Below are 141,306 nucleotides of genomic sequence, written 5' to 3'. Positions count from 1 at the left end.
AGTGACGCGGGTGTGGCCCAGAGAGGTGAGACCTTAGCCCAGCCTCACACGACTGGCCCTAAACCTGTCTGAGCACAGTGGGCCCCAGAGAGGAAACGGCAGGTATTGAATAAAGTTGACATAACTAGCTCTAGGAACAAAAGCTCCTTTTTGCAGCACATCCCAAGTTCCCAGCAGTAAGATGTGCTGAGCGGAACTTTGTGTTGTACCTTTTTGTGGCACTGATGCATTCCCCAGGCACGGCGGAGCCTCCTTGCAGCCACGGGATAACTACAGAGCCTCACGCCACCTGTTTGCTCGGAGAAGACAAGATAAGTGACGGCCCACCACAGGTTGTGCCCAAGGACCCACCAAGCAGCCTGGTCCCCATATCCCGCCAGCACACAAGGCTGAAAGAGTGACCAATATTAACCCCTAGCTCAGTATATTACTGAAAAGCCTGGACTTAGCCACTATTCTTCATCAGGGGATGTACGCACTGGCATGACTCTCGCTGCGCTTGCATGCCCTGCGCTCCTTCCCAAACACGCCACGGTGCTCGCGCACCTCATGCGTCATTCATTTTGCCTGCAGAAAAGCCCTGGCCCTGTTGCTCCGGGAGGCAGGTCTGAGGCAGTCCCTTCCTCCCAGCTCCTGGGTGATGTGTCCCCCACACAGACTCTTCTTCCTTGACGTCCTCCTTGTCTCAGCAGTCAGCTTTCTGTGCGGCGGGTAACAGAGCACCCCCCACGAGGGGTCCTTAGCACCGTAGGTCGGACCCGTGTCAGGAGTCCGCCCAGGAGAAGGCGCACCGTCGGGGCTTCCCGCAGGTTCTGGCTGCAGGCCTGAGAAGGGACCTGCCCAGATCCGAGGAGCATGCCCACCCTGAGCTCCGAGGTCTGCCGGCCAGGGCGCAGCAGGCCCAGGAGGACAGGCTCAGAGCACCTTCTGCTGGTGTGTGGCCACCTGTCCACTCAGCCACCAAGCAGCCTGACAGGGCACATGACCCCTTGTGAAGAGACGCTGCTCTGAGCGCCAGAGAGTGGTGTCCCTGGGCCGTGGGATAGGTCTGCTTTGGGAGGTCCAACTTGACTGCCCAGGACCGACTGGTGCCAGGACAGAGCCTGGCCCAGGAGCCGGACGGGGGCAGAGAGATGAGGCTGCCAGGCCCTGCCTGCGACCACCCGGCCAGGGCGTCCAGGCCCGCAGCGCCCGAGGCTCCCAGAGGGCGTCCACTGCCCTCCCTCAGCTGCCTTTCTGGCCCGTCGGTGATGCGTGGAGATGTGGGGCGAACCTCGCTGGCCGCTGTGCCGGACATCTCTCTGCGACACGGCTAGCCTGCTCCAGCCCGAGCAGAAAGGAGGTTTTGAAAACTTGAGATCCTTGTTTCTCCTCAGTCCCCCCAGGACAGCTGGCCCCAGCTGGGACGTTGCTACTTCAGGGAACAGGGGACGAAGACTGCAAAAACCCATAGTTCAGATTTTCCACCTGAAATTGAGGTATCAAATGATCCAGTGCTGTGATGTCTGTGTCAGGCCGCAGGGCTCTGGATCCTAGATTCCTCTTCACCGACAAGTTGCCCTGCGGGGGGGGGGGGGGTGCTGCCTTCCAGTTGAGGCCTTGAGGCCTCTGAAGAGTGGAGGGTGCAGAGCCAGGGTGGGGGCTCCAGCACTCGTGGGCAGCGGTGGGGCGAGGGCGGGCAAGGTGCCGCTGTCCAGGGCAGTCCAGCCAACCCTACCTTCTCCCTCCCCAACTCCTGCCCAGGGCAGCTCAGGGCTGTTCCGTCCCCCAGCCTGGGAGTCCCAAAACAGCCCCCAGACCCCCAGGCACCCACCGTGGCTCACCTGGGAGAAAGCTCTGACTTCAGCCACTGCTGGGGGGGGGGGCAGGACGCCAGTGGCAGGCGGGCAAGGACAGGCCCCAGGACCCCCAGGAGCCGCTGGTGGGAGTGTGGGTGGTGCCTGGCCTGTAGGCTCCTACGGAGAAAACCCAAAGCCTACACGAGGAGGCAGCGGCCTTTCTGCCTTTAGCGTCCTGTCCTGACAGCGAGTGACTCACCAGCCAAGGCGGGAAGGCAGCGCTGAGAGGCCGCGGTGGGTGGACAGAGGCAGCGGGCGCCTCTCAGAGCCTCGGAGCCACCGGCGGGCATCGAGGCCGGCTGTAGGCCAGGCAGAGGGAAAGTCCCCCAGCTCACACCACCCAGGCCACCTTGCCCCAGGCCCCTTGGGACGACCCAGGGGCCAGGACGGCTTTGGCAGCTCCTGCTCTTCCCCTGCCAGAGCCAGGCAGCAGACCGCCTTGTCGGGAGTCAAGATCCCCTGAGAGAGGCCGTCGCCTCCTTCTCGCTGTGCGCTGCGCCGGGACTGTGCCACCTCAAGCCAGCCAGCGCCAGTGGGAAGAAGAGTGGACGGCGACAGGCGCGCTCAGGTCCGCGTGGAGGCCTGGCTCTGTGAGGGCACCCTCGGACCTCCCTAAGTCAGACGTCCGGCCCCCAGGACCCCGCGCTCCACCGGCAGAAGTGAGGCAGCCTGAGTGCCCGCAGGCAGAGGAGTGGGCACACACACATGTGGTCCCTCCGCGCAAGGGACACCATCCAGCCTTAGAACGGAAGGAAGCCCGAACACTGGCTGTGACGTGGACGAACCTCAAACACATGATGCTCAGCGAAAGAGCCAGACACCAAAGGCCACATCTTGTGTGAGTCCATTTCGCTGAAATGTCCACAGACAGAGGCCAGGCCGGTGGGGCGGCTGGGGAGGGGCGGCAGTGGGACGGGGTCTCCTTCTGAGGTGACGAAAACGTTTTGGAACTAGAGGGAGGCAGCTGTACAACACCAGGAATGCACTTACTGCCCCTGAACAGCACACTTCAAAATGGTCCGTTTCATGCCATGTGAATCTCACTTCAGTTTAGTATGGAAATGAAATGAAATGAAAATACAATCCTCTTAGGGCCTCCGCTAGGAAAGAAATATGAATGGGTTTATTAACCACGTTCTGAGCTGCCTGGCTGAAATGAACACCAGTGTGTTCTTCAACAATTAACAGAACAACAGAGTGGCCTCAATGTCCCCACAGGGAGGGCCTGCGCAGGCGGCACCTTCCCCGAAAGCGAGTCTGGGAACAGGTGCCGCGACAGGAAGGCCAGGCCGCCATGGCGGGTGGTGCGGCCATGGGAGGCCGCGCCACTCTTGGGCCTTGGCTCCTTCCCCAGCAGGGGCCTCCCCGGCCACCCCCACGACCTACGGCCACACCAGTGTCTCCTGCGAAGTCCCTCGGCTACAGCCGTCCAGGGCAGCGGGGGCCGAATGTCCCCATGCCCTCAGTGAGCCCTCAGGCCCAGCCGTCCTCCCCCCTTGGTCCCAGCCGGGGCCTGTCCCCTCTGCTTCTGGTGCCCACAAGCCTGGCCCCGAGTGTCCCCAGCTCCACCCCAGCTGGGCAGGGTGGTCCAGCACCTGAAGGGGCACGCGGAGGCCGAGGACACAGCAGGCAACTGCTGCCCCTGTGAAAGCCCCCCGGCACGCGGCGGCCCGGGCCCCCACAGCCGTTTCACTGTGAGTGAGCTGTAGTTTAGCCGCCAGCTGTTTGGGCCACACTCCCTGCTCACAGCCGTCCACGGGCTGACCAGGGCCATCTCCGTCCTCCTGGCGGGAGGGGGACTTAGCAGCAGAGCCCTGGGGCCTACCACTTTAGACTCCCCTTCCTGCCCGCCGTTGCTCCCTGTGGACCTGGGAAGGACTGGCCAGGCTGGGCTCTGGGAGTGACCTCTTCCCTGAGTCTGTCCTCCGTGCCTTGTCCCTAGCACGCAGCTCCCTCCTCAGCCAAGCGCTGCCCGCTCTCCTGCAGGAAGCCTCCCCTGACGGCCTCCTGCCTCAGGGCTGGGAGAAGGGCGAACCTGGGCCGTGGGCAGGATGACAAAATGGCCACGTGGGGACTGGAGGATGATGGTCAGATGTGGGTGGAGGGGGCCGAGCCCAGGCTGGGCTGCATGGGCAACGTCTGAGGTGGGGAACAGCAGCACATGTGGGAGTTCCTGTGAGCCACAGCTCATGTCCTTGCCATGTCCCCTGGTGTTTATCACATTTGTCACAGCACTGCAACCCTGCCAGGCAGCACTGGACTGGACCCTGGGCAATGGATGCAAAGAAGGGACCTCGGGGGTCCACCCACACCTGCTTGGGGGTCTGAGACAGCTTCACTGAGGGGCAGACAGTCCCTCCTGGGCTCTAGGATGTGCTGAGCCCATGCAGGTCCTACCAGGTGCTGTTGGGTGCAGAGGGTGCCCCTGAGCAGCAGCACAGAGCGAGGGTGGAGGTGGCACCTCTCGGCCAGGGCTGAGTCAGGACTGTCCATCCTGGGCCAGAGCCTTGCATGGGGCCCAGCACGCGTGGGTGCCCAGTGGATATTTAGTGAGCAAAGGAGTATTTGTTAGTTCCCACAGATGGCATTTGATAGGAATCAGGCAGGGACTGAATCCAAAGCTGTTTTCTGTGCTGGAGCCACAGATGTGGGTCTCAGGCCTGCCACCACTGAAGGCCCCACCCTGAAGCTATGTGCAGGGGAATAGCAGGTCCCTGAGGCAGCAGGAGGGAGTACACCACATCCCAAAGAGCTGCCAGAATCACCCAACAGGTGCCAGCAGAAATGGGAGGACCACCTGGGGAGGAGCATCTGAGGGGGAGCCTGGTAGGGCCGGCAGATGCTTCCTCAAGGCCTAAGCTCGTGGGGCTGGATGAACAGGCTTTCACTAATTTGGGGACACTTAGGGACCCTTTCTCAAGATGCTGAATTTAATACCAGCCAGGGATCCCAGGGAAGGCAACGCCTGGCAGTCTGGGGAGAAGGCAGGAAGGTGGAAATATTGTGTGGGCCCAGACCCCCCATGCAGGGGACACTGGTGGCTGAGGTTGTGGGGAGCGGGCTGGGAGGGGCCCTGAAGCCGTGGGGCATCCTCTCCAGGCCTAGGACCAACAGGGGGACAGTGGGGCTCCCAGGGAAAAGAGGCAGGAACTTCAGTCACCATGACAACAGCAAGGCCAGGGAGCAGTCGGGGGCAGTGGACGTGGGCCGTGGATGGGCGGCCCAGGTCTGCCTCACGTCTGGGCCAGGGGCTCGGGCCACCCACGGGACACACCCTGGGCCAGTTCCCAAGCCTCAGCCGACGTCCAGCCTGGAGCCCCGGCCCGAGGAAGGCCCTGTGGTGCCGAGCGTGGTCCACTCTGATGCTCCTAGCCCCCTAGAGTCCTAGAGGGGCTTAGCTCGGTGACTGTGCACAGGGACAGCTGGGCACGGGTGTGGGCTGTCAATGACCCCAGAGACACCAAGAGCCACCCCGCCCCACCTGCCAGAGTCGAGAGTCTGGGGATCTGGCTCATTCCACACCCATGAGGGAGTTGAGGGCACGCATGGGCTTGGTCATTAGTGGGAACCACGTGGCAGGAGGCCAGTGTAACCGCCGGCCCATCCCCTGCCCCATGTTAGTAACTCAAACGAACATCCTTTCCTGGTGGATTGCGGGACAGCCCCACGGTCAAGACCTAACAGAGGCTGCACCGGCCTGGCCCCACGAACCTGGCGGCGCTGAGGTCTCCACAAAGGGGAAGCCCCGTGCAGGCTCTGACACTCCTGCCCCGAGGCCCTGGCCCAGAGGAGAATGGGGGTTTGGGCACAGGCAGGTGGCCTCCAGACCCACAGGGGATCGGGTGGGTGGCGGAGAGGGCTGAGCCACAGCCCTGAGCTCGCCTGCAGTGGGGAGCGTAGCCCACATGCCCACTCACCTGAGGCCCCAGGGACCCTTGCGGGGGCTGCTCCTGAGGGCTGCAGGGTGCCAGGCGGGCTGCGGTGGCTGTGAGAAGGCTCCCGCTGGGGCCACACGGCCCTCAGGGCACAGGGACTGCACTGCATGATGCGATGCCTGCCCACATCCCTCCCTCTCCTTCTAGAGTCAGACCCACATGCCCAGTCCCCTCCATACCATTCCTCACAGACGTGTCCCCAGTAAATCTCTGGCACATCAAATCCTGCCGGGTGTTTGTTTCCTGGAGGACCTGGGTGGACACGCCAGGGAGAGGCCTGAGAGGGAAGGCTTGGGCCGGAGTGAGATGCCCACCCACCAGCAGCCAGGGCCCTGACAGGGGGAGGGCAGTGGGCCAGTGGCCGACAGAGCTCTGGACCTCCCAGGCATTTGGCATGAAGCCCAGCTCCACACACACACCCCACGCCCCTCCACAAACCCACCACCTCGGCACACCCACGGAGGCCCATGAGCCATGGCTGGGCCCTGGGGCAGGAAGTGCTGGCCCCAGGAGCACTCAGCAAACTGCATTTGGACTTAATCCACAGCACGGGGGAAAAGGAGGGAGAGAGGAGGTCTTTGCCCCAACTGGTGGCCATGAAGCCAGGTCCCTGAGGCTGAGTCACCACCAGTCAGAGCTAGCTTCCCTTGTGGGCAGCCACACTGTAGCCCCAGCCAGCCACTGACTTGCTTTCTACACTTGTAGAAAGATCTGTCCTTTCTTAGGGCTTCCCTCTAATGCAACCAAACGGTGCGTGTCCTCTGTGTTCAGCAGCTGTCTTTGAGCTCTATGGGCATGTGCATCAGCTGTTCACCCCATTTCATCGTGAGTCCTGCCCCACAGGGTGGGTGTGTTGCAGTTTGTTCACATGTTCCCATAGAGGGCCATCTGTGCTGTTTCTGGTTCGGTGTGGAGGCTAATGCAACCCCAGCTGGATGCTAATCCACCGGGCTAGCTTCGGATGAAGCCCAGCTAAGGGACCGCCTCCCGGCTCTCCACTACCTACGTTCCTTGTGTAGGAGCGCAGATGTGCCCTGAATCCTGCCCTTGGTCCAAACAACCTCTGTGTTATCAGACAAATTACTGACTGTAATGCACATAGCATTCTTTTCTTTTCCCCACAGAGCACGGGCACCCTTTCCTTGTGGCACTTAAACCCTGAGCCTGGGGGTAAGAGCGCGAGATCTGTTCATCTGGCAGCCACCCAGGGCCACGCTTCTGTAGGTAAATTCCTCAATAAACTGTCCTCTACTGACAAACTGGATGTGTCTGCCTCATTCATTGGTTTCTCAACTCCTGCATTTGGGGGTCGCTTTGCATTTACAGCCCTTTCACAAAACAGTTGGGTTATTTTGAATGAAGCTCTATGAACACTCATGTACAATTCAAGGAAATATGTTTTTATTTCTCTTGAGCAAATATCTAGGAGTGAAATTAAGTCATATCATAAGTATATGTTTAACTTTAATTTTAAAATTGCCAAACTGTTTTCCAAATGGATTGCAGAGCTTTGTGTTCTCGCCAGAAGCCTGAGGGTTCCAATTGCTCCACGTCCTCGCCAACACTTGGTATGGTTGGTCTCTTCAAGTGTAGCCATTTTAGTGCATATTAGGTGGTGTCTCATTGTGGCTTAAATTTGCATTTCCCCTAGGTCTTAAAGTTATTGATCATCTTTTTATGTGTTTATTGGCATCTCCATATCTTCTTTTGTGAAATATACATGAAATATTTTGCCCATTTAAAAAAAGTGGGTTGTTCGCGCTCTAACTCAGCTGTAACACTTCTCGACATATTTCGGACGCACATGCTCTGCCAGGCGCACGCATTGCACATACAGCCAGCCCTCTGGTCCTCAGGTGCAACAGCTGCAGATTCGACCAAACTTGGGTCAGAAATGCAGTATTCCTGCAAAGCGGCCCCTGCAGATGCGGAGGACCCGCGTCCGCGATGCTGGGCTCTGCAGCTGCCAGGGCTCCAGCGTGTGTGGGTGTGGGCATGCACGGGCGCCCGGCAGCCTCCGGGGCCGCCAAGGAGCGAATGAATTTTCTCTTAGTCTCTCACTTGCCATTTCTCTTTCCTAATTGTGTCCTTTCAAGAACAGGTCTTAATTGTTATTAAGTACATCTTATTACTTTTTTCTTGAATGCCGGAATACTGTCTTAGAAATCTTCGCTACAACAAACTCGCAAAGATTTTCTCCTATGTTTTCTTTTAGAAATTTTATAGTTTGGCTTTTACATTTTGGTTTATGATCCAGTTACTATGTATACTAAGAGGTAAGGGCTTTGTCTTTCTTGCTGTGGGTGCCCAATTCAACTATTTGTTGAAACAGCTTTTCTTTCCTCATGGACTTCTTCAAGGCCTCTGCCAAAAATCAGTTGATTATGTATACAGAGGTCTATTCTGGACTCTCCATTTTGATTTTGTTCCATGGATCTATGCGCTTGTCCAATACTACCACATCTTCACTCCTATAGCTCTGTGTAAGTCTCAGAATTTCAACTTTGTCCTTCTTCAAAATGTTTCACTTTTTTAGGTTTGTTAAATTTCCATACATTTTAGGATCAGCTGGCCAGTTTCTATAGACAAGTCTGCTGGAATTTGATTGGAATTGCACTGAGTGTATAGGCTGGTTTGGGGAGAACTTATATCTTCATATTATTGAGTTTTTCTACTCCACAAATGTGCTATGCCCCTCCATTTACTTAGTTTTATTTAAATTTCAGCAAAATTTGCAGGTTTTTTTATTTTTAATTTTAATTTTTGCAGCAATATTTTTATGAATATATAGGTTTTGCAGATATTTGTGAAAGTTATCTGGAAGTTTTTCATGGTTTTGATGCTACCATAAATGGTATTTTTTATTTCAATTTCCAACTGTTCACTACTATTATATAGAGATAAAATTGATTTTTGATATTGATCCTGTATCCTGTCACCTTGCTATACTGGCTTATTAGTTCTAGGTGCTTTATTTTGTAGGTTCCTCAGGGCTTTCGACATACCTAGTCATCGCATTGCATGTGTGTAAAGACAGTTTTACTTCTCCTTTCGGGTTTTTGTGCCTTTCTCCCCATTCTTGGCCTGCATTGACCCTCAGTACAGTGTTGAAAAGATGATGAGATGGACACCCTGCCTTTCTCTTAGGGGAAGCCTCCAGCTTTCACCATTAGGTGTGGTGGTTGCTGTGGGTATTTCAAAGGTGCCCTTTGTTGGGTTGAGGAAGTTTCCTTCTATCTTTAGTTTGCTATGAGCTTTTGTCTTTATTTTGTGTTACTATAACAGAATACCAGAAGCTGGGTAATGTATAAAGAAAATAGGTTTATTCTAGGGGCTGGAAAGTTCAAGATTGGGCGGCTGTCTCTGGCGAGAAAGCAGAAGGGGAGCAGGTGTGCGCAGAGACCACAGGGCGAGAAGGAAGCCAGGCTGCCTGACAAGGCCCTCTCCCAGGACATACTCCGTCCTCCTCCCTCCCTGGGGGGTCTTTGATCTATTCAGGATGGACCTGCCCCTAGACACCACCACACTGGGGATCAAACTCAGCATGAGTTTTGGTGGAGTCAAACCACATCCAAACCAGCAGTTTTTATCATGAGTAGCTCAATTTTGTAAAATATTTTGCATCTATTGAGATGATCTTACAGGCTTTCTTCTTTATTCTATTAATGCAGTGAGTGACATTGACTCATTTTTTTCTGTGTTTATACATTTTATCTTGTCATTAATCTTATAGTTTCCAGGCAAAACATTATTTTCCATGAACTCATTTTTGAACATTAAGTGAGCATTATATTCCTAGGATACACTCCCTCCCTCCTATATATTGTTGGATCAAATTTTATCATATTTTATTAAGAAGTTTTGTGTCTATGTTAATTCATGAGGAATATTGGTCTGTAGATTTCCTTCTAATGTGTTTGGTTTTTTGTTTGTTTGTTTGTTTGTTTTTTTGAGACAGAGTCTCGCTTGTTGACCAGGCTAGAGTGAGTGCCGTGGCGTCAGCCTAGCTCACAGCAACCTCAAATTCCTGGGCTCAAGCAATCCTTCTGCCTCAGCCTCTCGAGTAGCTGGGACTACAGGCATGTGCCACCATGCCCGGCTAATTTTCTCTATATATTAGTTGGCCAATTAATTTCTTTCTATTTATAGTAGAGACAGGGTCTTGCTCTTGCTCAGGCTGGTTTCGAACTCCTGACCTCGAGCAATCCGCCCGCCTCAGCCTCCCAGAGTGCTAGGATTACAGGCGCGAGCCACCGCGCCCAGCATAATGTGTTTGGTTTTGATATCACTGGAAGGCTGGCTTCATAGCATAAGTTGGGAAATGTGTACTCCTCCTCCTTTTCTGAGAAAGTTCGTGTAGGACTGGTATTACTTTTTCCTTAAATGTTTCATACATCTCGCAAGTAAAACTGTCTGCAGTTTTTTGTCTTTGTTTTTGCTGTTTTTGTTTTTTTTTTTTTTAGAAGCTTTTCAGTTACTAATTCAATTTCTTTATTTGACATAGGCCTATTCTGAGTTTCCAAATTTTTTATAAGTCGGTTTTGGTAATTTGTGTCTTTCAAGGAATTGTCCAGTTCATCTAAGTTGTTCAAATGTTAGGCGTAAAGCTGTTCGCAATACCCCTCACTATTTTCTCAATGCCTGCAGGTTCTGCTTCCTTGTTCATTCTCAACATCGGTGACTTGTGTCTTCTTTCTTTTTCTCTTGAGTGGTGTACTTAGAAACCTATATATTTTATTGATCTTTTCAAAAAACAAACTCTGGGTTCATTGATTTTTTTCCCTTATTATTTTGTTCTTTTATTGTTTTTATTTTTCCTTTTTTATTTTTTTCTTGGCCACATACATCTGTGAAAGTCCCTTATTATTTTTTTACTCCATTGATGTATACTCTTACTTATCTTTATTTCCTTCTTCCAACCTACTTTGGGCTTAATTTACTCTTGACTTCTGAACTTTTTTCTTTTCTAATATAAGTGATTAAGCTATGCTTTTTGCTCTAAGCATTGCTATGTCACAAATTTTGACACATTGATGTTTATTATCATTCAGCTCAAATATTCCTTTTTTTTAAGAAACAGAGTCTCACTGTATCCCTGGGCTAGAGTGCAGTGGTGTCAGCCTAGCTCAACCTCAAACTCCTGGACTCAAGCAATCCTCCTGCCTTGGCCTCCCAAGTAGCTAGGACTATAAGTGCGTACCACCATACCCAGCTAATTTTTCTATTTTTAGCTGCCCAGCTAATCTTCTTCCCTTCCCTTCCCTTCCCTTCCCTTCCCTTCCCTTCCCTTCCCTTCCCTTCCCTTCCCTTCCCTTCCCTTCCCTTCCCTTCCCTTCCCTTCCCTTCCCTTCCCTTCCCTTCCCTTCCCTTCCCTTCCCTTCCCTTCCCTTCCCTTCCCTTCCCTTCCCTTCCCTTCCCTTCCCTTCCCTTCCCTTCCCTTCCCTTCCCTTCCCTTCCCTTCCCTTCCCTTCCCTTCCCTTCCCTTCCCTTCCCTTCCCTTCCCTTCCCTTCCCTTCCCTTCCCTTCCCTTCCCTTCCCTTCCCTTCCCTTCCCTTCCCTTCCCTTCCCTTCCCTTCCCTTCCCTTCCCTTCCCTTCCCTTCCCTTCCCTTCCCTTCCCTTCCCTTCCCTTCCCTTCCCTTCCCTTCCCTTCCCTTCCCTTCCCTTCCCTTCCCTTCCCTTCCCTTCCCTTCCCTTCCCTTCCCTTCCCTTCCCTTCCCTTCCCTTCCCTTCCCTTCCCTTCCCTTCCCTTCCCTTCCCTTCCCTTCCCTTCCCTTCCCTTCCCTTCCCTTCCCTTCCCTTCCCTTCCCTTCCCTTCCCTTCCCTTCCCTTCCCTTTTGAGACAGAGTCTTACTCTGTTGCCTGGGCTAGAGTGCCATGGCATCAGCCTAGCTCACAGCAACTTCAAACTCCTGGGCTCAAGCAATCCTTCTGCCTCAGCCTCCTGAGTAGCTGGGAATACAGGCATGCATCACCTTGCCTGGCTAATTTTTTCTATATATATATTAGTTGGCTAATTAATTTCTTTCTATTTTTAGTAGAGACAGGATCTCACTCTTGCTCAGGCTTGTCTCAAACTCCTGACCTCAAGTGATCCTCCTGCCTGGGCCTTCCAGAGTGCTAGGATTACAGGCGTGAGCCACCACGCCTGGCCCAGTTTAAAATATTTCTAATTTCTTTGTGATTTCTTCTTTGACCCATGGGTTATTTTAGAAGTATATTATTTAATTTTCAAATGTCTGGGGGTGGTGGTTCAGATATATTGTTTTTTCTACAACTGAATTCTAATTTAATTTGTTTCTGGTCAGAGAACATGCTCTGCATTATTTCAATATTTTTATATTTATTGTGATTTATTTTATGACTCATAATATGATCTATTGTTGGGAATGTTCCACTTTTTCCATTCTTAAAAAAGAATGATTGGCCAGGCATTGTGGTTCAAGCCTATAATCCCAGCACTTTGGGAGGCTGAGGCAGGAAGATTGCTTGAGGCCAGGAGTTTGAGACCAGGCTGGACAACATAGTGAGACTTCCATCTCTATAAAAAAATAAAAATGAAAATGAGATTAACAAGAGTGATTTCTTTAGTACTTCGATGGAATATTCTATAAATATATATTAGGTCAAGTTTGTTATTCAAGTCTTTTATATATTTACCGATTTTCTGTCTACTTGTCAATTACTGAATGAGGAGTGTTGAGGTGGCCAGTTATAATTGTGGATTTATCTATTTTTCCTTTAAGTTTTGTCAGTTTTTGCTTTATCTATTTCAAAGCTCTGTTATTGTGTTCATACATATTTGGGAATATTGTTTTTTCTGGATACATAGAACCCTGTATCGTTGTGGAATGCTCCTCTTTTTCTCTGTCAATCTTCCTTTTTCTGAAATCTGTTTGGTCTGATATTGACATGGCTATGTCGGCTTAACTAATGTCAGTGTCTGTGTGGTGTATCATTTCCAGCTAGTCACACCCACTGATATATGTCCTTATATTTAGGTGGCTTATGTGCATGGTACATAGCTGAATATTGCTCTTACCCATTCTGAAAACCTCTGCCTTTTAGCCGGAGTTTTTGCATTTTAATGGAATTTATGTTTACCATCTTACTCATGTTGCTATTTGCTTTGTATTTTTCCATTTATTCTTTGTTCTTTATTTTTTTCTTGATTACTTTTGGAAGTCCTGTTTTTTAGGATTCCATATTTTTGTCCTCTGTTGTGTTATTAGTCCTGCCAAATCCTTTTTTGTTTCATTTTTGTTCTTCTACAGTTTGTGATATGCAGCTTTAATCATCTCCGCCAACCTTTAAATGATGTACCGCCTCTGTGTAAATATGAAGCTTACATAAGATTTCACTTTCATGTATGTCATAAACCCCACCATGCAGTTATTGTTTTAGCTTTAACAATTATTTAAAAAATAAATTCTAAAACTAGCAAAGGGTCTTTCATATTTACCCACGCATTCATATTTCTGGCTCTGATTCCCTCTTGTAGACAGAGTTCCCAGCTGGTATCCTTTTCATTCCCCAGGGGCTGTTCAGCTCCCAGTTCCTGGTCCTCCTGCCTGGCTTTGTAGATTTCATGTATTCGTACTCTTCTTGGTACTTAGCAACCAGGGGAGCCCATAGAAGATTTCTGGGGATCCTCCTCAGAGTTCTCTACTCAGTGGGACCACCCTCTAGTGCACCAGCAGCAAGCCAAGTGTTTGTGGGGGGCTCCCTTCTCCAGGGACCCTTGCTTTCTACAATCTGTGGCCCGATGCCTAAAAGCAGCTGCTTTGCACATTCTGTCCACTTGTCCAGCCTGGTCTCTGTCACTCCACCAAGGCTGGAAAAGTCTCGGCTGTGGCTTTTTTACAACATGCCTTGGTGAGTGCGTCGACGACCCCCCTGGGGCTGTGATGTGGAGTCCAGCAGGGGCTGCTTCTCACTCCTCAGGGCTGACTCCAGGCATTGTAGTACAGAGCAGGTGGGGGGGGGCATCCCCAGAGGCATTTTTTTTTCCAATTTTTATTTTTTATTTCGGCATATTATGTGGGTACAGATTTTAAGGTTTCAATAAATGCCCATTTCACCCCTCCCCCACAAGTCTGAGTCTCCAGCATGACCATCCCCCAGATGGTGCACATCTCACTCATTATATATGTATATACCCGCCCACCTCCCCCCTGCCCCCTGTCCAATACCTTATTACTGTAGTACCAATGTGACCACTTAGGTGCTGCTCAGTTAATACCAATTTGCTAGTGAGTATATGTGGTGCTTGTTTTTCCATTCTTGGGAAACTTCACTTAATAGTATGGGTTCCAGCTCTAACCAGGAAAATATAAGATGTGCTATGTCACCATTGTTTCTTAGAGCTGAATAGTACTCCATGGTATACATATACCACATTTTATTAATCCATTCTTGGACTGATGGGCACTTGGGCTGTTTCCACAGCCTTGCAATTATGAATTGTCCTGCTATAAACATTCGAGTGCAGGTGTCTTTTTTGTAGAGTGTCATTGGATCTTTTGGGTAGATGCCCAGCAATGGGATTGCTGGATCAAATGGTAGATTCACTTGTATCGCTTTAAGGTATCTCCATATTGCTTTCCACAGAGGTTGAACTAGTTTGCAGTCCCACCAGCAGTTGTAGGAGTGTTCCTCTCTCTCTGCATCCACGCCAGCATTTATTGTTTGGGGACTTTTTGATAAAGGCCATTCTCACTGGAGTTAAGTGATATCTCATTGTGGTTTTGATTTGCATTTCCCTGATGATTAGAGATGTTGAGCATTTTTTCATATGTTTGTTGGCCATTCTTCTGTCTTCTTTAGAAAAGTTTCTGTTCAAGTCCTTTGCCCACTTTTTAATAGGGTTATTTGATTTTTTCTTGCTGATTTTCGTGAGTTCTAAGTATATTCTAGTTATCAGTCCCTTATCGGATGCATAGGATGAAAATATTTTCTCCCATTCTGTAGGTTGTCTGTTTACTTTCACAACTATTTCTTTGGCTGTGCAGAAGCATTTCAGTTTGATCATGTCCCATTTATTTACTTTTGTTGCTGCTGTGATTGCCTTTGGGGACTTCTTCATAAACTCTTTGTCTAAGCCAATATCTAGGAGAGTGTTTCCAACTTTTTCCTCTAGAATTCTAATAGTTTCATACCTTAGGTTTAAGTCTGTTATCCAGCGTGAGTTGATTTTTGTGAGAGGTGAAAGGTGTGGGTCCTGTTTTAGCCTTCTACAGGTGGCTATCCAGTTTTCCCAGCACCATTTATTGAAAAGGGATTCTTTTCCCCAGCGTATATTTCTGTCTGCTTTGTCAAAGATTAGATGGCTATATGAGGATGGTTTTATATCAGGATTCTCACATCTGTTCCACTGGTCAATATTCCTATTTTTGTGCCAATACCAGATTGATTTAATTACTACAGCTTTGTAGTATAGTTTGATATCTGGCATATTAATGCCTCCCATTTTGTTTTTGTTGCCTAGAATTGCTTTTGATATTCGGGGTCTTCTTTGGTTTCATACGAAGCATAAAATTATTTTTTCTATATCTGTGAAGAATGCTGATGGGATTTTAATAGGTATTGCATTGAATCTGTAGATCAGTTTGGGTAGTGTAGACATTTTGATGATGTTGAGTCTGCCGATCCATGAGCATGGAATGGATTTCCATCTGTTTACATCCTCTGCTATTTCCTTCCTCAGTGTTTCATAGTTCTCCCTGTAGAGATCTTTTACTTCCTTGGTTAAGTATATTCCTAGGTACTTTAATTTCTTTGTTGCTATTGTGAAGGGAATTGAGTCTTTGATTTGGTTCTCAATTAGATTGTTGTTGGCATATATGAATGCCTCTGATTTCTGTGTATTGATTTTGTATCCTGAGACTTTACTAAATTCATTGATCAGTTCCAGGAGTTTCTTGGTTGAATCTTTGGGGTTTTCTAGATACAATATCATATCATCAGCAAACAGTGAAAGTTTGATCTCTTCTGCCCCTATTTGGATACCTTTAATTCCATTTTCCTGTCTGATTGCTGTAGCCAAGACTTCTAGCAATATGTTGAACAGAAATGGAGATAGTGGGCAGCCTTGTCTGGTTCCAGTTCTAAGTGGGAATGATTTCAATTTTTCCCCATTCAGTATGATGTTGGCTATGGGTCTGTCATATATGGCTTGTATCATTTTTAGTTATGTCCCTTCTATGCCTATTTTCTTAAGTATTTGTATCATGAAAGGGTGTTGAATTTTGTCAAAAGCTTTTTCTGCATCTATTGAAAGAATCATGTGGTCTTTGTTTTTGCTTCTGTTTATGTGGTGAATTGCATTTATAGATTTACATATGTTGAACCATCCCTGCATCCCTGGGATGAAGCCCACTTGGTCGTGATGGATTATTTTTTTGATAAGCGTCTGGATTCGGTTAGCTAAGATTTTGTTGAAAATTTTTGCATCTATATTCATTAGGGATATTGGTCTGTAGTTTTCTCTTTTTGTTGTATCCTTTCCTGGTTTTGGTATCAGAGTAATATTCGCTTCATAAAAGGTGTCAGGGAGGTTTCTGTTCTTCTCAATGTTGTGGAATAGTTTCTGCAAGATAGGTACTAGTTTTTCTTTGTAAGTGTGGTAATATTCGGGTGTGAAACCATCTGGACCGGGACTTTTCTTTTTAGGGAGATTTTTAATTGCTGTTTCTATTTCAGCTGTTGAGATTGGTCTGTTCAGGGAATCTATTTATTCCTGGTTGAGCCTAGGGAGGCTGTGTGTTTCTAGAAATTTGCCCATTTCCTCCACATTTTCCAGTTTGTGTGCATAAAGATTTTTGTAGTATTCATAAATTATATCTTGTATCTCTTTGGGATCAGTTGTGATATCTCCTTTTTTGTTCCTGATGGAGTTTATTAGAGATTTCTCTTTTCTGCTTTTTGTTAGCTTAGCCAATGGTGTGTCAATTTTGTTTATTTTTTCAAAGAACCAACTTTTTGTTTTATTAATCTCCTGAATAGCTTCCTGGTTTTCAATTTCATTTAGTTCTGATTTGATCTTGTTGATTTCACTTCTTCTGCTGGGTTTGGGGTTGGTCTGTTCTTCTTTTTCCAGCTCTTTGAGTCATTTCGTTAGATTGTCTATTTGTGATCTTTTTGTCTTTTGGTTATAGGCATTTATGGAGATAAACTTTCCTCTCAGAACTGCTTTAGCTGTGTCCCAGAGGATTTGATAACTTGTCTCTCCATTGTCGTTTTCTTCATAGAATTTTTTATTTTCCATCGTGATTTCTTCATTTATGAAGTAATCATTTAGTAGGAGGTTGTTTAATTTCCATGTTTTTGTGTAGAAATGTGAGTTTCTGTTAGGGTTGATTTCTAGTTTTATTCCACTGTGATCTGAGAAGGTACATGGTATGATTATTTTTTTAAATTTCTTGAGATCTACTTTGTGTCCTAGGATATGGTCAATCTTAGAGAATGTCCCGTGAGCTGATGAGAAGAATGTATATTCAGTGGATTTGGGGTAGAATGTCCTATAGATGTCAGTCAGACCCAGTTGTTCCAGGGTTTTGTTTAAGTCCATTATTTCTTTATTAATTTTCTGTTTGGAGGATTTGTCTTGTGCCGTCAGTGGGGTGTTGAAATCTCCAGTGATTATGGAGTTGCTATTAATCCATTTGCTTAGATCCAGTAAGGTTTGCTTTATGAAACTGGGTGCACCTAAGTTGGGTGCATATATATTTAAAATTGTTATCTCTTCTTGTTGAACTGTGCCCTTCACCATTATATAATGACCGTCTTTGTCTTTCACTACTTTTGTTGGTTTAAAAACTAAATCGTCTGAAATTAGAACTGCCACACCAGCCTTCTTTTGGCTTCTATTTGCTTGGAATATTGATCTCCACCCTTTTATTTTTAGTCTATATGCATCCTTGCAGGTTAGATGTGTTTCCTGAAGACAGCATATACTTGGCCTATACTTTCTTATCCATTCAGCCAGCCTATGTCTCTTGAGTGGAGAGTTTAAGCCAGTCACATTTATTGAGAGAACTGATAGGTAAGGTAGATTACTGTTCATTCTGTTGGGTTGGATGTTGTTGCTTTGATTTCTCTCTTGAGCCATTGTATTATCTGGCCTTTAATCTTTGGGTTTTGGTTGTTTTTATATTCGTGAGTTTTTATTATGGTGTTCCGTGTGTAACACTGTTTTGAGTACTTCTTGTAGGGCTGGTCTTGTCTTGGTGAATTCTCTGAGACTTTGCTTGTCTGAGAATGTCTTTATTTCTCCTTCATATATGAAGCTTAGTTTTGCAGGGAATAAGATTCTAGGCTGGGCATTGTTTTGTTTAAGAAGAGTGAGAATGGGGCCCCAGTCTCTTCTTGCTTGTAAAGTCTCATTAGAGAAATCTGGTGTTATTCGATTGGCTTTCCCTTGAATGTCACTTGCTTTTTCGTCTTACAGCTCTTAGAAGGGCCTCTTTAGTTGATATTTTGGTCAGTCTGATGACTGCATGTTGTGACGTCTTCCTGTTTGCATTGAATCTCCCAGGGGTCCTCTGAGCTTCTTGAACTTGTATATCGAGATTTTGAGCAAGGCCTGGGAAATTTTCCTCTATTATATCTTCAAATAGCTTGTCCAACCCTTGAGTGTTGTCTTCTTCCCCCTCTGGTGGGGGGAAGAAGACCCTCACATTAGGTTTCTTCACATAATCCCACATCTCTTGTAGGTTTTGCTCTTTTCTCTTGTTTCTCTGCTCTATCTCTGTTACGTTTTTATTTAGTTGGAGGATGTTATCTTCAATCTCTGAGATTCTTTCTTCTGTTTGATCTACCCTGCTCTTGAGACTTTCCACTGTATTTTGTAGTTCCCTGAATTGATTCTTCATTTCCAGGAGTTTGGTTAAACTTTTCTTCATTGTGTCTATTTCTTTAGTGAACTTTTGTTCTAGGTCCTAGAGGCTTTTTGTGGTTTCTTTGTGTTGGTTATTGAGTTGTTGTTGCAGGTCGGTGAGTGTTCTTATGATCCACATACAAAATTCCTCTTCTGTCATTTTGGTTGCCTGATTTGGGTTGGTGTCCGTTTCTAGGGGGCTGGTGCTCCTCTTTGGGGGTGTGTTTTCCGTTTGGTTCTTCATATTTCCTGAGTTCCTTCACTGATTTCTTCCCATGTCAATCAGTTGTTGTTTCTTGCCTTTAGGTTTTTGTTTGGGTATTCACACGCCTTGTTTAGTTTCTGAGCCGTTAGGTGGTATCTGTGGGTGAGATTGGACCACTCCCTGTATAATGAGTCAGTGGGTGCTGTGAAAAGGCTGTGCAGGATGCCGTCCCTGTCAGTAGGTGGCGCTTGCTTTGAGGAACAAGCTACGCTGTTGTTTTTGTGTCCTGTTATCAGCTCTTGTTCTGGGCGGAGCTGGGTTGGGTAAGCCTGCCCTCAGGCACCACCAATGCCCTTAGCAGGGGTCAAAGTTCTGTTCTCTGCTTCTGAGTTCCCCTTAGTCAGCTGTAGGGTCCCAAAAGGGAAGGTCCTGTTCTCTGGAGGTGCCTCTGGCTGGTGGCTGTATTGTCTCTTTGGGCAGCTGTGGGTAGGGTCGGCGGAGGGGAGAAGGAGGCAATATGGCGTCTGCCGCACGGCTCGGGTCTGTGCACACGGAGGTGCCCGGAGGGAGTTGGGAGCCTAGTGCTGCGTCCGCTACAGGCTCACCGCTGGCTGGCGGCGGCCGTCTCTGGGCTGGTGTCCGCAGGTCTCTCCACCCGCTGGGGAGCCCACCAGCAGTCCCAAATGCAGGGGAGGGGAAACGGCAAATCCACCTACCCTTCCCGCTGGTCTCCGGGCTACTCCGGCGGTCTCAGCTTCCAGTTCTCCTCTGCAACCTCCTCCTGTGGAGTCTCCTGGGGTCTCAGGTACCCCTCCTTCCGGCCCTTGTCTGCTGTATTCTCGTCTTCTTGCTTCTTTTATCTAATTTCTGTTAGAATCTGTCTTTTCTGGTCTCCGGGCTGCTCTGGTGGTCTCAGCCTCCAGTTCTCCTCCGTAGCCTCCTCCTGTGGAGTCTCCCAGGGTCAAGGTACCCCTCCTTCCGGCCCTCGTCCGCTGTATGCTCGTCTTCTTGCTTCTTTTTTCTAATTTCTGCTAGAATCTGTCTTTTCTGCAGAGACACTCTGTCTGGCGGTGTTATTCGTCCGCCATCTTGCTCCACCCCCCTGAATAAGAATTCTTTTCCCCAGTGTATGTTTTTGTCTGCTTTGTTGAAGATTAGTGGCTATATGAGGATGGTTTTATATCTGGGTTCTCTGTTCTCTTCCTCTGGTCAATGTCCCTGTTCTTGTGTCAGTACCATGGTATTTTAATTATTAAAGACTTGTAGTATACTTTGAAGTCTGGTAAATTGATATCTCCTATTTTGTTTTTATTGCCTAGGATTGATTTTGTTATACGGAGTCTTCTCTGGTTCCATATGAAATGTGAAATTATTTTTTCTATATCTGTGAAAAATGATGATGGTATTTTAATAGGGATTCCATTGACTCTGTAGGTCACTTTGGGTAGTATAGACATTTTAACAATGTTGATTCTGCAGACCCATGAGCATGGTATATTCTTCCTCCTGTTTACATCCTCTGCTATTTCCTTCTTCAGTGTTTCATAGTTCTCCCTGTAAAGGTCTTTTACCTTCTTAGTTAAATGTATTCCTAGGTACTTTATTTTCTTTGTTGCTATTTTGAAGGGAATTGAGTCTTTGATTTGGTTCTCACTTGTACTGTTGTTGGCATATATGAATGCCTTTGATTTCTGTGTATTGATTTTGTAGTGTCTGCTGCCTTCAGGAAACACATATAACCTGCAAGGATGCAGTTAGACTAAAGGTAAAGAGGTGGAGAACAATATTTCAAGCAAATGGAAGCCAAAAGAAAGCTGGCATGCCGGTGCTGATTACAGATTACTTAGTTTTTAAATTAACAAAAGTAATAAAAGACAAAGGTCACTATATAATGGTGAAGGGTATAGTTCAACAAGAAGACATAACAATTCTAAATACATATGCACCCAATCTAGGTGCACCCAGATTCATAAAGCAAACTCTACTTGATCTAAACAAATGGATAACTAACAACACCATAATAGTCGTAGACTTTACCACCCCACTGACAGCACAGGACAGATCCTCCAAACAGAAAATCAACAAAGAAATAATGGACTTAAACAGAACTCTAGAACAAATGGGCCTGACTGACATTTACACGACATTCTACCCCAAAACCACTGAATATACGTTCTTCTCATCAGCTCATGGGTCATTCTCTAAGATTGACTATATCCTAGGACACAAAGCACGTCTCAAACAATTTTAAAAAATAGAAATTATACCATGTATCTTTTCAGATCATAATGGAATAAATGTAGAAATCAATCCTAACAGGAGCTCTCATTTCTACATAAAGTCATGGAAACTAAACAACCTTCTGCTGAATGATCACTTCATAAATGAGGAAATCAAGATGGAAATCAAAAGATTCTTTGAACTCAATGACAAAGTAGATACAAGTTACCAAAACCTGTGGGACACAGCTAAGGCAGTCCTGAGAGGAAAGTTTATTTCCATAAATGCCTATATTGGAAAGTCGAAAAGATTACAAATAGACACCTAATGAATTGTCTCAAAGAGCTGGAAAAAGAAGAACAGACCAACCCCAAACCCAGCAGAAGAAGTGAAATCATTAAGATCAAATCAAAACTAAATGAAATTGACAACAGGAAAACTATATGGAAGATTAATAAAACAAAAAGTTAGTTCTTTGAAAAAATAAATAAAATTGACACACTTTTGCCTAGACTAATGAAAAGCAGAAAAGAAAAATCTCTAATAAGCTCCATCAGGAAAAATAAAGGAGAAATTATAACTGATGCCACGGAGATACTAGATATAATTTATGAATACGACAAAAACCTCCACGCACACAAACTGGAAAATGTGGAGGAAATGGACAATTTCTTAGAAACACACAGCCTCTCTAGGCTCAACCAGGAAGAAAGAGAATTCCTGAACAGACCAATATCAAGTACTGAAATAGAAACAGCAATAAAAGACCTTCCCCAAAAGAAAAGTCCTGGACCAGATGGTTTCACACCTGAATTTTACCACACCTACAAAGAAGAACTGGTGCCTCTCCTGCAGAAATTATTCCACAACATCGAGAAGGATGGAATCATCCCCAACACATTTTATGAAGCGAACATAACCCTGATACCAAAACCAGGAAAGGATGTAACAAAAAAAGAAAACTACAGACAAATATCTCTTATGAATATAGATGTAAAAATCCTCAACAAAATCCTAGCCAATTGAATCCAGGTGCTTGCTCAGAAAATAATCCATCACAACCAAGTGGGCTTCATTCCAGGGATGCAGGGATGGTTCAACATATGTAAATCTGTAAATGTAATTCACCATATAAACAGAAGCAAAAACAAAGACCATATGATCCTCTCAACAGACGCAGAAAAAGCATTTGACAAAATTCAACACCCTTTTATGATAAGAACACTCAACAAAATAGGCATAAACGGGGCTTTACCTAAAAATGATACAAGCCATATATGACAAAAACACAGCCAACATTATACTGAATGGGGAAAAATTGAAAGTATTCCTACTTAGAACTGGAACAAGACAAGGTTGCCCACTATCTCCACTTCTATTCAACATAGTGCTGGAAGTCCTTGCTACAGAAATCAGATAAGAGAGCGCAATTAAGGGCATCCAAATGGGAGCAGAAGAGATCAAACTCTCACTCTTTGCTGATGACATGATATTATACCTAGAAAACCCCAAGGATTCAACCAAGAGACTCTCTGGAGTTTACATTTGTGTTTCCTCATGACCAATGGTTCTGTGCATCTTCTCATGGCCTCCTGGCCATTTGTGCATAGAGGAGTTGCAGGAACAGCACAGCACCCACCCCGCAATGCTGTTGGGATGTGGTTCTCCCCAAGAGAGCAAAACCATGCACAATCTTTCCTGGGTTTTCATGAGTTGGACCGCACATCCATGTGGTAAAGCCTGGACAGAGTTGGTGCCCATGGGTAGGGCTTGGCCAACAGCCCTGTGCCTTCCACACCTGTCTGGGTACTGACGTGTGTGCCTTCTCTGTCCACATGTGTACCTGCGTGTCCATATCCTGAGCCAAGTGCCAGAGTGGAATTCTGTGGCAGCATGGTGCATGGCAGCTTTTGGGTTCACTCAGTTTGGAGTTTCTTGCGACCAGGGACAGGGACTGCCTTCCTCAGCTCCCACGCTCCGTCCCCCATGATCTCACTAAGGCTGGACAGAGGACATCTGCCTTGTGCATGCCACAGCCAGTGGCTCATGCCCCTGACTGAGCATGGGGGGGAGGGGGCGTGGTAGGTTTGCTTGCATGGGTGTCAGGGGCACAGGAGGTCAGCAGGGAGAAGGGACTGGGCTCTTGGAATGAAGGTTGAGGAGTCCAAGGGATTTGGGGTTCCATAATCAGGTCTGGGGTAAAGGGAGATGCCAGAAGGGAGCAGTCAGAGGTGCTCAAGCCAAGGTCTGAGCAGTGTCCTGCCTCCAACCTGTCCCTGCCCATCCCTGGCTCCAGGGCCACCCAGAAGCCCACAGACCCTGAGGTCTCCACCCTGGCCCTGGGTCAGCTCTGCAGGGGTCCCCAACCTAGGCAGGGGCCTGAGTCTGTGGTGCTGCCTGGGTTCAGCTGGGCCCTGAGCCGGAATGAGAGCGACTTTGATGTGAAAATCTCTGTGCCTATTTAAGTCGCTCATTATTTTTTAAAAGAGCTAAAAACAGCAGCAGATGCATAACAAACATGAAATCGTTATTCTTTTTAAACAGGAAGATCCTGTGACAGGGCTGCATGATTCAGGGCCTTTTTTAGCCCACTGTGGAAAGGGGGGTGTTAAACTGTCACTTTCTCCTTCTGATGGACCCTCATCTTCCACCAGCCTTGGGCCCAGACAACACCTGGCCCTGCAGGGATGGACAGTGTGGGGGCCTGTGCCACAGACCCAGGCTGGCACCAGGCTCTGAGCAGCTCTGTGGGCAGCCTGAGGGGGGACCAAGGGGCAAAGCTACAGCAGGGATCCTGTGTGGAGCGCAGCAGAAAATGCCTGTGGTCCAGAGAGGCAGCTGCCCACCTCTAATGAGTCCTGGTTCTAGCCTCCTATCCTCAGTGGGGACCTGGGCACCCCACTCAGATTGGGGTGTGCATGGCATCCACCTGGGAGCCCCACTTCATGTGTCCTCTGGGCCCTTTCGGGCGACAGGGTTGAGTGGGGCTCACACTATACCCCCCAACATTCTCTGCCTCCAAGGACACTCCTAAGTCCCAGCCTGCTGACTCCTGGGCCAACCTGAATCCACATCAGGTGAGCCCAGGTGAGTGAGAGAGCCCTGGGCTGTGTCCTCCCTGTTCAGGTGGCTTGGAGGCCCCACCCCCTGAGTCCCTGTGCAGCAACCTCGGAGGTTAGGAGGCCCAGCAGACATTTGACCACCAGGCACCCCCATGACTCCTGCCCCTTAGGCCACCCCTGGACCCGGGCCTCCTCCTCATCTTGGACAGGCCACATGAGCGGCCAGGACACCACCTGCAGGACCACGACCCACATCTGGACACCTGTCCTGCCCTGTCCACCAGCAGCTGAACACATACCCTGCCCGCCAAGCTCTCCGGCCCCTCCATCAACCCCCTACAGGGCCCTGTTTCGTGTTTCCGGTAATGACCTGCCCCGTCCAGCTCCCTGGGAGCAACTGCAGGGGCCATGCACCCCAAGGCCGCAGGGACCCCAGCAGCAGCAGGTGGGTCTGCAGCTTCCACTCATGGCTCCCAAGACACTTTCTGGGCAAAACCTTTATTCTATCCAGGACGTTTGGGCTGGGATCCTTGACACAGTGACACATTCTCTGCGCTTTGTTTCACACCTGCCCACAGAGCCACCACAGGATGCTTAGAAAGTCATTTCTGACCAAATCGCTGAGTTCTGTCATCACTGTCTCTTGTCTTCCACTTAGAATTGTCCACAAATGACGGAAGCTTGTCCTTGTCAAAGTAATGAAGCCCCAGCCATGACGCCTCTGCCCATGAGTGACTGAGCAGCTGGGTACCTCCCCAGCAGGCCTTTAAAGAAATCTAGTTTTTGTTTTGAATTCCCTGAATAATAAAATCCAAGGCCCCGCCTGCACCTTGCCTGGATCCAGGGCAGCCCAGTGGGGTAGAGCGAGACACATGCAGGTTCCAGATCCAGCATCTACCCCCAAGTCTCCCAGCCCCATGTTGGCAGCATCAGGCATCTGCTCCAGGGCTGTCTGTCTCAGCCACACACAGTGACCATAGGGCATGTCCCTTGCTCCAGACCCAAATCCTCATCTTTTGCTCGTGCAGCAGGTGGGGCATCCTGCTGGGATCCCAAGACCAGGCCACTGGCCTGAGGTCACCATGGAGGCCCAGGTGGCTCAGACAGCTCCAAGGAGATCAGCGGCTTTCTTATCGGCAGTAGGGGGCCCAGCCCCTCCCCAGGAAGGTGGGGTGAGCCCCGACCCCGAGTCTCCCTTTCCCTCTGTCCCTGGAGCCTTCCTTCAGCAAAGCACCTGGATGCTATGGCCTGGGGGTGGCCACAGTCCAGCTGGTTGGGACACAACAGTCCAATGAAGGGAAAACCCTGGGGAAGAAATGGGCCACAAGGTGCCTGAAGAGGGGCCCTGTGCACATTGGAGGCTGCAGTGGTCATCAGAAAACAGTTTAATTATGTACAGACGATCACCAGACTGATTACACAGTGCGACATGAACACACACCTTCAGATTCAGAGACATGGCAGTGGCGTAGTCCATCAAGAGCAGTGCTCTCAAGAGGGGACAGCCACTGAACACCAAAACAAATCATAAACAGTGACAACTGTGGGAGAAGCAGAATCACTTTTCCTTTGGGACAAAAAAAAAAAAAAAAAAAACAAAGAAAAGAAGACAACAAAAATCAGAGGCTTTGGAATGCTTTCTCTTCTTGCACCACGGCAGGACAGCAGGAGGGCGGCAGGAACGGCGGCAATCTGGGGGCTCAGAGCCTCTCATGTGCCACATCTGCCTCGGGCCATGGGGCCCCCAGGGTCAGGATCCAACATCTCAGCAACCGGCTCCACAGGTGCACACAGCCAGAGCCCTGTGGGCCTCAGAAGAGGGGCCGGGAACCCTGGTTCTCAAACTCGGACCAGGCGTCACTGAGCTCCATGAAGATCATCTTGGCGTACTGCTCATATGGCTGCCCTGCGGCCTGCGGCGACAAGTGGCACGAGAGCTTCCCCTCAAGTACCTCCCTCGGCAGGCCGGTGGGCAGGTAGGGAAGCCCCCAGGAACTTATGCAGGAATGGAGCTGGCAGGGCCAAGCTGTGTCACCACCATGGGCCGGGGCCAGTGACTGCCCCTGAGGAAGGCCCCCTGCAGGCCCCAGGCCGAGCCCACTCACCTTGTCAGGGTGCACGACCAGAACTGCACGGCGGTAATGCTTCTTCACCTGCCCTGGGGTCACGAGGTCAGCCATGCCCACAGGCGTCCAGCGGCTCTCCCCGTCCCACAGCACCGTGTGCAGTGTAGACAGCAGGGCGCGGATGTTCCTTTCCTTGCCTTCGATCCAGTCCAGGATCTACAGGGGACACCATGCACACTGAGCCCTGGGTGCCCATGGGAGGCACTGGGGGCCGCAGGCACGTCCTGAGGCTCCCAGTACCTTCCTCCTTGCTGTACGGGAAAATTGAGGCTCAAGTAGAGGAGGCACCCAGGGCGGTGCAATGAGCAGGGGAGAGTGCAGGCTGCAGTTTAAGCCTGGCAGCCAAAGCCCAGACCCCGACTCCTGGCCACCCCGCCAGGCTCCGCAAGGGAAGCTGCTGCCTATAACTGGTGTCCAGTCCACAGAGCAAGTTTCCAAGGAGGGTCTCTAGGGTCTCATGGCCCCGGCACCCCCATGCCCATTATCACTGAGTGCAGGGCTGAGTGGAGGATGCCTGACCCACCAGCAGGGCCCGCAGAGGCCTCACCTTACATATACGGCCCCACCACACTCCCTACCACCCCAATTCCTGCAGAGAGCCCACCCCAGGACCAGGCCAGGTAGCCTCATGGTGCAGCACCCAGGGGCCAGAAGGTGCCTCCGCCAGAACTGAGTGACCCTTGTCTCGGCCAGACATTCAAAACGGACATAAACCCTGTCCCTCTGGTGCAACCCCACCTGCCCCAGGGCCCAGGGGCATGACGGACAGCTCCTGGGAAGCCTATGGCATGAAGCCAAGGCCAAGGCCACATCTTGTGGCTGCAGACTAACCATCAACCCAGCTACAGAGCAGGACTTGGCTTGAGGCCAAAGCAGTGACACCCTGTCCACTGGGCCTTGTTCCCCCACGGCAAGTGTCCTGGGTCAAGGTGCTCGGCACCTGCAGAGCAGTCCTGAGGGATACACCCACGTGATTGTCTTGTTACAGACACCCCGGGAGGAGAGACAGAGACAGGCTGCCCCAAGTACAACCATGCTAGAGGGAGTGGGGAGGAGGGCAGCCAGTGCTGAAGCCCACTCAAGTGTCCTGGCCAAGCCTCTGGGAAACGGAGGCAGCAGGCCACAGAGGGCTAGCCTGCCCCCTTGCCACCTCTGTCCTCGAGGGCCTGCAGGGTCCAACTGCAGTGACAGGTCCCCTGCCGGAGATGTAGGCCCTAGGAAGAGCTCAGCAGATGCCCCAGAGCCTGAGCAGAGGCCTTTGGCCCCAACACCGACACCACTGCACCTTCAGCTTGAGCGGGTCCGTGTCTCTGGCAAGGTCCTGTTTCCTCATCTCTGCGATGGTCTTTGGCCCCCTCTTGTCAGGCCTGGTGGAGAAGCCTTGATTGGACAACAGATCCTCAAAATCATTCTCTGAGACTTTTGGCTTTTGAGCTGGAAAAGAACACACTTTTTAGAGACTCTTTCCCCTAACTCCTCCTGCACCCCTGGGGGATGGGGCCACTGTCCTGAGGCTGCAACAGAAAACAAGAAAAGAAAAAACAGGGTCCCAAAGGCCATTTGCTAAAAATGGGAGAAGCTGACGCAGGACCAGAGGAACCTGGTGGCATGACCCAGAGGAGACACCAGCAGACGTATCTGAAAAACGGACCTGCTGGTTTAACCACACCTTTCCAGGGGCTGGGCTCTGAGCTGAACAAGACAAAACAGGATTTCACCTTTAACCACCTCAGGCTAAATTGTGCAAAACCCACCCCAATGCAAAGGAAGACAGAAGGAAAACTCACCAAAGCTGGGTGCACGGACCCCCCTCTCCTCTCGCCCCCCGATCACACTGAAGCTTGCGGCATAGTTAGGCCTTGGCTGTGCAGAGGCTTTGGGGGGCAGCTTGGCCTGGGGGGACCAGGAAGTGCCCTGGGTCGTCAACGGCCGACTTGTCTGCCAGGAGCTGCTGCCCTTGGGGGTGGAGGCCGTTGTGGGAACAAAGCCCCCATTCCCAGGACGGAATCCAGCGGGCGAGCCTGGGGAAACAGACCACAGGACACTCACAGTCAGCACTCAAGACACCACACATGTTGGGAAAAGCATGTTTACAAAATGAACATTTATACCTGGGGCGTCCAGAATCTGCTGCTCTACCAACCCCATGTGAGGGTCTCCAGGGGCGGGGCAGCACAGGCTAAGCACAGACACTGGGACGGGGAGGCTGCTGAGGCAGCACCTCCTCTCCCGCGGGCCCAGCCTGGCCAAGGCTGACCAGGGGCTTGTCCAGAGAGGACCACTGCCTTCTTTATCATGTGGGCACCCCCTCCCAAAGCCCCTCAAATGAGGGCTGATTCTTTAATATTTTACTTTGAAATAATCAGAACCACAGGAAGCTGTAAACCAGTACCAAGAGAACCCAAGCAACCTTGCTTATCACCCCCAAGGGTGGCGCCTCTCATGACCTCAGTGAACTGCTCAGGCCAGCAGCTCTGCCACAGCCTGCAGAGCCCATCTGGGCGTGGCCAGCGGGATACTCCTGTGCCTGTCTGTGTGCGTGTGTGTGCAGGTCTACCCAATCTTACCACCTGTACAGACTCCTGTAAACACCAGATCAAGACCACCAATCTGGCCGGGCATGGTGCCTCATGCCTGTAATCCTAGCACTCTGGGAGGCCAAAGTGGGTGGATTGTTTGAACTCAGGAGTTTGAGACTGGCCTGAGCAAGAGTGAGACCCTGTCTCTACTAAAAATAGAAAGAAATTAACTGGTCAACTAAAAATATATAGAAAAAATTAGCTGGGCATGGTGGTGCATGCCTGTAGTCGCTGCTACTCAGGAGGCTGAGGCAGAAGGATCGCTTGAGCCCAGGAGTTTGAGGTAGCTGTGAGCTAGGCTGACGCCATGGCACTCTAGCCCAGGCAACAGAGTGAGACTCTGTCTCAAAACAAACAAACAAACAAACAAACAAACAAACAAACAAACCAAAAAACAGACCACAGATCTGTTCTTAAAGTTCTATCATCTTAAGAATGTTCTAGAAATGGAATCAACAGTAGGTGACCTTTTCAACTGGCTCTTTTCATTCAGGACAGTGTCCATCTGAGCCGCTGCATGCAGCTACTGTACACTCCTTTTTATTGCTGTGGGGACTGCCTGTTTGTTCAACCACCCACCCACTGAAGGATCCCTGAGCTGCCCCAGCGTTTGGCTGTAACAAATCTCTGAATGCTTGCCCTGGGTTTGTATGCAAACAAAAGTTTATAATCTCTAGGATAAATGCCCCGGGTCACATGGTAGTTGCACAAAGACCATATATTGATTCTCCAGAGTGGCCATATCTGTTTTCATCCCCTGCAGTTTCTCCACCTCTGTACCAGCACTGGGTGTGGCCTCTACTTCAGCCAGCCCAATGGGTCATGTCTCATCAGGTCTTCACCTGCATCTTACTAAAGGCCAGTGATGCTGAACATGTTCATGTGTTCATCAGCTGTCCAAATATCATCTTAAAAGTATTTTCTCCCAATCTGTAGCTCAGTCTTTCAGAGTTTTGAAGAAGTCCAATTTACTCATTTCTCCTTTTACAAATGGTTGTTTAGGAGACCTAAGAACTCTGCTGAGCTCCAAATCCCAAAGGTTTTCCCCAAAAGTCATTAGAGTTCTAAGTGTCAAGCTTCAATCTATCAGCTTTAAGTTTTAGGTCCAAGTCCCTTTGTCTATGGATGTCAATTGCTCCAGCACCATCTGTTGAATGGTTTTTGCACCTCTGTCAAAAATCAAGTGTGTCTGCCCCTCTATCAATACCACAGTCTCCATTTCTGTGGTATTGGGAGAACAACTTCTCCCATTTTATTCTTCCATTACAAAATTATTTTAGCCATTTCTAGCTCATTTGCTTTTCCAAACAAATTTTACAAGAAGCTTGTCTGTATCTATAAAATCCTTGCTGGGATTTTGGTAGGAATAGTGTGAAACATATAAATCAACACCTTTACTTGGCTGGAACTTCCAATCCATGAACATGGTATGTCTGTCCACTTTTTCAGATCTTCTGATTTCTATTTGGTTTTATAGCTCTATCATATAAGTCCTATGCCATTTTGTCACATTTATGCTGTTTATAAGTGTTTGTATTTTAAAAAGTGATTATAAATGGTACTGTTTTAAATTTTGGTTTCCTTGTGTAAGTAAACAGAAATACAAATATATTTTGGTGTGTTGATCTTGTACGCTGCACAATCACATCATCTGCAAATAGGAACAATTTTATTTTTTCCTTTCCAATACATGTAATTTCTACCTCGCTCCTGATTTTAGGGGGAACATTAAGAATGATGTTAGCTATAGGTCTCTGTACATACTTGTTATCAAGTTGATGGCATTCTCTTATTATTGGTTTGCTGATAGTGTTATTACAGAAAGGTACTGAATTTTATATGTAAATTTTTTTTTTGTTTTCTATTTCACTTATTTTGGTCCTTTATTATTTCCTTCCTTCTGCTTGCTTTTGAGCTTACTTTGCATTTCTTGCGTTTCTTAATTTTCAAATTTTCAAATTTTTTGAGCTGAGAGCTCATGTTATTAGTGAAGCATTTTACCTTTTCTAAAGCAAGCATTCAATGCTACAAATTACCCTCTCAGCATTGCTTTAACTGTGTCTCTCAGGTTTTGCTGTTTTATTTTCATTCGGCTCAATATATTGTTTTATTTCCCTTAAGACTTGCTCTTTGAAAACCTAGGTATCATTTATAAGTGTTTCCAAGCGTGAAGGTTTTTCAGTTATCTTGCTGTTATTCATTTGTAGAGTCTGGTTTCATTATAGTCAGAGAACACACTGCATGATTTCAATTCTTTTTTTTTTTTCCCCCCTCAGATAGAGTCTTGCTCTGTTACCCTGGCTAAAGTACAGTGGGGTGATCATAACTCACTGCAACCTCAAACTCCTGGGCTCAAGCAATCCTCCTGCCTTACCTTCATACGTAGCTGAGAATATAGGCATGCACCACTGCGCCCAACTAATTTTTCAATTCCTTAGAGAGACAGGGTCTCACTCTGGCTCAGGCTGGTCTCAAACGATCCTCCCACCTTGGCCTCCCAGAGTGTTAGGATTATAGGCATGAGCCACCATGTGCAGCCCCCTGATTTCAATTCTTTTACATTTGTTGAGGTTTGTTTCTGGGCCTGGGATAAGCCCATCCTGGGGAGGCTCCACAGGTGCATGGAAAGGGCGTGCTGTTGCGGGGACCCTGCTGGCCGGTCGGTGGTCATGAGCTCTTCCATGTCCCTGCCGACTTTCTGTCCGGCTGCTCTATCATGTGTGGAGAGGAACACTGGTGTTTCCAACTATGATTTGGGTTTGCCCGTTTCTCCTTTCAGTTATATCGACTTCTCTTTGTTCAGGATTGCTCTGTTTTCAAAGAGGTTGTGATAGAGCATCTCAGGCTGCCACCAGGTGAGCTGGATCCTGAGGAGTTCTTTCTTCCTGTCCAAGTGCTTCGCAGCCCAAGAGGATTCAGTTCCTGAGCAGAGGCAGGCCATTCTCCCTAAGGAAGGCTCTTCCTGCACCCCCCTCCCTTCTCTCAGACAGCAAAAGACAGAGACCACACATAGAAAGAAAAGACAAAAACAAGAAATGGACAAAAACTTTCATGGATCTCCTTAGAAAGACAAAAATACCCAAGAAACCATTAACAAAATAAAAAGGGTATTCAAAGAATGAAAAAATTCTTGGGACTTAACATAACAGGATAAACTCTCATTACAATCTCCCAAAAGCAGAGCCAAAACGGGCCAAAATGGGACAGTGGGAGATGACAAAAAGGAGAGGAGACGGAGATGGGAGGATTAGATGCTTTCCCAGGAGATCTAAGACTTGCTCACAGGAATTCAAGACAATTAGGGAAAAGAAAGCAAAGAAATTAATGAGGCAGGCCAAGGAATTTTCCCAGAGCTGAGGAATGTCAGGTGTCCAGTGTCCAGTGTGGGGGCTGCAGGGGAGCTGACACCATAGTCCACCAGGCTCCAGCGGAAGGCGATTCCACGACCTGGGGGCTGGGGCTGCTCAGATGTTCACCATCTGGGCAGACACAGAAGCGGGACTGGGGGTGTGGGGCTCAGTTCTGGAGTCTCACCTACCCAGCGTGCTCTCAGTGCAGCATACGGGCAGCCAAGCAGAACCCAGCCCGAGACAGCCATGCCACACTTCCACGCTTTGACCTGCTGCCCAGATGGTTCCCATCGCTCCTCAGGCAGGATGACACAGACCCTGCAATGCCAGGCAGGGCCATGCCACAGTGCCAGTTTCAGCAAACACCTCAGACAGGAACAGACATGTGGTTGCCTTGGGTCACCATGCTTGGGGTTCGGGGGTTTCAGTGAACAGAGGAAAGACCTTACCTTGGGCAGCTCAGAGTCAGATGAAAATAAACCTCCTACAAGTAAACACAACACCATCCACACACCAGACATACCCTTCATGTTACCTTGAAGGCCAGAGCTGAGATCACCAAGGTCAGCAAACGGGTCCAGGCTCTGAGACTTGATCCAGCTGGCCTGAGGGCCGGAAGGGGCTGCCTGACCTCCAGAAGAGAAAGGGGGGCCTGGAGAAGAGGCACAGGGTGTTAGAACGAGTGCCACTTGAAGTAAAACGCGTCCTCCCGGGAGCCTCTGGTCTTCCTTCTTTACGATCCTACCACCTCACTCTTTGCTTAGTCGGCACCTATGCAGCTTTGAAAAGGCATGAAAAAGAGTGCACACTAGATGCCAGCCCAGACAGAGCCACACACCAGCAGAACCTCTGCCTCCAAGCCCCACACGGCGCACTATGGAAAATAATTTAACAATTCGTATCAAGAGCCAAAAAAGGTTCATATAGTTCTGACTTTGTAATATCACTTCCTGGAATCTATCTAAAATGTAAAGGCCCTTCACAATATTCATTATAATAGTATAAATCTGAGAATATTCTGGGAATAAAATCACAATCACAGAATAGTTAAAAATAAGAAAAGAACATGAAATGATTCTCAAAAGAAATATAAATAATCGAAAACACACAAAATAAGTCAACCCCATTCATAACAAAGAAATGCACGTTAAAAGCACTGATGGCCTATCAAATTGGCAAAATATTTTTCAAGATATCATCCAACTTTAGTGAGAAACCAAAGATTGGAACTGTTCCTGGGCAAAGAAATTAACAAAACTTAACCAGAGGCAGACATGTGTCAACGACCCTGTGCAGGCACACCTTGTTTTATTGCACTTTGCAGACGCTTCATTTTTTAAAAATTGAAGGTTTGTGTCAACTCTACATTCAGCAAGTCTATTATTATTACTACAGGCATACACCAACTACCATGCCCGGCTAATATTTTATATATATGTTTTTTAGTTATCCAGCTAATTTCTATTTTTTTAGTGGAGATGGGGTCTTGCTCTTGCTCAGGCTGGTATCGAACTCCTGAGCTCAAACGATCTGCCCACCTCGGCCTCCCAGAGTGTTATGATTACAGGTGTGAGCCACCACATCTGGCCAGTTCACTGGATGTTTTAAGCACATGGTTGAGATTTATTGCTCAGAAAAAAGATTCTTTTCAAAACATTACTGCTTGCTGACAACGCACCTGGTCACTCCAGAGCTCTGACGGAGATGTATAAGGAGATTCATGTTGTTTCCATGCCCACTAACATAATACCCATTTTGTAACCGACAGATCAAGGAGTGATTTTGACTTTCAAGTCTTATTTAAGAAATAAATTTCATAAAGTTGCATCTGCAATAGATGGTGATTCCTGTGATGGATCTAGGCAAAGAAAACTGAAAGCCTTCTGGGAAGGATTGACTATTCTAGATGCCATTAAGAACATTTGTGATTCATGGGAGGAGGTCAAAATATCAACATTGACAGGAGTTTGGATGAAGTGGATTTCAATCCTCATGGATGACTTTGGGAGGTGCAAGGCTTCAGTGGAGGAAGTAACTGTAGATGTGGTGGAAACAGCAAGAGAACTAGAATTAAGTGAAGCCTGAAGATGTGATTGAATTGCTGTAATCTCATGATAAAACTTGAATGGATGAGGAGTTGATTCTTATGGATGAGCAAAGAAAAGTGGTTTCTTTTTTTTTTTTTTTTTTTTTTTTTGAGACAGAGTCTCACTTTGTTGCTCAGGCTAGAGTGAGTGCCGTGGTGTCAGCCTAGCTCACAGCAACCTCAAACTCCTGGGCTCAAGCGATCCTCCTGCCTCTGCCTCCCAAGTAGCTGGGACTACAGGCATGCACCACCATGCCCGGCTAATTTTTTGTGTATATATATATATATATATATATTTAGTTGGTCAATTAATTTCTTTCTATTTTTTAGTAGAGGTCTCGCTCAGGGTGGTTTCGAACTCCTGACCTCGAGCAATCCGCCCGCCTCAGCCTCCCAGAGTGCTAGGATTACAGGCGTGAGCCACCAAGAAAGTGGTTTCTTAAGATGGAATCTACTCCTGGTGAAGATGCTGTGAACATTGTTGAAATGACCACAAAGGACTTAGAATATTACATAAACTTATTCTATAAAACAGTGCAGGCTTTTAGAGGACCAACTCTAATTATGAAAGAAGTTCCACTGTGGGTAAAATGCTATCAAGCAGCATTGAATGCTACAAAGAAATCTTTCATGAAACGAAGAGTCAATCCACATGGCAAACTTCACTGTTGTCTTATTTTAAGAAATTGCCACAACTACCCCCACCTGTAGCACCCACTGCCTCAGTCAGTCAGCAGCCATCAACATCAAGGCAAGATGCTCCACCAGCAAAAAAGATCATGATTCCCTGAAGGCTCAGATGATCATTAGCATTTTTAGCAATAAAGTATTTTAAATTAAGGTATATCTACATTGTTTTTATAGATACAGTGCTATTACACAAACAATAGGCTACAGTATAGTGTAAACATAACTTTATATGCACTGGAAAACCAAAAAATTTGTGTGATTCACTTTACTGAGATACTCACTTTTGATTGTGGTGGTCTGGAACTGAACCTACAGTATCTCAGAGGTGCCTGTAAATATGATTGCACTGGACAAGCAATTCATACTACCAGAAATGTCCCAGTAGGATAGAGTCATGGGTGTATGAAAAGGACAGATATTCATAGACATGAACTGCTTCATGCAACCCACACCCAACAGGGCCCTGTGACATCGGCCGTGGCCCTGACGCTCAGCAGGGGTGTGCCTCTCTCCGTCACAGGCTCCCTCAGAAGTGCAACAGGCATGGGGCACAGAAATGCTACAGTGCCTTATGGATCAAAGAATCAGGCTGTAAATAGTACACAAAGTGAGAGGTCACATTACAGAACACATATACCCTGCAGAAGAGAAGACCCTTGTGGAACATGGGGCACTGCTGATACACACATCTCTGCACTCCCACCTAGAATGAGTGAAGAATAATCACAGAAACCAGCCTTGTGCCGAGCAGGCTCCAGCCCTCCCCTATGCTTCTGGGCGGAGGGGATCCATACAGTTACCTTCCACATAAAAAGGGAAAAGGCATCAAGGTCACAGCAGGTATGGAAATCCAGCCCTCAGTGGGGGTCTGAAGTCCTACCTTCAGTGGTTGGTGCAGAGGCTGGCCCGGGCGCAGCAGCCTCAGCCCAGGTACCCCATCCTCCCAGCAGATCCGGGTGGCTGGATGAGGCTGTCATCTTACCAGGCTCCACTGGCAGATCACCTGGAAAGAAGGTGCCAGAAGAGAGTACCATTGGTGTGTGTGTCAGTCCCTTCTGGTGGGGGGTACCTTCTTCCCTCCCATGTGAGCAGTACACAAACCATGCTGGGCACATGGCCTTGAGGGATGAGGCACAGCTGCCCCTGCTGTGCTCAGGGCCCTAGTGGCTGACACCCCATGCACTCCAGGCAGGGCCGGTGGCCACAGAGCTGGGGCTGGGCTCAGCTGTCACTGACTGGCCTCCCTCCTTCCGATGAACCCTGAGGATGCACCATGTGATCACTGACTAGGTGGATGTAAGGGGAAACTCATAGCCACAATGAGAAGCATCAGCATTGCCCTATCTGACAAGGCCTCAAAGCCCCACCCCCTTCGGCAGGACTCCCTGGTGCCCCCCAGAACCTGCCTCCCCTAAAACTCTCCAGAGCTCACGGTGGCGCAAACACTGATGAGCTGACTAGCCTTGTACAGGGACAGAACAGCTGTGACCATGCTTGGTACCAGCCCCCGGGCCCCAGCAAGTCTGATCTGCCCTGGCACTGGCCACACTGCCTGCCTCTGTAGTCGCCCACTCCAGCCCTGCCTGATGTGCTCCATGCTGCCCACTCACAAGCCACCCCACAGCGGTCACAGTCATCACCCCAGAGTACACCAGGGATGATACCGCTGCCTGCTTGGGGGAAAGAGCCTGAACTCCCTCCCCAGGACCATGCCAGAGGGGCAGCCTGGTCCCCTCCCAACTCCTGTTGGCCTCTGTCTGTAGAAGCCACTCCTGCCTTTCCCATGGCATGGCCTTTTCCCCACGGACACACACGCATTCCATGTCCTCCTGCCATGCTCTCACCAGCACTGGCTTCCTGGACCACTCTGTCTCCCAGCCCTCCAACAGCTGGGCCTTACACAAGCTCTGGGCACAGGTGGCTGTCCCTGTGCATGGCCACAGTCCTGGAGCACAGAGAAGGCCTTGCCGTGGGAGGGGGCACCTTGGGGACCCAGAACATGTTGCAGGTTCACAGTCTGGGTGAGACATAAGAGCAGGTGGCAGTGTCTGTCCTTACCTCATGGGCAGTTGGTCCAGCCCCACCCACTGCCCGGGATGCAGGTCTGACCTCAAGCCACATCCCGAGGGAGGAGGCTGCATGAAGCAAACTCCCATGTCCCACCAGGCTGTGCAAGCCACGTACCCAGGTGCAGGAAGTCGGCACTGCAGGATGGGGGTGGAGCGCTGTGGGTGGATGGGAAGGCAGGCGGGGTGGCTGCAGAGTCCGAATTGAGGAACTCGCCATTGAGAAACTCGCCAAAGAGATCAGGTTTGGAGCAGGGCTGGGTGTCGGAATCAGAAGGCAGCAGCAAGGGGTCAAATGGGTCAGCTGCAGGGATAGGCAGGGACAGGTGAGACCTTCACCAAAGCATCAGCCCGTCCTCCTAGGGTCAGAGCAGCCCAAGAGGCCATAGCGCTGCACTGGGACATAGCATGATGGTCAGCCGGGGGCCTCCTCTCTTCCACCACCTGGCACCCCAGGGCCCTGGATAAAGTTCCCAGGACATGGCCCTCCCCATGAGGGGCAGAGCAGGCAGTTCCCACCCACGAGTTCAGGCAGCGGGGAGGCCCTTTCCTTCCTCTGGGCGCCTCTAAGGTGACAGTGATGGCTCCCACTTCTCCTCACTCATTTACTGTGATGCTGAGCCACATCAGAACAGAAATGTGTACCAGGGGCAGGGGCCGGGCTGGCCAGGAGCAGGTCATCCGGGGAGCCTTCTGGAATAGCCTCAGAAGGCCCGAGGAGGCGGCTGAGGAGGTCAGTGTTGCTAGAGGGGGCCCTACAGGCCTGCACAGGGGGAGCTGGCCCCTGGCCCGCCTCGGAGTGCAGCCCGAGGAGGTCAACGCTGTCTTCTTGCAGCTCGGGTTCTGGCAGCTCGGGCTCTGGTGGTGTGGCCGCTGTCCTCACATCGAAGATCAAGTCCTGCTGGCCCGGCCCATCGCCCTCGACCCTGGGCGCCCTGCTCTCACTCGAGCACGGTGACTCCTCCTCTTCTGACACTGCACCCTCATCTCTGTCCTCCATCAGGACAGGCTGACTCTCCTTGGGAGAGGTGTTTCCTACACCAGACTCAGATTCCTTCTCCTCTGAAAAGAAAACAAAAGGGCAGGCTGGTGGACCTGCACGTGGATGGGGCTGATGTGATAGGTGCATGGTCAGCAGGGCCCCCACACCCTGGTCAGGCCCACACCTGAAGACCACCTCAGCGCCTCCCCTGCCCAGGGTACCCATCAAAGGTGACTGATAGTCCTTAAGGTTTCCTGAGGCTCTTCCAGCCCCTCAGGAGCTTCCCCCTCAAGCAGGGTCTGCCCGCTGCTCTCTCGCCGATCAAGAGCTCAGTCTTGCGGGGTACACGCTGCAGCCCCACGTGGGACAGTGCACCTGGGGAAGGAATGCCTAACCTAGGGAACGGTGGGAACAGGCATGGTAGGAGGGCTGGCCAAGGGTGCTGTGGCAGAAGGTGGCTGGGGCATGCCCCAGGGGTGAGAAGTCAGCGTGACCCACCAGGTGTTTGGCTGGAGCAACTGGGCTGGGGGCCAGGGAGGGGCTTGGGACCCTGGGGGTGTTGGCAGTGAGGGGTCAGGAGTTCCCTGTGTGGACTCAGGGGCCTGTGTGACCAGCCTGCCAAGGCCCACACCTTGAGACCACTGAGAGGGCCTCGGCCAGCACCCTGGGCTGTGAATCTGCTCTTACAAATTAAAAACCACCAAAGTCTTGTGAGAGCCATCAACAGCCAGGCCAGTGTGTAGGGTCTGCAGCCCCACTCTGAGGAAGCCCTAGCCCAGCCAGGGGCCTGTCTCCCGCCCACGCCTGCGCTCCTACCCTGCCAATCCAGTGTGTGGAGGAAATGGCTGGTGTCTGTGCTGCTGCTTGGTGGTGAGTCTGACTCGGTGGGCTCAGTTTCTGGGGATCCCTCCTCAGCATCATACTGAGCCGTGGAGCCGGGCTGCCGGGGGAGCTCTGGCTTCCCTGTCGGGAGAGGACAAATCAGCCAGGAGGCTGGGGTGGGTGAGGCCTGGAGCCAACAAGTGCAGCAGGGTGAGCGGGCACCAGCAAGTGGCCAGGTCTCGGGACACAGTAGCCCCAATGCCAAGTGCCAGGAACCCACACCAAGGATAGGAGGATCTTGAGGCTCCCCTCGTGAACAAGTCCCTGCTGTCCACTCTGACGCTGCTCTGGCCACATGGGTGCACATAGGTGGACAGCACATAGGCACACATGCCCACACAAATGCACATACACATGCCACACACCACACAGGCATGCACACGCCACATGACATGCAGACACGAATTTACACATAACACACAAGCATGCACACACCACTCTCAGCACCATGCATGTGTGCAGCCCCCATACACAAGCACATATGTGACATACATACACATGTGCACACACCAACACATTCATGTCACACATTGCACACACCACATATATACATAGCACACATCTGCACACACCTGTACACACAAACAATCCCCGCCTCCAGGAATTGTCCTCAGGTAAGAAAACATAAAAAATGCAAACCAAGAACATGGAGAAAAATGTGACGTGCCCAGCAGATGACATTACAAGTCCTACCCGCCAACGTACTATTTGTACTAGTTTTTTGGTAACTTCTCTGAAATAAGGAGAAGATACAACCATGCTGCATGGGGCCACAAGCAGGAATAAGAACTTTGCTCCTGCCTGAGCGGGGGTTCAGCAGGTCCTGAGAGGAATCTCTCACTTAGAATGAATGTGTGTCCAAACACAAGACCTGAGAGCCAGCGCTTGACACACACCTGACCGGAGGCAGCCCTTGCCAGTGGGTGCAGACCTGGCCCATGTGACCGCACAAAGCAGACTCAGGGCCAGAACAGGCTTGCAGAGCAAACTGCCGCCACGCTTTAGCAAATCGGGTTTCTATTTCTGCCCCCACCTAAGACGAGAGGACCCAGTGCCTGAGGGTCGCCCGGGGGCAGCCCAAGTGTGTGGTGAGGCTGGAGTATGCCTCCGCTGCCCTGAGATCGCAGTCCTCGGGTTCCTCCTTTCTCTGGTGCCGTAGCTGGTGGCTTTACAGCACATCCAAAGACAGGAGTTTCGGAAACCTCCTGCAGTTGTGAGCAGCTTGGAGCCTGAGCGCTGCCTGCACACAGGTGCTGCAGACAGGGTGTGGTGGGCTCCGCCCCACGCCCTGAACAGAGCCAGGCCTCCTGCAAATGCATATGAAGAACAGGAATTCTATCATTTTACCTGTGGGGCCTTACCAAATTTAGACAGAATGTCCTGCTGCTCCTCTCGGCTGGAAAACAGGATTTTGGGGTTCAGCCCCCTCATATTTGCATTTTCCCATGGTGGGGCCTCCCGGCTCAGCCTGTCCCTGGGCTCCACCTCTACTTCCAAGTTCACTTGGAACAAGTCCGGGTATTTCTCTTGAATGTCACAAGCGTCCAGGTCATACCTGTGGTGTTACCAAATAGACACCAGTTAGGAAGACCCACAGAGTAGTTTGCATGTCACTTAAACATTTGCTACAGAATCATGCACAGAAACAAGACTATGCAGCTGGCAGACTGGGCCTCAAGGCAGCCATCAGGCCACACAGCCATCTCCTCCCCCACCAAACCATAGCCATGTAAGCGACAGCCCAGGAAACTCGCCTAGTATCTGGCAGGGCAGGAACGCGTGACTCCTAACAGGAAGGGTCAGGGGCATGCGGGGGTCATAGCCCAGCAGAGGCATTTTACTGGCTGTTCTGACATCACGGTGGGGACTCCCCCAACTGTGTGAAAGTCAGAAGAGTGCTGGGCTGGGCCCCAAGACTGCAGCAAATACACAAGAGCAGATGGGTCGGCTCCCACTGGCAAGGCGACTCCGACACCCAGGTGAGCAAGCTCCACGTGGCCGGCCCTTGGGGCCAGGCCTCATCCCCAACTATACATGTGCTGTGGCCCCTCAGTTGGTTTAAATCAGGTACTTTGGGACCCTACATGCATTTTCCATAAAAATGGTGATGTTCACTCCCCGGCTATTAACAGCTGCCCATAAAATCAAGACCTCTGGAATGTGGATTCCAGGGACTGAAAACAAGATTCCAGGGGAAAGGAAGCCATGGTTCACTGCGGGGCCCAGGGAGGCAGTCCTGGCTCAAGCCTGCCCCTGCTCGAGTCATGGGGAGAGGTGGGGGTTCGAGTGGGATAACATTTTGGGGTCTCCAGACAACACTCAGGGCAGCTGTCCGGCAGCATAGGAGGGAGACGAGTAACCAATGTAATCTGAAGGTGGTGACTTCAGCTGCCATTTCACTCAATTGTTCTAATTTCAAGGGTCAGCATCTCTCTAAGCAATTTCAGGGTATATCACATATTTCCTTAGGTTGTCTCTGATAACATTTACAGGCTACACTGATAAACTCTGGCTCTTGAGATGTTCCCCAACGTCTGCCCTAGTTGACACCGCCTAATGTGTTACACTTAAGCTTTGTGAATGAAAAAATTAAAAAAAGGAACAAGAGAGCAGCAGCTGGTTCCTGGGAGACACTAGGTGCTGAGGGGTGGTAGCAACAACACTCCAAAGTAGACCAGCTCTGCGCTGAGTGAGAGAAGAGGGGACGGAGGCAGAGCTCCATCTGACCTTAACTGCTACTGCTCTGGACTTCACGAAATAAAACCAGGGAACACACACACACGACTCTGATGTATAAAGACCCTTGGCTGACTCCTCCCACCCCCCAAACATAATCACCTCTGTGCCAAGGGAGAGAGAGAAGAGAAGCAGCCATCGGTGTCTGCCCCAAGGGTTGGGCATCCCGCTTCCCGCCAGGGCTATGGGCAGGTGCACCACCTCATGTAGAGCGGCTGCCCCCTGCACACCCTTCCCCGGCGCTCTGGACAGAGGTGGCTATGGCACAAGCCCGAAAGCCACCACAAACCTCCTTCCACACCTGAGTCTCTCTTTCCTCGTCAGTTGCCCAGTCAGGAGACTATAGGTGACTGAGCTCAGCCAGGTGGGACTGCTACCTGGAGCCTCGGAGACGGTGATATCTGTAAAGGCGTCACCAGGCACGGGGGAAGATTCTGACAGCCAGGAGATGGCGATCACAGTGAGAAATGGAGCGGACCCCGCCATCAACCAGGACGGAGGGAGCAAGGTAAGCTGAGCTCCAGGGCCCTGGCCCAGCCTCCCCACCCCAGCTGGTCCCCCAAGACTGCCCCTAGGCCCTGGGCCTGCAGCTCACCCAGCAGGGTGGTGAGGGAACAATGAGGGCCTATGAGCAGGGCTGGCAGCTCTTGTGGGCCCTGGGCTGCAGGACATAGCCGCAAGCCCCACCGCTCGGGCACCTGTGTGGTCAGGCTCCAACAGGTGGCTTCTGCCACACTCGGCTGGTAAATGACAGTGCTGACCTGTGTCGTGACTGCAACCCTGTGCATTGAGACTGTCTGGCACCCTTACTCAGCCCCAGGACGCCTCAGGGCCTCTGTGCATCCTCTTTGGGCTCATCAGTGTCTGGCCACCAACACTCCAAATTCTCCTTTCACATTGCCTATGTCAGCCAAGTCTCCGCAAAGCTAGCCCACTCACGGCATGTGCACACATTCCTGCCTCCATCAGTCAACTCATAAGCCTTCTCCTCATTTGATTCATTCATTCATTTTTAGAGGAATAACATACACAAAACGCACAACCTTAAGAGCACAACTCAATCAAGTTGTATTTGTGCGTAACCAGTATAATTCAGAACACATTGCTAGAGTTGGAACATGTCCCCCAAAATTCATGTGCTAGAAATGCAATCCCCAGTGTGGATGGATTGATGCTGCTATAAGAGGGCCTCTGGGAGTGGGCTGGTTCACTCTCTCGCCACATGAGGATGCAGCAAGAGGCCCTCGCCAGATCAAATGCTGGACTTTCATCTTGGCCTTCCCAGCCTCGCGAATAGTGGGAATTAAGTTTCTGCTCTTCATAAGCCACCCAGTCTCAGATGCTCACCACCTCTTCATCCCTGAAGGATCCCTGTGTGTCCCTAGGTCAAGCCCCAAATGGAGCCCTGCCTTGGGCTCTAAGAACATTCTTGGATGAGTCGTGTTATTGGTTCCAAGCTCTCATTTCTCTTGAGGACATAGTCCGGAGTACAAAGCTCAAGCAGATTTTCCATAGAGGTTGTACCATTTTACACTCCCACATCCTTGCCAATGTCGGATAGTGTCAGCCGTTCTAGTCAGAGCACTAACTTGCACTTCCCTGATGACTAATGACGGTGAGAAGGCTTTGTGCACAGTCACGCACAGCTTAACGATGGGGATACGGTCTGAGAGATGCATTGTCAGGCAATCCCGTCATGCGAACATCGCAGAGTGCACTTACACAAACCCAGGTGGCACAGCCTCCTACATGCCTAGGCTGTGTGTATGGCCTGTTGCTTCCAGGCCACAAACCTGAACAGCAGGGTACTGCACTGAATGCTGCAGGCAACGGTAACACAATGGTAAGTGTTTGTGTGCCTAACATATCTAAACATGGAAAAGCAATACAAAAAACAAGAGAAAAAAATGGTACGTCTCTATAGGGTACTTGCTGTGAATGGGGCTTTCAGGGCTGGAAGCTGCTCTGGGTGAATCAGGGTGAGAGGTGAGTGAGCGCGAAGATCTAGGATGTACTGTGCACCACAAGGGGATTTACACACGCCGTACGCTTAGGCTATAGTAAATGTATTTTATAAAGTTTCTTTCAATAATAAATGAACACTGCTATCATTTTACTTTATAAACTTTTAAATTATTTTTTAACTTTTTTACTCTCGTAGTAACACTTAGATATTTTTCTTTATATATTTATTCTATAAGCTTTTTCCTATTTTAAAAATTTTTTATTATTTTTACTTCTTAAACTTTTCTGTTAAAAATGAAGATGGGGGGCAAGGGCAACATATGTAACCTAAACATTTGTACCCCCATAATATGCTGAAAAAAAAAATAAATGAAGATAGGCCGGGTGTGGTGGCTCACGCCTGTAATCCTAACACTCTGGGAGGCCAAGGCAGGAGGATTGCTTGAGCTCAGGAGTTCCATAGCAGCCTAAGCAAGAGTAAGGCCCCATCTCTACTAAAAAAAAAAAAAAAAATAGAAATTAGCTTGACAACTAAAAACATATATAGAAAAAATTAGCGGGCATGGTGGCACATGCCTGTAGTCCCAGCTACTAGGGAGGCTGAGGCAGAAGGATAGCTTGAGCCCAGGAGTTTGAGGTTGCTGTGAGCTAGCTAGGCTGACGCCATGGCATGCTAGCCCAGGCAACAGAGACTCTGTCTCAAAAGAAAAAAATGAAGATACAATAAACATTAGTCTAGGCCTACACAGGGTCTGGATCATCAAGACGTGACTAGGCAATAGGAATCTTTCACCACCATTGTAATCTTATAGGACCGCTGTCACCTGTGGTCTGTCTCTCCTTGGTGACCATTAGGATCCCCATGTTGGGAAAAGCATGGCCACGCCGTTTGCCCATTTTAATGAATTGTCTTTCTTTGATCTGTAACCCTTCAGATATTCCAGATGTGTGTACTATAACATCTCCTTGTGAGCCTCTTAACAAAACAAATACTCTTAATTTTAATTAAGCAAAAATTACCAAGCTTTTCTTTTAGAGTTAGCTCTTTTTCTGCTTAAGAAAGTTTCGCCCAACTAAAGGTTATGAAGATATTCTATGTTTTCTTCGAGAAGCTGTATCATGGAAAATTTTTAAGTTTAGGTATATGGCCCATGTCAAAGTAAGTTTTGTAAATGTTGTGTGAAAGAGACTCTTTTTTTTTCTTCAAACAGGTATCCCTGGCCCAACCTTCTCCCCACTGAACTGAGCAGTGCGCCTTTGCTGTAAACCCGGAACATGTGCGTGTTGGTCTCTATACTGCTCCCTGGCTCAGTGTGTTGACTGGGATGGTCTGAATGTTCATCTACTCCCAAATTCACACCTGAGGCTCCCCCTCCCCTCCAGATGGTGAAATCAGGAGGTGGTGCCTTTGAGAATTGACGCACTCAGGAGGCTACGTAGGGCCTCATGAATGGGATTACTGCCCTCATAAAAGAGGCCTTAGGAGGATCCCTCATCTCTTCCACCATGTGAGCTAGAAGGTGCCATCTATGAACCAGAGAGCCAGTTCTCAGCAGGCACCATGTCTGCCGGTGTTGTGATGTTTGACTTCCCGGGCTCTGGACTGTGGGAAATAAACTCCTATAGTTTATAAGCCATCTAGTGCACTAAGACCCCTGTCCCTGCACACAGTGCTAAATAATATGGCTTCAGGGCCCCTCTTGACTCCTGGTAGGTCATTCCTTCAACTCTGCCCTTTAGACAGCCTTGGCCATGCGAATCCCTCCCCATCAGCCTATTGATCCCACACCCACACCCCTGCTGGGATCGCACAGAAGCCAGAGATCACCGACTTCTTCTCCAGTGTCCTGGTCAGGTAATAGCACCCACAACCACAGGAATTCACTCTCTCACAGTCTAGAGCCCAGGAATGTAAGATCCAGGTGTTGCAGGGCAGCACTTCCTCCAGAGGCTCTGGGGGAGGACCCTTCTTGCCTCCCTTGGCTTGTGGCTGTATCCCCCCAGCCTCTGCTCCTCCCTACCATGTCTCCTCCTCTGTATCTCCTCATCTTCCTACAGGGCCATGAATTTCTGGAGGACACTAATCAACTTCATTGGTTACTATATGGAATTGGTTAGTGTCCTCCCGATATCCTAAAAATATTGCATCTTCCAACCCATAAACATGGCAAATCCTTTACTTTTGACATTTCAGTGCTTAATTTTCTCTTAGCGAGGTTTTATAGTTTTCAGCCTAGAAGTCTTACATGTCTTTTGTTAGATTTATTCCTAGGTATGATGCTTTTTGAATTACTATAAATGGCATTGTTTTTAAATTTCAATTTGTGTTTGTATTTTGCTGTATTTTAACTCCACATTCAGCAATTTTACTAAATTTATTTACTCACTCTAACAGTGTGCAGGAGCTCTTGGATTCCTGCTGTAACAATCCTGCTACCTGTGGGAAGCAGCAGCTGAAACTTCCTTCTTTCATTCCTTCTGCCCTTTCTTTTTCTTGCTGCTCTGGCTAGGGCCAGCCATAAAATAGTGCACAGCGAGTGGAAACCTTATTCTGTCTGCAGACTCAGGAGGGAAAAGCCCAAGCAGTTCACTATCAGCTTGGATGAGGCCTTTAGGTCCTCTAGAATAAGAACGTTCCCTCCAATCCTTAACTGCTGGACTTTTGATGAGAAAGGGCACTCATTTTATTAAATACTTTATCAATGAAAAGATTATATGGGTTTTTGTCTTTATTCTGTTAATGTGGTGAATCAGAGAGACTAATTTTCAAATGTTAAAACAACCTCACATTTCTGAAATGAACCAGACAAGATACATCATCCTTGCTATGTAACACTAGATTCTGTTGGCTCATATTTTGTTGAGAACTTTTATATCATATTCCTGAGACACTGGCTTACAATTCTCCTCTCCTACAACATTCCTATCAGGCTTTGCTATAATAATAGGTAGTGCTGGCTTCCCAGCAGCAAGAAGGGCTGTCTTTCCGCATTCTCTGGGAGAGTCTGCCTAATGTAATCTTTTCCTCAAGTGTCTGGGCTCTGCACAGCAATCTGGGACATGGAATTTGTCTTTGTGGGATGATTTTAAATTACAGAGTACATTTCTTTAACAGACATCCTAGTTTAGTATTTCTTCGTATGTCTATTTTGATACATTGTGTTTTTCAGAGGATTTGTTCATTTCACTCAAAATGTCAAAAGTATGGGCACAACATTCTCCCTAGCATCTTCTGAATACCTTTTCAATGTCTATGGGTTCCACAGAGTCCTGTTCCAATTCTGATACTGGGAACTGGCATCTTTCTTCCTTCTCCTTGACCAGATTCGTTAAGCATTCATCAATTTATCTTTTCAGAGAATCAAAAAAACATCTTTTGGCTTTACTGATTTTTCCTATGCTATGCTTGTTTTCTATTTAATTTAATTCTGCTCCTACTTTTGATTATTTTTTTCCACTACTTTCTTTGAGTTTAATCTGCTGTTCTTTCTCTAACATCCTGAGATGTGCACTTAGGTCACTGTCAACCTTTCTTCTTTATAATTTAAAGTTATAAATGTCCTCTAAACACTGCTTTAGATGCATCCCACAAGCTTTGGCAAGTGGTATTGTGATTATCATTCAGTTTAAAATATTTTCTTATTTCAACTGTGATTTCCTTTTTGGCACGTGGGTTATGTTTCTGCTGTCTCTGGGTATTCTCCTATTAATGATTCTACTTTAACCCACTGAGACTTAATTTATACCCAATGTGTATGTCTACTTTGGCAAATAAATGTTCCACTTGAACAGAGGCAGTTTCTCCAGGTGTTTGCTGAAGTGTGCAAAACTCAGGTCAAGTTGGTTAAAAAAGTTAAAAAATTTTTTGGTAAAAAAAAAAAAAAAAATCTTTTGCATCCTACCTGACTTTTTCATAATGCTTCTGTTAACCAGAGACAGAAGTTACTACCAGTGTGGGTTTGTCAGCGTCACCTTCTATTAAAGTAGTTCTGTCTGTTTCTGCTGTTCATCTTGAAGATGTTACTAGGTGCTCACAGACCTAGGACCTCTTCTTTGGACTGCCCATTCTGGCTTAGCACATGTTGCTCTTATTTCCAGCAGCTCTTCTTGTCTCAGTCTACTCTGATACCACTATCGGAATATCAGCTCTCTGTTACTGTTTGTGTGGTATTTGATTTTCCACTACTCCATTTTGGCCTTTCTGGGTCTTCATATACATGTTTTTTAATGTATGGCGCTTTCAAACAGGATATACTGGAGTTTTTTGGTTTGCCTGGTTGTGCTTCAATCCAGCACAGCAGTGGCATCTGTTAACTGGAGGGCCTCCTTCCATTTCTGCTCCTGCATGATGGACAGAGCTGGGCTTAAGTCTCGCTCACCATGTTTTCTACCCCTCCCATCTGTTTTTTTCCCCCTGTTTCTATATTCTTCTTTTGAATTAATCACATATTTTTTACTCTATTTTTCTTCTCCTCTATCAGACCTTTCTTGTTCTCCTCTATCAGACCTGGGATCACAACTCCCATCCCAGACCCACGACCATCCCTATGGAATTGGAGGGAGGACCCCAGCAGATTTACTCATTGCTCCCTTCTCCTGCAATACTGTTGTCACACATTTTACTCCCAAATGGGTCCTCACACCCTTGATACATTACACTGATATTTTCAGTAGTTGACGCCCACTTAATTCACACTTTCCAGGACTCCTCAGTGTTCCCTGTCCTCACATCTCATGCTTGCCCTTCCTTATTCTCTGAGACGTAGCTGATCGGCTGACAATAACCTGTCTCACGATTGATCTGCATAAAAACATCTCTAGTTGGCTTTGGCCTCTCAAGGACAGTTTGACTGGATACCAAATTCCAACGTCTTCCCTTTAGCACTTTGAAGATGGCACCCAATCAACTCACAGCTGCACCTCTTGAGGAAAATCCTCTCAGTCTCATCACCGGAGGTCATGACCCTCCTCCCATTCTTTCTCTTCCCTGGGTGCCCAAAATTATTGTCTTTGATTTTCAGCAATTCAACTGTAATGTTCTTGGGTAGGGGTTTCTTCTTTGTGTAAAAAAAAATTCCTGTCTGGTGTTTGCAGAGTTTTTGATTGGATGGCTTTGGTGTCTTTCATCAGCGTAGGAAAGTTCTGGGCTAGCAAATTTTCACAGGTTATTTCTGCTCTGCCCCTCACTGATGGCAGACATCGCATCTCCTCGTGGTGCCCCAATGCCTGCTTTGGTCCTCTCTGGACCTTCCATCATTTTTGTGATGCAATCTGAAGATGTTTTTTTCCAAATCACTATTTCTCTGTCCTACTGTGTCTATTCTGTTGTTAAACAAAGCTGAGTTCTTCATTTCACTGGTAGAATGCACATCTGTCTCCTTTTTATACCTTCTAGATCTCTGGTGAATTTCCCCACCTTTGCCTTTATTTTCCTGAACATACTAATCATAGTTACCAAGAGCCTGTCTACCACCTTCAGTATCGAATCACCTGAAGATGTTTCACCCATTTTTTTCCTCTGGTCTTCAGTCATTTGGTCTTTAAAAATTATTTTAAGCCTATGCTGTGGCTGGAAAACTACAGAAGCTCTGAGTGTTATCTTCCTCCAAAGGAGAAAAAAAGAAACGAAATGTTAAAGTTGTGAACATTTGAGTCAAAAAAGAAAAGTGTAAGACACAACAAAGAAATGTAAAACACAGAAATGTTTAAAAAAATTGTAAAAACAGAGACACAAAAACACAAGAGGAGCCCTCAGTCTCTTGGCATTGCCAACGTGATGGCAGCAGGCGCAAGCTCTTCCTGAGCACTCAAGGGGCAGGCCGGGCCAGCGCCTCCCCTGCCTGAGAGTGCAGAGGCCCTCAAGGGACCCTTTCCCTTTGTTTACTGGGTAGGAAACAAGAGTGCCTTGCCTGGACAACGACAGGCCTTGGACAGCTACGCAGCTGTCTCTGGAGCCCCCTGGATAGGTCCCCTCTTCCTCCTGGAACAACATTGGTTCCATTCTGTCTTGCCTGGTAAGAGTGTGTGTGACTGAGGAGAAAGACGTCCAGTCAGAATCAAAACATGCAAGTGTGAAAACCTGTTCTGCCACTTCCTGGCTCAGTGGGGCCAGCTGCCTAGAGCCTGAATTCTGCCACGTAAGCTGTAATGTGATACCTGCCACCTGCTGAGGGCCAGGTGTGTGCTGCTGGGCCTCTGACATCAGTGTAAGACTGAAGGTTACACTCAGTGTGCTCACTCATCTGTCTCTAAAACCAGACTGTGGCCTCCAAACAAGAGGGGCAGCATCTTGCCATCGCCAACCCCATACCCAGTAGGGCAGTTTGTACATATCAGGGACTCAAAACACTTCTGCTAAAATGCAGTGGACATAGGCACAAACTTATGTTCAAAAAAATAAATAAATAAAATAAAATGCAGTGGACACTATTCATCTGGTTATAGCACATCGAGGTATAAGTGGCTAAATTCCAAAAAGGAACACACACAGGGTCAGTCCAAAGTCATCAAGGTGCAAAGTGAAAGCTGCCTTAGTCCAACCTGAGGAGTCCTAGAAACTGAACACACTCGGCTCTAGAGACAGGCCTAGGACTTGAGCCCAATGTTGCCAAGGGCACATTCACGCCATCTGCCACCCATGCTCTAGTGCCTTGGTCTGACCCTCCTGCGTAAGTTTTGGCATCTGCCCCTCCCAACTGTAGCCCAGCATGACACCAACGTACTTTGCAAATTTCACAGTGGTTGCATTCCGAGGCACAAACCCGGTGTGGAACTGAATCTGGAACATCTTCATGGAGGCCATCTGTCAAGAGAAAGCAAACATGAGAGCCTGCATACTGAGGAGGATAAAAACCAAATCCTCAAGTCACAGAAAAGATCCTCCCCCTTAAGAATGACAGGTGTCAAATCACAGGAAGATGGTTCATGTTTAACAAGCTCTGAGCACCTCTCTGTTCTTGTGCACTGCTCCAGGTACTGGGGACACACAGGACTCAGGGTCAGTGCCCTTGTGCCACATGCTAGGGGGTGAGGGTGGGGTCAGTGGGAGCTGAGGAGCCTGAGAAGCTATCTGTGTGGGTTGAGGGCCTTTGGTGGAGCATCCCCAAGGCCAAAGCCCAGCAAACACCCCAAGAAGATTGCAGTCCTGTAATGATCTTGGGGGAAGGTACAGACTTTTCAGGCTAAAATCCCTTGTGCCTTGTGCTCCACAGAGGGTGCTGGAGACCACAAATGCAGTCATTGCATGAAAACTAATCATGCTCACCAAATACCTAGCTCAACCCAGGATCTACCATGAGAACTGACAAGGAGCCAGCACGGCACAGGTCAGGCACCAAGAGGCCCCTGTAGACTCCCCAGAGATTCAAGCAGGCCCAGAGTCACTCACCTTGGCCTGCAGCCTTCCTCCCAGGGTGGATCTTGCATGATAAATTATAATAAGCACATCTCCTTGCACTGTTGTGCCCAGGGGAATGACTGCTCTGCCATCCTCAATTTTAAATTCCCTAAAGGACAGAATGATGAGAAATTGTTCACTTAATAGAAAGTATAACATTCTAATGAAAGAGCAAACTTCAAAGAACCATGAGCTACAGCAAGAATTCTGAGATCTTCTTAAGTATAATATCAAGGACTTAAACCCACAAATTCTTCTCTGGATGACCATGGCACCAAATTATCTGCCACTGCCACTGCGTTTCCAAATGCATCTGCCTCAGCAAACATTTGTCCAAGTCTCGACTGAGGTCTTCACAAGTTTTCCAGAGGAGTCAGAAGATAGAGGTTTGACATTCTTGTGTGAGGAGGCCCCATATGCAGACTCACCTCATCTTGTCATACTCCTGGGACGTGCTGGCCACGCGCTCGCCCCCCACGTAGACCTCACAGAAGGGCCTGCAGCCGCTCCTCTGCTTGCTGAACAGTGGCACCGGTGTCATGGCGACGGCCTTCAGCAGGATAGGCTTGCTGTGGGGTGTGATGGGCTCCTCCGCCACCATGTCACAGATATACTCAATGTACCTGGGGACAGACACGATAGAACTTTTCTCCTTTCAAATTTAAGGACTTTCATTCAGTTCAAATTCTCTGTTCTCTCGCCCAGGCTGGAGCGCAGTGATGTGATCATAGCTCACTGCAGCCTGGAATGGCTGGGCTCAAGCGATCCTCCCAATCAGCCCAGCCTGAAATACTTTTAAATTTCTTGAGACTTCCTCTTTTACTCATAGGCTATTTACAAATAAGTTGTTTAATTTTGAAATATTTAGAGATTTTTCCAGATACCTTTCTGATATTGATTTCTAGTTTTATTCCATTACGGCCTCAGAACATATTTTACATGATTTTGACTTTTAAAAATCTGTTGACGTTTATTGGCCCAAAATACGATCTTTTTTGGTTGAATGCTCCATGGGCACTTGAAAGAAATGTTTATTTTTCTGTTGCTGGGTAGAATGTTCTACAGATGTCAGGTAAGTTTAGTGGGTTGGTGGAACAGTTCAGTTCTTCTGTGTCCTTGCTGTTTTCTATCTACTTGTTCTACTGAGAGAGGAACACTGAAGTCTGCACTATAAATATGAATCTATTTCTCCTTTCAATTCTATCAGTTTGTTGCTTTATAACTTTTGAATCCATTTTATCTGCTATTGATATAGCAACTCTGACTTCCTCACGGCTAGTGTTTCCATGGTGCATCTTTGTGGCACACAACTCCAGGGGATCTGTCTCCCACCTCATGTATGGTGTTCATGCCCTTGTATAACGCCCTCTTTTTTTTTTTTTTTTTTTTTGAGACAGAGTCTCGCTTTGTTGCCCAGGCTAGAGTGAGTGCCGTGGCGTCAGCCTAGCTCACAGCAACCTCAGTCTCCTGGGCTCAAGTGATCCTCCTGCCTCAGCCTCCCAAGTAGCTGGGACTACAGGCATGCACCACCATGCCCGGCTAATTTTTTCTATATATATTAGTTGGCCACTTAATTTCTTTCTATTTATAGTAGAGATGGGGTCTCTCTCTTGCTCAGGCTGGTTCTGAACTCCTGACCTTGAGTGATCTACCCGCCTCAGCCTCCCAGAGTGCTAGGATTACAGGCGTGAGCCACTGCGCCCAGCCTATAACGCCCTCTTAAGAGCAGCAACTTGCTTCTGACCAACAAGAGGTGAAAGATGCCACTTCTGTGATGAGGGTGCACCCTGTCCTCGCCGCAGACTTGCTCTTGAGGCTCTTCTTGAAGGCCTGGCAATAGGAAACTGTCCGCAGCCTCCAGGACTACAGGATGTGTCCAGCTGATGGTCAGCAAGAAGCCAGGACACTCAGTCCTTCAATCATAAGCAAATGAATTCTGCCAACAACTTGAGTGAGCTTGGAAGCAGATTCAAAAATGCAAAAGGAATAGCCTTTCTCAGAGAGTCAGCTTGGCAAATACCTTGACTAAGAGGAGAGGACCCAACTAAGCATCAAGTGCCCGGATCTCGACTGATGGAAACAATGTGAGAATAAATGCACACGGTTTCAAGCCATGAGTATGCTGGAGTTTGTCATGCAGGAAATGATAACTAATACAACCTTCCTCCACCATTTTATTTTTAATCTATCTTTACCTTCATGTTTAAAGGGGAGTTCTGGCAAACGGTGTATGTTTGGGCCTTGCTTTTTTATCCAATATGACAGTCCCTTTCCTTTAACTATTTTTCTCAGGCCATTCAAGTTCAATCTGAGTAACTGACATGGCTGGATTGAAATCCACCACCTTGTTAGTTGTTTTCTACTTGTTCCATCTGTTCTTAGCTTTTCTTCTCTCTCCCTCTTTTTTTTCTTTTTTTTTGCCTTCTCTTGGATTAAGCATTTTTTATGCTTTTACTTTATTTCTTCTATTTACTTATTAATCATAGCACCTAAAAAAATCTGTAGTGGTTGCCCTAGGGTTTCTGACAAGAATTTTATAATTCACACCCATCTTTTTCTACATGGATACATCTTTTTCCTCTGGCTACCTGCAAGACTTTCTCCGTGTTCAGTTTGCAGCAGGTCGAACTAGTGTGATATGCCAAAGTAGGTGTTCGATGTGTTTCTTTTGTTTTCAGCCCTGCTTGGTGTCCTCTGAGCTTCTTGGATCTGTAGACTGGTATCTGTTATGGATCTGGGAAAATTCTCAGCCATAATTTCTCCAATGCTTCTACCTCTCCATTCTGGGATTCCAGTTATGAGTATGTTGGACCGCCTGAGAGGCCTGGCAGCTACTACATGCTCAGTTGCTCTCCCCTGTGCCTTTCTGTCTGTGTTTGAGTAACACCCGCTGGTCTGCCTCCAAGGTCACTGATTTATGCCTTGGCTGTACTGAGTGCATCCTCATTTCTGGCATTTCCATTTGGCTCTTCCTTGGGGTCTCCATCTCTCCGACAAGACACCCATCTCACCTGTACCGTGAGGGTCTCTGGCACCTTGATCATGATATTTTAAGGAGAGTCTCAATGTTCCCTTGAGGGGCAGAAGAGAAGATCCAGGCTGGGTCTGTGCCTCCCTCTCTGGTCTATCCCATGAGCGCCCCGTGAAGACGGTGGAGTTGGTGGAGAAAGAGCCTCGAGAGGGCAGGTGCTCTGACATGTCCTGCCACCCCTGAGGCTCTGCTCACCTGCTGAGGCACACATGGCCCTCACTGACCCGACACTCTCTGGGCTCCAGTGACGTCCACCTTGACAGCAAGTACTTGTATCTCTCCCTACAGGTGGCTGGCTCCCCTTAGATTTGGGGCCAGCTGATGGAGTTACAATCTCAGTCCCCCAATAGGGATGAAATGAAATCATGAATTTGAAGGTCTGGCCAGTTGTTAGGGAAGCTACACTCTGCATGCCTCTCTGCACCTCCAAGGAAGGAGCCCAGACACACAATGGGAAATGAGACTCCGTGGTTCTTGGACACCCTGCTGAGCAGGCCCCTGAGACAGTAGGCACAGCACAAGGGTCCCTGGCACATGTGGAATCAGAGAGCATATGTAGCTTTTAACTCAACATGTACAAACGGGCTCTGCTTTGCATGCCCTTGCTGGGGCCACACAGAAGACACAACAGGATGGCAGCCTGACAACCATGCTGGCGCCTCAATGCGCTGCCCCCAGGCAGGACCCGCCAGCTGTAGAAACAGCACCCACTGGCAGTTAACAGGCTGTGCCCTGTGCAGAGCAGAAGGATGATGCACACAGAGTCCTGCTGACTTAGGCCTCTCCTTCTCACCAGGGCAGGGCATGGGAGTGGCATCAGGCGCTTGCTCCTGTGCTCTACCCATTCCTGAGGTCTCTGTTGTTCCATTAAAACCCATTCCTTCAGAGGGAAGGAAACCACCCAGCCCCACCCCAAGTCCTCATTAAGATTAAGCCCAGAGCAAGGTCCATGCTGGGTTCGACTCCTCAGATCTAGACACTTGAAAGTCCCTCTCTGCAGGGGATAGACAGAGTGCACAGAGTGAACATGCAACATCTCTGGTTGGTGAAGGGAGTAGTCCCTGAGGGGGGACAGAGCTGTTCACAGCCACAAGGAGTTGCTTCCTTTAAACTGCCCAAAGAGAGCCTGCTCCGAGCTAATGTGAGCAACATAGAAACTAAGTGCTTCACAGGATGAAAACCTTACATGTGCATGGCATCAGATGGTCCAGAGCACTTTCACATGTGGCATCTACCAAACTCTCCTGTGGAGGGCAGGACCCAGAGAAGCTGTCCCACTGCCCAGCGAGTGCCTGCTGGAAAGCCTTGTGTGTAGGTGCCGGGCGGGGTGCTGCGCACACATAGCTCAGGGGACCACAGTGGGAGTCCCCACCGGAGACAACAGTAGTGCTTCTTCACTGGGTCCCTGTGGGCACGGGTCTGGGCCACGGCGGTGCTGACCCACCCTGTGAGGGGCCTGCCATGTGTTGGCACCAAGCTTGGAGGCTCTGGCCACAGTGACAATGCACCAAACACAGCACAGGTGGCGTCACGTCCCCACAGAGTGACACACGGTACCTTTTGTGGGATGGCCAAATACCCGGTGGACAGCGCTTCATACTGAACATGTACACAGCAGCCTCGGCAGTGCTGAAGAGCCGGCAGAAGCACAGGAAGGAGCAGACAGCCACGGCTGAGGCGGCTCTCCCGTCCTAGGACAAAGGCACAGGCTCACTCATATCCTCTCGCACACAGTGGGATGAGGACTCTAGGTCCCATGAACTTCCACCTACCATGTCACTAAGGGAATGATGTTAAGCTGGTCTTTTCTGATTTGGGGACACGCTTAGGACCTCACACAGAAGGCCTGGTGAGGGGAGGACTCAGAGGCCAACAGAGAACACAGGCTCCTGAACAGAGAACATGCCGGCCGCTTCTCTAGCAGCCCCGCCCACACGGCAGCCTCACTGAACCCTCTTTACTGTCACTCCTGGTGTGACTTTCATCACCACCACCACGATGGCAGCAGCTAAATGCCAAATGTGCTTTCCAGGCACATTTCCCCGTGAGGCTCACAAACCTCTAATCCTCACTTTGTGGACAGGAGAGCTGGAGGTGAGGACTCAGTGGCCATAGCAAAGGAGGGGCTGGGGAGAGTCCTGACAGGCAGAACGGCCTCAGCATTGGGCTGTGCCGGTCCAGGCCAGGTAGGGACCATGAGGGCCCTGAGAAGACCTCGAGAGTGGCACATACCACTAGGAGGGGCGGGAAACCACCAGACCCAAAGCTTTCTACATGCAGGGACTTCTCTCTGGCTACATTTTCTTTTCTGCCACACCCCCAAGGTTAAAAATAATACCTAACATATAACTGGTCCTTGGTTTTTGTTCAACAAATATGTGAAACTATAAAATTCAATGAAAAAGGCAGAGACAGAGCGGTGACCCTGGTACTCACCACGCAGTGCACAACACAGACATTTTTATGGTCCTGCCTGAGCCAGGAGTGCATGTTCCTGCAAATGTCATACAGGTTGCGGAGGTTTGGTGCCCGTCTGGCCACCCAGCCACACTCAGAGACCTGCAAAGAGAGGGCCCTGCTCAGCTGGGTGCTGCGCCAGCATGAAGCGGGCTGTGGAGCCCGCTCTGTCCTCTGTGCACATGAGGGAAAGACATCACAATGAGGTGTCCTGGGCCCCTGCTGTGCCTTCCCTCTGTGCTACAGTGTTTGTGTGCCAGAGCTGTTGCTGCCTTTCAAAGAAGAACTCAGTCTATCCTTTCCTGTGCTGTGTGTCAGTTTAAACACCATGAAAAGTATCTCATGTCTGAAATATTTTACCAAGAAAACTGTGTGACCTCATGCCCCCTCTGGTGGGTGAAAAGCAGTGGGCAGGCAGGGGGAGACCTTGATTTGTCAAAGAGCATTTTATTTTTATTTAGAGATGGGGTCTTGCTATGTTGCCCAGGTTGGCCTCAAACTCCTGGGCTCTAGTGATCCTCCCACGTCAGCATCCTGAGTAGCTGGGACCACAAGGTCCACCCTGTGTCCGGCCAAACAGTACTTTCAATGGACAGAATCGGCTCTGCCAGCCTCTCTCTCAGTCTATGCTTAGGGCCTTCCCTCAGGACATGCCCCACCTGTTTCATGCCCCAGTGCCCCTTTAGCCCTATCGCTTCCGTGAGAGCCCTGCCTGACTCCACCCACTCTGTCTGCTGGACAAGGTCGAAGGTCAATCTAGTGCTGCAACTAAGTGGAGGATGATCACAAAACCTATGCTAATGCAGTGACAACAATTGCCAAAGTCACACCCAGACAAAACCGGGGGCTACTCACTCGGTTGTGAAACTTAGAGGGCCGATACGTCCTCGGGGACAGGTTGTACACAGCATAGTGTCCTGGGTGCTTTGAGTCTAGAAACAGCCGCACGTCTTCTATGTTATTTTTGATTGCTGACTCCACACCTTCTGCTGGGAATGACATCACTGGAACAGAGCAGGCCTGTGTCAGCCACTGTGGGGTGACCACTGTCCTTAGAAGGTTATGCTCGCCTCACAGCTAGGCTGCCTACTTGAGGGCCCCACTCCTCCTGGAACTTGTCTGGGCAGCTTCACCAGCCACTATCCTGACAGCTGGCCACTATCAGGCCCTCCCCACCCTCCTGGATGCCCAGCCTAAGCTGACCAGAGAGGACGGACCTACCTACACGCCTGTCAGCTGGTCACCAGGACTCCCGGAGAGAGCTTTCCGGATGGGAAGTCCTGCCTAGAGAGCCTGGTGCTCAGCAGTCTCCAAGTCTCAGGATGAGCTCTCCTGACTTTTGGCCTGAAGATCCAACCTAGACGTGTACGGCCTCACATCATTCTCCTGGAGAGCTTACAGTTGGAGAAGGTGCCAGACCAGAGGAAAAGCTGGGCCAACCATTGGACACAGACCCAGGATGGAGCCAAGGCCACTTTGTGGGCAAGCTTGTGGCTGTCCAGGAAGCCGGGGAAGAGGCACCTCTGCCGTCCCTGTGGCTGCCCCACCTAGTTCCCTGACAGATGCACAGCAGGGCTGCAGTAGAGGCAGTAGTGCCATGAGCTGCTCTCACAACAGGGACAGGAGTATGTCTTATGGCATAACCCGGCAAACGTACCAGCAATTCTGGATGTGATGTAGGATATGTCCAGATCACCCTTGGCATAGCTGGAAATAAAAAGAACACTGGGTTATCTATCATAGGAAACACTCAAACAGTTAAGTCATAAGGGCTTAAACCAGAGCCCTAGTCCTGGAAAAGCCATGGAGGCTCTCCCTATTTAGGCTGTATCCCATGAGGAAGGTCGTGTGCATGTGAATGTGTCACGTGCAGCTGACATCAGAAGTGGAGAGAAATCATAACCTGTGAGTGGTCGAGAGGATGAACCCAATAGGAAGGGTTCTAACTGTCCCCTGCCATTCTCAAGTGTGCTCCACAAGGCACACTGAGGGCTGGTCTGGAGGACAGATGGTGACACAGGCGGCGGGGACAGGCTGAAGAGCAGAAGGAGCTGTGTGTGGTTGGCAACCTGAGGACAGTGCCCCAAGTGGCCACTGCTCTGCCCTCCCCCCGAGGAGGGAACCCAGCAGACACCATCAGAAGACAACATGGGCCCAAGTGCTGGAGATGCCCAAACTGTGGCCATAGCCAATAATCTATCAACCAAGTGTCCCCTAACTTGGTCCATAAAATCAGTAGGACACAGCTCAAAATCCTACATGATGATACAGGGAATTTGACAAGTTTATTCTAAAATTAATTTGAAGAAACAGCTGTGCAAGAACAGGCAGGACATTCTTGGGAAGCAAGGTACAGAGGGAGGTTAGCCTCTCCCACTAGTGAGCAGGAAGCTGAAGGACTGAAAAGTCTCCCAGAGACAGAACCAGGAGCAGTTACGGCTTGGCCATCAGCAGAAGAGCTGTTCCCACCAAAGCACATGAGAGTCAACAAAAAAAATCCCCAAAGTAATGTCTACAAGGATTTAAAGTCCTAAGCATACACAATAAAACCATTAAAAGAAAATATAAGCCAGGTGTGATAGTTTGTGTCTATAGACCCAGCACTCTGGGAGTGCTGAGGTGGGAGGATCACTTAAGGCCAGGAGTTTGAGATTAGCCTGGGCAACATAGCAAGACCTTAAAAATTTTTTAAAATTAGCCAGCTGTGATAGCATTCCTGTAGTCCCAGCTACTCAGAAGGCTGAGCTGGGAGGATCACTTGAGTTCAGGAGTTTGAGGAGTTAGAGGAGGCAGTGAGCTTTGATGATGCCACTGCCCTCCAGCCCAGGTGACAGACTAAGATCCTGTCTCTATAAAATGAAAAAAATAAAAATTTATGATATTTTTAAACATTTAAAAAACTTGTTTATATCTACTTAAATGCTAGCTTTGGATATAGAGGCTTCCTAAATGAGACAACAAATGGAAGACATTCAGGGAAGTACAGGTAAGTCTGATACTTCAATTTAAATTGTCTACAGGACAAGACATTGAAAAGGAGACAAACAATACTCCAATACAAAGTATTTGATATATTTTTTTCACAAAAAGAATTAATACATAGAACATTAAAAAAAAAAAAAAAACAGTAAAAAAACAAAAAAGCCCAAGAGTAAAAAGAGCAAAAGATGAGAACAACCAAGTCCCTGGACAGGTGTGGCACAGGGTACACCAGAGGGGTAGGGCCCAGGCCCGCTCTACACACAGGGCAAGGGCCCCTCCGCATCCCAGGGTGCCACAGTGAGCACAGCGTGATGACTTGCATGATGGGAAGGCGGGCACTGCTTGCGTACAGTTTCGGGAATCTGTAATATCTCGTCCCACACAAGGTGGGGCACCACGTGGGCCTGGCTGTGTTGGCTCCTGGCAAGTGTACAAGGGGAACGCACATGTTAGGTCTGCACTTGACACGGGCAGGGAAGAATGAGACTCAGGGCTCGGGCTGTGGCCCTGGCTTGTGGGACAAAGAGCAGCCAGAGGCAGTGAGGCAGCTGAGGGAACACCAGGAAAATGATAAATTCATTGTTACTTCTAAGTCAACGCATGTCTTTACAGAGCCTCGTCCATCTTAAGCACGAGTTTTGAACAGAGGCAAATCATGCCAGCAGGCCTGACTGCTCATCCTCGGGGAAGGCTGGCTGCAAAGCTGACCCTGGGCTGGCATCTGGAGGGTTTGGGGAGGGTTCCCACTAACCCCAGAACTGATGAGTCCAACTAGTGCCAGCAGAGCTGCCTACGGGCCCTGCCGCAATGGCCCCAGGGCTCCCTGCAGATGGCACCCACAGCACCTTCATAGCTCGCTGCTGGCAACAACATGTGTCGGAAGACACCTGAGTGAGGACCCTGAAGACACACCAGGCTCCCCTGGACTTGCCACATGCACCCTCTTCCCTCTGCTGCCTGTGCTGTGTCCTTTCCCTGGAATAAAGCATGGCAGTAACTACAAGTCCTTCTGGCAAATCACCCAACCTGGGGTTCCAGGGGGGACCCCGACGCACATCTCTCCTCTCCCTGTCCATCTCTACTCTGATCATGACACTGAACAGTCTCCTAACCCTCCCGGGTCTCCTCTGGCCCCAGCTCGTTTAGATCAATACTCATTTTTAAAGTACTTTTATTTTTTCATCACGTAAGACATTTCCATAGTTCTAAAGCAAAAGTCATGAAATCAGATAAATTTAAGAACGAACCACTGTCCTGCCTCCACCCCCATAGGTAGTTATTTACATTTATTTGCTTGTTCACCCAGCGGTCTGCTCTAGTGAACACAAGTACGAGCGCGCGCGCACACACACGTGCACACTTGGCCTATCCCATCTCCACTGTGCCCCTGAGGGAACCAGCCCCTCCACCTTGGGGCTCTGGGACCTCACTCACTTTCTGCCACCTCACTTCCCTGCCTCTCTTAGCCACCAGTCCTGGACACCGCGCTGCTGAGGCCCAGGGCTCTGCTTTCCTGCTACCCACTTGACTGGTAAGAAATGACGTCTCAGTCTAGGCTTAATTTCCATTTCTCTTTTCCAGAGTGAGGTCAAGCAGCTGCGGGCACACACAGGAATCACCTGTTCACTGCCATTTGGAGGCTGCAACCCAGGAGTCCCCAGGTCCTGAATCCACAAGGACACAACATGGAACTGTGTGACCTTCCCAGATGGACACCATATCTGGGTCAGGATGATGTGGGACCAAGATAAAGACAGGATGAATGGTGACCAAGTGGGCTAAGCCAACACCTGGACCCAGACACAGCACTGCAGCCACGGGACCCTTGCACCCTGCCCTGCTGGGGTCATGCCATCCGTGGCTCCAGCCAGTGGTGAGAAGGGCATTCAGAATCACACACAGAACACCCCACAGCTCAGCCCCATTGCTACCTCACACCTTTGTCCAGAGATGCGAGCGGGTAAGTACCAGGCCCTCACCTCTGCCCAGTCTACACCCAGCCCTGCTGGCATTTCACGCCCAGAAATACCAGCTAGGACCTTGAGGAGACACAGCCCCAGGCCCAGCAGACACAGGGCTGGGCACAGGAGCCAGGGGAGCTTCCTTTGACTTTCCCTCAGCTACGAGGTAGGCAGTAGGGGCCCAGAGGTGCACACTCACACCCTGCCCCAGGGATACACAAAACATGCCCAAGACCAAGTTTCTTCTCATCACAAAAGGTCATGTGAGGGACAAAGTGCATAGTGTGACGGATGACATACATACAGCCCACAGCACACATAGTCACATATGTACTCACACACTCACAGCATACTCACAGCACACTCACATTTATGTTCACAAGCATATTCTTACACTTGCGCATGTACACACACACTCAAGCATACACATATGCTCACACATGCACATGCACATTCTCAGAAATATATACAAGTATACACATATCTGCTTGGTGCTGTGGACGCTTGCAGACACAAAGCAAGGATCATAACACAAAAGAAAGAACAAAGATAAGGCCGAAAGGTCTGACCAACTGTAGAAAGGAACATGGTGGCCACAAATAGCCAATGCCCTTAAGCTGGAGTGGCAGCTGCACTAGGCAACCACGGCCAGCAAGGGCAACCTAGGCACCCCCAGCATTCAGCCCCTTCAGAAGAGTCAGCAGAGGGACCCCAAGGACACAGAAGGGGCTGTACTCTGTAACATTCCACAGTGGTCCATGAGCAGTGCCAGAGGCTGCAGGCTGACGTCGGGGATGGCAGGCCCCCCATCTGCACACATGTGTACTCTCCTCAGATCATCCCACCCACAGTGTGACCACATAACCACATACTCAAACCCACCTTGTTGGAAGTCTGAACAGTGAGAAGTTTAACTGACCATATAGGGAGGTGTTGCTGTGCCCAGCCGCTTCACCTGCTGCACGCCAAAATGGACAGCCTGGCTACAAGGGGCACTGCCACAGCAAGAACCACGACAGGCCAAGTGCTGCCTGAGGGTGGGTCTCCAGCCCTCTCTCTGCACCACAGGGCCATGCAAGGTGGCTGACAGAAAGGGACCTGTCCACTCCACAGAGCACTGGACACATTCGACCCCCTGGGACAAGGAGAATGCTATCCCACTGCCTCCAGGGATCCTGTGTGGCTTTTCCACAGCAAAGATGGGAAGCAGGGGCCCGAGGGTCTGGGCTATAGCCTGGACAGAAAGCCCAGCAGACACACTGCCTGGGTGCCTCACACTTACTTAGCAACGGATTGTATGACCTTGGAGGACGTATCCTTGATGTTGGTGAAGAGTCGCTCTGTGCCGCCCCGCAAAATGTCAAGGAACCCGCCATAGGGCTGGTCGTACTCCGTCAGAGCCAGGCCTGCAGGGAGAGATGGTCTCAGCTGGCCATGGGCTCACGTAGTCCCACATCTCCTAATATGCAGTGTGGAGCAGAGAGTGTCGGCCCCCCTTGGCACCGATGGGTCTGAGCCCTGTCTTCAGCCTTTCCAGAGATCTGGGGAAGTAGTTGCTCTGGGCACCTCAGACATGGCTTCAGGTTGAAACTGTCTGTGGGCAGGGAGGTCAGCCTCAGGGTTGCAACTTGAGGCTGCCACTGATTGCCCTTGACACAAACACAGTGGTGGCCGAGGGAAGTAGACCCTGAAACTACAGGGTCCCTGGAGTGAGAGCATCAAGGCGGCTTTGGCAGAAGTTGGTATAAACAGAGAACTGCTGCCCATTGCCCCATGTGCAGACAGGACACAGAGGCTTGGGAAGATCCAAGCATCCCAAAGAACGCAGCCCCTTCAGAACTCACTCTCTTTGTACCCAGTGGAGGCCACATAGGCCAGTGTATGTGCCAGGGCTTGGCTGGCCCACCGCTGGGGCTGGGCCCCTCCCAGGGAAACAGGTGAAGACCCAGGTGAGTCCTTCCATACTCGAATGGGAACATGGGGACAAGATCAGGAGGGTCACAGTCAGCCAGCGCCTCTCAAGGCCATGTCCTGGCTGTTCTGCTCTGGTCAGGGCCCCAGTGGCTCCATTGAGAACCTTCCAGAGGCCTCCTGGCACACAGCCCCAAGAGCACATGGCATCCCTGCCCTGAGTCTTCAGAGTTCCCCATAGGCTGAGGCCCCTCCAGGGACACTCAGGCCCATCACTGGTGCCACCAGCATGAGGTGGAAGAGTAGGAAGGCTATTCAACCATTAGGGACCCCACCCAAACCACTGGCACCATCTCCTCAGTCCCGCTGAGCCCTCACCCCTATGTAAGTGTCTCCCCCAAGTCCCTTCCCCATCTCAGCCCTTCCCCTGACTGAGCTCCACCCCCACCTGGACCCCACCTTATCTGAGCTCTTCCCCCATCTTAGTCCCCTCCTTGTCTGAACCCCACCCCTGCTGAGCCCCTGCCCCCAAGTCTGAGTGCCCTCCCCTAAGCCCCTGCCCCAGCTGCCTGATTCCTGCCCCCCCCCCCAGTTCTTCCCTCCCAGGCACCTCTAACATGCTATGATCTCAGGGTCACTGCCTATTGAGGTAAAGGGTTAACCTTGCCAAAGCAAGCCTGGCCCTTTGTCCCCAGCTTCTGGGAGAGAACATGGAGTAACCCCCCAGGAGGGGCTTTAGGCTCTGCGAGACAGCCAACAACACAATGTGGTCTGATGAAGTCTTGGGCGACTGGGATCAGCTTGACTGCAGAGGGGAGGGGACTAGGGCCCAGACCTGCATGCCTGACCCCAAGAAACGCCCTGGATGCTGGGGCACAGGCCCACCTCCCTAGGTGGCGATAGCCTAAGCACTGTTGCCCAGTGCTGCTGCACACCACCACCTAGGTAAGGACACCTGGATCCTGTCCCACAGCTCTTCCCTCAGTCAGTTTCTGTCTGAACCCTTCCTCTGTCCTGAACTGCATGGGGACACCAGCTTTGCTGAGCTCTGTTAGTCCCAGTGAACTGCTATAGCTCCCAGGCTGAGAGCCCCATGAAAGAAGGACTGTAGGGCTTGGCCCTCCCGGGGTGGGATGAACGTACCCACCTCCACTATAGCTGCTGCTGGCAGGGCCTCCAGGCAGGGGTGGCCCTCGGGATAGTGCAGTGTTCCCATGGCTTCCATTCTGCTCCAGGAGCTGTGATGATTAGAACCAGAGAAGTCAGTTCCTGAATGGACCTTGGCAAGAGTCAGAGCTACAGTTCCCACCTGCCCAGGTCAGGGAGAGAGCACGCAGCACCTGCACCCCACAGCCCGTCCTGTCTACCTGGCTCATTGTAAAGTCCAAGGGAAGGATTTCCTACAAGTCTGAATAGTCAATCTGACCCACAAGGTAGATCACACACAGATAAACCTTCACAGGCGACCCATGAGAGATTCAGCATGTGTCTGCCTCACAGCACCCTCTGTCCTGGTCCGACACCTCAGACCTGCAGGCTACAGGCTCTATCCCTTTTCCTCTGTCCATTTCTTCCCAATCTGCTCAACCATTGTAAGCAGACTCAGTGCCCCCAAGTCCCGGAGTGCTCTCTCATCTCAGGGCCCAGGTTCTGTGGACCGTGAGGCTTGCTGCCTCCTTGGGGGGAAGAGGGAGGCCAGAAACGATAGTATTTTTACCTCCCCTTGAGTTCAGGCCCATTGTGGACTGGGTGTTTTGTGGTGGGCCTGGGCAGGGGTTTGATGTTTGCCCCCGAGTTCTCATCTAGAAGCGCTAAGAGCAGAGCAATCAGGTACAGCTGACCAGGCCTGCATCTGTGCAGCAGCACTTCCTGCCCACACAGCACCCCTGCACACCCAGGGCTCCCCGCAACCTCTGGGGAGAGTCAGCAGGTGTTTTCTGTGAAGGGCCAGAGAGCAGATGGGATGTGGCAGGTGCTAGCCTGCCTGCTGCACAGCAAAGCCATTGGAGCTCCCTCCCTCCCCACTTCCATTTTCTCTGAAACGGATCCTCCACCCCACCTGGACCCCCAGGACAGCTCCTTGATGAGGTCCCCAACATCAATTCTCCAACTGCAGAGTACCTGGCACCTTAACATGCTTCTGGCTCCCAGGCTGGGCACTCCCTCCACTGCAACCCCCATAGACCTTGGCTGCCAGAGCCCCTGCCGCCATGCACACTCTAATTCCTGCAGCCCCTGACCCCTAGATCTGTGTATCCACTGCCACCCCAGCAGGAACTGCAAACCCTCAACTCACTCCAAACTGACCTCCTCTCACAGGGTCCCCTGTCCACAGATGAGACTTAGGTCAGCAACTTTTACCTTTCCCTCCGAGCCCTATATCCATCCCTCAGCAACAGCAGAGCTGGCCCCTCACCAGCTCTGTGCCAAGGGCCCTGGAAAGTCCTGTGTGCAGCTACAATGGAGTGAAAGGATCCAACTGAAAAGTGCCCAAGATATGGCAATTGAGAGTCTGGGTCACTGAGCAAGGGTCGCCTGGCAGAGGGGCCTAACCCCACTGGAGAGATGAACAGCATCATGGAAGCCGGGCAGCTCGAATTTGTGGACAGAGTAACAGATGAGAGGGCTATGGGAGGAGGGGTGGTGCTTGTTGGCAGGGGGTACTCTGGAGGCCTTTGGGACCCTGCAAGTCCTGACCTGAGCCTGAGCCATGTGTATGAGTGGTGGTGATGGGGGGAGCCCAAAGACACCCAGAAACCCCACCTGCTCTGGTATGGGCCAAACCTCAAGCCTGCTTTGACCACGGGAATCTGGTAAAGGTGATGACCCGCCTGCCCTTGGCCTGGTCAGAAAGACCAGGAGGGCGTCTTCTGGCCACCTAGCACTGATGTCTTCTTGGCCCACTACTTTCACAGAACACGCAGCTGTGTGAGGCCTCGGTCCAACAGCCTGCCAGGCCCTGAATGCCACCAGCAGCCATGGGACCCTTCCCAGGCCAAGCCTTGGGATAGCCACAGCTCAGAGACCTCGAAGTACAGGGCCAGCTGACACACGCCGGGACGCTTGCCCACCAGACTGTGAGACACAAAAATAACTCACACTCCAAAGTCAGAGGAAGAACTACCAGAAAGGAGCCTACAGAGCAACCCTTGGGGCTTTTATGGGCTGGGGACAGTGCATCCAGAGCATGACCCCAGGGGTGCTCCTCGGTCCTGACCCTGAGCTGCCATGGGGCCCCTTCCCTGAGCACAGGCTGTGAGCCCTCAGGGGCTGTGACACTCCACAGTGAATGGGGTGGGAGGTCTTCAGGGTGATGCGAGAACATGATTCCAAGCAACACCTGGAGTCCAGTGCTTTGTGCGGCTGTGACACCCTCACCTCTGTGATGGGTGACTTGGGGTTCACATTCCTGGCAGCTGCAATCTCCTGTAGCTGGTGCACCACCTCGGCAATGGACAGCCGCTCCTCTGGGTTGACCTTCAGCATGGCACCTGCAGCAGAGCAACAGTGGCATGAGCTCTACTTCAAGTTGCATCATGAGCCTTGGGGTCCCCAGTGGGATGGTACCACCTGCTCTCAGAGGTTACAGGGCACCAAAGGCCATTCACTCACACACTCACTGACTTTAAAAAGCAAGTGAGAGAACAATGAAGGAAAGAGCAACAAAACTGAACCAAGTCATCAAACCACCACTCAAAGCACAGTAAATTCACCTAAGGGTGAGTAGATGAGAGCTCCATTGAAAAGCCCCCCCCCAAGGATGCTGTCAAAACAACGGTAACAAGTGGGAGACATGGCAGTGCCAGCCAGTGGGCAACACCCACACCTAACAGGAAGGTTGTTCTCCAGCCCCTGCCTGGAGCATCTACCACAGGGACTTACGGATGAGGTCATGGAAGACGGTGTACTGAGTGTCACTCAGAGGAATCGCGTACTTCCCATTGACTATTCGAAGTTTTGCTCCATCCTCAAAAGGATGGTGCTGAAAGCACAGCAGGTACAAGATGCAGCCCAGGGCCTGCGGGGAGAAAAGAGGCTGAGTGCCCAGGGCTGGCAGGGATGAGGACATGGGATTGCATTGGGACACAGAGAAGCAGCTGGGGTGGGGGCTCCTTCCATGGGTTCCATCTTTTGTTGGTTTTACAGACAAGCCAGACTTGGCTGTGACACACAAAGGCCAACCTACCTAAGAGAGCTAGCAACAGCCCTCCCCACAACAGGGGAAGGCTCGATTTTTCCATCCTTATGCACCACAAAAAATTATCTAGGTTACAGTTGTAAATAAACTCCAAACTCTTATTTTAGATCAAAATGTCCCTTTCAGAATTAAACGGTTCTCACATTCATGCATTTGGGCTCTGGGGCTAGTGGGACACCAGCACAGACCTCGCTGTGTAAGGGGCAGACGTCCATCATCCCCAGTGATGGCAGAGCAATGCCAAAGCAATGTGGGAGACAAGCTCTGTCCTGGCATTTTTTGGCTGCAACACTACACATAGAGCAAAGGAGCAGAGCAGAGCACATAGAAATGAGGCCTGTAGGATCAGTGGAGGGGTCATTCTACCCACAACACCCAACTATGGGAACCCACAGGAGGAAGCAGTGGTTACTTCAACATCAAGATTTTATCCAGCTAAGAGTAAAAGTTCATACCAGGACACCTGACAAAGTCAGGGGTGTCTTCCTGCTGGGATGCGTGCCTGGGGCAACCAAGACATAGCAGCTAATGAGGACATAGGTGGGTACCCATCATCTCACACACATCTCAAAAGACAAAGGTTCTCAACCTAGGATCCCAGGAACAGATGCAAAATGTCAACATGGGCCCACATGGGACCCTTATGAACCCTGAGTGGGAAGTCCAAGGTGCAGAGTTGCAGGTGCTTTCCCAGGTCCCAGGTGAACGCTGGTGGCTCTAGCCACACCAGGGAGGGAAAAGGAGCACAGTGTGTGGGCAGAGCTTTGCCATGAAGTGAGAGGAGAGCCCAGGAGCACCACAAGACATAATGTCCACCCAATGGATCCGGCTGCACAAGACTCCTGGGTCAACTCAGTTCCACACCAGCACACCAACCAAATGAATTCTACTCCAGTCATCTCTGTGAAAAGCAGTAATGAGTGATTCTTAACAAGATAAACAAAAGATAAAAGAAAAAGAAATGGTAAAAGAGAAAGGAGGCCAAGGGGACCTGCTGATTCTCAGTCAGAGGAGACCAGGCTGCAGCTGCCCACGGCCAGGACAGACGCCGGTCTCCACTATGCTTGGGCCAAGGACAGGGTCTCCTTGGAGGACTGAGCCAGGCACTGCCAGGAGAGGCACCAGGACCTCACCCAGATATCCTGCTTCTCGCCGATCGGGAAGTTTGAATACAAGTCTATGATCTCTGGCGTCCTATACATGGGTGTTGTGTTCCTCGTGATCTGAAGAAAAAACAGATATTTCAAAGGAAAAGTTATATGTGAGCAGTACTTTTTATTTTGCATCAACGCCCTGCAACTTTCCCAAGTGCATGGTGTCCTTTCCTCCTGTACGTTCCAGAAATACCTCAGGGCCCTACTCACCACCTCCACTGCCCTTTCCCTTTGGATTAATTTCCATGAATCTCTCATGGCCACCCACATTTAATAAAATAACTATGCCAAAGTATTCACCTGCCATACATCTGTTTTGTTTGTTCAGTAGAGGTGTGTCACACTTAACACAAGAAACCTACTCCAGAACAGCTGAAAACAGACCAGCTTTTATGAGCCACATTATTCTAGTGTACAAAAGGAAGTGCTATATTAAAAGAGGCTTCCAGATGAATTCTAGTAGAGGACACAGAACACTTCTACAATGGAAGAAATAACTCAACTAAATTTACATGGTTAGTTCAGGTTTAAAAACTGAAAGACACACAAACATACAGAGGGAGGGGCTTGTAGGTCACACACCCACATGGAAAAAGAGAATCTCAGTGCATGGCAAACACACGAACACCAGCCCCAAGACTGTGGATTCACATGGGATCAGTGGGCAAACAGGCCCCTATAGTTACAGCATTAAACAGAATGAGAAAATGAGAACAGAGAATAAACTATCCTCTGCTTGAAGATCTGCTACTCAAGAGTGGCCTCGCTTAGGATGGTGAAACAGTTGGCTGAAAACCAGGCCTGCACAAGGACATGGGCTCATACAGAACTCAGTGTCCACAACCCCAAGACACAGCACAGCAACTGACGAGAGTGGGCGAGAGACCCAGGAGTAAGAACCAAGGAACAGTGAGGAGGCTGCAATGAGTGCGAGCTGGGGCACAGGGCAACTCGGTGCCTTCCCACCCCTGCTCTGTAAGCCTGACGCGTGTTCAAAAAACAAAGTCTCTTAATGTAAATAAATGGATAGATAAACCCAAATGTGCTTTAAAAGAGTTACAGAATCACAATGAAGGAGAAAAGGAATAATCCCAGAGACTTCTCAACACAGGATCTGACAACACATTCCTGGTCCTGGCTGCTGGTGGAGGCGGGATAGGAGTTATTAGGTTATTAAGTATGGAATGTCTGATTCCCCTAAGTACTAAGTTTGACAGTTGCTATCTCTGACATTTCACTTTGACACTTCTTGTTTGTTGTTGTTGTTGTTGTTTTGTTTTGGTGAAGGTACATCTTCATTTGGCTTGTGATTATCTTTCAAATTTTTCTTTTTATAGCAATTTTTTTGAAATCATTTTTTAATATGAGTTCCATCATGGAACCGATGTAGAGCAGACAGCTCGAAATATCAACAAAGTGTTTGAGAAGGACATGGCCAATAAACGCACAGTACGTCGATGGTTTGAGAAGTTCCGTTCTGGTGATTTTAAAGCTGAAAGCTGTAGTGGAAGAGAATCCATCTCAACCCACATGTGAATTAGCAGCAAAGTTTGACATTACTATTATAACACTATTGTACCATTTGAAACAAATCAGCAAGGTAAAGAAGCTGCATAGATGGGTTCCACATGAATTAAATGAGCATCAGAGGAGAAAACGTCTCGAAGCTTGCCTTTCTTTGCTGTCACTACATAAAGGTGAACCATTTCTACTGTATTGTTACGTGTGATGAAAAACACATTCTTTCTGACAATCATAAGCATTTAGCACAATGGTTAGGATAAAGATGATGTGCCAAAACACGGTCCAAAACTGAATATTCATTTAAAAAAAAGCTAATGGCATCTGGTGGTCCAGTGCTGGTATCCACTATGAAACCTGATTATCGATTATGGCGGATGTCTACTGCAACCAATTTGGATGAAATGATGAGGATGCTTGCAATGAAGCAGCCAAGATTGGTCAATAAAGACAGGCCAATTCTCTTGCAAGACAACGTTCAATTATGTGTCCAACAAACAACACTGCTCAAACTACTGAGGCTGGACCTGGAAACTATCATCTACCATATTCAGCAGACCTTGCACTGACTACCCCTTCTTCTAGGCTCTAGACCATTTTTTGCAAGGAAAAATATTCATCATGCTGGAAACTCAGACTTGTGGGGAGAGGGAGGGAAGGGCATTTATTGAAACCTTAAAATCTGTACCCCCATAATATGCCGAAATAAAAAAAAATATTCAGTACTCAATAAGTTCTGGAAAACACCTTTCATGATTTCATTGCCACTTGTTCTCCACGCTTCTCTGCTGTTGGTATAAGCAAGCTACTGTTAAGAAGGCAAAACTGTGTCAACAGTTTAGGTGCATACTTTAATTGTACTGTTTCTTGTTTGAGATATAATAAATTAAACTTTTGATTCTTAATTGGACATTTCATATTTAATGACCTAATATAAAGAAACCCTGAACCTCTGCTTGGGTTTATTTTCTTAGTGCCACAGGTAGTGACCCTGACATTGCTGCTGCGCATGGGTGCTGCTGGCTGGGTCTGGGCTCTCACCAAGAAGGCAGCCCAAGGACACCCTGCCAGTTTCACACCCTTTTGTCTGGGTTTCTCCCTCCAGCTCACACTCGGGCCCCACCCATACCGTCCTGAGCTGTGCAGGGGTCTCCTGGATGGAGCTGCCACGTCTCCCATGAAGATATATTTCTAAATAATTTTTTAAAAATACTCATATTTGGAAGGATAAAAAAGATCCAGAATGGGCAGTGGTGATGGTTGCTCAACACTGTGAATGTGAATGCCACCAGAATTCATACTAACAAAAGGCTACAATAATAAATTTTGTTATATTTTACCATAATAAAAAAAAATCCAAGAAAAAAATGGCCATAAGACATTTAGAGCCAGATCTGGGAGGAGGATGACCTGAAGTGCAATCTTCCATCTGACTTGTCTCTGTGCCCACAACCAGCACCACAGGCAGTCTGGAGCAAGACCAGTCTGTTAGATTCTGGTTTCGAACTCCTGCCCTCGAGCAATCCGCCCACCTCGGCCTCCCAGAGTGCTAGGATTACAGGCGTGAGCCACTGTGCCCAGCCCAGCCCGTGGGACTCTGGCGTGGTGGTGCCTGCTCAGGTCTTGGCTTACAGGGATACATTGCACACTGGTGTAGACTCCCAGTGGGCTAGAGAGGGCCCATGGAGAAAGGGATGTGGTGGAGGGTGACATCCATGCACAGAGGCCCCACTGCTCCTCTCACCTCTTCCTCCACCATGGCTCGCTTCTGGGCGCTCCAGCTGTAGTCGGGGTAATGCGAGATGGTCGTGGCACTGCCAAAGTCACACAGCTTGATGGTCCCTTGGTTACTAAGCAACAAGTTTTCAACCTACAAAATTCCAGAAAACAGTCCTTATGAACTTGGTGCAGATAGTGCCTGGATTTCAGGAAAAATAAACAGGACATTAGACAGGACCAGCGCCTTAGCCCAGACAGCCCCTCTACTTAAAGGCCAATGCCAAGGAGCTGCCAAGACCACTCTGAGGACTCGGAACAGCACATTAAGTGTGTGTGTGTGTGTGTGCACGCACTTTTGTGACCAGCTCCACCCCCTACTAGGCAGGGGTGTGGAGGGGCTTTAGAGTGGGGGCCCGTCTGAGAGGCAGGCCCTGAGGGTGCCGGGGATTTCACACAGGTCAGTAAAGCGGCCTTCCTCAAAGGGGAGAAATGCAGTGCCTTAAATCCTTTGATCGAAATCAACATATGTACATTTTAAAATGCATAATTCAGAAAAATAAAAGGAAGAAAGCTAAAAATCAACCATAAAGATAATCCCAATTAATAATGTTGGACATACAATGAAAGCCTTTAGTAAACTCAGAAGACAAGAAAATTAATATGGCATTTATAACTACATTAGTTATATCACAAGCCTAGGACTAAGTCTCACAAAAAATGGACAGAAGACTTTATATGCAGAAAACTATAAAATAACTGGGATAAAATTTTAAATCCAAAATAAACAGGGAGCTCTATCATGCTCCTAAGAAGAAAGGTACAATGAGGGCAGTCTAGAGCTAGGAATGGTTTTTAGATTTTTAAATGAGTAGTGGGGGAAAAACCCAAAAGACTAATAGTTCATGACACATGACAGTAATATGAAATTGTGATGCTGGACCATAAAGGAAGCTCTACTGGCATATGGCCATGCCTACCCATCTCATGCTGCCAAGCCCACTTCTGTGCTCCCACAGAAGTGCTCCCATGTGGTCTGCAAAGTCAAAACTTTAACTCTAGCCCTTTACAGAAAAAAAGCTGTCAACCCCTGCTCCAGGGTGAGTCATGGCAATTCAAACAAAATTCCCAAAAGCTTTTTGGGTAGAACTTGACAAACTAATTCAAAAATTTACACAAAGAGCTCAAAAGGGCCATAACAATCTTGGAGAACTGCTTTTAAGCCTGATTGTGAAGCTCTGGTAACAGGACAAAGGGGCTCAGGCCCAATGGAAGAACTCAGCGAGTGCCACAAAGACAGAGTCCCAGATGCCAGACTGTGAAAGGGTGTCAAAGCCACAGGCTGGGTGCAGTAACTCACACCTGTAATCCTGGCATTTTGAGAGGCTAAGGTGGGAGGGTCCCTTGAGCCCAGGAGTTTGAAGTTACAGTGAGGTATGATCACACCACTGCACTCCAGCCTGGGCAACAGAGCAAGTACCCTTTCTCTAAAAAAAAAAAAAAAACAAAAAAAAAAAAAACATGCCGAGTTGGTAAATCCCAGAGTAGGGAATTTAAATAAAAAGAAATTAATTGGCCAACTAATGTATATATATAAAATTAGCCGGGCATGGTGGCGCATGCCTATAGTCCTAGCTACTTGGGAGGCTGAGGCAGGAGGATTGCTTGAGCCCAGGAGTTTGAGGTTGCTATAAGCTAGGCTGACGCCACGGCACTCACTCTAGCCTGGGCAACAAAGCGAGACTCTGTCTCAAAAAAAAAAAAAAAAAAAAAAAAAAGATGGCTCACGCCTGTAATCCTAGCACTCTGGGAGGCCGGGGCAGGCGGATTGCTCGAGGTCAGGAGTTTGAAACCAGCCTGAGCAAGAGTGAGACCCCGTCTCTACTATAAATAGAAATAAATTAATTGGCCAACTAATATATATATATATATATAAAAAATTAGCCGGGCATGGTGGTGCATGCCTGTAGTCCCAGCTACTCGGGAGGCTGAGGCAGCAGGATCGCTTGAGCCCAGGAGTTTGAGGTTGCTGTGAGCTAGGCTGACGCCACGGCACTCACTCTAGCCTGGGCAACAAAGTGAGACCCTGTCTCAAAAAAAAAAAAAAAAAAAAAGAAAGAAAGAAAAAGAAAACCCACAAATCTTTCAGAAGATAACATAGTCTTCTAATTTATGAAAGGAAACAACTTCTCTTTTTTTTTTTTTTGAGACAGAGTCTCGCTTTATTGCCCAGGCTACAGTGAGTGCCATGGTGTCAGCCTAGCTCACAGCAACCTCAAACTCCTGGGTTCAAGCAATCCTCCTGCCTCAGCCTCCCAAGTAGCTGGGACTACAGGCATGCGACACCATGCCTGGCTAATTTTTTCTATATATACTAGTTGGCCAATTAATTTCTTTCTATTTATAGTAGACACGGGGTCTTGCTCTTGCTCAGGCTGGTTTCAAACTCCTGACCTGGAGCAATCCACCCACCTGGGCCTCCCAGAGTGATAGGATTACAGGTGTGAGCCACCGCGCCCGGCCTATGAAAGGTAACAACTTCTTCAACAGACACAGACAGCACAAACATGATGCAATGAGTAGTAGAATGTACTATCTTAAAAGAAAGAACATTGTCATCAAAGGATACTAAGAAAGTAAATGTACTAGCCAAAGAAGAGAAAATGTTGGCCACATATAACCAACACCGGGCTTCTAAAAATCAATAAGAAAAGGCAACTTTCAGTATGATGATGGCTGTAAAAAAAAAAAAAAAAAAAAAGAAAAGGCAACTGAAGAGAAAAATAGTCAAAACACATTAACAAGTACTTCTCCAAAGAGGAAATCCAAATTCCAATAAACACATAAAAAAGATGGTCAACCTAATTAAGAAAAGGAAAATGCAAATCAAATCCACACACACCCACAAGACCTGCTGAGGGTGAAGAGTCTGTAGTGCCAAGGTTGAGCTGGTGATGCACACGCACTATCCAGCCCAGGACACCTGCTCCACGCACCAGCATGCCAGACAAGGCTACCCACAGGTTGCTGTAAACCAGGGAAGGAGAGTGGACACACACCACCACCACAGCAAAACAGATGAACGCGGTGAGGTGCATTCCCACGACGGACACTCTTGGAAATATGGGCCACATACAAGACGCATGACTTAAGATCATAATGCTGAGCAAAAGAAGCCAGACACAAAGGGATGTGTGATGCATGTTTCTGTTCATGTCAGGCCCCAAAGTAGGAAGAGTCTATTACAGTGAAGGGTGCAGAGCTCACAGCAATAAAGAAAGAACATCATTACTAAAAGTGAGGGAAGTGCCACCTCATGTGGGAGGGAGGGCCCTGGCTGCCAAGGTTTCTGCTGACCCACCACTGGAGTGTTGAGGAGCACTTCCCACTGGAAACACAAGCGATGTAAAACTGAAGCTCACAAATACTGATGCGTTACCAATTTTATCATTTTTGTTTTTTACTTTCCTTAAAATACACACACGTCTGGGAGCAGTAGCTCAGACCTGTAATCCTAGCACTCTGGGAGGCCAAGGCGGGAGGATTGCTCAAGGTCAGAGTTGGAGATCAGCCTGAGCAAGAGCGAGACCCTGTCTCTACCAAAAAAGTAGAAAAATTATCTAGGCATTGTAGTGCATGCCTAAAGTCCCAGCTACTTGGGAGGCTGAGGCAGGAGGAACCCTTGAGCCCAGGAGTTTGAGGTTGCAATGAGCTATGATGATGCCACTGCACTCTAACCCAGGCAGCAGTGTGAGACCTTGTTTCCAAAAACTAAAAACATAAACCAGACAGGTCTTGGTGCCATAACAAAATCCACCACTCAGAGTCTACTGAGGAATCACCAACGCCTGGAGCTTCAGCAATTGTCCCCACCAAGCCCTCACTTTTCCATGTAAGAATGAGGCCTCAGCACATTGGTTTCTGGAAACCAAACAGCCATGGAACCTCAAAAAACCTTCTGCTGAAAGCAACTTGGAGTGTTGGATAGAATGGTTAGAAGACAAGAAAAAGAAAATACAGAAGAAGAAACAGAAGAAAGGAAGGAGAGAGAGCAAGGGAGGGGAGGGAACAAGAGGAAAAGGGTCCTGACATCACCCAGGAGCAGGTAAGACAGTGGCGTTCGTGGTCACCCATGAAAGGGCACGATCAAGGTGGGGGGGGCCTCCTGGCCCCAAAGACTTCAGTAATGGGGCATCTATCCAATGAATCACCCTTAAACTCTGGCTTTCTAGGCCTCTCCAAGTTCAGGGCAAAACTGGAAAAGGTCACACTTACCCACAGTTCAAAAATCTAAATGAAGATGCCTTCCCTGTAAGATAAGATTCCCACTTAAAGGCAAAGTGGAAGAAACCTACCCCTAACCAGATAACACAAAGGAAAACTACCTTCCTGAGCTTTGGCCCCAGGGGTAGGGGGTGGAATGAGCCTAAGGAGGAAACACAGAACCATGGCCGCAAGGACCCAGACACTCACTCAAGGGTACAGGGTGTCAAGACCTAAGCTGCAACTTACACTGTCCCCTGGGTCTCCCAGGCAGCCTTGGGGGCAAACAGCAGTGGACAGCTCTGGGTGTGGGGCCAGGTGTATGTCTGGGCAGAGAAAGGGACACCCCATCTCATATCACACAAAGTCAATTCCAAGTGGACGAAACCCCTGACCTGGGAAAGCCGGGGTGGAGGGTTACGGAGGAGCAGGGTCTAAAAGGCAGCTCCTATTCTCTGAGAGACACTGTGGGTGGGGGAGAACCCCACAGCTGGTTGCCCCTCTGCCAAGGGGCACAGGAGAACCAACACCAACATAGGGCTTCCACAAGCGGGCAGTGCTGTTCCAGGCTGATGAGGTCTGAGGGAGATCACGCTTCAGGAATGAGGTAAGGCTGGGGGCAGATGGGCAAGAGAGGACTCAGATTATTCTCACTTTGCTGGGGGTAACAGTATTAGGGTTGCAAAAGAAATGTCCTGATTTCCCAGAGATGTGTACACAGTAACTGGGTAATTCTCACAACCCTTTGGCTTTGTTAAAAGATACAATAGGCAGGATGGGGCAATAAAAACTAGGCCACAAACCAGGAGAAAGTATCTGCAGCACATATAACTCAAAAAGGATTATAGAATATACAAGGAGTGCCAACGAATCAAACACACAAGCCGATAGAAAAAAGAAAAGGCAAAAAACAAAAAGGAAGTAGTTAACTGAAGAATAAGACACTAATGACCAAACACAACACTCAACTTCACTAATAATCAGGAAAAGGCAGAATCTCAGTATGTGATATGGCAACCCCCACCACAGGATGGCCCTGTGGGATGTATCCATGGCACTGGCAGCAGCCTCAACCCCATGGCCACAGCCACAGCCAGAGCTCCTGCAAAATGGGATGGGCAGAGCAGCCCTTACACACAGACAACATCATGAAAGCTCCCGGACACCACCCCTCAGAGAAACACCAGACTGAGAAGCCCAGCGTGATGGGCCAGTGGACCAGGGAATCAGCCTCCAAACAGGAAATGGAGCATGGGGTGCAGGAGGAACAAGGGAGCTCAGGCTGGCGTACAGCAGGCAGCTTGAGCCCCGCTGAACAGCACCCACCTTCCTCCCAGTTCCAAGAGGCTGAACCAAGGGAGCACTGCAGGGTCCTGAGCCACCCTGAGGGCCACAGGCACAGCATGCAGTGCTCACAAAAGACAGGGTGCTCAGTGAGCAGGAGCCGAGGAAGCCTCAGAGGGTACATCCAGAGATGTGTGCCCTCATCCACATTCTGATGGAGACCACAGTGAACCCACACCAGTGTCGGGACCAGGAGCCCGAGACGAAGCCCCAGGCAGAGCCAGGAGGCAGCCAGGGGCCAAGGCACCCTCCACTGGGAGCTGATAGCTCCCAGCACAGTGGCCCCTCTGTGTTGGCAAAGTTCCATCAGACAGGGAGACACAGAATGGGGAAGCTTCTAGAAAAGTCATTTCCAATATAAGAAGTTCTTACACACATCTTTCCAAAGTTCTCAGGTGAAATGATCACAAAGCCTTGCTTGCTAACAAGCACCAACATCCTAATGTTGGACCGGTGGTACAAACGCATCCCAGCAAGCATGTGTTGAATGAAGTTGGTACCTTGAGATCTCTATGAATGATGGGCGGCTTTTGTTTGTGCATGTGCTGCACTGCTCTGCACGTCTGATAAAATATCTTCAGAACCGTATCACACGACAGAGGACCTTTAGATTCACTTTTCTTTAAAAATTCCACCAGCTGCCCTAAAAGAGACAATTAAATTCACGTCACCATGGAGCTATCAAGGCTGTGCCCTCCCTGGCCAGCAGGCTACGGTTCCAGGTGTAGCTGCCTTTGCTGCCAGGTCACAGGCTGCCTCTTCTGAGACCAGGGTCGGGCTGCGTGCTCAGCCCACCCACCCCAGAGTGCCGCTCCACGGCTTTTCCTTTGGCTGGGGCACGAAGGTCCTCACTGCAGCCCTGAGAGTAGGACCACCACCCAGTGGCAGGGATGGGCACGCAACAGCCTCAGGACAGCACAATGAGCAAAGCAGTCAAGTTATAGAGCCTAGAGAGAGAACTGCTGCTGTAGCTGCTGTAGCTACATAGAGGAACCACAAGAGCTGCTGATAAAACAGCTACAAATGCTTACAACTGAATCAGCCATGTTACTAATGGTAGCTACAAAGAAAAATGACTGCAAATATACAAATTTCTCAAATCTCTCTAATGAAATATTCACTAAATAGTGATTTACCCTCTGACATAAAGTTTCAGTAACTGTTACGTATGAGAGACTGAATCAGGGACCCCATCCTGCTGGTCCAGGGACCTTCCAGGCACCCTCGGCCCAAGGAAACCAGGGATGTCTGGCCAGCCAGCTCTGCCAAGCACAGAGCTGAGGACCCACTGGGGATGCAAGCATTTGTGTTGCCAGCTGACCTGGCACTCCCACCGACATTCAGACCCAACCTGTCCTGGTCCCACCGTATTCTTATCCTGGCCTTGCCCCAAGCATGGTGTTGTGCCTGAGGCCTCTCTATTCTCTGCTCCTTCTTCTCAGCCCACAGACCAGTCCACAACCCTCTGCTTGGCACACTCCATGCCCCTGACAACCAGCCACCCATCCAACACCAGAGCCAATGCTGACGCCAATGACCAGGGCCCTCTCCACTCTCTCGGTGACCTCGTCTCCCTGAGCTTTCCTCCAGCCACACTGGCCCCTTCCTGCCCCTGCCTTGGGACTCCCTGAGCTGGGACTGCCTCCCTCCCTCACCTCCCATCTCTACCACCCTCCCTAAACCTGCACCCCTTTCTCCCTGAACCCACTCTCTCTAGTGTTTATTTATTTTTTTCATATTTCTACTTTTGTGTGTGAAGATCTCTCTAGTGTTTAGAATAATGCAACCATTGACTCTGACTTGGAGTTGGCTTCTCCTGGTGAGTCGCTGAACTCCTAGTGCCTGCACGCAGCCACGCCAACAGACGTGCTGCAGTGAGGATGGTTAGCTCTAGGCTCTAACAGCGCTTTAGTGGCAGCTCCCATAACCTCACTACCTTTGTAAGTTTTATGATGACATAGGGAACCTGCACATGAATAGGTCTAGTCTCACCGCCACGCAGAGCTGGGTCCCACCTGTTGCCTGTGTGCCCACAGCACAGCCCGCAAGACTCCCCTTGCTCACCAAACAGTTTCCGCGCCTGGTGCCCCAGTGACTCCAGATCTGTGTCTGACTGGCCCCTCCCCAGCCCCCCAGCCCTGCCCTGGCTCTCGACCTCTGCTGCTCTGAACCTCTCAGCCCCCAAACATACCCAACCCCCAGAAGAACAGGAGGTCCTCGGAAGAGCAGGTGTGCTCTCAGCAGGAGTTAATAGGGGTGCCCTAGGGAGGAGGAATGAGGGGCTCTCAGGGGAATGGGGTACTCAGGAAGAGATGGACAGGCCTAGGTGAGATGGGATCCAGACCCCAGGGGCCAGAATAGAAGTGACAACTGACCTCGACGTTCTCAGGTGTGGGACCAGGAAGAGTTGGCAGAGTGAGTCAGTGTTGATGGTGTTAACTGGCCGGGTTCAGTGGCTCGTTCTCAGGGAGACGTAAAGGAGTTTTTAAAAAATAAATACTCTGGGCTGGGCGCGGTGGGTCACACCTGTAATCCTAGCACTTTGGGAGGCCAAGGCGGGTGGATTGCTCCAGGTCAGGAGTTTGAAACCAGCCTGAGCAAAAGTAAGACCCTGTCTCTACTATAAATAGAAAGAAATTAATTGGCCAACTAATACATATGGAAAAAATTAGCCGGGCATGGTGGCGCATGCCTATAGTCCCAGCTACTCGGGAGGCTGAGGCAGGAGGATCGCTTGAGCCCAGGAGTTTGAGGTTGCTGTGAGTTAGGCTGACGCCACGGCACTCACTCTAGCCTGGGCAACAAAGTGAGACTCTGTCTCAAAAAAATAAATAAATAAATAAATACATACATACATACATACTCTGCATGTGCCATAGCTGTAGACAGGTAGCTAGCCCTCGGAGGGTGTTGGGAGACCTGCCCAGCAGGAAGAGTCTGCGGCACATCTCAGAAGCCCTGCATGTGCTGCCACGCAGGGGCTCTCTCATCCCTCCCATGTCCCAGGGGTCCCAAATGCTCCCACACCAGGCCAGCCTGGCTGGCACACTGTGCTGCTCACAGTCCCCTGGCATCTGGCCAGTCTTGCATGTGCTCCCAGACAGCCAGACCCAGGCAGCACCCCTGCGCAGCTCGTACATGCGTGTTTACCTCCTGGTAACCCTAACTTTGGACACACAGCACCACCACAAGAGGTGGGGCTGGGCTGTGGGCTTGAGCCCCTGCCCCCAGCAGGGACAGTGCTTGGGCACGGGCTATAGGCCCTGTTTCCTATACTCCCTTATCACTCCACCTTGGGAAAGAGCCAGATGAGCAGCTTCAATTCTCACCCTGATCCTACTCAAATCTTCTAAAACCAAAATATACATCATGCAAACACTTTCTGACATCCCTATTGATGAGCAAGGGAGTTGAGGAACATGTCAACCTTATCACGTGCAATCAGAGAACAAACTGGATGGACAGGAAGCCCCATTCAGCCTTGATCCACGTGGCCCCAAGTGTGCCGGGGAGGATGGGCCTCTCAGAATCCCCAACACATGCTCCAACTCGGCCAGCCCCAGCACTTCTCTCACAAGGAGCACAAGGCCCACACAGCAGACGTGCTGTAGTTCCAGAACACTCTGGCAGAGAAAACCTGTGAGTCAAGAACAGGAGCTTGGCCACGCTACTCATGGTGCATCAAACTAAAGAAATTACACAGCCTCTACAACAGCATGAGATGAATTTACTGGCATGGAAAGACACACAATATGGTAATTTTTTTGTTAAAAAAAGGAAACATATATATAATAAAATCCCATTTTATAAGCATTTATACCACTTTGTATTGTTTGTATTTTTTCAACAGGCAGGTTATCCTTTTGTGATAAAAATTGATAATAATGAACATCCATGAAGTGGGAGACCCCATGGCATCTTGAACTGGATGAACAGCACCACCGGCAGTTTTAGCATCTTCTCAGCTCTATGAAAGGCCCAGGAACACCTGGGTCCCAGGTCCAGACACCATTCCCCAGCTGAGGAGTCCATTGCCACCCAGAGAAAAAAGTGAAAAACAAAAGAGGCCCAGGAGATATCACAAGCAGCTGCAACATAGGAACCTTGACATGACCTCAGTGTGGGAACAGGAAGACGTCACAAAAGCCATTTCAGGGACAAGGGGAGACATCTGAACATGGACGTGACACTACCTCACATCACTAGGATTTTCTCAGCTGTGAAGCAGACTGCAGTTATGGTGGAAATGCCCCTATTCCCAGGCTACACAGTAACACAAGTGCTTCTGGCATTGACGCCTGCAACTTGTTTTAAATGGCTCAGCAAGCATATGCAGAGAAAGCACCCGTGGGAAATGTTACAATCTGGGGAAGCTAGTGAACAGCAAATGGGTGTCCATCATGCTTCTTTTCTGTAGGTGTAAAATTTAAGAAAGGTGACAACACAAACAAAGCATCCACACAAGTGTCAATCTGAGGAATTAATGCCACCTCCATCCCTTGATGGCACTTCCTGATCCCCAGGACCTATACCTGGACAACCACAGGGACACGCACTGGGGACTGCCAGCAGGGGCTGGGCTGGCAGGCAGAAAGGGCCAGGTGGGGCCTCCAGACAGAGGATCTTGGTCTGGTGCAGGGCCAGGAGCTTGAGGCAGCCAGCTCTCAAGCTCTCAGCCTGGGCACGCTAGAGACCCTGCCTGATAGGGGCCCTGACCTGGGTCATCCACAAACGCTATGTAGAAGTGTGCATCAAAGATTCTACCTTCTGTCTAAGCCAACACAGGACCCTTCAGCACAGGGACCCCCCTCCTCTCAGCACAGGGACCACCCCCTCCTCTCAGCACCTTCCTTGTTGAACACCAACACAGTGAAGGCCCAGCTCCCATCCGTACTATTGCAGCCTGCAGACCAATGAGGGAGATGGTGCCAGGACCCCCCCCACCCCCGAAGGTGGCATGCCTCTCAAAGATCTCCTGTTAGACAGTTAGCCAGTTTTTTTATAAGATCGTTTTCAGAGAAGATACTGGGACTATTTTACAACTGTTTAAACATGTTAGAAAGCAATGACTTAGCCTCTACAGGATGTTACCTTTGCAGAGCTCTGTGAGCAGAAGGAACTCAGCCTGCCCTGTGTCCGACTCTTCTTTTCCTATTGATGCTGCAGAACAAAACTGGACAATATTGGGATGGCCGGAAAGCTTTTTCTGCAGGTGTCTTGTTAAAGGAGAATGTGCATAACCACATTCATAATTCTGTGCACTTAAAAATAAATGTATACTCTATTCAGATACTAAAGCTCTAATACTCTAATTGAATCACACCACAATTTTAGCACACCAGAGCAGAAAGGCAAGGAGAGCAGGTGGAAGACCACAAGAAAGGCAAAGGAGTCAGGAGTAGTGGCAAGGCAGGGGTGACTCAGGTATACTAGCCATACAACCTGACTGGAGCAACGCCAGCGTCCATCCTGTACCAAGTGGAGCAGGCAGAGGCCCTTGTGGGGCTACACAGCAGGGAGGCTGTGAGAAGTGATCACAGTCCCCCAAACACTGGCTCAGGTGGCCTGCAGGCTCTCAGAGTAGATAGAGCTTGTAGAGGAGAAGCAGAATGATGACAGTGAGGGCAAGGCTCCACACTCATGGAGGATGTGCAGCAGCAGGCGGCAAGAAAGGCCCAGGTCCTCCATCAGGGCAGGGCCCCTGGGCAATGTGAACAGTGGTGGCTGATAACAGCTCTCAGCCAGGTCTTCATAGGGGCCGGGCCGGCAGGGGCAGGAGCTAACTGGCCCATCCCCTGAATCAAGACCTCATGTGTAGAAACAACAACTTCATCCAACACTTTTGAATTTTTTACTATTAATATTAAACTGGGAGTAAAGAACAGGGGGAAAAACCTCCTCTGCACTATAAATTGTTCGGTAAAAGCAAAAGGCCATTTTACCACATCAAACACAGCATCACTGAGCTGGCAGTCACAGTATGATGCAGGGCTGTGCCTCCCTAAGTGACCGTGTTGGCTCTTGGTTCCTGGAAAAGGATACCATGAAACAAACTTCTTGAATGATGGCTCTGTTCTTTTCCTCTTCATTGGACAATAACCGCTGTATCAGGAAAAAGCACACAAAGATTAAAGATTATTTACTTTTCCACTATACATAATGCCTTATCTCAAACATAAACATCTAAGAAAACAAATGCAATGTGTTTAAGAGAGACTAATCTGTTTACCTGCTTTAACATTTGATCTGTGCAAACACTGGACAGGAGGTTAGAGACCCTTGAAAGAGCTTTATGATCCAAGAATATGAGAAAAAGCAAAAAAGGAACCTTTCCTCCAAAAAGGCCAGAGAAAAATAAGACAAACAAGAAAAATGAGAGGAGATGCTTGGCAGGGACATGGGTATACACTGTGGACCGCCAAAACCAGGCCCACTCAAATTCACTCCTGAGGCCGGGCGCGGTGTCTCACACCTGTAATCCTAGCACTCTGGAAGGCCGAGGCGGGTGGATCGCTCAAGGTCAGGAGTTTGAAACCAGCCTGAGCAAGAGCGAGACCCCATCTCTACTATAAATAGAAACAAATTAATTGGCCAACTAATATATATATAGAAAAATTAGCCGGGCATGGTGGCGCATGCCTGTAGTCCCAGCTACTCAGGAGGCTGAGGCTGTAGGATTACTTGAGCCCAGGAGTTTGAGGTTGCTGTGCACTAGACTGATGTCATGGCACTCAATGTAGCCTGGGCAACAAAGTGAGACTCTGTCTCAAAAAAAAAAAAAAAAAAAAATCACTCTTGAAGGTGGGGACACTGGGGTACCCCACCTCCAAGCTGGGCCTCTTGTCATATCTCAAGACAAAAAAAGAACCACTCAGCCCAGCACACAGGTGGTATAGACAAAACCTTTGCCCGTGTCTCACCACAACGCCTATATACAGATATGCCGTGGACACGTTTTATATGCATGGTTCTCAAACTCCTTATATTTGTAGAACCCTTATTTTGGCAGATGGAGGCCATGATGCTATGACTCAACTGTGAGATCACTCTCACTCCTCTCTCCAAGGCAGCCCAGGCCCCAGTGTGAAGTAGGCTGGGCCCGAGGGAGCCCTCAACCCCAAGCTGGAGGCCACCGCTTCAAGGTGGCATGCCCTTAAGAACACAGCATCCTAAAACTACTGACGACTTCACCATCAGAAGAAACAAATAGAACAAAAGTATACAAACTGTAAAAAAGAAATAAACTAAATATTAATAATAGGGATAAGTCTCTGATAACACTGTCACTCACAGATTTCCTTTAAAATAAACCAAAAACCAACATAAAAATGTTAAATCATCCTTTATTACCTTTAATGCATATTCTCTACCACTTCCCAGATCTTGAGCTTCATACACAAATGCAAACCCTCCTGGAAATTAAAAAAACACTTATCAGTTCAGTGCAATGATTTTTACTTAACATATTAAGCTAAAAAAAAAAAAAACCAAAAACTTTTACTCAATAAAATACAAACTGGACTTGTGGCTGTGGCCAGCAATTTGTTTTCCAGAAAAAATAATGGCTTCAATTTATTTACCACTGCATTTTACATGTTCTGCTTGAGAGACAAGAAGGAAATGAACCTAGTAACAGAAATTAATGAAAGGGGAAAAAAATGGATGAAATCAACAAAACCAAAAGTGTTTTCTGAAAACAAATAAATGAAACTGATATTCTAGATAGATTGATCAAAAAAAAAAAGAGAGAACAATTGATAGAGGACAAATTAGACCTCACTGCCTTAATGCCCCCAAAAGACATTGAAAGAAAAGTACAGATTATTGTCACTCATGAATATATACCAAAGAATTTTTAACAAATCATATTTCTAATAAAATAAAGTACTGGCAAATCAAACCCAACAATATATAAAAAGGATAATATGCCATGACCAAGCAGAATTAGCTTAACATTTGAAACTCAGTTTAATTATTTTTAGGCTTAATTTGCTTAGTTGTTTTTTTTGTTTGTTTGTTTTTTTGACAGAGTCTCACTCTGTTGCCCAGGCTAGAGTGTCAGTGGCATGAGCCAAGCTCAGAGCACCTCAAACTCCTGGGCTCAAGTAATCCTTCTGCCTCAGCCTCCCGAATAGCTGGGACTACAGGCATGTGCCACCATGCCTGGCTAATTTTTTCTATATATTTTTAGTTGGCCAATTAATTTCTTTTTATTTTTAGTAGAGATGGGGTCTCGCTCTTGCTCAGAGCTGGTCTCCAACTCCTGAGCTCAAACGATCTGCCTGCCTCGGCCCCCCAGAGTGCTAGGATTACAGGCGTGAGCCAGCTAGTCCCAGCTACTTGGGAGGCTAAGGCAGGAGAAGAGGATTGCTTGAGCCCAGGAGTTTGAGGTTGCTATGAACTAGGCTGATGCCATGGCACTCTAGCCTGGGCCACAGAGCGAGACTCTGTCTCAAAAACAAACAAACAAAAAACATATATATATATTTTTTTAAAAAAAAAAAAAAGAAAAAGACTTCCAGCTTGAAAAGGTAGAAATAAAAATATTTTTATTTGCAGATGGCATGATTATCTGTGTAGAAAATCTATGAAATCTACAAAAGAAAAGCCACTACAATAACTCATGTGAGTTTAGGAAGGTTGTAGGATATTGAGAACAATATATAAAAATCAATTATCTCTATACACACCAGATTTCTTAGATATAAGCACAAATGATAAACAGATTTCATCAGATAAAGCATTTCTGCTTTTTGAAATACATTGGCCAGAGGAAACAAACAAGCTACCAACTAGGTTTTGCAAATCACATACCTAATAAAGGACTTCTATCCAAAAAATATGAAGAAAAGCCAAAATTCCATGATAAAATTTTTTTTTTTTTTTTTTTTTTTTTGTGACAGAGTCTCACTTTGTTGTCCAGGCTAGAGTGAGTGCCGTGGCGTCAGCCTAGCTCACAGCAACCTCAAACTCCTGGGCTTGAGTGATCCTTCTGCCTCAGCCTCCCGAGTAGCTGGGACTACAGGCATGTGCCACCATGCCCGGCTAATTTTTATATATATATCAGTTGGCCAATTAATTTCTTTCTATTTATAGTAGAGACGGGGTCTCGCTCTTGCTCAGGCTGGTTTTGAACTCCTGACCTTGAGCAATCCGCCCGCCTCGGCCTCCCAAGAGCTAGGATTACAGGCGTGAGCCACAGCGCCCGGCCCATGATAAAATTTTTAACGTGCAAAAGATAAATAGACACATCGCTAAAGATATACTGGAGGCAAGCAAGCACATAACGTGTTCCAGCATTACCCACTAGGGAAATATAAAACTTAAACCACAAAGACACTACTAAACATCTATTAGAATGTCTAAAATTTAAAAAACTGACCATATCCACTGTTGATTAGGATGCAGAGGAAGCGGAATACTTACATACTGCTTATGGAAATGTAAAATGGTACAACCACTTTGGAAAACATTTTGGCAATTTCTTAAAAAGTTAAACATACATCAGCCCTCATGTTACACTGCTAAATATTTACCCCCCAAAATGAAGGCACGCATCTATAGAAAGACTTGCACATGACTATTCACAATAGCCTCATCCGTAATAGCCTAAAACTGGAAACAACCCAGATGTCCACCAACGTGTGAATGGATAAAAGACTATCCATACCTGGAACACCACTCAAAAATAAAAAGGATGAAACTACTGTTACATGCAACACACGACTCTCCAAATGAGTATGCTTAGTAAACAAAGTTAGCAAAAAAAGAGTACATATGTATTTCATTTATAGAAAAGTCTACAAAATGCAAACTACCCTATAATAATAGACAGCAGATCAGTTGTTGCCTGGAGTGTGGGGACAGGGGAAGCAGAAGGGAAAGATTACAAAGCGGAAGGAGGGAAATTCTGGAGCTGATGGATATGTTCACTGCCTTGATTACCGTGGTAGCTATATGGTATGTGCACATATTTATGTCAAAACACTTTAAATATGTACAGTTTGTATATCTCATTTTTACTTCACCAGAGCTGTTAAAAAATGAATAAATAAATATGTGGGGAAAATATAGATGAAAAGAAATTAATGGAAATCCATGAAATAGAAAATGAAAACAGATGGCTCCACTGTTCCATCAAACATTTAAAGAAGAAATCACAACAATCTCATAAAAATCACCAGTAAGACAGAGCAGGAGGAAAGAGTTCCTAGCCCATTTTTGAGGTCAGTGAAACCAAAACCAGAGAAGGCTATAAAGAAAAAAACTATAGATCAATATCACTCATTAGCATAGAAACAAAAAATCCTCAGGAAAATACTAGCAAATGGATTCTGGCAAAACATAATAAGAGTAATACATCATGACCAAGTGTGATTCATCCCAGGAATGCACAGTTGGTTCAACATTTAAAATCAACCACTGTGATTCTGATTAACAGAATAGGGAATACTGAATCACCTCCATAGGCACCAAGAAAGCATATGTCAAAATGGAAAACCTTTTCATGATTTTTAAAAAATATAATAAAAAACCCCTCTCAGGAAACTAGCAAACTTCTTCAATCTGAGAAATGGCAACTACAAAAACATGCATCTAACATGAGCCTTAATAGTGTTTTCTTTCTAAGATCAAGAACAAGGCAAGGGCCGGGCGCAGTGACTCACACCTGTAATCCTAGCACTCTGGGAGGCCAAGGCAGGTGGATCATCCGCTCAAGGTCAGGAGTTCAAAACCAGCCTGAGTGGTGTTCAGTGTTTGCGCCAGCGTCACCATGCGCCTCTTGCTCACAGAGCTCCAGCCGAGGAAGAAAGTAAGGAGGTCTTTATATACCATGGCTCGTAAAAAGCAGACTGCCTGCAAATCGACCGGTGGGAAAGCACCCAGGAAGCAACTGGCTACAAAGCCACACGCAAGAGTGCGCCCTCTACTGGAGGGGTGAAGAAACCTCATCACTACAGGCCTGGTACAGTGGCATTCCGTGAAATTAGACATTATCAGAAGTCCACTGAACTTCTGATTCACAAACTTCCTTTCCAGTGTCTGGTGTGAGAAATTGCTCAGGACTTCAAAACAGAGCAGCACTTCCAGAGCGCAGCTGTTGGTGCTTTGCAGGAGGCAAGTGAGGCCTATCTGGTTGGCCTTTTTGAAGACACCAATCTGTGTGCTACCACGCCAACCGTGTAACAATTGTGCCAAAAGACACCCAGCTAGCACGCCGCATACGTGGAGAACGTGCTCAAGAATCCACTATGATGGGAAAACATTTCATTCTCAAAAAAAAAGATTCTCTTCTTCCTGTTATTGGTAGTTCTGAACGTTAGATTTTTTCCCCCAATGGGGTCAAAAGGTACCTAAGTATATGATTTCAAGTGGAAAAATAGGGGACAGAAAACCAGGTATTGGCAGTTTTTCCATTTTCATTTGTGTGTGACTTTTTAATATAAATGTGGGATGTGAAGCATTAATGCGAGTCAAATGTTTCAGTGAACAAGTTTCAGCAGTTCAACTTGGTAACAATTATAAATAAACCTGTTAAATTTTTCTGGACAATGCCAGCATTTGGATTTTTTTAAAACATGTAAATTTCTTATTGACAACAAAAAAACAAAACAAAACAACAAAAACCAGCCTGAGCAAGAGTGAGATCCCGTCTCTACTAAAAATAGAAAGAAATTAATTGGCCAACTAAAAATATAAATAGAAAAAATTCACCGGGCATGGTGGTGCCTGCCTGTAGTTCCAGCTACTCGGGAGGCTGAGGCAGTAGGATCAGTTGAGCCCAGGAGTTTGAGGTTGCTGTGAGCTAGGGTGATGCCACGGCACTCTAGCCCGGGCAACAGAGTGAGACTCTGCCTCAAAAAAAAAAAAAAAAAGAATAAGGCAAGATGTCTGCTCTCAGCACTGCTACACAACACTGTACTGGGAATCCTAGTCAATGTGAGAGAGCTAGAAAAAGTAATAAAAGTCATAAAGATCAGTAAGGAAAACCAAAAAAGAATGCAAAATTTCAGCTAGGAGGAATAAGTTCAAGAGATCTCTTGTACAAGATGGTGAACTATTGGCTGGGCGCAGTAGCTCACACCTGTAATCCTAGCACTCTGGGAGGCCAAGGCGGGTGGATAGTTTGAGCTCAGGAGTTCAAGACCAGCCTGAGCAAGAATGAGACCCCGTCTCTACTAAAAAAAATAGAAAGAAATTAGTTGGACAACTAAAAATATACATATATATAAAAAATTACCCAGGCATGGTGGCGCATGCCTGTAATCCTAAGCTACTCAGGAGGCTGAGGCAGAAGGATCACTTAAGCCCAGGAGTTTGAGGTTGCTGTGAGCTAGGCTGACACCATGGCACTCTAGCCCAGGCAACAGAGTGAGACTGTCTCAAAAAAAAAAAAAAGCATGGTTAACTATAGTTAATAACAATATGTTGTATGCTTGAAAAATGTTATGAGTGGATGTTAAGTGTTCTCATCACAAAAACGATAACTATATGAAGTAATGTATAAGTTAATTAGCCAGATTTAGTCATTCCATGATGTATGTACACTTTAAAACATCATAAATACAGTATTGTCCCTGGAATCGCAGCAAAAATAAGAAAAAAAAAAGAGAAAGAAAATGTAAAAGAAAAAAAAGAAAAAAGAAAACATCATAAATATATACAATTTTATCTGTCATTTAAAAAAATAAAATATTAAATGTGAAAAAGAAATGAATTTCTTTTTTTCTTATTTTCAGACAATACCATTATAGAAGTAGATGACCATAAGGACTTGACCACTGTGTGTCTTCAGCAAGGCTACAGGTCCTCCTGGTCTCCCTCCCCCACTGGCTTTTCCTCAAACGCACCAAGCCCACTACTGCCCATGGCCTCTCCACTAACAACAGGCTGAGAGGGGTACCCTGACCCTTGACGTTTGCTTGCCTGCTCCCTCCTGGACCTGCTATCCCCACTTTTGAGGGGCTTTCCCTGACACCCCACTCATCTCAGCCACTCTTTATCCTAGTTTTGTTCCTCCTCCACCATGGGAGGAGAACACAGCAAGAAGGCAGAGAAAGCACCATCTCTGAACAAGGAAAGTGGCCCTGACCGCGGACACTGAATCTGCTGATGCCTTGATCTCAGACTTCCAGCCCTTCAGAACTGTGACAAATAAACTTTTGTTGTTTATAAGCTACCCAGTGCACGGTATTTTGTTATAGCAGCCCAAACAGACTAAGACATAGTCCACATTCCATGCAGACAGCGTGTGACACACCAGGAGTCCCTGAAAAGGAGGACGCTGAGCACAACAGGAGGAAGGGAAAGTGGTTTCGCCCCGATGGTGATCTCCCCATATGTCAACAGACAGAAACTACAGAAGTAATTAACACATGCTGCAAAGGTCCAGCTGCAGCACAGAGCATGAAGGGGTAGTGACCCTGAAGGATATTAAGAGCAATATATAATACAAATAACAACCCAGCTCCAACCCAGGCCCCCCAGACATGGTTGCAAGCAGCTCCAGATCTACCCCATGGTGCTAACTAACCTTGCAGGGCTTTTCTCCTTTTTTAAATAAATGAGCATGGCAAACAAGCATGCTGCAACTTGACTGTTACCTTTATACTCCAGGCATTTCCTCCTAGGACAATGCATAGATCACCTTGTCCCTAGCAGGGATGCAGATCTATGCCCTAAGGACACTAAGGAGCCCCTGCTGGCCTTCCCATGGCTCCCAGCCCCACTCTGCCACTCAGTGGCTGGTGGCTTTGGCAAGCTACTAATGCTCCCAAACCTCAGTTTTCTCATCTGTAAAATGGGAATAATTATAGTACCCACTTTCAGGGTTATCATCAGGATTAAACAACTCACACAGGCCCAGTGAGGTGGCTCATGCCTGTAATCCTAGCTCTCTGGGAGGCCAAAATGGGAAAATCGCTTGAGCTCAGGAGTTCAAGACCAGTCTGAGCAAGAGTGACACCACGTCTCTACTAAAAATAGTAAAAATTAGCCGGGTGTGGTGGTGTACACCTGTAGTCCCAGCTACTTGACAGGCTGAGGCAAGAGAATCACTTGGGCTGAGGAGTCTGAGGTTGCTGTGAGCTAGGCTGATGCGATGGCACTCTAGCCTGGGCAACAGAGCAAGATTCTGCCTGAAAAAAATAAAAAATAAAATAAACAATCCACATAAAGCACTACAGATTGTGCCCAGCAAAATATTAAGAGCCCACAAATGTGGTGGTGGTGATTATTTCACAGTGCGTATTAGTCAGACAAAGGGCTGATGATCAAGCTGCCAACCTGGAAGTGAAGGGGTAGGGGTAGTGTGAAGAGAGCTGAGAGAGAGGCAATTAAGCTAGCACAAACAGGGCCACACGGGCCTAATGACCTCAAGCCAACTGCCCAAGCCCCAAAGACTCTGGTTATCTGTGCTCTGTGGTGTCTGGAGAAGAGAAAACCATCGCTCAGCATCCCTCCCCAGGTGAGAACAATCCTGCACCTCAGTCTCTGGGTCCGGGGACAGGTTCTGAGAGAATACCACCCAGCCTCAGGGGTAGGGCTCTCGGTCAGAGGGATGTGCTACAATGTCAGCATGCTAAGACCACCTAACTGTCCACTCTTAAGATCAATCTACAGTGCACTCTGTTGATACCGGTACAGCATTGGTCCCCAACCTTTTTGGCATGAGGGACCGTTTTCATGGAAGACAATTTTTCCATTGACTGAGGAGGGGAGATGGTTTTGGGATGATTCAAGTGCATTACATTTATTGTGCACTTTATTTCTATTATTATATTGCAATATATAATGAAATAATTACACAACTCACCATAGGTTGGGGAACCCTGCTAAAGAGGATATCTTAGCCCAACACAGGGCCTCTTCCTTCCATCAAACTCACCTCTGTGGGTTTCTGAAACTTGCAGCCAAGAATCTAGACAGCACCACACCATTCTGCAACCATCAGTCGTACCAAATATTCCCTGTGCCCTCGCACAGTCCAAGATCACTCTACTACAGTGAAGGGAGGACCCCTCCATCTATTTAGGAGGCGGATGGGTGAAGAGCTGGCTCTGGCAGCTCAGGGGGGCTGCACCCTCACCATTTCTCAGGCCATAGCCTGACACCCAGTGAACACAGATTATTGAGCAGGAACCACAGGATGCAGGCAGGAGGTCCTCCCACACACTAACACTGCACACACCACACAGGGCTCCAAGCAAATAGCTGCTGACTGGCTGAAATTACATGTAACTTGTAACCAAAAGCATGAGACTACTTATACTTAAACCATATAACAGCTGTGTTTTCACTTTCTACCTCAGTTTATCACACTGGCAGTTAAGGCCACAGAGAGTGCAAGTAGGCCACACCAGATGGACCTCCCCAGTGTAAAGGACACACCTGCCTCAGCAGTGGTGATCAACTTCAGAAGCAACAGAATACAGAATCCAAAACAAGAAAACGCAAAATATATGCTAGAATACACTTGCACTGGGAATCTCTAACATTGTTGGTATGCCCAATAATTTGCTTTTTTTAAAAAAAAAAAAAAAAAAAAAAGAGGCCAGATGTGGTGGCTCACACCTGTAATCCTAGCACTCCAGGAGACCAAGGCAGAAGGAGCACTTGAGCTCAGGAGTTTGAGACTAGCCTGAGCAAGAGCAAGACCCCATCTCTACTAAAGTAGAAAAAATTAGCCAGGCATGGTGGCACCTGCCCGTAGTCCCAGCTATTCAAGAGGCTAAGGCAGCAGGATTGCTTGAGCCCAGGAGTTTGAGGTTGCTGTGAGCTAGGCTGACACCATGGCACTCTAGCCCCGATGACAGAGACTCTGTCAAAAAAAAAAAAAAAAGAGAGAGAGAGACTGAGAACAAATTTTGAAAACATTAGAAAGCTGTCTGGCTCCAACAACCTGTTTCATACTACAAGCCCAAATTTCTATGAAAACCATTTTTCCTAACTCATTTGACAGCAAAACCTGGTCTATCATAAACTTATTTGGGATAAAATCTGACATGAACTGATATGGGGCTAATTACACACTTTAATTATGTTGCAGTGAGGATATTTATTCCTTTAATTACAGACACATTAATGTAGTCGATTATACAATGCTGTCTCAATCCCTCTGGGAGTATTCCATGACATACAGGATATACATTGTGTTATCTTTCTGAAACCTGAAAATTTCTGAAACTGTGAACATCGGTACCCACAGGTTCAGATTATGGGCCTTCCCCATATTTATACAAGACAGCCTGAATTCCCATAGTGTATGGTCTAAGGTTGTTGTCCAGACAAAACTAACTAAAGTATGTTTATATAAAATACTTAAGTATTTTATGGGTTTCTTACCCGTTTCAGTTCTGAAAGAGGCTTCAAAATACTTTAAGGGCTGCAAGCCACCTCTTAAGTTTAAAAGGAGGAAATCTACAGCTCATAATTGTATTGGTTATTTTTATCTCCTGATTCGTCTACATAGCAAAGGGAAACAAGTTCTTTTGCACAACCACAGCCACTGCCCACATTTCCTTGTTCATCCTGGGTGTGAAGCGACCTGTGTAAGCTTCCTTCGTTATGAGAACTTTCCTTTCCTGCCAATCCGTACCACTTTCCATCTGCAATTCCTCTCCTGGCCCCTGCACCAGACAGGGGGCATTCCCCATCCTTCCCCCCTTGAGGCATGCTATCTTCTGCCTGGCCCCTTCCCAGAGGCTGCACTACCTATACTGGCCCCAAGCATCTCTATCCCTATACTGCCTTGTTTCTCAGCTATTTGGGCATTTGTTTTATTGGTAGAATGTTCTAGACATAGCAGAAATCAGGTCCTGTCCACTACAAATTTCTTAATGAATGAAGGAAACTGCCTGGTATTTTCAGAACAAATAAACTGATCTGGAGGAACTCTCCTCATTCTAACAGATGTGAGAGAATACCACACTTGCTTAGTAGAGCAAGTAGTAGCCCCCACTTCTGAAAGGAGAGGAGCCTGGGGCTTTCTCACCAAATCATACCCAAAATCTGTTGCTGACCACAGTGGAGACAAAGTGAGTGGTAACAGTACAGCCAGAATGTCCCCTCAGGCCTTCTAGAATAAAGACATCAGGAATTTGGGCCAGTTTCCTGCCTCAAAATGAGTACAAATGCAAACAGTGGTGGGGTGGCCACCTTGACAGGATAACCCTCCAGCCCCAGAGCTACCACAGACCTGGTAAGGGTCTGGTCTTTCTTGTTGTTTCACTCCCTCTCCCCATGCCACCACAGCATGTTTCAGTTCCAGCACCAAAGTCAACTATGTTTAGCCAAAAAACTTGACAGCTAGTGAAACATGACACAACCCTGGGCACCACTGGACAAAATGTAAGTTAAATTCAGAAGAGACAATAAAACCCCACTGACACTGATGATCAATTCTGAGTGATGAAGGGAGAGGTCATTCAGAAAGGTAGAAACGGCATACAGAAACAATACTGACTAAAGACTGACTTGCAAATACTTAAGCTGACTGACCTGTCCACCACATGCGTTCTATATAGGTCAGGACTACTGTCTCTGCTTCCTGTAAGTTACATGGAATCACAAACAGATGTCCACCGGTAAGGGAAAAACACTCAGGTTGTTAGAGATGGAACCTACGATTCCTGGACACAGCACTGTCTATCCTCCACCTATACCCGGGTAGGGTAGGACTGCAACTATCCTCAACAATGTGTGGAACCACCAACTTTGAAGATTCTTACAATTCTGGAGAGCCAGTCTTGACCTTTCTCCAAAAGTCCAGTCCTGTTACACTCCTGCACAACAGCCCTAGATGTATAACAGAGAACCACGGCTTACACCCACCCAACTGTACTGCTCACCTTCTGAGTCCAGCATTCCACTATGTCCCCTCACCCAAGCTCCCTGCCTGCCACCCTCCTCTTCTCTAACTTGGGGAGGTCCCTCCAGCTCCAGGCCTCCTCCTATGACCAACTCGTCCCAGCCTGACCCTAATACTCAGGCAAATAAGTACCCAACCCAGACCCAGCCTCGCCCTCAGCAATCACCTCTAACAGGCCCTTACCCATGCCCCAGGCGGTGCCCCTCCCCGGACCCAGCCCTGATCCACGCCCCCCGAGGTACATATATGTACCTTCTCCCCGGCCCTGTCCCATGCCGTGGCAGTGACGCTCCCTGGAGCCAGCCCTGACTCACGCCCCACATCCCGGCCAAACCATGCCCTCAGCGACCTCGGCGACGACCTCCCACGGCCGGACCGCGCCGCTGACCCGGGCCTACCCTCGGCCAGGACCCGTCGCACCCGCAGCCGCAGCTCGCCCAGTTCCACTGTCTGCCCCACGAAGTCACTCTGGTCGCGGCCGGCAGCACTGCCCAGGGAGCCTGGGCCCGCCAGGAAGTCGAGCGCAGACTGCAGCAAAGACATGGCGGCTGCCGCACACTGCCTCCCGGCAGCCGGAGTGGCCGTCTAGGGGTCCCGCTCCGTCCGGGTCTGCTTAACAACCGCCCGCCCGTAGCTCTTCCATCTTCCGCCCCGGCGCCGTGACGTATGCACGCTGGAAGACGCGTCGCGTCCGGCAGTGGCCGGAAAAGCGCCGGCGCCTCATTTCCGCCACGCCCGCTGGGCGCGCAGGCGCAGAGGTACCGATGCAACAGCGCGCGCGCCGCGTAGCCGGCCTCGTGACTAACGTCCGGCTGCGGAGGTCGCGGGCAGGGTTGACCGAGAGTGGAGACACGCGGAGGGGTGGCCGTGGCGACTCCCGCCCAGGTAGTTTAGCCCCCAGCCCAGCGCTCGACCGTTCCCCACACTCTGTTTTGCAGGAGGCTGGTCCTCAGGTTTCTGTGGTCTAAGCGCTCCGCCATGCCCTGGGGAAGTCAGTCTTCCTCTTGCTGTTAGCGCCGCGTTTGACAGTGGGTTCAGAATTCTCACCTCTGGTGGTGGAGAAGCGAGTTAGGATACGTTAAGCACTCTATAAATGTTTAGTTTTTGCCTCACAGGGGTCGACGTTTGCTGTGACGTTTAGCGAATAGGGTTGTAGCAACGTCGACTTTCCTAGTGTGTTTGTCAACCCGCTCAGAGCAGCCAGGCAGTTTGGAGGTGGAAGACACCTGCGGCCAGCCGGGGAGCATAGTCGGGGCTGGGACAGCTGCCAGTAACGGGAGCTGCGGGCTAGTAAATCTTCACTCCGGGCTGCACGAAACTGCAGAGACTGTCCTTGTGACCCTGTCAACCTTAAATAATGAGATTCAGGAAACATGACTGAGTTTATTTGAGCCCACAGCACAAAATGAGTTTTTATTTATTTATTTTTGAGACAGAGTCTAGGGCTTTGTTGCCCTAGCCAGAGTGAGTGCCGTGGGGTCAGCCTAGCTCACAGCAACCTCAAACTGGGCTCAAGCAATCCTGCTGTCTCAGCCTCCAGAGTAGATGGGACTACAGGCATGCACCACCATGCCTGGCTCATTTTTTCTATATATATTAGTTGGCCAATTAATTTCTTTCTATTTATAGTAGAGACGGGTCTCACTCTTTCTCAGGCTGGTTTCGAACTCCTGACCTCGAGCAGTCTGCCAGCCTCGGCCTCCCAGAGTGCTAGGATTACAGGCGTGAGCCACCGCGCTGGCCACAAATGAGTTTTTAAAGGAAAGAAGAGGCAGTTACATTACAATAACAAATTGTTGATTGGCTATACATTGTTCTTTGTATCACAAAATTCTGGAACTCAAAGATGATGTGAGGATGCTAGTCTGGAACGAAATGACAGTTGCCCCATGCATGGGTGAAGAGGGTGAGACTTAAGTCCCATACTCCTCTCTTGCTGGGCTTGATGAATTTTGCATGCCTCAAATAGCTCAGACTGCTCCAAGCTATTTTTTCTTAGCCCTAAAGGTTCATTTGCACTGTCACATTTCTCAGGTAAAAGGAAGTAAGTACTCTTAGGCCAGTTGGAAGGGTTAATAATGCCCAATCATTTATGGGTAAAAAGGTGACTTTCCGGCCGGGCGCGGTGGCTCACGCCTGTAATCCTAGCTCTCTGGGAGGCCGAGGCGGGCGGATTGCTCGAGGTCAGGAGTTCAAAACCAGCCTGAGCAAGAGCGAGACCCCGTCTCTACTATAAATAGAAAGAAATTAATTGGCCAACTAATATATATAGAAAAAATTAGCCGGGCATGGTGGCGCATGCCTGTAGTCCCAGCTACTTGGGAGGCTGAGACAGAAGGATCGCTTGAGCCCAGGAGTCTGAGGTTGCTGTGAGCTAGGCTGACGCCACGGCACTCACTCTAGCCTAGGCAACAAAGTGAGACTCTGTCTCAAAAAAAAAAAAAAAAAAAAAAAAGGTGACTTTCCTTATAAGATAATGGGGAAATGGCCCATAGACATGCCTTTTCAGTGCAGTGATGCCATCATAGCTCACTGCAACTTCAAACTCCTGGGTTCAAGTGATCCTTCTGCCATATCGTCCCAAGTAGCTAGGACTACAGGTGTGTGCCACTACACCCAGCAAATTTTTCTATTTTTTTTTTTAGTAGAGACAGGGTCTCACTCTTGCTCAGGCTGGTCTTGAACTCCTGGCCTCAAGCAATCCTCCCACCTTGGCCACTGCGCCTGGCCAACATGCATTTAAAGACTGAAAGCTTAGATTGTAAAAACCCAGTTTTCCAACTTCTTTAGAAAAATCAGATCAGACAGTATTGGACCCAGAATCCTGTATGTTACCAATCACCTCCAGCTGTTCTCTTCAGGTAAGACACAATCACTTGCTTGACCATCTTGGCTCATTTATGTTACCTGCCTGGTTCCTGTAGGCATTTGAGGTTGCAACCCCTGTGTAGAGTATTTGTTCTCAAACTCAAAAGTGGGCTCTAAGGCTCAAATCAGCATCTTAACCCTCACAGGATTTCAAACTATTAAAAATATCCTTTGAGACAGGCTAACACCTGTTATCTTTATTATTAAAAGATAGGCCAGGCATGGTGGCTCATGCCTGTAATCCTAGCACTCTCAGAGGTCAAGGCGGGAGGATCGTTTGAGCTCAGAAGTTCGAGACCAGCAAGAGCAAAACCCCATCTCTACTAAAAAAAAAATAGAAATTAGCTGGACGACTAATAATATATATAGAAAAAATTAGCTGGGCATGGTGGCACATGCCTGTAGTCCCAGTTACTTGGGAGGCTGAGGCAGGAGGATCGCTTGAGCCCAGGAGTTTGAGGTTGCTGTGAGCTAGGCCGACGCCACAGCACTCTAGTCCAGGCAACAGAGACTCTGTCTCAAAAAAAAAAAAAAAAAAAAAAAAAAGATAACAGGCTCAACTCATTGGAACATTTATTCTGTTTTATGGAATGAAGTATTGCATGACTCTAGAATCACAGTAAAGCCAAATGATCTTTAAACTAAAAAAAATAATAATAACAGCATAGTTTATGCAGTGCTTTATCACTTACAATAACCTTTTTATGATGGTTCATTTTAATGATCCTAAAACATCTTTGTGAAGAAAGCACAGTTTAATTAACCTCCCAATGTCAGTGCTTGGTCAAGGCCAACCAGTGATGCAGCTAGAATTCAACACAAGTCATATGGCTTTTCCAGCCAGTGTATTTGTCTAGTAGACTGGAATACAAGGATTGGGAGCTCAGGAAAGAGTCCATGCTAGAGACAGATATTCAGGCATCCTCAGCATATAGCTCTAGGAGCTGAAGAGAGGACCAGCAGAGACAGCATAGTTAGACATGAAGAAAGAGCAGCCAGGGAAGCAAGAAGAAAATCAAGAAAGTATTATGTTATGGCATAGAGCCAAGGCAAGGAGACAAAAAGTAGTTAAAAGTGTCTAATGCCACTTAAAAGTCAAATAGAAAAAAAGAAAGAAAGAAAGGTGTGTGTTGGACTTATCCACAGTGAATCATTGGTGACCTCACTAAAAATGGTTTCCCAATGGGGTAGAAACTACATCTTACCATAAGTGGAGGAATGAAGAGGTGAGGTAGAGATGGTTAAGTGGATATAACTCAGGGAAGTTTGGCTGTGGAGAAAAGAGTGGGAGCTAGAAAGATGATGTGGTATTGAGATGTTTTAAGATGAGAGATTTTTGAGCAGCCTAAAGCAGATGGAAGGAAGCCATTAGAGAGGGAGGGTTTGCTGGTAAAAAAGAGAGGGAAATGGTGGGGTAAGGTCCCTTAGAAGATAGGAGGGCAGTGACGTCCAGAGTGTAGGTGGAGGTGTTTGCTTTGGACATAGGAAAAACACTTTCTTAGAAGAGGAGGGAAGAAGGAAAAGTGGGTTGCAGTTGCCCGTAACTTTTTGTGTTTATTGGAATTAAGGTAAAGGAATTCTTTGATGGTTTCTCTTTTCATTGTGAATAAGGGAAAGAAAACATCTAAAAGTGAGAGGGGAGATAGGAAACCCAAGGTTTAAGCAATGTAGAAAAGATCTAAAATAGCTATTTTGGGAAACTTAATAATTTACTAGAAAACATGAGATAGTTTGAGGGCTCATTTGAGTTTGGAGACCATGAACTTATACATGACCTCCCTATTTGACCTAGGATCAAATGGAGATTTCTAAATTGTGTAATTACTTGGAAAACCAGAGCCTATTGAGACTATTTATTTTATAAGTACTTATAGAGCACCTTTGTTTATTGGCACTGCAGTACCCGCTATAGCAACATCATCTTAACCCAAATCTGTATGTCTCCATTCTTCTCCTTATTTGTTTGTTCTTAGATATCTTAAATACATCACCTCATATATATGTAAACAAACTGAATTTATGGTCATAATCCCCAAACCTGTTCCTCTGCACTAGATTTCATAGAGATTAAGAGGATCATTTCATAATAATGAAAGGGTGAATTCATCAAAAGAACATAATAATTGTAAACATGTATGTACCTAATAACAAAGCCCTAAAATACATGAAGCAAAAACTAATAGAACTGCAAGGAGATATTTTTTTTTAAATCACAATTATAGTTAGAGAAGATTCCTTTCTCAGTAAATGATAGGACAAGAACCCAGAAAATCACTAAAGATATGGTAGACTTGAACAACACTATCAACCAACTTGACCTGATGAGCATTTGTAGGACACTCCCCACAATAACAGAATACAGAATTTTTCAAGTGCGTAAAGAAAATTTGTTAAGCCAGATCATATTCTGGGCTATGAAACAAGTATATTCTCTAAGCATAATGAAATTGAATTAGAAATCAATAATAGGCATAGAAAATCCTTTGAATATTTAGAAACTGAATAATCCACTTCCAAATAACCCTTAAGTTAAAGAAAAAATCAGAGGGAAATTAGAAGATATTGTATACTAAATGAAAATACGGGATTTGAAAATTTGTGGGATGCAGCTAAAGCACTATTAGAAAATAGGTTAATGACCTCAGCATTCATCTTAAGGAACTAGAAAAATAAGAGCAAATTGGCTGGGTACAGTGCCTCACACCTGTAATCCTAGCACTCTGGGAGGCTGAAGCAGGAGGATTGCTTGAGCTCAGGAGTTTGAGACCAGCTTGAGCAAGAGGAAGACCCTGTCTCTACTAAAAATAAAAAATTTAGCTAGGTGTGGTGGCACACACCTGCAGTCCCAGCTACTCTGGAGGATGAGGCAGGAGAATCACTTGAGCCCAGGAGTTTGAGGTTGCAGTGAGCTATGATGATGCCACTGCACTCTACCCAGGCGACAGAGCAAGACTTTTTCTCAAGAAAGAAAAAACAGGCGGGCGCAGTGGCTCACGCCTATAAATCCAGCACTCTGGGAGGCCAAGGTGGGCAGATTGCTCGAGATCAGGAGTTCAAAACCCGCCTGAGCAAGAGTGAGACCCCGTCTCTACTATAAATAGAAATTAATTGGCCAACTAATATATATATATAGAACAAATGAGCCGGGCATGGTGCCGCATGTCTGTAGTCCCAGCTACTCTGGAGGCTGAGGCAGCAGGATTGCTTGAGCCCAGGAGTTTGAGGTTGCTGTGAGCTAGGCTGATGCCATGGCACTCACTCTAGCCTGGGCAACAAAGCGTGACTCTGTCTCAAAAAAAAAAAAAAAAAAAAAAGAAAGAGAGAGGAGGAGGGGAGAGGGAGAGGAGGAAAAAACCCAGCCTGAGCAAGAGTGAGACCCCCATCTCTGCTAAAAATAGAAAGAAATTAATTGGCCAACTAAAAATATATAGAAAAAAATTAACCGGGTATGGTGGCACATGCCTGTAGTCCCAGCTACTTGGGAGGCTGAGGCAGTAGGATCACTTGAGCCCAGGAGTTTGAGGTTGCCGTGAGCTAGGCTGACGCCATGGCACTCTAGCCGGGGCAACAGAGCAAGACTCTGACTCAAAAAAAGAAACCCTAAGTAAGTATAAAAAAGGAGATAAGTATCAATGGAATTCAATGAAATAGAAAATAAAAACAATAGAAAAAGTCAGTGAAACCAGAAACTGATTTTTTTTGAGATTAATAAAATGGAAAATATCTCTGGTCAGATTCAACAAGGAAAAGAAATGGCCCAAATTACCAATATCAGGAGTGAGAAATGATATCACTGCTGAAAGGATAACAAAGAATGTAATGAACAACTTTATGCCAGTAAATTTAACAAATTGGATAAAATGAACAAATTCACTGAAAGAACAAACTATTTAAGCTCACTTAAGAAATAGATACCCCCATAATATACTGAAATAAAAAATAAAAAAAAAGAAGAAATAGATAAACTGAATAGCTCTCAATCTGTTAAAATACTGAATTTGTAGTTGAAACTCTTCCCTCAAAGAAGACTCCAGTCTGAGATGGCGTTACTGGGAATTCCACCAAGCAATTCTATGCAACTCTTACAGGAAATTGAAGAAAAGTCTGGGCTCAGTGACTCATGCCTATAATCCTCGCCCTTTGGGAGGCAGAGGCAGAAGGATTGCTTGAGGGTCAGGAGTTTGAGGTTGCAGTGAGCTATGATGATACCACTGTACTCTAGCTGAGACAACAGAGCAAGACCCTATCTCAAATAGAAAGAAAGCAAGCAAGAAAGAAAGAAAGAAGAGAGAGAGAAGAGAAGACAGGAGAGGAGAGAGAAAGAAAGAAAATTGAAGGAAGGAATTATTTCCCAAATTATTGTTCCTAACAGTGTTATTCTGACACCAGAACTCAGCAAGGACATTAGCAGAAACTACAGAGTAGTATCTCTCTTGAGCATAGATACAAAAGTTCTTTTAAAACATTCTATAACAAACTGAATCCAACACTGTATAAAAAGGATAATACACCATGACTAAGTGGGGTTCATCCTGTCAACAGAAAAAAAGCCAAACTCTATGAAATAATTTTAAAGAGATTTATTCTGAGCCAAATGTTAGGACCGTGACCCAGAGCCACTGCCAAGAGGCCTTGGGCAAGTGGACTCGATGTGACTGGGTTACAGTTTCGTTTTTATACATTTCTGAGAGGCAGGGGTTACAGGTAAAGTCATAAATCATACATGAGAGGCATACATTGGTTTGGCCCAAAAAGGTGGGGCATTTCCAAGGGGGCGGGGGCTTACAGGTTATAGGTGGGTTATAATTGGCTGAGAGAGTTAGGCTTTACCTAAAAGACCAGAAAGGATATGGTTAATTTAAGATAAAGGTGTGAGCACTCTGGGAGGTCCAGACAGGAGAATATTTCAAGTTTAAGATAGGCATCTGCTAGGGTGCTTGAGTTAAGATAGGCTCTATTTATCTTTTAGGTGATGTTAATGTTATACCGGAATCAGGTTGGGAAGTAAACCACAGCTTTATTTGGTTAACAAAAGCTGCTTAGTGGGAATTTACCATTTGTCATCCTGACTCAGTAGGCCTCCCTAGGAAGGAGTTTTGAGCAAAAGAAAAATATCAGAGTTCAGTCCTCAATCCCAGGAAAGCAAAGTTGGCTTAGCATTTCAAAATTGACCAATGTAATTCACACTATTAAAATTAAGAGTAGGCCCTGGGCTGGGCGTGGTGGCTCACGCCTGTAATCCTAGCACTCTGGGAGGCCCAGGCAGGCGGATTGCTCGAGGTCAGGAGTTCAAAACCAGCCTGAGCAAGACCCCGTCTCTACTAAAAAGAGAAAGAAATTAATTGACCAACTAAAAATATATATACAAAAAATTAGCCGGGCATGGTGGCGCATGCCTGTAGTCTCAGCTAAGCCCAGGAGATTGAGGTTGCTGTGAGCTAGGCTGACGCCACAGCACTCACTCTAGCCTGGGCAACAAAGTGAGACTCTGTCTCAAAAAAAAAAATTAAGAGTAAAAAAGAAAAAATGGATTATTTCAACAGATATAGAAAAAGGATTTTAAAAACTCGATATCCGTTCCTGATTTTAAATAAATAAATAAAAACTAGCTGGGGGTGTTTATAATCCCAGCACTTTGAAAGGCCAAGGTGGGAGGATCACTTGAGGCCAGGAGTTCAAGACCAGCCTGAGCAATGTAGTAAGACCTCACCTTTACAAAAACTAAAAGAAATTAGCCAGGTGTAGTGGTGTGCTATTCAAGAGACTCAGGTAGGAAGATCACTTGAGCCAGGGAGTTCATGGTTGCAGTGAGCTGTGATTGTGCCACTGCATTCCTGCATGGGAGAAAGAGTGAGACCCTGTCTCAAAAAAATAAATAAAAAATAAATTTAAAAACGGAGCAAATGAGGTGTAAAATGTCATTTCCTCAGCATGGTAAGGGCATCTATAAAAAACTTATAGTTAACATCATATAGAATAATAAAAGATTGAATGTTTTTCCCCAGAGATAAGTAACAAGCCAAGAATGTCTGGTCTCAGTACTTCCATTTAACATTGTATTGGAAATTCTAGCCAATGTAATAAGGCAAGAAAAAACATCCAGATTGAAAAGGAGTAAAATTATTTATTTGCAGATGACATAATCATCTATGTCAGAATTCTTCAACCTTGACACTGTCAGCATATTGGGACAATTAATTCCTTGTTGCTCTGGTGGGGGTGGGAGGAGTTTCCGTGTGTCGTATTAATAGAATGTTTAGCAGCATCTGTGACCTCTACTGGCTAGACACCAATAACACAGCCACCACTGTGACAATCAGAAATGTCTCCAGACATTTGCCAAATGTTTTCTTCCTAGGGGAGGCCAAAATATCAGATCGAATCCACAAAAAGAGCTACTAAAACTATTGAGTTTACCAAGGTTGCAGGATGCGAGATAAATGTGCAAAATAAATTATATTTCTACATACGAGCAACAAATATTAGAAGTTAAAATTAGAAAAAAATACAATTTGTAATAGCATTAAAAAGTATAAAATACTTGGAATGGATCTGAAAAAAAGATGTGCAAGATTTGTACATTAAAAACTACAAAAGTTTGCTTAGAGGAATTAAAAACTTTAATAAATGAAGAGAGATACCATATTCATAAATCAGGAGACTCGTGTTGTTAAGATATCAGTTCTCCACAAATTGATCCATAGATTCAATGCAATCCAGCTAAATTCCCAGCAGACTTCTTTTATAGAAATTGACACACTGAGTCTAAAATTTATTTGGATCTGCAGAGGAGCTAGAATAGCCAAAAGTTTGAACAAGGACAAAACTGTATGACTTAAATTACCTAATTTCAACACTTATTATAAAGCCACAGTAATCACAACAGTATGGTGTCGATCTAAAGATACCTAAGTAGGTAAATGGAACAGAAAAGAGTGCAGAAATTGACTTACAGGTGTACGACCAATTGATTTTTTTTTTTTTTTTTTTTTTTTTTTTTTTTTTGCAAACGTAGTTCATTGGAGAAAGTGTAGTCTTTCCAACAAATGATGCTGGAAAAAATTGGATGTCCATATGTTTAAAAAATGAACCTAACCTATACCTTGTACCATATATAAAAAATTAACTCAAAATAGATCATAAATCTAAACCTGATACATAAAACTTCTAGAAAACATAGAAAAATTCTTTGAACTATGAGCTTTTTAGATATGACACCAAACACATGATCCATAAAAGATACAGATAGAGTGAATTTCATCAATATTAGGAAGTTCAAAATACACTGTTGAAAGAAGCCAGTATGTTCAATAGGTGGATGGATAAATAAACTGATAATGTTCATAGTACTGAATATTATTCAGTAATAAAAACTATCAAGACACAGTAAGACTTGGAGACACTTTAAATGTATATTGCTAGGTGAAAGAAGCCAATCTGAAAAGGCTACATACTGTAAGATTCCAACTATGTGACCTGGAAAAGGAAAACCATGGAGACAGTAAAAAGGTCAGTGGTTGCTGAGGAGTCAAGGAAAAAGAAGTAAGGCAGGACACCAGGAGATTTTTAGGGTGGTAACACTATTCTGTGTGATATTGTATTGGTGGATACAAGTCATTTTATATTTGTGAAAACCCATAGAATGTACAATACAGAGTGAACCCTAATGTAAACTGTGGGCTTAATTATAATGTATGTGTATTGGCTTATCGATCGTAACAAATGTGCCACACTAATGTAAGATGGTAATAATAGGGGAAATGGGGGGGGGGGGTAATGTGAAGGTATATAATGGCATTCTGTACTCTTTTTTTTTTTTTTTTTTTTTTTTTTTTTGAGACAGAGTCTCGCTTTCTTGCCCAGGCTAGAGTGAGTGCCATGGCATCAGCCTGGCTCACAGCAACCTCAATCTCCTGGGCTCAAGCGATCCTCCTGCCTCCGTCTCCGGAGTAGCTGGAAGTACAGGCATGCGCTACCATGCCTGGCTAATTTTTTTTGTATATATATTTTTTAGTTGGTCAATTTCTTTCTATTTTTGGTAGAGATGGGGTCTTGCTCAGGCTAGTTTCGAACTCCTGATCTCCAGCAATCTGCCTGTCTCGGCATCCCAGAGTGCTAGGATTACAGGTGTGAGCCACTGCTACCGGGCCTAGGATTCTGTACTTTCTGCTCAATTTTTCTGTAAACCTAAAACTGCTTTTTAAAAAAGTCTATTAATTAAAAAAATAAAAATACTCTCTGAGGGAATGAAAAAACAGCCCAGACTGGGAGAAAATATTTGCAAATAATAAATCATTTTTTTTTTTTTTTTTTTTGAGACAGAGTCTCCCTGTATTGCCCAGGCTAGAGTGAGTGCCGTGGTGTCAGCCTAGCTCACAGCAACCTCAAACTCCTGGGCTCAAACAATCCTCCTGCCTCAGCCTCCCAAGTAGCTGGGACTACAGGCATGCGCCACCATGCCCGGCTAGTTTTTTCTATATATATTAGTTGGCCAATTAATTTCTTTCTATTTTTTTATAGTAGAGACGGGGTCTCTCTCAAGCTGGTTTTGAACGCCTGACCTTGAGCAATCCGCCCGCCTTGGCCTCCCAGAGTACTAGGATTGCAAATAATAAATCTTTATAGTCTCCTTTGAAGCACAAAAATTTTTCATTTTGATAAAGTCCAATTTATATATTGTTTATTTTGTTGCTTGTGCTTTTAGTGTCATGTTTAAGGATCTTTTGTTAAACTGAATGCCATGAAGATTTTCTTCAATGTTGTCTCCTAAGAGTTTTATAGTTTAAGCTCTTCCATTTAGGTCTTTGATCCATTTTTTAGTTAATTTTTATATGCAATATGAAGCAGGGTCCAATTTCATTCTTTTGCATGTGAGTATTCAGTTGTCCCAACACTATTTGTTGAAAAGACTATTCTTTCCCTGTTAAATGGTCTCGGCACCTTTGTCAAAAATAAGTTAAGCATAATGTGGGGATTTATTTCTGAACTCTGTTCCCTTGATCTGTGTCTTTATGCCAGTACTGTACCATCTTGATCACTGTAGCTTTGTACTAAGTTTTAAAACTGGTAAATTTTTTCTTCTTTTTTCAAGATTGTTTTGGCTATTCTGGGTTCCTTGAATTTCCATATGAATTTTGGGATCAGTGTGTTCATTTCTACATAGAAAGCAGTTAGAATTTTGATAGGCGTTGCATCGATTCTGTAGATCCATTTGGAAAGCATTGCTATCTTAACAATATTAAGTCTTCCAATTCATGAACAAAGGATGTCATTCTATTTATTTAGGTCTTATTTATTGTTAATAATAATAATCTCTTTCAGCAATGTTTTGTACTTTTGTTAAATTTTTGTTCCTAAGGGCCAGGTGCAGTGGCTCACGCCTGTAATCCTAGCATTCTGGAAGGCTGAAGTGGGAGGATCGCTCAAGGTCATGAGTTGGAAACCAGCCTAAGCATGAGGGAAGACCCCATCTCTACTAAAAATAGAAAGAAATTAATTGGCCAACTAAAAATATATAGAAAAAATTAGGCATGGTGGCGCATACCTGTAGTCCTAGCTACTTGGGAGTCTGAGGCAGAAGGATTGCTTGAGCCCAGGAGTTTGAGATTGCTGTGAGCTAGGCTGATGCCATGGCACTCTAGTCCAGGCAACAGAGTGAGACTCTGTCTCAAAAAAAAAAAAATTGTTCCTAAGTTTTTTGTGCTATTATAAATGGAATTTTCTTAATTTTATTCTCAGATTGTTACAAAAACACAGTTGATTTTTGTATATTGATCTTTTTTCCTGCAACTTTATACTCATTTATTAGTTCTAATTGTTTTTTTTCTGTGGATTCCTTAGGATTTTCTATAATATATGCAAAATTGCATCATCTGCAAATATAGACAGTTTTGTTTTTTCCTTTCAAATCTGTGTGGCTCCCATTAATATTTAGTTTTCTTGCCAGATTGCCCTGTCTAGAACCACCAATGTAATATTTAATGGAAGTATGAAAGCGAACATCCTTGTCTTGTTTTTGATCTTAGGGAGAAGTTTTCAGTCTTTTACCATTAAGTATGACGTTAGCTGTGGGGATTTTTATAGGTGCCCCTTATCAGATTGAAGAAGTTTCCTTCCATTCCTAATTTCTTGAATGTTTTAATCATGAAGAGGTATTGGATTTTCTCAACTGCTTTTTCTGCATTTATGGGAATGATCATGTGGTTTTTGTCTGTTATTTTATAGATATTGTTAACAGAAAAAAACAAACTCTGTAAAATAATTTAAAAAGGTTTATTCTGAGCTGAATGTGACTATGGCCTGGAGCTGCATAATCTCGAGGTCCTGAGAAATGAGGTGCTCCAGGTGGCCAGGTTACAGTTTGGTTTTATACATTTTAGGGAGATAGGAACTGCAGGTAAGATCATATATAAATCAATACAGGGAAAGTATACATTGGTTTGGCCCAGAAAGGTAAGACATCTCAAAGCAGGGGCTTATAGGTGATAGATGGGTTCAGAGATTCTTTGATTTGTAATTGGGTAAAGAAATAAAGCCTTGTCTAAAGGCTTGGAATCAGTAGAAGGAAAGTTTTAAGATAAGGAAGTCTGCTAATCAGAGGGGAAGCCACAACATACTGACTCTCTGTGACTTAACTTTTGCCTTGCATGGCGTTAGGTCCTGTTTGTAATTAGTCTCAAGAACAAAAGGGAAATGGTAGAAAGAGGCATGTCTGACCTCCCTTCTCTTCGTGGTTGAAAGCTCAGCTCTAGGTTTTTCTGGGGTCTTGGCCAAGAGGGGGGTCATTCAGTCAGCAGGGGCTTAGGATTTTATTTTTATTTACAGTGTGGTATGCTGCACTAATTGATTTCTAGATTTTAAACCAACCTTGCAGTCTTGGAAGAAATTCCTCTTGGTCTTGGTATATAATCCTATTTGTATGTTGCTGGACTCCATTTGTTAACATTTTGTTGAGGATTTTTCCTTCCATATTCAATATTTACTGTTTTCTTAAAAAATAATTTTTGGCGGGGCACGGTGACTCACGCCTGTAATCCGGGAGGCTGAGGCAGGCGGATTGCTCGAGGTCAGGAGTTTGAAACCAGCCTGAGCAAGAGTGAGACCCCCGTCTCTAAAAAATTAAATAAATAAAATAAAATAAAAAATATATTTTTTTAAATTTTTATTATTATTATTATTTTTGAGACAGAATCTCACTCTGTTGCCCGGGCTAGAGTGCTGTGGCATCAGCCTAGCTCACAGCAACCTCAAACTCCTGGGCTCAAGTGATCCTTCTGCCTCAGTCTCCCGAGTAGCTGGGACTACAGGCATGCACCACCATGCCCAGCTAATTTCTTTCTTTTTAATATATATATATATTTTTAGTTCTCCAGCTAATTTCAATTTTTTTAGTAGAGACGGGGTCTTGCTCTTGCTCAGGCTGATCTCGAACTCCTGAGTTCAAAGGATCCTCCTGCCTTGGCCTCCCAGAGTGCTAAGATTACAGGCATGAGTCACAACTCCTGGCCCTAAAAATAAATTTTAATTGAAAAAAATTAACCATATAAAAAGTTCTAGAAAGCAATATAATGGACATCTGTTTAGAACCAGAGGTTACTTTTCATCTTATTTTTGTCAGAATAAGTCCCCTCTGGCTATCTTTCCTACTAATTTATAGTAAAAACTTTGGACAAAGTACTAAAAGAAAAAATACCCAAAAGCCAGGGGGTTACGAAGGGGGGTCATACTTGAAGTTAGTGACACAGGTATGAGTTTCCAACTTTTAACCTCTTTTCTCATGGCTTTGACCCCAGACTAGTCCTCAGTTGCAGGGTTGTGCTGTGGGGTTGTTGCACAGGCAGTGAAAGGTCTGAGAGAAACTCTCATGTTTTGGCCCAGAGGAGCTGTGAACAGGGACCCCTTCAAGCAGAAGCATGTGAGAGAAAGACAAAAGAACTAGAACTTTGAAAAAGAAGGGGAGACTCATTCTACCAGATGTCAGAACTTACTGTGAAGGTGCAGTCAAGATGGCAGTATTGGCAGAATGATAGACACATATCCAGTGGAATAGAACAGACTTTCAAAAGTATGGCCCATGAATTTTGACCACAATGCAAAGGCAATTCAGTAGAGAAACGATAGTCTTTTCAAACAGTGGTATGGCAATAATTTGACATCCACCTGCAAAAAAGAGAGAATCAATTATACCTTGCACAATATGTGAAAACTTAACTCAGAATAGATCACAGACCTCGAGTAGAACGTAAAACCTTAAAACTTCGAGAAGAAAACAGAAAGCCTGTGTGGTCTTGTGTTATGCAAAGAGTTCTTAGATATGGCACTAAAAGGTTAGTCCATGCTATACCTCCCTCCACCTCTCTGACCAGCCCCACCATCTCAATCCTCTGATACTTTTGCTGGAGAAGCAGCGTCCTCTTCAAAGTAAAACCCAGGGAATACTTTCTTATTACTCTTCCTTCATTTCTGAAGGGCTCACCCCTGGGGACCCTTCCTGAAGATGCTTCCTTCACAGAAGGCCTGGGAGGCCTCATGTCCTGCCCGCTCCAGCCCACGTACCTCTCCCTCTGACAACCCCATGATGTCCAGGTAGCTAAGGCCTTCCTTGTGTTTCTGACTCCATATGAGGCCACCTCATCTTCCGTAACAGTGTGCAGTGGTGACTCCAAAGTCTACGTCTGCAGCCTAGCCTTTTTCCTGACCTGGGCCCGTGTCCACCCCACAGCTTGCCTCATGGACAGTCCAGGTGCCTTTCCTGTGTTTCAAGAAATGTGGCCAGAGCACACAGGTCATCTTCCCTCAGGAACATGCCCTGTCTCACTTTCTTTCTCTTGAGTGGCACCAGGGCCTTGTTGTTTCCCCCTCATCTGTCACCCCTCTTCCAAGGTGGGCAGGTCTATGCAAACCTACCTCCAAAGTCCAAGGAAACTGAGAGGCGGAAGAAAGAGGCTGTTAGATCCAGTTTCTCAAAAAGAAACATTTCATAGGGACCTATGAACAGAAGCCATGTCCTCGCAGCCATGGGACAGGATGGCAGATGCCCGCACCATCACCCCAGACCCAGGGCTTCCACACCATGGAAAGGACAGGCGGGACCCTGGAGCTGACCTCCAAGAGGGGCAACGGTGCCAGGTGAACCTGCCTATGGGCAGGAACAGTAGATAAAGCAGAAACCTAGAGGTGCCCCCGGCAGGGGTTACTCAGAAGTCAGCCTGGGTCAGCACCCAAGGTGGGACGGCTTCAGCCTCCACAACCCTCCCCCACAACCCCCATACCTTCCCGCACCTCCCTGTCCCCTGGTGCTGCCAGGCTGCCTTCCTCTTTCACCTGATTGCGGCAGCCACCTCCTGTCCAGCCTTCTGTTCCCTCCCACCTGTACCAGCAGTACCTGGCTGTAGGATGGCATCAGACTTCTGGCCATGCCTTGGATCTGTGGGATGCCTCAGCGTCCCCCCATGCAATGTAAAATCTGTTGTGCCCAACTTGGGCTCACAGCTGCTCTCACTGCACAGCTTGGTACCCACCAGCGTGCCTCCAGCTACCCCACCATACCTCAGTCTGCTCCCAGGAAGCACTAGGGTCCAGAGTACCTCTACCAGATGCCCTCTACCTGGCATCTTGCTTGTCTTCCCAGACTCATCTCTGATATTATAAATGCCCGGGAGCTATGTGCTAAGGGAGCCACAGCCACAGCTATGGTGTTTGCTGGTTGTGCACCCAGCCCTGGCTCTGGCAGGTGGACTAGAGGAGGGGCATGGGTGACAGCGCCTGCCTGGTACTAGCTGGTCACTCAGGCCTTGATTTCCCCAAAGGTTACAGCTACAGTGTGGCCCCTGCAGGAAACGGACAGCCCCTAGCTCACGTGCACACACACTGAGGCTCCCGGTGACCTGGGGCCCCACAGGACACCTTGTTCCTGCTCCATGTTTAGGTGTGCTGTGGGGTCAGGGGCCTCAGGTCCCTCCCTGGCTACGTGATGTGTCTAACCATATGTCAGACCCAATGCACATTCACTTTTCTTGAGGGGAAACTGAGGCCCAGGGCATTTCTCTTGCCCAGATATATGCTCAGCAGTGGCAGGGCAGGCATGTGGTCTGATGCTGGCCCTCTTAGCTGGAGGCTGGAAATTTGAGGGGCCTCCTGGGAGAGGATAGAGCAGCATGGGCATTCCTGACACCTCAGCTGCACCAAGCCCCCTGCCTGGGGAAGCACCCCCATCCTTGGCCCGGCACCGAGGCTAAAGCTGCAGAGGCAAGCTTCCCAGAGCACCCCACCGGGATGCTCAGAGCTGTGCTTCCTTCCAGCTCCTGTGACCACCGGGCAGCGGTCCCACCATGTCTCAGCCCCAGATCCCAGAGCAGGTGCTCGATACACAGGGGGACTACGCCCCAGGCAGGAGGGATGAGGACTCCGGAGAGGGGACCCAGTGTTCCCACCGCATGCTCAGCTTCAGCGACGCCCTGCTGTCCATCATTGCCACCGTCATGGTCTGTATGGGGCCCTTGAAGCACTGTTCAGCCTACTTCAGACCCGTCCCCAGCCCCTTGGGCAGTTTGGGGAGTGCCCAGCACTGACTCTGAGGCTCCAATACCACTGCGTCCCAGCAGTGGTCAGCGCCTGGCTCAAGGAGCATCTCTCCGTTCCTTTTGTCTCTTTGTTCCTGTAGATCCTGCCTGTGACCCACACGGAGATCTCCCCAGAACAGGTAATGGGAGCAGGTTGTGCGTGTGTCATGTGTCCACAAGAAGACTCACAGGTCCACAGATGGGGCCTGGGCCCAGAAGCCAGCCCCATGCACCTAAGGCTTCCAAGGCTCTCGGGGCAGGGCCTCACTTGGAGGGGAAGGGGGTTATAGGTGCTTTTTCCCTCAGCTGCACCAGCTCAGCATGTGCCCACCCAACCTGAGAGGTCCCAGCCTCAGTGGGGAGGGAGCAGAGGCAGGGCTCAGTGCACACAGGCAGCGCCCTCAAGCAAGCCCGAAGGAAAGGTTCGGGAACGATGGCGGCCTGCCCCGAGAACCTGGTGTCCACAGAGCAGCAGTGTGCTCTGCTGGGAGGGAGCTCCCCTGGTGGGGTGTCTGCCCTTTTGCCCCAGGGTGGCCCTCATAATAGGTACTCCAACTAAACAGAGGGCAGGCTGCCCCAGCCTCGGCGGAGACACTTGGCCCACCTGGCCCACTCAACATGGTTTCAACTGAGAGGTGAGTGGGAAAGTTTTAAAAGCAGAGTTTCTTTATAGCCAACTTATTGGAATTTTTCTGAGTTAAAGAGCAACACGTAGCTGGTGGTGGTGGTGCATGCCTGTAGTCCCAGCCGCTCGGGAGGCTGAGCGGGGAGGATTCCTTGAGCCCAGGAGTTGGAGACTGCGGTGAGCCATGATGATGCCATGGCACTCCAGCCTGGGCAACAGCAAGACCCTGTCTGTAAACTAAATAATTTAAGAAAGCACAATGTGTAGTATCTTAGAAGCTGAACTATTTTGGAAGACATTTGGGGTGCACGTGTGTCATCACACCAGCCGTGCAGGCACAGCAAGATAAGTGAAGACCTGTCTGTTCTTGGGCCCGACGCACAGCTGAGGTCTGGGCTCCAGTTCCTACTTGTGAGCTGAGCTGGATGGCACTGGGAAGTCCTGGGAGCTGCTCAGAGTTTGGCTTTTTCGTCTGTGAAAAGGTGATAATGATACTTTTCATAGGGTTTTGCTGAGAATTAAGTAGAAATGCAGGTTGGGCCTGGGCCGGCTCTCAGGGAAACGCTGAGCATCTGTAGGCGCCCCTGGTGCGGGTGCCTAGCTTGTGGCAGTCACAAGTGGAAAGTACCCGCCCTCCCCACAGTAGCTGAGCGTGGGAGCCAGCCCCCAGCAGCTGCTCAGGAAAGCTGCATCTCCACCAGAGGCTGTCCTGGCTCGGGAGCCTCCTCCAGGAAGCTGCAGGGAGGCTCAGCCTGATGCCGTCATGAGGTGCTTGCCTCTGCCACCAGTTTCAGAACAGGGTTGTCAGAGCACGGCCACGTGGATGTGAGACACCTAGAACCAGGAGGTCACATGAAATAAAGCTTAATTTGTGGTTGAAAATAGGAAAACCCTGTGAGACCAAACCTCTTCACACTTCTCTGCAGTCAGGCTCATCTCTTGGAGACTAACGTCTTAGTGCCAAGTCTCTTCTTTATGCGCCCTGACTGGTTCACACAGAGGCCTGGGATCCAATCATTGCTGGAGCCTCGTTCAGAGAAGACACAGTTGTGGGAAGCAGGAAAGGCCCAACATGCTTCCAGAGGAAGGCACCGGAACAGCAGATGCCTCCTGTGGCCCAGAAGGTGTTCACAGGGCTGTTCTGACTCTGATCAAAAGAAAAAGACTAGTTCAACCTTGAAAAACCCAGTGATTCAAAAAACATGGCAGTGTCCGATAGAGAAAGTAACTGGACTGGACGCTAAGGTAGTGGTGCAGAGGCCTACCTGCAAACAGAGAAAGTGATGGGTTTTCTGTTTTGAGTATTTGTTGATGAAGCACCACACCCCTTCCATGATTTCACAGTGAGAGCTCTGTGTGGACCACAGCCCCCTGCCTGCCACTCCGTTCCAGCCATGGGCCACAGTGCAGTTGCTTACCAGATAATGCCCTGTGTAACCGTGACGTGGCTCACATGGTGGGATTTAAACCCCAAGGCAATGGTATATGGGGAGGCCTAGGGGGTGATCAGGTCTGGAGAGAGGAGCCTCGTGAATGGGGCTAGTGACCTTAGAAAAGCGCTAGGGGAGTTAGGCCCTTCCGTCCTTTCCTGTGAGGACACCAGCATGGCACTGTATGTGATGAACAGGCCCTCACCAGACCTTCCCCCCTACCCTGTTTATATGCCTTCATGGTCTGGGGAGCCCATCCCCACAGGATCTCCCTAAGAGCTGACATTTCAGTAGGAAAATTGTCCACAAAAGACAACCACATGTCTGTGGAAGTGGGTGATGGATCACTGCCCTGGAGAAAGGGTGGAGGCCCAGGACTGGGCCCACAGTTGTCAGAGAAGACAGGTCAGGCACAGGACAGAGGCTGAGCCCAGAGAGTTTCTGGGCTCTGCTTGGGGGACCAGACCCCTCCCAGGCACTTCACAGGGCCCTCCTGGGGATTACCCTGCCCTGGGGCAAGGCTGGCCATCACACAATGCCATCCCAGGAGATGACCACCATTAGGTTACACACGTGTAGCTTTTATTCTAACAATAATTTTCTTTTATTCTAGCATTTTGACAAAAGTATACAGAAACTTCTAGCAACTAGGATTGCTGTCTACCTGATGACGTTTCTGATTGTGACTGTGGCCTGGGCAGCACACACAAGGTGGGGGCCAGCTCATTCGAGGCAGGCCTACATCTGAGAACCTGCTCAGTGCAGGTGCTGAGTGGGCATAGGCCTGGGGCAACAGATACTATAGGGTGTCTGGGGGATGTAGGCTGCCCCTTCCCAGCCTCACCCTGGGTCTCTTGGCAGAGCCCAGGACCTGGGACAGTGGAGTGGACCCGTTAGAGTTTGTCAGTGCTGCCGCTGCCCACTAGAGCCACCGACCAGGGGCAGGCAAGGGGACAGTGCTCAGGCCACATCCCCTGAGACACTGGCCAAGGCCATTGCCCAGTGTACAGGGCCCCTCCTCAGCCCCTCTCTGTTCCCTGGGACTCACAGGCTGAACTGAGGAGGAAAGACCCCAACAGCCAGGGGAATGTGGCCCGGCATACCCCTCTCCTGTGGGGGAGAGGGGGCTTTTCTCCCCTCACAGCCTCCCATGGCACCAAGCCCTGTGGGGGCACAAGAGCTGCTGCAGTCCCCAGCCCTCAGGCCCACACAGTCACCAAGAAGGCAGGGGCAGCCCACCAGCTCCAAAGGCCTGCTCTGGAGAGACCTCCCCCGACAGCTGCCAAATGCACACAGTCTGTGGGTTGACTCTGGTTTTGCGACAGGAGAAGACGACAGGGACACCAGGGAGTGAACAGGGTGCTTTCTGGGAAACTTGCATTTGCTGCTTTGTGTTTCTAAATGTATGCTAGGTAGTGTTTTATATTAGTGAAAAATGACATTTCTTAATGTTTTAACCAGAAAATACTGGAAAGAGTTTGTGTATGTTTTGTATTAGAACCATAATTGATCAATGACCTGTGTCTTCCTCTTTTTCTTAAATTGTTTAGATTGTTCCAAGTTGTTGGGAAAATAGATGACACACTTGCCTTGCTCAATCTGGTGAGTATTTTCCTGTCATTTTTTGGGAAATGCTTTTAGTTTAGAGTTTAACTCTCTAAGAAGAGTGGAAGGCAGCAGTTGGCTACTACTCTCATGGCCTCTGGTTCCTCAGAGCCTGGATCTGCCCTCACTGGAAGTGCCTTGGAGGGCCCCTCCCCATGGCATTCCCGCCCGCATCCCCACCCAGATAAACCCAGGGTTGGGCTAAGAGCTGAGCCCCTCCCATCTGACCTAGGCCAGGGCACAGGCTCCTACAAGGTGTTAGGGGAGGCTCTTACCCTGGGTGGCCCACCACTCTGAATTGGAGGGGGCCTTCTGAGAGTGAGGGTCTGCGGGGTGCCTCACAGCCATCCCTCCCCGGCAGGCATGCATGATGACCATCACACTTCTGCCCTACACGGTAAGTTGCATGCTCCCCCCCCATGCTCCCCTGAAGCTTTGGGTGCAGGGCCCAGGGCCTAGGGCTGCATAGGGCTTTTGGGCTATGGATGGGAAGAGTCAGAGACCACCAATGCTCCCATCCCCGCCTGTCCCCCAACCCAGCGCTCCTGCCCACCCCAGGCCTGTCCCCAGCCTGGCCTCAGTCCACACACCCGGTACTGCCCAGGCCATAGAAGGGCTCACACTCCGAGTTCTGACAGGGTGGGCTGGTCTGAGCTTGCAGGGCTCACAAAGCATCAGGGTCTAGGGAGTTCTGTATGCAGTTGACATTTTGGCCTCGAAGGCCTAAAGCATTTGATGGACTTGGCTCCTGTGGGGGTCTGGACAGACCTGGCTGTGGCAGCTCTAATTCCCAGGGCATGGCACAGAGACAAGGAGGCAGAAGCCCTGAGCCCTGGTATTTGGGTTTGTTTTTTTTTTTGACACAGTTTTCCTTAATGGTGACCTTCCCTGACGTGCCTCTGGGCATCTTCCTGTTCTGTGTGTGTGTGATTGCCATCGGGGCCGTGCAGGTAGGCTGCCCAGGGCCTGCGCTTGGTGTGTGTATGAGATCCCACGGGGCCCTGCAGCTGGGGTGCAGGGAGCTCAGGGCCTGCCCATGTACACACAGATGTGTCTTGCCCGAAGCCCCCGTTTTGCAGGCTGGAGATGGGAAGGGTGGTCTCTGAAAACCCTACAGGCAGTCCCAGGGTCAAGCCAGGGGCTCCCATCTCTCAACCACCAGTGTTTAGGCTGCCAGCCTGCCTCTGTGGGTCCCCCCACCAGATGCCCCTGTACTACTCATGTTGGGCAGCCTGAGAGTCAACTGGCCCTGCAGCCTGCTCTCCTGCAGGCGCTGATTGTGGGGTACGCATTCCACTTCCCACACCTGCTGAGCCCGCAGATCCAGTGCTCCGCCCACAGGGCCCTGTACCGGAAGCATGTCCTGCGCATCGTTCTGCGTGGCCCAGTGCTGTGCTTTGCTGCAGCTGTCTTCTCCCTCTTCTTCTTCCCCCTGGTGAGTGCCGGCACATCCCCCCAAGGCCCAGGCAGGGCTGCGGGTAGGCAGAGGGTCCCCCCAAGGGTCTTCTCTATGAGGCCTGTGGCTGCAGTGAATGATGCTAGGAGAAGGCAGGTGTCCATGGCCGGGGAAGGAAGCAGGTGCTGCTGCTGCTCCTCCAAGGCCCCCAGGACCCAGCCTGCGTAGGACAGAGAATCAACACTCATTCATGGGGGTGTCTAAGTTGTCCTCAGTGAAGCTCCAAAATGACAATGGTGAGAAACAGGAATCCAGGTCTGGGCTTGCTTCTTTCGTTCGGATGAGAAACTTGCACGAACTGTGGGGGTAGTGAACACCAGCAGCTGTTTGAGTGGAGGGTCAAACCCCCTTAGCTGCTTCATCTTCCCTCAGGACGGGCTCCTGTATGCCCAGTTGCATTTCCTGCTTTTCTGTGGGCCCTGCCTTCCTGTTGGCAGCCTCCTGCCCACACCTGCCTCGCACCTGGGAGGCGCTGCTTCACATATTTGTTGAATGACATGTATGATTTCGCTGCTTGTTGCGTGAAAAACCGGATTATGAACAAATCTGGGGCTATAGGTTGTTATTTGTAGTATTCTCACCCAGTTGAGGTGGATGTGAGATGCTTACGGCAAAGGACAGGTAGAAACGCTTTGCTGTAGGCCAAGGCCGTGCAGTGGGCAGGGCAGTGATGAGCAGAGGGCGTGGCTGGACTACAGAGCCACCTGCAGAGCATCAGGAGGGGAGACAGGCAGCAGGAGGGGAGAAGGGTGTAGGGGGCGCCATGTCTGTGGCTGAGTGCAGCACAGTCTGCTCCCCAGCACTTCTGCAGGGCCAAGTGGAGAACAGGGACACAAACACTCTCACTGACCCTCTATCTTCCTTTGTTTTTAATTTGGCAAAATACACATAATATTTACCATCATAAGCATCTAAACTGAACAATTTGGTGGCATTTAGCGCATTCACGGTGCTGTGCAACCATCACCTTTGTCTAGTCTCAGAACTTTTTCATTACCCCAATACACACCCACCACCCATGAGCAGTCACTCCCGTTGCTTCCTTCCCCTTGGCCCCTGGGAACCACCAATCTACTTCCTGTCTCTGGATTCTCTTCTGCACGTTCATATAAATAGAATCATACAATACGTGACATTTTGTGTCTGGCTCCTTAATCGTAGCATAAAGTTTTCAGGATTTATCCATGTTATAGCCTGTGTCAGAATCTTACTCCTTTCTTATCTCCCAGCCATACAGTCCTTTGTATGGATTAAACCACCTTTTGTGTATCCACTCAACGGTTGATAGATTTGGGTTGTTTGTACCTTTTGGCTACTGTGAATCATGCTGCCGTGAACACTGGTGTACAAATCTCTCTTCAAATCTGTGTTTTCAGTTCTGTGCACATACCCAGAAGTGGAATTGCCGGATCACGTGGTAACTCTGTATTTAATTTTTTGAGGAACTTTTGTGCTATTTCCCACAGCAGCTGCACCATTTTATGTTCCCACCAACAGTGCACAAGGTTCCGGTTTCTCCACATCCTCATAAACACTTGTTATTTTGTCTTCTTGATTCTAGCTGTCCTGGGAGTATGGAAGTAGCTCACTGTGGTTTTGATTTCGTTTCCCTGATGACTAATGGTGTGGAGCGTCTTTCCATGTGTGTGTTGGCCACTTGCATATTTTCTTTGGAGCAGTGTCCAAGTCCTTTGCCCACTTTTAAATTGGGTTGTCTTTGTATTGTTGAGACGTATGAGTTCTTTATGTATTTTGGACACTGAACTCTTATCAGGTACATCATCTGCCAAGATTCTCTCCTGTGGCCACCCTTCGACACCCTATTGAGCTCTTCAGCACAATAAAGCACAGTTCCCTGGTCCTACTACTATCGCGCCCACCCCCCCTTGGAGCTGATGACTTCAGGGTGGGGTTTCTGGCTAGGAACTAACTTGTGTGTGTCCCTGCAGTCTTACCTGCTGATGGCGACCATCATCTTCCTCCCTTACGTCAGCAAGGCCACCAGCTGGTGCAGAGACAGGCTTGTGGGTAGGTGACCGTGGGTGGGCTGGCCTAAGAGGCCCACAGGCTGTCTGTCCTCCACGTGGCTGCTTTGCACTGAGGCTGCTGGGAGGCACCACCCAACTCCCAGCTACTTCCAAGGATGTTGGGTGGGGGCAGGACTGAGCACAGGGCGAAGGCCGGGGCATACCCAGCTGGACCCCACTTCTGGCCCTGGGCTCCATTGGTCTTGGCTGCCTCCCTGCCAACCCTTAGGGTGACCTGCACAGTCTCTGGCCAGCATGTTCCAGCCTCTTCAGGGAAGAGGGCAGTGATGGCTGTGCTAGCCCCACAGCCCTATATGAGAGGGGCTTGGCCAGCTCCGCCTCCCGGCATGTCCACAGGCCACCAGGAACCCCCAGCTCACCCTCTGGAGTTCACTTTCGACCTCCACAAGCCACTCAGCAAGGAGCGGGTGGAAGCCTTCAGTGACGGCGTCTACGCCATCGTGGCCACCCTCCTCATCCTGGACATCTGGTGAGGACCCCCTTGCTGGTGCCACCTGTCAGGTGGGGGGGTCTGCCTAAGTCCCTGGTGTCTCCTGGAGACTCTACAGAGGCTCTACAGAGGCTCTCCTCCCCCTGGGTGCTCAGAGCTCACCCCAAGAAGGGCAGATGTCCCAGCTGGCTACCCAGAGCTCACCCCAAGAAGGGCAGATCTCCCAGAGAGTGGGGTCTCCCGTGCCACAACCCCTGCAACCAGAGAGCTTGAGCAGGGGATGGAGGCACCAGGGAGAGGCCAGCCCCCAGCCCTATCCCCACCCCCACTCCAGCCTCACCAGTTGCACTCTGTTAAAGCCCTGATCTTAGTTACCACATTTTTGGGTTTTTACATCTTCCATCCTTTTTAATAGTGTCTTGTTCCTTAGTCATATCTCAGCATGTGCTTTCATTTCATTAAACACGTTAAAACACTCCGATTTTACATTCCATACCTGATAGTCTCAAGTCTGAGTCTCCTAATACTCTCTTAGTAGCTTTTTTCTACTGTAATTTGTACAGTTTTTAAAACTGGAAGCAGATATTCCTTGGTACCTGTTCTCTAAGGTCTAAGTATAAGGAGCATTCCAGAATGATCTCCCTTTGCTTCTTCTTTGCAGCCAGGGCCTTGTCTCCTCACTGAGGGACCTGCAAGGAGAGGCTGTGGTTTGGGGTGGGGCTGGGGTTCTTCCCACCACCTAGAGCCCTGGCCCAGGGCTCAGCCGATACCTTCCCTGCAGTTTCCTGCACGTGTTAAGAAGCTGCCTCGGGCCTCATTCCCAGGGCAACCCCCCAGGCTCTCTCCTACTCCCAGCCTGTTACCCCTTCCCCCATTTTGGAGGATGGATATCTGTCTGGGGCTGCTTCAAGGACCACATCTTCCAGTCCAGTTGATGAGAGAAGACGCTAACTCCCCGCTTTCTAGGATGTGCTGTTAGGGGCAGCAGCCCTGACCAGAGTGGTCCATGGCTGCAGGAGAAGCCTAGAGGTGCTAGGGCCTCATGCCCTGCTGACCCTCCCTAGAGAATTTAGCCCAGAAGTCAGTCTCCTGGGTCTCCCTGTGCCCCTCTAAGAACTGTAGAGGCAAACCCTCCTCAGATCTGCAGGCCCACTCCCCTGGCACTGGTGTCTGACCACCAGGGTGCTGTGCGGGTGGCTCAAAGAGGTGAATAGATGAGGGAGGGAACAGACCTCATCAGCTCCCCTGTGGAGCAGACATTGGGAGGGGGTGGCACACACTGCCTTTAGCCAGAGAGGGCCTGGGCCCAGGGCCAGGGCTGCTCACCAGCCTTTGGGGACCCAGCAGAGTAGGGCTGCTATTTAGCACAGAACAGATGAGCTGCTAGCTACGTGTGAATTTCAGAGGAGCGATGAAGTGTCCATAGCACAGTGCCGTGACAGCGCAGTGCATTGAGCTAGCCGCATCGTTCATCTGAGTCACGCGGGCCCTGGCACCAGGGACTGTATGGGTCTTAGGGAGGCTGGTACAAATGCTGTCTGTTCCTGATTCTCAGTGAGGACAATGTTCCGGATCCCAAGGACGTGAGAGAAAAGTTCCGTGGCAGCCTGGTGGCAGCACTGGGTGTGTATGGGCCACGCTTCCTGGCATACTTCGGCTCCTTCGCCACAGTGGGCCTGCTCTGGTTCGCCCACCACTCACTCTTCCTGCACGTGCGTAGGGCCACACGGGCCATGGGGCTGCTGAACACACTCTCTCTGGCCTTTGTGGGTGGCCTCCCGCTGGCCTACCAGCAGACCTCAGCCTTCGCCCAGCAGCCCCACGATGAGCTTGAGCGTGTGCGCATCAGCTGTGCCATCATTTTCTTTGCCAGCATCTTCCAGTTAGCCATCTGGACTGCAGCCCTACTGCACGAGGCAGAGACACTACAGCCGTCAGTGTGGTTCGGCGGCCAGGAGCATGCGTTCATGTTTGCCAAGCTGGCCCTGTACCCCTGCGCCAGCCTGCTGGCCTTTGCCTCCACCTGCTTCCTGAGTGGCCTCAGCACGGCCATCTTCCATCTCATGCAGATCGCCGTGCCTTCCACCTTCCTGCTGCTGCGCCTCCTCGTGCGCCTGGGCCAGGCTGGCCTGTGGGGCCTGCGGAGCCTGCGGGGCCTGGCCAGCCCAGCACACCCCTGGCCGGGCCCCACAGGCGAGACTGACTCGCAGTCGCTGCTCCTTCCTGCCCCATGACTGGCCACACAGACCACTCCCCCCATCCCCACCTGGGACTGACAAGGAAGGCAGCCAAAATCATCTGATGGCCAGGGCTGCAGGTTTACAAGGCCTGGGCCTTATTTTTGTTATGAAATATCATGTTCTGTTTCAGTGTCCTCAAATTGGTCTCTACTTTTTGCAGAGAGGTGTTTCACAGGAACATGTTTTATTGCCTTTACTCACCCAGTTTCCCACAGATGTTGCCAAGCAGGCCCATCTGAGGGGCTGCCACACCACCCATCCCAGCCCCCAAGTGGTCGTTCAACACACAGAAGAGGGAGAAACAGGAAGATGGCAATAGCCAAACTGTATCTGTCCTGGATATAATTTATTGTTACATTCAGGTAGTGATAAGTTACACGTGGAGGGACCCGTGCACCAGAGATGCAGACCCTATCTGGGCAGACAGACTCACTTAAATATAGGAGGACAAGTTACCTAGACACAATGTACAAATAATTCCTACAGATCAAAATCAACACCAGGGCTTGCAAAGCAAAAACTAATCACACCATTAAGGACTTGCTTTAAAGATCACAATGATACAGACATGAGGAATGTATATACTGGCCACAAATGGCCATTACAATGCATTTGTCTGTGCAGTTTTGGCAGAAGCAGGATGGGAGGGTTGGCAGCAAGACCCCCCAGGAGGCTGTAGACTGGGCCGGGATATACACTCTTGAAGCCAAACTAGAGCCACTTCCCAGGTGAAGGCCAAACTTGGGACAGCCCTGGCCCACAGAGGGAGGCGCAGGCCAGCTGTGCCCCATAAGCAAACGGAAGATCTGGACTAGGGGACCCTTTACTTGCGGTGGTCAGACTCCTGGGGTCTGAGGTGTGAAACATTCCATCCTCAGACATGGAACAAATGCAGATTGTCTCACTCCAGCTGGGCCATCTGTTAGCCCGTCACCCCAAGCATGGCCTGGCCAGCAGCACTGTCCACAGAGCCATGGGGGCTGGGAGGCATGGGCGGGTCTCTACACACAAACAGAGAGCTCACTGTTGCCAAGTGGCATGTAAGGTGCTAAAGTGGGATTGGAAGGGATCAAAGCCAGCCCCTCTGTGCCAGGAGTTACACACACTTTCACAAACTTCTCTGGGCCACCTGGCCTCAGGGCATCAGAGAAGTTTCTCCTTCTGGTCCATTCTGGGTGCTAAATGCCCCACCCTTGGAGCTGGGGAGGACACCTAGGGCCCAGCCCACACTCCAGCTGCCACGTGGGCAGCACCAAACCCACCCAGCCACAGGGTGTCAGAGAGTTAAGGGCAACCAGACCTGGCCCAGCCCACACTGCGTCTGCAGCTGTGACTATGGTCTATGGTGGTAAGGCTGGGAGACCAGGGAAGACACGACTGACCGGCACCCCAGAACACAGGGACTGCCCACACCACCTGGCCAGTGTGGGCACTGAGGCCAGGAGTTGGTAGGATTCTCTATCTGCTGGGCAGGGACACACCCAGGGTCCCTACAGAGTCACAGTCTAGGGGGATGGCCTGAGGGGCACAAAATAAGGTCAGAGTCACCCAGATACCCTGTATCAGCCCTACCCGGCTCAAGGTGCTGGGAGGTGGGGGGCAGGAAGGGAGGACTGCCTGCCCTCCAGGAGAACAGCCTGAGTCCCCACCTACCCTTCCCCTGGAATGTCCAGCAACAGAGCAGAGGGCTGGCCAGCCCACCTGTCACATGGCCTGGCAAGCAAACCCTGAAGATCTTTGATGGTGATGACACCTGGCAGGGAAGGAAATAGCTCTCAGCCAACCAGCAGTGTCCATGTGACAGTGGATAGGAAAGACAGCTGGAAATGTCCTGGGTCCCAGGAAGACGCTCTGGTCAAGGCTATGGTCACGTCCATCACCAGGCCAGCCACCGTGGACTCAAAGCACAGCTACACCCCGAGGAGCTGATGACAAGGATGGCGGGTCTATACACTCTCAGCTTGCCCTGCTGCCTCAGCCACCTCTACTTGGGATCACCCTCCAGAGCAGGCGTGGCTTCCACTCGGGTGTCTCTAGAGGTCCCAGCCTTCCTGGGCTTCTGCTTGGCTTTCCGCAGCATGTGGACCTGTCCCAAGGTGGGGATTGGAGTGCCAAGCTGATGTGACAGATTGCAGACCATGTATGCCACCAGCCCCCCAGCCCTGGGACCCAGGTGCTAAAGGGGATAGGCTTGGCAAAGCAGCCCAGCACTGGGCACCCCTCAGCCATGCCCCTCCCGAGGCCCAAGGGGACTCATCTCCACTGAGAGGCAGATGTCCCCACTGGCCTCTTGGCATCCTGGAGTCAGGGAAGACTCAGACCACGCCAAAACATGCCAGAACCACCTGGGCATGACAGCCACCACTGGCCACTGCACAACAGTCCACCTGCCTAGCCCCACCCCCAGCCCAACCTGACATACCTTCGGGCCAGCAGCCGAGATGATCATGTTCCCGGGGGCCTGGACCCAGGGCTCCCCATCCACCTGCACAGGGGTAGCCTTAAGGAGCGTTACACGGAAGTAGGAGCCCTGGGCGATGCGGATTCCGGAGCGCAGCCCACCCTGGACCTGGCCCTGGGGCAGGAGGGGCAAGCCAGGCTCAGCAGGGCCACGGGTATCACCCGGGCCCACCCGGCCGGCCGGCTCACCATGTGGACAACGCCTGTGACGCCCACCACCTCCAGGAGCCCGTCATCCATGCGCGGCTTCTCAAACCTCGAGTCACTGTCTGAGCCCCACAGGTCGGCCCCTGAACCCCAGCTGCCAGGGTTACAGAAGGACACAGAGGTGAGGCACAAGCCCGCCAAGGGCTGGCAGGCAGAGCCCCTGGGAGCCCTGTGCTCAAACCTGGGGATGTTGATGAAGATAAGGCCCTCGATGCTGGGCAGCTGTACTTCCTGCTGCTCCACCTGCAGCCGGATCTCCCTGTGCAGGCCTCGAGAATGGCTGATCTTCTGTAGCCCAACCCGTACATATACACCCTTGTTGTGGAACCTGCAGGGGGAGGCACCCACCATCACTCACCTGAGGTAGGCCCCCCCGCCCCCGCCAGTCCTTGCTGGAGAATCCCCAGGAAGTACACTATCACCAGGTGGCAGGCCTACCTTGCCCAGAGCTGCCCACGTTCCCATCCCTGCTGTTCTGGTACCTGCTTGTGAACTTGCCCGGCTCCTCCTCCCGTGCCTGGTGGAAGTCCAGGCTCAGCTCTGCGTCAATGCCAATGCCGCAATAGTTGCTCATTTGCACGATCTAGGGACAGGGATTTATCTCCCAGGACCTGCAGCCCCACCAGGCACTTCTGAGCTCCCCAAGGTGGGTTCAGCTTCCTCACCCCACACCCAACTCTTCCAGGGGCCCAAGCTCCAGCTTCTGAGACCACGCCATCAGTGACCACCAGCACTCCAGGAGAAGGCAGCATGTTGTGGGGTCCTGGCCAGACTCTGGAGCCACCTGGCCCTGGGCATGGTCCCCCTGCAGCACATGGCCCCCTGCATGTGGTGCACTCTGTGCCTCAGCTGCCACGTTTACAAAGAGGATGGTGCTGGTGCCTGAAGAGCATGGCTAGGAGGAGGATAACACTTTTGACACACATGGCAATCACATGCAAGAGCCTAACTGATGCCACAGGCCACCCTGGTACCTTGGGGGGCTCTGCATCTGCCACACTGTTCTCTCCACTAGCAGCCTCATGAGCATCCAGCAAGATGGTCCAGCGGTCCATGAGCACAGCATCAGCCTCATCCACAGACACCAGCACCGAGAACGGGTCCTCTCCACTGTAGCCGGCCCCCCAGCGGAGGACCCGGCCAAGGTCATTTCCTGGGACACAGGCGAGACACAGAGCAACTCTCCATGTTCAGCCCACATCCATGAGGCCCACATCACCAGGCTAGCCAGTGATGAGAGACACCACCCCAGGCGTCGGGTGAAACTCAGGTTAGAAAGGGATAAACCCTTAGGCCCAATCCTCAGCTCAATGACTGAGCCCACCTGTGCCCAGGGGCAGGATGGCCACAGAAGGCTCTGCGCAAGCCAGATGGTGCCGTGTTTCCTCCAGGGCAGCAAGCACCCAGCCTACGGTGCCATCTCCACCACACACCAGCACTCGGAAGCAGGGCACATGGGAGAACATGTGGAACCTAGCAGGAGGGAGACAGAAAGTGTCCCTCACCAGCCACCCCCACAGGGCACAGTGCAGGCACCAGGCTGCCCAGGTCCCCCAGGGCCTTGGCCCATCCCTGCCCCAGACAGCCGCTTCCACTTCAAATGCCCATCTTCAGCCGTGTGGAGGACTTGACGGTTCCAACATGGAATCCAATCATAGTTGCTGCTGGCGAGTGGACGGGGTGTGGGTGGAACACAGCAGCCCGCCCCCCCTAGGCCACTGCAGTGAGCACTGCCCTGGACCCACAGTCCCCTCCACTCACCCAGGAAGAGGACCCCCGTTGGTCAGCTCGAAGACCTGGTGAGGGTTCAGCAGCTTCCGGAAACTGCAGAGCAGGTCTCGGCCCTTGAGCCCCCCACTCTTGGGGTTCACAAACACGAGGAGGGGGCAGCTGTCTGGGGGCAGGTTCCGGTGCTGACAGAGGGAGGCTGGGTTAGCATGGGGACCCAAGGTTGGGTGCCCCCCCACTGGGGGTGCCAGCCAGTGTCTGGACCCTGACTCCAAGCCCACCCAGCCTGGAGCCAGCCCCTCCTAGGGAAGGCATGGCTGCACCCTCACACACGAGACCTTGCTGCCAGCTGCCAGGGCAGCACTGGAGCCAGCTGGCTGCTGCTCCAAGCACAAAGGCCCAGCCCTTCCCACCATGCCAGGTGTGGACAGACCACGCCTGCCACCTGGCCCTCACAGCCACAGTCTGGGCTGAAAGCCCATGTGGGGCCGTGCCCGCCAGCCAGCTAGACCAAGGTCCACTTATCAAGGGGCCCCAGCACACACCAAAAGGGAACAGCAGCTCCTAGGCCTCTGTCTGCCTACATGGAAAAGCTGCTTGATCCACAGAGTGGCCACGTCTCCCCACGGCCACAAGACAGAGCCCATCTCCCCACACGCCACCCCAGAAAACAGCGCCCAGGGATCTAAACACAGTGGGCCCAAGGCTGGGCTCCCCACGGCGGGGAGGGCTGGGTGACAGGACAGACAGGCCGGGTGCATACACAGGGTGGGCAGTGGCACACGGCTAGGCCGTGGCTCAGGGCAAGGACACACTCAGGGCCGCATGACCCATTGGGCAGGCAGAGCTGCCTGCAGTCACCACTTACCCACTCACCCCAGGGCAGGCAGCTGACAGGAGAGAGAAAGCGCATGTCGGGCCCACACCCAGCTCTGCCCACGGAGCGTGTGGGGCTGGGGCTGGGGCTGAGGCTAACAGCCACCCTGTCCTGGCCTGGGCAGGGCCAGGTGCAAGGGGCAGAAGGGACTCACAGGCATCACCTACCACAATCACAGACTGCCAAATTCATTCTGCTCTAATTCTGCTTGGCTTGGACTGGGGTCAGGGGTCAGGGATCTGGGTCAAGGTTGAATACAACGCAGCCACAGACCCCTGATGGTGGCCTTGTGGGACTCTTTGGGGGTGAGGAGCTGAAGACCATAGAGGCTGCTGTGAGAGCACAGGGTACAGTGAGGGGGCCAGGCTCCAGCCTCCGAGGGCTCTGACCCATGCTGTGCTCACAGGCAGTACCCCTTCACCCTGCGCTGCTGCCAGACACCCCTCTTCCCAGTACTGCTGGGTCTTAAGGGTAGTGTCCAAAGTCAGGGCACTCTACCTGCTATCAGGGTTAGGGTGAGGGTTAGGGGCTCCAGGCAGGATGCAGGGACCACAAGGCCTCCCAGGGGGGCAATGCTGTACCCGAGAGGGTGGGTCTGGTGGGACATTGACACATGGCCCTTAGTGAGGCAGCCCCTCTGGGGCCCAGTGTGTTCTGTAGGGCTGGGGGCTGCGTCCTGTGGTCTTCCCCACTAGGTAGAAGCCTCGGAGTCCAGATAGACAGCTGGCCCTGGCCTCACGGTAGCCTGAGGGGCAGATCTTACCAGCCAGGCAGCCTCAGGCCCTTTGGTGTACAACGGGCAAGGTGTCCTTCCTGGGCTGTCATGAGGCATGAACAAGGCAGCACAACTGGCCCCCAGTGCACCGAGGGAGGGATGCCAGGCAAAGAGAGTGCGTCTGGCTGGGGGAACTGTGCACTTGCAGACCTAGATTTTTCTCTGGCCACCCCTCCTCGAGTGTTTAAAAAGCCAGCCCAGGAACTGCTCACTCACCAGCACATCTGGGAGCACCAGCGCAGTCAGCAGCCGGCCCTGCACAGCTGTGTCCCTAACCAGCATGTACAGCCGCTCGGCCTCTGCAAAGCAGGTGACGTCCAGCACCACTGCACCTGAGGCGGGCGGGGGGGGGGGGGCAGGGCCGAGACTCAGGGAGGGGCCTGTCCCATGCTCCACAACCAAAATGTTTCCCCAGCACACAGCTCCCCGAGGCAAAAGTCAGGTGCTAAAGAAGGGCAGGGCTTTTCTACCTAACTCCAGGAATGACCTTTGGCCACAAGTGACCATGCCCATTGAGTGCCAACTCACCTTGGGAGGAGTAGACGTGACTCACGGACACCACGGCGGCTGCAAAGGCAGGCTGCAGTCAGGGTGGCAGATGGTGAAGGATGCACATCGCAGAGGCCTAGGCCCATATCCCCCTACCCCAGGTCCTCCGACTTGCTCCCTCTGGGGCCACGTTCCCCCAACTCTGGCCCCTGAACTCCTCCCTCTGGGGCCTGACCTCTCCCAACCCTGGACCAGCCCCCTGCCCCCTGGTTCAAGGATGACCACATCCCCAAGGGCGGCTCCCCCAGAAAGTGCCACACTCCACTTGAGCAACAGGGTTCCCTATCCCCTGAAGGCAGGGCCCACCCACCCATCCAGAGGGAAAGACAGAGGCCAGGCACCACAGGAAATGGCCGCAGAGGGTGGAACGCCCAGAAGCCCCTCAGAGGAGGGTGTGCGGGATGGGCCTGGAAGTGAGGACGGAGCCCGTCTGGATAGGACAGCACTTGGGCCCAGCAGGCCTCAGCACTGCAGTCCCATTGCCTGCTGTCAGGACCCCACCCCCGGCCAGCAGCCCTTGGCCAGCCATGGTGATCACACCTTTGGTGGCCAAGGCCTCGTGTAGCAGGTTACTGTACTCCTGGGGGGACAAGCTGGGAGGCAGGCCGCCAATGAACAGGGAGACTCGAGGGGCCACAGCCCTGCTCTCTGCCACGTAGAACCGCGTCTGGCTCACCTGCCGCAAGGAGGTCTGTGGGGAGAGAGGCAGGGATGCTGGGCTGGTGCAGAGCATGGATCCGCTAGCACCAGGCCCTCCGCCACCCCATCCACAAAAGGAGTCACTGGGAAGATTCCCCAGGACTAAAACAAGATAAAAAGAGGAAAGCGAGGCCAGGAGGCTTCCTTCCTGTGGGTGGGCCCCTGTCCATTCCCCTCAGGGAGCTCAGGGAGGTCTATGGCTCAACAGCCCACCCTGCGGGGAACAGGTGACTTATTGGCCAGGAGGGTCAACTGTCCAGCCCGGGGAGACTCTGTCCCTGGGTAAGATACTGCTCTGGGGGGCAGAGGTCATGGCTGCAGGCCAATAGCTCCCTGGGGCCATGTCCACACCCGCTGACCTGCCGGATGTCCCAAAGCCGGTTGAGCAGGAGCTCTTCATCCGCCAGCACTGTCCGCTGGACTGCAGGGGCAGGGGCACAGCCTGTCAGCACCAAACTCCTTACCCAGCTCTGCAGACAGCTGCCCCCACCCCCAGGGGATGTTGGGACACAGGGTGGAACTGTCAGAAGGGTAGGGTCTGGCCTCGATGGCCTGGGCACCACACTGGAGGAGCCCAAGGCAGCAGGTCCAGGTCCTTACCCCAGAACATGCACAGGGAATTCAGACACTAACCACGGACCACTCACTCACCCTGCCTGCTGCCCATGAGCACCTCCACCAGCTGGAAGCTCTCTGGGCCCTCAGCCTGTGGGGACAGAGGGCAGGCTATGAGGTCTGGGGCAGCCAACAGAGGCAGCCACACCTGGGCTGGGACAGCAGCCTGGCCCACTAGGCAGTGACCCTGTCTGCACAGCACAGGCAGGCCCAGAGTACACACCTGGCGACCAAGCAGCGGCAGGACCTCCAGCACCACCGTCCGGGCTGTGCTCTGCGGTGTCACGTGCACGGACACGTAGGCCACACCCACCCTGTGGGCGCCAGGAGCTCAGGCACCAGCCTCCTCCCACCCCCTCCCGATTCCCACCCGGCAGGCCCAGTGCCCCGGCCGGGTCTCACTTGAGCCAGCCAGGGTAGATCTTCAGGACCTCCTGGGCACGGGGCAGAGCCCGGATGACCCAGGCCTCAGGAGAGGCCTCACAGGACTCCGAGCCTCTGCTGCCCCCCTCCTCCTCCTCCTTGGAGATTCCGGCACTCCCAGCCTTGGCACGGGCCCAGGCGTCACCAGCCTGCAAGGGCAGCGCATGCAGCTCCAGGTTGCCGGGGTCCTCCAGGATGTAGTAGGCCCGCAGCGCTGCCTCCTGCAGAGGGTAGGGGGTGTGGGGTGCAGTACTGGACACGACACACCCCAGCCCCTGCCCAGGGCTCCCCCTTACCAGCACCTCCTCACTCCGGGCCAGGCGGGGGACAGTGATGACACGGAACTGGTTTCTTCTCACCGAGTCGTCGCCATCAAAGATCTTCAGAGTTTGCTTGCCTGGGCCGGGAGAAGTGGGTGTGAACCCCAGGGGTGGGAGACAGGGCGGGGGCTGATGAGGGCACTTACTGGACTCTGCAGGTGCCAGCGTCTCTCTGCCTGGGCCTGCGGCAGGACCTCCATCCACACCGTCATCCCCCTCCCCTGCGGGACACACAGACCCCTCACTCAGTGCCCACCCCCAGTCCAGAGACCCGCCCAGACCCCCCAAGCACCTCACCTTGCTCCAGGGCTGGGGTCTCAGCGATGCGGAAGCAGTGCATCTTGCTGAAGTTGCGGGACAGCAGGCGCACACACCCCGGGGGCAAGACCAGGGAGCGCAGGCGCCCAAATGTGCACTCGGGGGCAAGTGCCATGGAGCAGACTGAGTGGGCCTGGAGGGACATAGGATTGAGCCTGGGGTCTTGGGGCCGGGGTCCAGGCCGCAGCCCATGCAGAGTGCCCACGCAGGGACAGGGCTGACAGCTCCTTGCCCTGCCTCCACAGTGCTCAGGGGTGGGGGACCCCAATGCCAGAGCGAGGGAGCCCGCCTTGAAAACAGAGTAGGATGCAGATGCAGACAGGCTGAAGGAAAGAGAGATCCCACAGACACCCCACTTTCCGGGACGGCCCCTACTTGGAAGCCACACCTCTCCTGCTCTACCTCCCAGCCCCTATTGAGCTCCCCTCCCTCACCTGAACTCACCACTCCCATTTCCCCCTCTGCCCTCAGGGCTCCACCTGGACCCCACCTGGATTCCGCACCACTCGCAGCGCATGCCAGCCAGCACATCGGAGGAGCCGCATGTCTTCCTGCAGACCTCGCAGCGTGCACCGGAGGGCAGGTTCCCCTCCCGCCAGTGGTGGTGGTACGTGTCCTAGGGAAGGGGACGGTCAGCAGCTGGGCCTGGTTGGAACCCCCAGGCTTGTGCTCAGCATCCCTGGCACCTGTGCACTCACGTGATCCTGGTGCCCATCCTGGTGGCACTGGCGGCAGTCACTGCAGGCGAAGGGCACACAGTCGGGGTGAAGGTACAGCTCACACACTATGGGGGTGGGCAAGGTTAGGGGCCTCTTGCAGTGCCGTGGCCCCTCTATGCCCCTCGGCCTCTCTGCTCCGCTGGGTCCCTTCCTCCACATTCCACCCCCCAGGACCCTGGCCAGCAGCATGAGGCCACAGCCCCCAGGCCAGCCCTCCGCCCGACAAGTCACTGGGCAGCAGAGACCAGGACCCTGTGTGAGGTGGGGGAGCCAGGTGGGCTCCAGGGGGTACCTTCGCAACGAAGTGCAGGTGCCTCCAGGCTCTTGCGGCAGATGGCACAGAACTTGCGCTTGTAGAGTCCGCGGGGGCCGAAGCAGTGGGCTACAGGGACCTGGCAGGAGCAGAGGGCAGCCTCACCCCATGTGGCTCCTGCTGGGGACAGCCCCAGCATGCCCACCTAGACACCCATGAGGGCTGACAACAGCCTGCCCATGTTGTCACTCCCTCCCTCTGCACCTGGACCATTCTGCAGCTCGGGCCTTCGCTGGGACTGCCCAGCCCTGGTCCAGCTGTGCCTGCCAGGAGGCCCCAGCAGTGGCCCCCAGGCCTGGGGGCAGCCAGGCCAATCAAAAGCAGAGAGGGCTCTGTGACTTCCATCAAGTCCTGCCTGAGACAGATGGAGGCCCACCTGCCACCCACACTTCCCTCCTTGGGCCAGGCGAAGGTCTGTCAACTGCCATGCATCTGTTTCCTTGGGTCCAAGGGCTTCCAAGCACCTCTGAGCCCCACCCCCTGGCAGGGAATTGGACTGTAGTGAGTGTGAATGTGTGTGTGGGAGTGTGGATTCTGCCTGTCCATGAGAAGGGGCAGGAGAGGGATCATGTCTTCACTCCTTGTCCTTACCCCAGTATCCCAAAACTTATGTTGAAATATGCACAAAAGAATAAACAGAAAAATATCAGAATGGTAACAGGGGATATGCCAGAATGGTGCGTGACATTTATTTTGTTAAATATCTGCATTTCTAAATTTTTCATTATGCATATATTTGAAATACATACTAATATTTTTTTTAATTTAGTAGAGTATTAAAAAAAAACATTAAAATTGACTGTAGAAAATTGCAGCCTTAGGACGTACACATGAGGAGGGAGCGCCCAGGCTGGCATGGCATCCACCCAGGCTGGCATGGCATCCACCCAGGCTGGCATGGCATCCCAAGGGTGCTGGTTGCCACCAGGGGCCAGCATCCTCGGGCTCTTCTGCACTCAGCCTGGTAATCAAGTTGTTCCCAAACCTGGCATCAAAAATTAGAGGGAGAGGCCATGGCCAGACCCTGAGCAGTAGCAGGTGCATCTACTGGCCGGGGCTCCTCTCACACTGCCCACCACATGACCTGCACTCTACCACTGCACTAAGTGGGTGGGTCCCACTACCCAACACCCCACCTGCAGCTTGGATACAGCGCACTGAGGAATTGGGGGAGGGCCTGCAGAGAGCAAGGCTGACGGTGAGGGAGGAGTGAGCATGGCCCACGCAGAACAGCCCCCAACACCGTCAGCCCTCCCTCCCTAAATGTCTGCCTTTGCCACAATCATCCAGAGAAAGAAAGCGCCCTGCACCCTTCAGAGACCTGGGCCAGTCACCTTTCTGCCTTGCCCAGAGCCCTGCAGAGGGAGGATGGTGGCCAAAACCTCTCTAAGCTCCAAAAAAAACTGTCTTTACTTTGTAACGTGCTATTTTGAGATACGTGTAGGTTCATATGCAATTGTGAGAAATGGTACAGAGAGATCTTTTATACTATGTGCCCAGCTTCCCCCCAATAGTAGCATCTTGCAAAACTAGTCAGTGTCACCACCAGGGTGCTGCCATGAAGTGAAGATGCAGAAACCTCCATCCCCCGCCCCCCTGCCCTCATAGACACACCCACTTCCTTAAGTCCTGGAAACCTCTAATCTGTGCTCACTCTAGTTTTGTTACTTCAAGAAGATTCTATGGACAGGATCATGCAGTATGTGACCTTTGGGATCTGCATTCCTCAGTTAGCACAGTTCCCCTGGAGGCCCACTCAGGGAGCTCAGTGAGTAAACAGCTCATTCCTTTAAATCCTGAGCAGTTTTCCAACCTTTGCTTTTTAACCACAGGTGCAACTAAAGTCTGACAGCATGAAGAACAGCCAGGGTCTCAGCGCCTCCACCCCACGAGAGCTGACACACACACCCTAGCCTCCTGGCAGGTGTGGCACCCTCACCCCACACTCACCCGGACCAGGCTGGGTGCAACACTCGTGCATGGGGTCTTCACATGCTTCAGGCACTTCTCATGGGACATGAAGTTGCAGACTGTGGGGATGAGAGCGAGTGAGTTGACCCTGTCCCACCCAGGAAGTGAAAGGCCCCTGGGCTGGGCCTTGGCCAGCAGGACCACCAAAGGCAATTCCCACCAACCCCACCAGGCAGCCCTTGGGTACTATGATCCTCCAAGTTCCCTCCCTCATCTGAGAAAGGCCAAGGCTGAGAATCCAGGGGATGGGTGGCCCTGACCATCCTGGAGGACAATAATTGCGTCCTCTCTCCTAACAGTAGCCTTGCACGCAGGCCAAGCTCTCCTTCGTCTCTGCAGTTGGGCTTCTTCGAGGGACAGTCCTGCAGCTCACCGGCCTTACCAGACAGGCAGGGGACTTGGCAAGCTCCTGCATCTCTGTACAATCTCTGAAACCCCAGACTGGCTTCACCAGGGACACCCTTCTCTCCACCCAAACTGCTGTGTGCTGCGCCTGAGACCCCAAACCACCAGGAGGCAAAGCAAGCCGGTCAGGTGAGGGCTACAGAAGGCAGGAACCACTGGAGAGGTCAACAGCCTGGGCCTCCCGAGGCAGGGAGCATTACACATCCGCTGTGTGCAAAGGCCCAGGGCAGCACCTCAGGCAGCGGAGAGAGAGCCAAGGGAGCAGGGCACAGCACACCCCACCCGACCCGGGGGAGGCAATGTGCCCCATCCTCACACAACTGCTCGGCAGGGAGACCGACAGATAGGAGTCAGGGAGAGGTCTGGGCCCCACTGGGTGGGGCAACAGGAGGGTGGAGGCTGCAGAGGCTGGGAAGTGAGCAGGGCACGCTGGCCAAGACAGCCTTGGGAGAAGACTGCCCATGGAGCTGAGAGGCAGCCTGATCACGGGACAGGCAGCTCTCCCAGAAGGCCCTCAGTTAGGATGCACCTCACCCTCCACCAAAGCCCCGAAAACCCCAGTCCCTAGAAGGAGGCACACAGAAGTTCCTCATGGGCTGTTCTAGAGGAAACTTCCGGAAGTAGCCTGGTTCGAGGAGAGAAGTCGGGAGACAGGAGAGAGCACCCTGACAACTGTGGGAGGCAGCTGCAGCAAACACTGCCCATCCTCCTTAGCCCACACCCCCTCCAAGCACCATGCCCGCCTCCTTCCGTGAGCTGCTCTGCCCTAGGACCACGCTCAGGGTCTCTGAGCCCCACCTACAGGGGCACACCTTTGAGAGGGACCCTGAGTCCAGCCTCACACTTTGAGTTCTGCCTTTATCAACTCTCAGCTGCAGAGATCCTGGATCTAGTCTCAGACCTGGAACTCTGCCTTTTATACCTTTCACCTGTGTGTCAAATCCAATGGTCTAGCCTCAGACCTGGGCCCACTCAGCCTGCACATGCACCTCCTCCACCTCAGGGGATCCCCCTGGCACTCCCAGGGGACAGATAGGGCAGTGCAATGTTTGTGACCTGACAGAGAAATCAGACCGCCCCCATGCCAGCTGGACAGGCCACCTTGTACAGCCCTGGTCAGAACAACCATGCCATTTCCACTGCAGAAGGCATCTCCTTTGTGTGAGAGGCCCAGTCTCCTCTGCAGGCCCTGGCTGCCCCCAGGGGAAAGGCTTGTCCCCCTGAGTAGGGCAGAGGCTCCTAGTCCCCTCCCACCTCCACATCTCAGGCCAGGTCACAGCAAGTGTCAGACTACCATACACTCCAGGCAAACACACTGATCCTGTCCCAGCCTCCCTCTACAGAGGTTGGGCTGTGGTCTCCAGGGTCCACCTGCTTACATGACAGAGGAGGACCAGAAAAGAGCCAACTCTAGAAGCACCAGGGAGCCAGAGGTGAGGAGGGCCACCCTCGCCCTAGCCTGGCAAGCTTAGCAGCTGGGTGGAGCCACGCTGGGGGCAACACACCTGGGAGAGCAGGACCAGGGCCCAGGCCAGCCCTGCTTGGCCACAACTGCTGCCCTAGCTGCTAGGAGAGGAAGCTAGCCATGGGGATCCCAGAGAGGGTCCGACTTGCCTTGAGGTCATCTGGCTTCACGCCCAACCACCGCAACTGTCCCCAGCACACCCCTGGATTCCATGCACAGCACTGCACTGGGGCACACTGCCCCGCTCCTGAAAGGGCTGGCCATCACCTCAACAGGGAGGGTCTGGGCCCAGCTGGCACCCAGAACCCTGTCCTGGGGAGGCTGCTGCTGGCAGGAGCAAAGCTCAAGGTGAGGGGAGCACTCGAAGGTGGGAGAACCCGGACCAGAGGGTTAGAGTTAGGGGCCAGGACCCCAACGCAGGCGAGCGGCGTGCGTTATGGAAAAGGCCGGCCCCGCCTCGGAAGGGCGCTCACCGTCGCACAGGAAGCCGGCCAGCCCCCAGATGAAGTCGGAGCAGAGGTGGCAGAAGGTGGGTTTGGTGAGCGTCACCTTCCGGAAGCTGTGGCCCGGCGCGGCCGCGGGACCCGGGGATCTGGCGCCGACCCGCTCCGACCCCGGTCCCGGGCGCGCGCGGCCTCCGCCGCCCAGCACTGGGCTGCAGCCCGAGCTGCCGGGCCTCGGGGCGCCGCCGCCCAGCCAGGGGCGCGCCCCGGGCTCGGCCGCCGCAGCCATCCCCAGCCGGAGCCGCCCGAGCCCCGGCGGGCGCGCTGGAGCCGGCTGCGCGCTGGGGGCGACGGCGCCGCAGCCGCTCCGCCCGCGCGGCCAAGCTGCCGACTGCGCCCGGCCCACTACGCAGTCGCGGGCCTCGGGGCGGGGCGAGGGCGGAGGCGGCGTCTACCGGGTGCGGTCTGCCCGGCAAGGCCAGAGCAGGGCCGGCAGAGCCTCGCTCATGCACCCTGCGGGACCACCCGGGCGGGCCTGGCGTGGTTCGCGTGGGCTCGGCCTGACCGCCTGCGCCAGCCCGGGCTGCAGCCGGCCAGATTTCCCCGACGCAGCCTCGGGACACCGCAGTCGAGACATTTGCACCTGCGGCGCCCAGGCCCGCGGCTGCGCAGAGGGACGCCTCCCACGCGGGTCGCAGATCTCGCGCGGCGCTCGCGGTTGCGCAAGGAGACCCGGAGGAAGGCGGCCCTGCGGCTGGGGAGCCTCCAGGAGGCGGAGTTCGCGGGACCGCGCGCGGCGCATGGGCGGATCGGTCTGCTGAGTCTCCGCGCGCCGAACTTGCGCTGCGGGCACAGGTTCCCCAGGATCGGGTAGCGTCCCCACGGCAAGGGGGCCGCGGAGCCGCACTGTCCCCGGGCGTAACTGTGCCCCCCTGCCAGCAGGGAGGTCCGGGTTGTCCGTCCCTCACCGGGCCTCCTCCACCACCCTTCCCCGCCTCTGCTCCCAGCTCTCCTGGATCTGGCCATGGGGGACCCTCGGGACGCCGAGGGGCTTCGTGGAGGGACATCACTTCGTCTTGTCCAAGTGATACTAGTGACGGTTGGGGACAAGTCCACGAAGGCCACCCTGCCCTCACCACTGGCAGCAGTCCCCGCTCCTGAGGGCCTAACCTGGATTGTAGTCCGCGCTGGCTGCGCTGGGCATCCTTGGCCAAGGGGCTTCCTGGGGGACCCACGTGGTACCTGCCTGTCCTCAGGGGCCTCTGGAGCCAGGCCCCTCACCCTGGGCGGCAGAGCAGGAGCCTGCAGGGCCTCAGGAGAAGGGCATGCTCCAGGGATGTGCAGCAGTGTGAGGACAAAGGAAAAGGAAAACCCGGACAGGGCACAGCCAGGGGAGGATAATGTCTCAGGGGGGCTGATGACCACAAGGATTCCAGGAAATGCCTGGGTGTACTAGAGCCTCCTGAGGCCAGGGAGGGAGGGAGAGGGACAGTTGCCCTCTGATCCCAGGAGTGGAGCGTGGGCCCTGTGTCCAGGAGAGAGGATGGTGCCAGGGACCCAGCCCAAAGAGAAAGGAGAGCCTGGGTGCTCAAAGCCTGGAGGCGTGGTCATTTGCTGAGAAACCGTTGGTGGAGCATCTGCTGGAGGTGGGGGGATGCAGGAGGTGCGGCCACATGCATCCAGGGGCCTCTCTGCCCTCCAGGAGCTGTGTTCTGGGCAGCCAACAGCAAACAGGAATAAACAAGCCTGAAATGCCTAGTGTCTCGATGCCAGCTATGGATAGAGAGAGACGGCTCAGTGACCAGGAGCAGCTGGCCTGTGGCCACCAGAAAGCGTCCAGACAGAGGAATCACCAGTGCCAGGGCCCTGGGGCAGACTGTTTAAGGACCAAGGGAGTCCTAGCCCAGGGCCCAGAGGAGTCAGTGCATGCTGCCCCTTCCCCTGGAGCATTCAGCTGGGTCTACGACCCCTTAGTTCCTGCACCTTCCAGTCAGACAGCTGGGAGGAACTGGGCTCCACCCCTTCTCTCTCACCCTAATCCTAACCCTAACCCTTGTCTCCTCTCTGTCCGCTTCTGCCAGGCCATACTCCTGCACCTGCCCTGGGCCAGATGGCAGGTCACCAGGACAGCCTAGCCCCAGGCCCCACCTGCCTCTTGGCCCTGGGAAGACTGTGACCCAGCCCTGCTGCCCAGGAGACAGGCTTAGGAAGCCTGCTCCACATAGCACAGACTGCAGCTGACTTCTGAGGAAAAGCAGTATTTAAGGACACTCTTTTCCCCATTCAGGAGAAAGTAGAGAGCTTCAAGAAGGAAAACCCACATCTGACCATGTCTGCTCGAACTTGACTGTGCTTTCTGATCCAGCAGGCGAACAATATTTCCATCAACCCCCACACACACACATACACACAAACTTTCAAAACAATTCGCAGCTTTTCGCTGAAAGGGCTGCCGGGACTGCCCACTCCGGTGGAGAGCCTCTTCTACGTCCCCTGCTCCCTTCCCACCCTGTGTTGGTCAGCTTGGCATCATAGCCGAAACTGCAGACCGGGTGGCTTAAATGAGGAGTGCCTTTCCCACAGTTTGGGACGATGGGAAGTCAGGGATCAGGGTGCTGACACAGTCAGGCTCTGGCGAGGGCTGTCTTCCCTCCCTGCTCCCCAAGGAAGCCACTATGCTTAAGTCTAACCACATTGTTATGGGTAAAATTTTGTCCCCCAAATTCATATGTTGCCATCCTAACCCCAGCACCTCGGAATGTGACTCTATTTGGAGATGAGGTCTTTACAGAGGTGATCAAGTTAAAATGAGGTCTTTAGGGTGAGCCTTAATCCAGTATAATGGTGTCCTTATAAAAAGGGGAAACACACGTGCACAGGGAGAACGGCACGAGAAGATGAGGCAGAGGTCGGGGAGGTGTTTCTGCAAGCCCAGGAAGGCCAAGGATGCTGGCACCCACCGGGAGCTGGAAAGAGGCTGGGACAGGTGCTCCCTTGCAGCCTCAGGAGGAACCACCTCTGTCCACACCCTGATATCGGACTTCCAGCCTCCAGAACTTTGAAATGACAAATTTCTGTTTAAGCCACCCGGTCTGTGGTACTTTGCTATGACAACCCTAGGAAACTCACACACATCAACTATTCTAGCCCATGCTGAACTAACTGCACAGGAAACAGCAGAGTCTGTGTTGGTGATTGGCTTCTCTCACTCGACATTTTGTTTTGAGCTCCAAGGACCAGTCCTTTCCTTTGCTGCTGCAAATTAAATTGCACATCAATTGCTGCTATTCCGTTGTAGGTACATACTACAGTTGATTGATTGATTGATTGATTTTTTAGAGTCTTGCTCTGTCTCCCAGGCTGGAGTGCAGTGGTGTGGTCATAGCTCACTGCAGCCTTGAACTCCTTGGCTCAAGCGATCCTCCTGCTTCAGCCTCCTGAGTAGCTGGGACTACAGGTGCCACCATGCCCAGCTAATTTTTTTTTTTTCTATTTTTAGTAGAGATGGGATCTCACTTTTGCTCAGGCTGGTCTCAAACTCCTGAGCTCAAGCAATCCTCTCACTTCAGCCTCCCAAAATGCTAGGATTACAGGCGTAAGCCACCACACCCAGCCTATTTATTTTATTGTTAATAGGCTTGAGGATTACTGCCAGATCTTGGCTACTATGAATAATGTTTCCTGAACATTCTTGTCCTTGTGTTTGGACACCACATGCACACATATCCACATATCTGCTGGAGTAAACCACTGGGTCACAGTACATGCTATGTTCACTTTTATTTTATTTTATTTTATTTTATTTTATTTTATTTTATTTTATTTTATTTTATTTTTTTGAGTCACAGTCTCACTCTGTTGCCCAGGCTAGAATACCCTGGCATAAGCCTAGCTGAAACTCCTGGGCTCAAGCAATCCTTCTGCTTCAGCCTCCTGAGTAGCTGGGACTACAAGCATGCGCCACCATGCCCAGCTAATTTTTTGTATATATATATATATTTTTTTTTTTTTAGTTGGCCAATTAATTTCCTTCTGTTTTTTTAGTAGAGATGGGGTCTCGCTCTTGCTCAGGCTGGTTTCAAACTCCTGACCTTGAGCGTTCTGCCCGCCTCAGCCTCCCAGACTGTTAGGATTACAGGTGTGAGCCACAGTGCCCGTCCAATGTTCACCTTTAGAAGATAATCCCAAACATTTTCCCAAAAATCCACAAAAAAATAAAAATTCATACTTCCATCAGCAATGTAGGAAACTTCCCACTGCTGTACATTCTTTGCCAACCCTCGACACTAGGAGTTTCAAATTTCAGCCTTTCTTGGAGGGGTGCTGTGGTATCTCAGTGTGGTTTTGACTCAGTGT

The 141,306-nt window shown here is 49.8% G+C and overlaps 3 protein-coding genes and 1 pseudogene across 12 annotated transcripts; 2 read left to right on the top strand and 2 right to left on the bottom strand.

Annotated features, from left to right (window-relative positions):
• Positions 1-25,502: 25,502 nt before the first annotated feature.
• Positions 25,503-96,069, bottom strand: GAK (cyclin G associated kinase). Of its 6 annotated transcripts, none has more exons than XM_075992919.1 (28): positions 95,799-96,069; positions 84,882-84,943; positions 83,574-83,633; positions 82,623-82,737; positions 78,032-78,174; positions 71,953-72,078; positions 68,667-68,756; positions 67,218-67,353; positions 66,714-66,826; positions 64,483-64,573; positions 62,707-62,830; positions 58,139-58,188; positions 57,337-57,485; positions 56,461-56,583; positions 55,582-55,715; positions 51,422-51,616; positions 50,985-51,102; positions 50,320-50,399; positions 40,258-40,451; positions 38,831-38,977; positions 37,678-38,127; positions 37,151-37,336; positions 35,847-35,969; positions 32,714-32,842; positions 28,049-28,282; positions 27,547-27,695; positions 26,241-26,417; positions 25,503-26,048 (listed from the first exon to the last, which is right to left on the bottom strand). In XM_075992919.1, the coding sequence occupies exons 1-28, from the start codon at positions 95,941-95,943 to the stop codon at positions 25,947-25,949; spliced, it is 3,945 nt and encodes a 1,314-aa protein (XP_075849034.1). In that variant the 5' UTR covers positions 95,944-96,069; the 3' UTR covers positions 25,503-25,946. The 6 variants fall into 6 exon arrangements, with proteins under 6 accessions (XP_075849034.1, XP_075849035.1, XP_075849036.1 ...); XM_075992920.1 differs by having other exon boundaries at positions 32,726-32,842; XM_075992921.1 differs by having other exon boundaries at positions 37,678-38,094.
• LOC142861070 (histone H3.3A-like) lies at positions 88,366-88,919 on the top strand (annotated as a pseudogene).
• Positions 96,070-96,137: 68 nt separating the features above from the next.
• TMEM175 (transmembrane protein 175) lies at positions 96,138-122,803 on the top strand. Of its 4 annotated transcripts, none has more exons than XM_012783411.3 (11): positions 96,138-96,285; positions 112,569-112,751; positions 112,931-112,969; positions 115,498-115,595; positions 116,435-116,486; positions 116,851-116,886; positions 117,356-117,439; positions 117,760-117,924; positions 119,895-119,973; positions 120,330-120,462; positions 121,979-122,803. In XM_012783411.3, exons 2-11 carry the CDS (start codon positions 112,599-112,601, stop codon positions 122,655-122,657), a joined length of 1,518 nt encoding a protein of 505 aa, XP_012638865.2. In that variant the 5' UTR covers positions 96,138-96,285; positions 112,569-112,598; the 3' UTR covers positions 122,658-122,803. The 4 variants fall into 4 exon arrangements, with proteins under 4 accessions (XP_012638865.2, XP_012638863.2, XP_075849032.1 ...); XM_012783409.3 differs by having other exon boundaries at positions 117,745-117,924; XM_075992917.1 differs by lacking the exon at positions 117,356-117,439.
• A 185-nt stretch (positions 122,804-122,988) lies between these two features.
• DGKQ (diacylglycerol kinase theta) lies at positions 122,989-137,779 on the bottom strand. Of its 2 annotated transcripts, none has more exons than XM_012783405.3 (23): positions 136,981-137,779; positions 134,617-134,696; positions 132,646-132,745; positions 132,333-132,418; positions 132,125-132,250; positions 131,614-131,767; positions 131,463-131,537; positions 131,293-131,393; positions 130,976-131,217; positions 130,797-130,887; positions 130,610-130,664; positions 130,318-130,379; positions 129,800-129,950; positions 129,239-129,277; positions 128,927-129,042; positions 127,092-127,243; positions 126,655-126,803; positions 126,305-126,483; positions 125,813-125,913; positions 125,512-125,658; positions 125,313-125,424; positions 125,086-125,238; positions 122,989-124,749 (listed from the first exon to the last, which is right to left on the bottom strand). In XM_012783405.3, exons 1-23 carry the CDS (start codon positions 137,237-137,239, stop codon positions 124,648-124,650), a joined length of 2,832 nt encoding a protein of 943 aa, XP_012638859.2. In that variant the 5' UTR covers positions 137,240-137,779; the 3' UTR covers positions 122,989-124,647. The 2 variants fall into 2 exon arrangements, with proteins under 2 accessions (XP_012638859.2, XP_075849031.1); XM_075992916.1 differs by having other exon boundaries at positions 131,299-131,393.
• Between the last annotated feature and the right edge of the window lie 3,527 nt (positions 137,780-141,306).

This window comes from Microcebus murinus, chromosome 16, assembly GCF_040939455.1.
Source record: "Microcebus murinus isolate Inina chromosome 16, M.murinus_Inina_mat1.0, whole genome shotgun sequence".
Lineage (NCBI taxonomy): Eukaryota > Metazoa > Chordata > Mammalia > Primates > Cheirogaleidae > Microcebus > Microcebus murinus.
This window is presented reverse-complemented; position numbering and strand designations above follow the sequence as displayed.

Bases quoted from the DNA above. Each gene is read 5' to 3' on its own strand.
- GAK (XM_075992919.1), bottom strand. From the start codon at position 95,943: ATGTCTTTGCTGCAGTCTGCGCTCGACTTCCTGGCGGGCCCAGGCTCC. The intron at 56,584-57,336 runs GTGAGTAGCCCC...CTCTCTTTGCAG, and splicing joins CCTCTAAGTTTCACAACCGA to GTCTCTGAGTGTGGCTGGGT. The intron at 27,696-28,048 runs GTGAGTTTTCCT...GTTCTTTTCCAG, and splicing joins GGTCCGTGCACCCAGCTTTG to CTCAAAAGCCAAAAGTCTCA.
- TMEM175 (XM_012783409.3), top strand. From the start codon at position 112,599: ATGTCTCAGCCCCAGATCCCAGAGCAGGTGCTCGATACACAGGGGGAC. The intron at 115,596-116,434 runs GTGGGGGCCAGC...TAAATTGTTTAG, and splicing joins GCCTGGGCAGCACACACAAG to ATTGTTCCAAGTTGTTGGGA. The intron at 117,440-117,744 runs GTAGGCTGCCCA...CTGGCCCTGCAG, and splicing joins TTGCCATCGGGGCCGTGCAG to CCTGCTCTCCTGCAGGCGCT.
- DGKQ (XM_012783405.3), bottom strand. From the start codon at position 137,239: ATGGCTGCGGCGGCCGAGCCCGGGGCGCGCCCCTGGCTGGGCGGCGGC. The intron at 131,394-131,462 runs GTAAGTGCCCTC...CTCCCGGCCCAG, and splicing joins GCTGGCACCTGCAGAGTCCA to GCAAGCAAACTCTGAAGATC. The intron at 126,484-126,654 runs GTGGGCTCAGTC...CCTGTGTCCCAG, and splicing joins CATCCTGCCCCTGGGCACAG to GAAATGACCTTGGCCGGGTC.